General features: G+C 44.2%; 7 protein-coding genes and 1 long non-coding RNA gene across 9 annotated transcripts; 4 read left to right on the forward strand and 4 right to left on the reverse strand.

Annotated features, from left to right (window-relative positions):
• Positions 1-2,792: 2,792 nt before the first annotated feature.
• LOC126521872 (heat shock protein HSP 90-alpha-like) lies at positions 2,793-8,123 on the forward strand. The gene is made up of 3 exons (XM_050170591.3): positions 2,793-2,901; positions 4,397-5,707; positions 7,129-8,123. Exons 2-3 carry the CDS (start codon positions 4,397-4,399, stop codon positions 7,999-8,001), a joined length of 2,184 nt encoding a protein of 727 aa, XP_050026548.2. The 5' UTR covers positions 2,793-2,901; the 3' UTR covers positions 8,002-8,123.
• An 8,162-nt stretch (positions 8,124-16,285) lies between these two features.
• Mic26-27 (MICOS complex subunit 26/27) lies at positions 16,286-21,021 on the forward strand. 2 transcript variants are annotated; one of them, XM_050170592.3, is made up of 9 exons: positions 16,286-16,392; positions 16,792-16,928; positions 17,735-17,860; positions 18,124-18,178; positions 18,260-18,355; positions 18,926-19,072; positions 19,738-19,874; positions 20,014-20,051; positions 20,934-21,021. In XM_050170592.3, the coding sequence occupies exons 2-8, from the start codon at positions 16,821-16,823 to the stop codon at positions 20,023-20,025; spliced, it is 681 nt and encodes a 226-aa protein (XP_050026549.2). In that variant the 5' UTR covers positions 16,286-16,392; positions 16,792-16,820; the 3' UTR covers positions 20,026-20,051; positions 20,934-21,021. The 2 variants fall into 2 exon arrangements, with proteins under 2 accessions (XP_050026549.2, XP_050026550.2); XM_050170593.3 differs by having other exon boundaries at positions 19,738-19,826.
• Positions 21,022-21,789: 768 nt separating this feature from the next.
• Positions 21,790-55,629, forward strand: Tace (ADAM 17-like protease Tace). Its single transcript, XM_050170594.3, has 21 exons — positions 21,790-21,907; positions 22,121-22,262; positions 22,340-22,473; positions 22,982-23,174; positions 24,858-25,101; positions 27,366-27,560; positions 32,817-32,955; positions 35,253-35,363; positions 35,906-35,911; positions 37,774-37,892; positions 37,991-38,060; positions 39,598-39,730; positions 40,022-40,120; positions 42,957-43,022; positions 44,210-44,283; positions 45,227-45,342; positions 46,013-46,091; positions 47,367-47,455; positions 47,630-47,686; positions 48,574-48,821; positions 51,552-55,629. Exons 1-21 carry the CDS (start codon positions 21,841-21,843, stop codon positions 51,763-51,765), a joined length of 2,595 nt encoding a protein of 864 aa, XP_050026551.2. The 5' UTR covers positions 21,790-21,840; the 3' UTR covers positions 51,766-55,629.
• Positions 55,630-57,195: 1,566 nt separating this feature from the next.
• LOC126521880 (dihydrolipoyl dehydrogenase, mitochondrial) lies at positions 57,196-74,290 on the forward strand. The gene is made up of 14 exons (XM_050170609.3): positions 57,196-57,310; positions 57,756-57,843; positions 58,101-58,180; positions 58,264-58,402; positions 59,038-59,138; positions 59,239-59,382; positions 60,923-61,024; positions 62,301-62,525; positions 63,705-63,841; positions 67,245-67,306; positions 67,745-67,872; positions 68,613-68,750; positions 71,842-71,931; positions 74,033-74,290. Exons 1-14 carry the CDS (start codon positions 57,269-57,271, stop codon positions 74,096-74,098), a joined length of 1,542 nt encoding a protein of 513 aa, XP_050026566.2. The 5' UTR covers positions 57,196-57,268; the 3' UTR covers positions 74,099-74,290.
• A 5,626-nt stretch (positions 74,291-79,916) lies between these two features.
• Positions 79,917-95,564, reverse strand: LOC126521877 (serine/threonine-protein kinase pelle-like). Its single transcript, XM_050170598.3, has 15 exons — positions 95,205-95,564; positions 94,479-94,664; positions 92,676-92,800; positions 91,690-91,814; positions 91,223-91,455; positions 90,211-90,374; positions 89,435-89,508; positions 88,992-89,106; positions 87,156-87,280; positions 86,090-86,279; positions 84,316-84,378; positions 83,724-83,879; positions 83,580-83,622; positions 82,268-82,430; positions 79,917-81,333 (listed from the first exon to the last, which is right to left on the reverse strand). The coding sequence occupies exons 1-15, from the start codon at positions 95,350-95,352 to the stop codon at positions 80,919-80,921; spliced, it is 2,325 nt and encodes a 774-aa protein (XP_050026555.1). The 5' UTR covers positions 95,353-95,564; the 3' UTR covers positions 79,917-80,918.
• Positions 95,565-97,840: 2,276 nt separating this feature from the next.
• LOC129382296 (DNA-directed RNA polymerase III subunit RPC10-like) lies at positions 97,841-98,167 on the reverse strand. Its single transcript, XM_055066085.2, has one exon. It carries the CDS (start codon positions 98,165-98,167, stop codon positions 97,841-97,843), a length of 327 nt encoding a protein of 108 aa, XP_054922060.2.
• LOC126521886 (uncharacterized) lies at positions 98,166-99,734 on the reverse strand. The gene is made up of 3 exons (XR_011895140.1): positions 99,612-99,734; positions 99,078-99,209; positions 98,166-98,274 (listed from the first exon to the last, which is right to left on the reverse strand). It is a non-coding gene; the product is annotated as an uncharacterized lncRNA (long non-coding RNA).
• Positions 99,735-103,695: 3,961 nt separating this feature from the next.
• On the reverse strand, positions 103,696-108,625 carry LOC126521885 (uncharacterized). Its single transcript, XM_050170615.3, has 3 exons — positions 108,387-108,625; positions 107,411-107,494; positions 103,696-103,976 (listed from the first exon to the last, which is right to left on the reverse strand). The coding sequence occupies exons 1-3, from the start codon at positions 108,412-108,414 to the stop codon at positions 103,840-103,842; spliced, it is 249 nt and encodes an 82-aa protein (XP_050026572.1). The 5' UTR covers positions 108,415-108,625; the 3' UTR covers positions 103,696-103,839.
• Between the last annotated feature and the right edge of the window lie 34,819 nt (positions 108,626-143,444).

Genomic DNA, 143,444 nt, shown 5'->3' on the forward strand with positions numbered 1-143,444 from the left:
CTGACCCGTACTATCACGCAAACGTTTCATTTGGCGCTGCTCGAGCAGTGTAATGCGCATTGTTTTGTAAAGGATGTTTACCTCACTGCAAACTGCATGCGCATGGCCCGTTTCGCAAGTGCACTTTTACTTGACGCGTTGCTTGCTTTGCTAAAACATTCTTCTTGTAGTTTATGTATTTATCGAGTGTGTGATCCAGTATTTTTCTGTCCAATTCCTTATGTAAACAAGAAAAAAATAAACCTCTTTTTTTGTATGGAACCACTGTTTCCTGTTGTGTGCAACTGAGAAAAGCGACTCAGAAACGGCAAATGAATTGCAATAAAGAGAACTCTGATCGCATTATTTTTTCAGTCTGCACGAGCTGATTTAGCCTTGCTGGTTCTTCGAGAAGCTTGGCGGCTTTTCCAGTAAAATGTCTGCGATCCGCGAGTTTATTACGCCCACGTGTACGGCATGCATAAAAATGAACTATTAAAGCTCTTGCGCTCCACTAGAGACGGCATATTGAACAGTTTGCAGCCAAAGGTAAATAGAATCGAAATCATTGGTATCGAAACCGAAACCAAACAGATCTAGCTAAACCACGTGTCTAAAATCCCGGAAGACTAAATTAGCGCTCTGACCAGCCGCTCAGGGCGCTGGCGGCAGTGCAATAGCTTGGTCGCAGGGCCCTACTGGAGTGTCCACTCCTTACCAATGTGTTTCACTATGGCCGCTCGTCGAACGCTGCCCGTTCCTCGGGAGAACACACAACGCGTGGCCATATACCGTCCGTTTTCCGAGATTGAAGTGAACGGAAACGAAGCCGGTGCAGCGCGCGCGAAACCCTTTCCTGCCCTTTGCCTCCATGACGGAAGCGAAACGGCTCTGATTGGTTGCGCGCGTGGAGTGACCGCGCTTCTATGAACCTGGAATCCTTGCTAATGACGCACTCGCCGGCGCCGGCGCAGCTTTCAACTCATCAAACCGCCCTTTCCCGCAGCTACTCTGCTCGGGAGCAACTGGGTTTTTGCGTGACCACGACAATGCCACTTGCGAGCCAATAGAAGATTCGCTTGAAAAAAAAAATGATTGTACAGAAAACATTGACGATTATCGTCAATGAACGAACGGGCTAGCGAGCGAGCAAACCACCGATCGAATGAACGAACAAACGATGAACGAAACAGCGAGCGAACGAACAAACGTTTTCGCTTGTCGATCACTTCAAAAAGTTCGTGTTTGACAGTTCCCCCTCCCCTGTGCAAGGTACCTGTCCAGTTTCTGAAGGTTAATCGTTGCCTTTCCTGCGTTAGGAGTTGACTGTTATCTTGCTTAGGGAGTGCCCGTATTCTGCAAGCTGTAACACGTACCCAGATTACGGCGCAATAAAATACACGAACAAAAAAAAAGTTTAAATATACACGTAACGGCGGTCTCGGACAAAAAAAAAATAATAACTGAAACGTGGCATATTACCCACCCATAACCGGTAACTTTTGCTAAAACAAGCCATACCATAATTTGTTGCTCCATTGCGGCATTAGTGATCATCTGTAGCACTTGATACACATCCTCACCAATTCACCGTGACTGCAAGGCCAAAGCCGCCGCGTTTAGCAGAATATCGCACATGTCGTAGTGGCGTCTATACTACTAGACAAAGCTGGGTCTGTGAAGCATTCGTGCTATCGGACCGCTAAAGGCCTGCACTCTTTCATTATGCCACGCAATGGAGAGAAGCACCGATTTCGCCTCCGCAATACGCTAATTTCCCTCTGAACCCAAATTGCAATCACATTAGCACACACACATACACACAACGATACCACGACAGGTGTCTTGAGCTTCACCAACTTCAGCTTAGAGCAACGCTACTACACTGTAGCAACGCTGCTCAGCCTGACAAATGCAAGCTCCAGTGAAGACGCGAAACTTTCTAGTTTTTCTAAGGTAGTGGGCGGCCAATTTCACAATCGCTTGTCAAAATGTCTTAACGTAGTGCACGCGTTATAGCGAAAATAAAGAACACAGGCCTTAACAGCTTCGCTGTAAAATTGGTTACGTCTTTGTGTTTCTTAATTAATTAAGACGACACGCAGGGGCACTGGCACGAGTGTGTTCGCGCGGTAGCGCCGAGGGGCGCCAACGAGCAAGCTGTGAAAGAACGACGACGCTTGAGCCAATCCTGATGATGTTATTTTTGTGTTAACACACGGACGCGATCCTGGGGAAAGTAGCCCGTAACAACTTCGCTGTAAAAAGAAAAGAAATAACACCGCAGAAATTAACACGGGACGCAACAGAAACTTTTCCTATCAGAGCCAGATGAAGCGGCGTATGATAGCGCGAAAAATTATTCGGGGATTGGAAGAAAACTCACACGTTTAATCCTTCCTTCCATCCCGATCCAACAAACTTCCCCGGTAAAAAAAAATAAAAAAAGAAAGAAACTGGAAAAGCGCATGCCGTCACCGCTTGACATCGACTTCCACCGGAACAGGGACTACTTTTCACCGAGAATTTTCTCGAAGCTTGTAGAAAAATCGAGACGTTCTTGCATAATACTTTTTCTGGTAAATAGTTCTTACAGATGAAGTGCGTATATTTAATTCGTAGTCTTAAAGTCAGGAAAGTGCTATCACGAACTAAATTAAGACGCAGACTTTGACATCGATAAAACCAGGAGGCGGTTCTTTTTTTTGTGTGTGTGTGAACCGTAGGCTGCCGTAGGTGTCGGCACCGGAAGGGCGGAACACTACAGCGAAGTAGAGATAGCGGCCTAGAACATTGTCCGGGTGTCCTTATAAAGCCTGTGCCGGGGGCGTTAATCGGTTCAGTGTAAGCCTAGCTTCTGTAGTGTCACCCTTGCTTATTTCCGGGCCAAGCGGCGGTTGCAAGTGAGGCACACTTGTCAAAGTAAGTACAGTGGTACTTCATTGCGTCCTATTGCGCTAATTTAATTATTGTGCAGATATTTCCTTCGGGTTTGTTAGCTGCAGCTATTAGTAACTCTTTTTTAAATGTGTAGCACTGTGACCTAATCTGCGTGTCATAATGCTTTATTAACGCCATAATTATCTTCCACATTATCGGAGTTTCCTCATTTTTGAAGTCGTTTCTAGTTTGCTTTTCTTTCTTTATTTCATTAAGCGCGTGTGTGGCCCGTCTGTGAAATCGCCGATATTGTTTGTAGTCGCGGGGGAAGCCATGTGCCCGAGGTAGGCGCCTGAAGGTTACGAGAATCGTCGCTTTCGCCCCCATGTCATTTGTGGTACTAAGCCGCGGTGCTCGCTGCGCTTGTTCGCAGCCTCCCTTTGCATGTGCAGCAGCATACGCTTTACCTGTGGCACACCAGCGTTGCACTGCACCGTCGAGATCAACGTAGCGATAGCGTTCACGCCCTTTCCGTTTGTGCTTCGACGGCGTGGTGCTCGTTAATTGGGCATATTCGCGACGTCCATATACGCTTGCGTGTAACCCGCGTTGACGAGGTGAAGCGTCACTGTCACTGACCCGACGAATGCTGTTCAATATCGCGCGCGCGAGGAACGCGGCCCGGGGGCATTATGAGCGCGGTGTCACTGGCTCCCTGCGCTGCGAAACCTGCTGGAGTATATAAATTCCACTGTGAATAGACATCCTTTGAGCGCCCTCTACAGCACTGCTCACTTTACTGAGCACTGCCACCTGTCACGCATAGTGGGGTCTATTGGGCTACATCCTCCTTATTCGCTATCATCTTTCACTTCCCTCTCCCCTGACAACGCTTCGCCGTGCTTCCTCACGCGTTGCAAAAATGGCGGACGCCGTAGGAACTCGTTGCCGGCCCTCATGTGTCTTGAAAGCTATCTGCGATCTTTCCAGAGTGCGCGTAGTGCCGGTAACTTCATATACGATGTGCTTTCGACGTTTCGTTCGCACTGCAGCGAGAGATGCATGAAGGTCAATTCGCCTTGCTGCTGCCGCGATTCCTCAATCCAGAATTTTCAGTGAGTTTCCGCGCTCATGGTTACCTGAGCGCGCGTGACACCGTGCTGGTTAATTCAGTTAAAACACGTTAACGGGCTAGTTGGTTTAAATCCATGATAGCATGTGTAAGCGCGACTGAACAAGGACGTAGGAAGCAGACACATGCACAAAGACAGTACTGTCTGTCTTTCTTTCTACGTCCTCATTGCGTCGCGCTTACGCATTCCATGTTAATTTAGTTGGCAAACATTCGCTTACCAAGTTTCTACGGCCGGTACAGCTACTATTCTTACTTCGTACAGCTACCTACTAATTTGCTGTCGCAATCGGTGCTTCGATCGCCTTTCGTGCGGAACTGCGAATTTTTTTTTATTTGCGCATGCTTCGAAATTTGTGTGATGGACGCGAAGTCGGCATTCATCGACTCTGTTTATCTCTGCAGATGCCTGAGGAAACACGCACGGATGTCTCCGGGGAGGTGGAGACCTTCGCCTTCCAGGCGGAAATCGCCCAGTTGATGAGCCTGATCATAAACACCTTCTACTCGAACAAAGAGATCTTCCTACGAGAATTGATCTCCAACTCTTCGGATGCCCTGGACAAGATCCGCTACGAGTCTCTCACGGATCCGAGCAAACTCGATGCCCAGAAGGAACTTTTCATCAAGATTGTTCCCAACCGCGACGACCGTACCCTGACGATTATCGACACCGGCATCGGCATGACTAAGGCCGACCTGATCAACAACCTGGGTACCATTGCCAAGTCTGGCACCAAGGCGTTCATGGAGGCGCTCCAGGCGGGTGCCGACATCAGCATGATCGGGCAGTTCGGCGTAGGCTTCTACTCGGCCTACCTCGTCGCGGACAAGGTGACCGTCACCTCTAAGCACAACGACGACGAGCAGTACACGTGGGAGTCGTCGGCCGGCGGTTCCTTCATCATTCGCACGGACAACAGCGAACCTCTCGGACGCGGGACCAAGATCGTGATCCACCTGAAGGAGGACCAGGCGGAGTACCTGGAGGAAAAACGTATCAAGGACGTCGTCAAAAAGCACTCGCAGTTTATCGGCTACCCGATCCGCCTGTTGGTGCATAAGGAACGCGAGACGGAAAGCTCCGAAAGCGAGGAAGAAAAGGAGAAAGAGGAAAAGGCCGAGGACGAGAAGCCTGATGAGGAGAGCAAGCCGAAAATTGAGGACGTCGAGGGTGACGGCGAGTCGTCCGAGAAGGACAAGAAAAAGAAAAAGAGGAAGGTGAAGTACTCCGAGGACGAGGAACTGAACAAGACCAAGCCGATCTGGATGCGCAACCCCGACGACATCTCGCAGGAAGAGTATCGAGAGTTCTACAAGTCCCTGACCAACGACTGGGAGGACCACCTGGCTGTGAAGCACTTCTCGGTGGAGGGCCAGCTCGAGTTCCGCGTGCTGCTCTTCGTGCCCAAGCGCGCGCCGTTCGACTTGTTCGAGAACCGCAAGCAGAAGAATAACATTAAGCTGTACGTGCGCAGGGTGTTCATCATGGACAACTGCCAGGACCTCATCCCGGACTACCTCAACTTCATCAAGGGTGTCGTCGACTCCGAGGACTTGCCGCTCAACATTTCGCGTGAAATGCTCCAGCAGAACAAAATCCTCAAGGTGATCAGGAAGCATCTCGTCAAGAAGTGCATCGAGGTCTTCGACAGCATCGCCGAGGACCGGGACATGTACACGAAGTTCTACGAGCAGTTCGGCAAGAACGTGAAGGTAGGCACTCGCCTTATTCTTTCCCCCTGAAATCGCGTAACCTTCCTGCACATAAGACTCCGCGCACAACCGCCGATGTTGGGCTTCTCCCGAGGCTCGATATGCGTGGTGGTGCTTATAGAAAAACTGGGCTTGACTCGGATGCGTCAGGGCCTTTCGTCTCTGCACGCTTATTCCGCTCGTACTTGCCTATTAGTCATCGTAGGCCTCCACTTAACATCCATTTGAAAACTCGGAGCCATTCCACTCTGTGGAGGTGGGTGACCAGCGCAGCTGCATATGTGATGCAATCGCAATCGATGTGTTCATTGACAATAGCACCCATACCACAATGCACCTTCGTTTCATTATATTTCTAATTGCATACTCCATGCTATTTATTTTTAACATTTTGTTCGCTTTTGTTGGATTTGGTCACCACGGTGACCATCGCTTTAGGATCGCCATTATATACGGCCAGTAGCTCTTGTGGCGACACCAGATCGGCCCTTCGCCACTGTGAGGTCTATACACGATCGATGACGCGACGTGTGGACCCGCATGTTTGGACATTGACTGCCGAACCTCTACAGGAGAAACGCCACTGACCGCTTTACGTCTGGCCGATACACGTATGTTAAAATCACCCACAATAACGATGGGAGTGGTGTCGGTAGAGGTAATCTAACCGAAGGAGCCTACGCTTGGGGTTTGCGGTACGATCTTCGTCCGTATTACGCGCCGCCCGCCGTCGCCGCGCACATTCTGTTCACAACGGTGTTTCTTCGTAGGCGCGCTGTTCTTCTGCAGTCCTCGCCCCACGCGGCCTCCCCATTGCACGGGTGAAAGGGAACAGAGGTAAGGTTGCGTCGCTTACCCATATATAGAACCAGTGACGTCAAACCGCAATCCATTCTGTCATTCCAGTCTTGCGGTTTTTATTACGATATTTATCACAATACGTTTTCACACTTCCCATGCATAAACGTAGCTGGGGCATACCCGGCGATACACTTTTGCTTTATGTTAACTCTTCTAGCACTGGGACGGCCGCCATCTTTCTTGCATACGCACACAAACCTCCAGAACCTAGCGTATAACAGGTCGACTTCAAAAAATCCCCATTGATGTCTTCGCTTGCGTTGTACACCGTTCATGTCTCGTACAATAGGCACGACAGTTACTTGACTACATGTGTTGAACCCTCGCGATTTTAAAGCGAAGCTATATGTATACCTCTAACGACTAAGGACATTTTCGTGTCGTTGTTGGCGTAATAAGCAGAAAACTCCCCATACGTGGGCCGATCCCGGAGATAGTGCGATGCCAGGCCGACCCGCGGCGGAGCTGCAGTTCGCCATTAAGGGGCCTAGATACAGCTTCGCTGGTCATCCTTCTTCAGAACGAAAGGGCACTGAGCTTCTTTTTTTTTTTTCTTTCAGCTGGGCGTACACGAGGACTCTCAGAACAGCAAGAAGCTTGCCGAGTTCCTGCGCTACTACACGTCCGCTTCTGGCGACGAGATGTGCTCCCTGAGGGATTACACATCGCGCATGAAGGAGAACCAGAAGCACATCTACTTCATCACGGGCGAGTCCAAGGACCAGGTCATAAACTCTGCCTTCGTCGAGCGCGTACGCGAGCGTGGCCTCGAGGTCATCTACATGATCGAGCCCATCGACGAGTACTGCGTCCAGCAGCTGAAGGAGTACGACGGCAAGACTCTGGTCTCCGTCACCAAAGAAGGCCTCGAGCTACCCGAGGACGAAGCCGAGAAGAAGCGCCAGGAAGAGAACAAGGCGAAGTTCGAGAACTTGTGCAATGTCATGAAAGACATCCTGGACAAGAAAGTCGAAAAAGTGATCGTGTCCAACCGGTTAGTCAAGTCTCCCTGCTGCATCGTGACGTCTCAGTACGGCTGGACCGCTAACATGGAGAGGATCATGAAGGCTCAGGCGCTGCGTGACTCCGGCACCGTGGGTTACATGGCGGCCAAGAAGCACCTCGAGTTGAACCCCGACCACCCAGTCATCGAGAACCTCCGACAGAAGGCGGACGCCGACCGCAACGACAAGACGGTCAAGGACCTCATCGTGCTGCTCTTCGAAACTGCGTTGCTCTGCTCGGGCTTTACACTGGAAGACCCTCAGCTGCACGCAGGCCGCATATATCGCATGATCAAGCTCGGCCTGGGCATCGACGAGGATGAAGTAGCTGGTGCCGGGGACATCACGTCGTCGGGACCCGTGGTGGAGGAGATGCCGCCGCTGGAAGGCGACGACGAAGACGCATCTCGCATGGAGGAGGTTGACTGAGCTGACCTCGCTCTGTGCCTTGCTCTTTTTGTTACACTTAACCCACACCGTCACGTGTTATTGTTGCGTGCTGTTTCCCCCTTTTTTTCTGTTTTTAAATAAATTTGCTCGCTTTTCGTGCACTTGGTGTGTGGTCTTTCACTAAAATAATGTAATTATCGTTATATAGATAAACGCGTGTCACAATTAATATTTGCATGTGGTTGTATTTCGGTGCTCCATACAAAGCAAAATCATCGGAACTAGGTTGTCCTGTGTCAAGCAGGCAATGTAAGCTGTGGCTGGAACACCTACTTACCACTCTTCACCTCGTGAAAGCTAGCGCTTTGATCGAGGTGCTTATCGCAAGAGTGGCGTCGCGTACATCATCAATTAAAAAAAAAAAAAAAAGCATGAGGGCGTCAGTTCCCTGCTTCGTGACGGCTACGGCTTTTGAAACTCTGTGGCATAGCACACCTTCGGTACCTGGGCCAATGTTTACCTAGTGACAATACCGGCCCATGGCGTTTGAAGAAATGTCGCGGCTGGCGTGCGTGACACGCGCTTGCCACGAAATCGACGCGGTCGAGCGTCTTGCTATCATCATAAAGAAAGATGTTATCATGCCTGCACTTGACTACAAATTGCAGCCGTGCAGTAGCCGCACGAAACGACGTTTTAACTACTCTTGCATAGAAATTAAAAAAGAATCTGTGGCGATTTAGCGGTGAACGGGAGAGAAATGCGTTAGCATTACGTCGCACCTCTTCAAAGCCCCGCATTCATGATTTAAACCGCGTCCACCACGTTCCAATCTCTTGTTTAGAGGCTTACGCGTCTTGTCTCTTCGAGGTGCGAAGTGCAGCAGATCGCCGTCAGTGACGCTATACGGACAGCACACAAATTTTTTGTCCCCATTTTGACACTCCTCATTTTTACGCATTAATCAATAAAAGAACCCAGGGACAAGCACACATGCTGCAAAAAAGTATCAGCTTCGCTTACTTCAACAGTAATTTGCAATTATTTTTGCACACACACACACACACAAGTGGAGTGGAGCAAGGTTGACGAGGGACGTGCACCAAGATACACCTACAATTCGCTGACAAACTACGCGATAATGCATCTGGCCCCTATATTCTGCTCAATGTTGCCTCGCATTCAAGCACAGCGGAAAAGCAGTAATGACTACCGTCCTCATGGCGCCAGCGGGAGCTATACGTCAGCGACTTGTTCTAGGTGGCTTTGGCTATAGGTGCGCATACGCGCCCTGAGCGTGGCGAAATCTGTCATCTCCAAGCCCCCGCCAGAGAACGCACACGTCGCCACTTTGTTGCCTTAACAGCATCACGCCGGGTCATTTGCCGTGCAAACCGAGTGCGTGCTTCAAAACATTTCTTGCAGTAGAAAATAGGACGAACGGTGTTCACTATTCGAGGGCTCCGGCTTGAGCTCTGCGGCTTCCTTGGAGTGTGGCAGCCTTCTCAGTTGCCTCCGAGCGGGAGAGCAAGGCCTTCTATCCCACTCGCGTTGTGGTTTCGCGAGGGTTGTCTTGAGGAAACCTTGGCGCATTCCCACGTGATGTGGTCCCGCGTGGGATCATTCCCGCACCACGGGCACTCATCTGGGTAGATCTCTTTATCTATTTCGTGTAGAAGATGTAGGTGTGAGTAAGTTTTAGTTAGCAACCTCCTCCAAGTGCCTTGTTCCGCTCTGCTTACTTTCCGATGACGCGGGGTGAATTTAATTCGAGCCCTCCAGCCATGTACTCCAGGATTGCTGATCGGCTCCAGTCCACTGGTTCGGAGTCAATGCGCGCCTCACTGTTGGAGCGGCACTGGTTTGTTGCGTGCGAAGTGGTCACCGTGTGGGCGAATACACCTCCACCGATGCCAGTATCACTTTGTGCCCAGATGAGTTTGATTGCGCCAAGGTCCTCGTTCTTTATTTGTTATCTCGGCGGTTTCCATGCAGATCCTACCGTTCCGGTAGTTTCTTCACGCGTGCATGGAGTCCGTCAGGATGGGGGCTTCCTCATTCGTGTTTGGGTGCGCTGCAATAGCCGTAGCAATGGCAGTATCCCGGGCCTCGCAGATGTTGGAGGCCCGCGCTGTGGTGCTCGTCACTTCTCTGTAAATGTCATCTATATAACTGCGGTTGTAAACCATGGTGTGCGTGTACTGTGGAGTCAGTGTAGTATGTGTTAACTCGTGCCCTCGTATATTTTCTTGTAATGTTTGCCTTAGCTTCACTGCGTCCCGGGTTTAAGATGGGGTCCGTCCTTTTTGGGATCGGAGCAACGGTGATTTTGTCCCTCTGGGCGGTTGTAAGGTCCGCCTGCCTATTCTGAAGTTCCGCGCACTCTCTGAAACCCAGTCTGCGTAGGATCTCTCGTCCCGTTGTTGAATGGGTGAGCCTAAGCTTTTGCACAGTTCGTCAAAGGTATTCGAGACCCCAAGGACCATAAGGAGTTCCGTTGAGGCCGTTTGAGGGAGCTGTAGGGATGTTCTATGAGCTCCCCGCAGAAAGGTTTCTATGGAGTCTGTCTCCTTCTTTAGCAAGTTGTAGTATAAGGAAGACTGTATAGAAGTATACTTTCGACCAGACTTCTTACAGGCCGAATTGTGCCGATATTCGACAGAACTGCACAGTTGTATGTGTCCTAGTCCTGAAGTTCGCGCTCTTGCTACGCCCATCGCCTATTAGTTTGCTTCACCTCATACAATAGTGTATTGTAAAGAAGATTGATTGCAATGGGAGAATGAGGAGAGCGATCATTTGAGAGGCCTAATGGTGTAAGGCCTTTGTATATAAGGGCTAAATTCTAATATTGCGAAAGAGGGCTTTCCCAGTATCTGAATTTAGGTCTTACGGATATACATTTCATTGTTTCCCTATAGTCGAAGGCATCTCAAAGGATATATTCGCTCAATAAAGTTATATATTGGCGCCCATGTATCATTGTGCTCCTCGGATTTATAAGCGAATGGCGTGAGACCTGTTTTCGTTTCCGAAGAGACGAAAGAAAGAAGAAACTTAAAGAGGGTAAGTTGTTGGACTAGTTGGTACACGAAACAGCGCGGGGAACGCAGCAGGAAACGTAAGGGGTGATCCCCTTTAAGTATTGCCGAATTTCTTTTTTAACAATCGCCTGTGGTAGATAGCATTAGTCTTGTCCTTGAGCTGTAATTTTCGAGCACGGACATCACGAGCACGAGTAATCGAAACACATATACAACTAATTAACAAAAGCTTCACTAATTATCGTCTTAATAAAATATTTTGCGGACCATATAGCAAATTACGAGTTGTAGCAGGTGAATTTGCAAGATGCATCCACTTGAAATGAATTTCCATGATGACACCAGTTTCGCGATATGATTTCCCGAAGTGTGGCGCGAAGTACATGGGCGTTCCAGTTACGTTAAGCGTGTTTCGTTAAAAGAAAATTAAATTCCGCGGTTTCGCGTACCAAAACCACGATCTGATTATGAGGCATGCCGTAGTGGGGGACTCCGGATTAATTTTGAACACCTGGGGATTTTTAGGGTGCACCCAATGCACGGTACCCGGGCGTTTTTGCATCTATAGCCCCCATCAAAATGAGACTAGTTTCGTTAAAAAAAGAAAGAGAAATAAAAGTAAGTGGAACAACCGTGAATTTTTAAGGCGTATTTGATGGCACATATCTACAAACTGGTGTCATTCTGGAAATCCATTCCAATAAATACACCTTCAAAACTCACCGGCTACAATTCCTAAATTTCCACGTGTGCCTAAAGTAATTAGAAATGTAATTAGGGAAATTTTATTAATTAGTTTCATATGCGTTTCGATTTGGACATGCGTTTCGAGTGCAAGTAATGTCCACCTCTCTGAATCCAGTTCAAAGACTAAAATGATATCAGCAACAGGTGATTTTTAAGACCTCCGTAAAACTTGAATATGATCCCCCTGTATGTTTAAATAGGCGAAGAAAAACTTTTCAAACAGATATGAGCGCTTCATTTTTTGTTTTCCTATCATCAGAGTATTTGACCAAATGATTGAACTATCCCTTGAAGAGGCTGCATACAGCCGGTGTCGTCCGTGCAAGCGGCGTGGGTGAATAGCATGCGGGCGGGCTTCGGTGGCTGCTTAATTACACACACAGTGCAGCGTTTCTGTGTTCCTCCTCTTCACACTTCTTCTCCACCCATTTTCGCTTCCCTTCTTCGTTGCACCTCTTAGTATTTCTTTCTCTAACGCCGCATTTGGTGTATGAACTTTCTTCCTCTCTCCATTCCCCTCCCCACGTGTAGGGTAGCAAACTGGACTCAGCCTGTATAACCTTCCTGCCTTTCCTTCTTCCCTTCTCTCTCTCTGTTCTTTCTTTCAGAGGTTATTTGCTCCAGGTCCACTCGATTCGCCTGCACCACTGTGGATCACAAGAAGAAAGATTCAGTGGTGATTTAGCGGTTAATGCGAGAGAAATGCGATAGCATTACGTATCATCCCTTTGAGGTCCCGGATCCATAATTGTAACCTTAGCAGGTCTGACATGTTGACTGGAAAACTAAACGCGAATAAGTTACACAAGGGCACATGGAATAGCCGTTGTCCTCGTCTGTTCCATGAGTCATTGTTTAATCCATACATTTATACAATTTATACAATATATTAGACCCCCCCCCCCCCCCCCCCACACACACACAAACACCTAAAGTGCCACTACCAGAGCTTTGTCACCCACATCATTTGAGGTTTCGTTTGACTTTCCTCGACCTTTTCAGTTGAAATTTTATTAGGGCTAATAGCTTACTGCATCATTATTGGCGCGGACGTGCACGCCTTCTAATTAATACTGTCGCTTTATTTCTGCGAATTCTGAAAATAAGAGGACATGCGCATTAGAAGCACTAGCGGCGGCTGCCTTATCCGTAGTTTCTCACTTCAACATTGTTTTAAATTTCCACTGTAAACACCATGCAAATACACAATATATTTAAATATACACACAGTACAAAGTTTATTATATTTTTGAAAGAGATGGAGGTAGTCAATTAAAACTTATTGCTCAAGGTACGGATAGTCTATGCCTAGAGAATGAATATGTTGCTGTTTGTTCACCATGTTTCAAATTGCTTTGCGTGCTTTCTTGACTATAAAAAAAAAAAAAACTATAGAATTCAGTGACCCCTTCGATAGAGTCTTTTATCAGTGGCGTGTGAAATGCACGTGAATGATATATGTCTCAGTATCGCTTCTCTTTCCAGTATGCAAAGCTAACGACTCATTAAGAACACTTCTAATAATTTACAACATTTATTAAGAATGGAAACATCGTCACTTGCATGCAGAGGTTATAAATATATACAGGCAGTCCCAATTAACTATCATGCACCAAGATTAACAAGATAAAGCAATGCGTTACTCGAAGAAAACATAGTACATATTGTTTACAGTACAGTGGAGTAGCTGCCGGAACTTTTTCATTACTGAGATTGAATTAGGTAATTGTATTTAATTATCTAACTCGAGACGTACTATCCTAATTATCAAAGTGTCAATGAGGCATTTGAAGGCACAGCCAAGGGACATCTAATTGCGGTATGCTTCTTTCTTTTTTTTTTTTTTTTTGCTACAAAACCTATATATGTCACCACAACAGCCATTTGTTTGACAACGTCAGTGCAAAGATTTAAAGGTGCGTTTTGTTTCGTCCCAGTCGCATGTCTTTCTCTAATGAGCAGGAAGTAAACATGATCCGTGACTTGGGATCTGTAAATGGCAACAAGAGGAAGGCCGCAAATATATATATCAGTCATGGAAGTGTGGCGGTAGACCAAACGCATCGACTATCATCCGAAATTATGAAAACCTGAGAAACTAGCAGCTTCCAGAAACAGCGGCGGATGTTCTGGCATTTCTAGCCTACGCACGGATGTTCTAGCATTTATGGCCTCAAACCCTCATGCTAGCGTGCGGGACGTGACCGCCCAGGTAGCAATTTCCAAGTCATCAGTTCGGAGGATTCTAAATGACGGCCTTTCACCCGTACCACCTTAACCACTGCAGCACAGTTCCTAGAAGATAGGTACCTGTAGAATCGTCTATAGATTTCTCGAATTGGGTCCTCACAAAAGCCGATGAGTCACCAGACTTTTTGAGCAACATCATGTGCACAGTTGAAGCCAATTTTCGCAGAAACGCCTAGCTAAATTTGCATAATGCACACTATTGGTGGACACCAATCACCAGTACCAGTGGTCGCTCAATGTGTGGTTCAGAATTTACGCCGGTGCTATAATTCCTCCCAGGTTCTTCGATCACACAGTGACTGGACAGCGTTACGTGCACGAAATCCTTGAAGGAGTGGTGCATGAGTTTCTCAGCGAAGTCCCGCTGTCACGTCTTCCACTTCAGTGGTATCAGCACGATGGGGCGCTAGCACACACCAGCAGCACGAAACTGGCTGAATGCGACATTTCACGCGCAATAGATTGGAAGGGACGGGCCTGTAAATTGGCCTGCTAGGTCACCTGACCTCTCTCTACTCGATTCCTTTCTGTGGAGTTATGTTAAAGATCATACTTACATGATCGAGACGGACGTCAGATTAAATCAAGGCAAGGATAACGGATGTCTGCCGTAGAATTACGGCGTCGGTCACCAAAAAATCCTCTGCAGATGTGATATAATGGACCAGTACTGCGGAGCTGCAGAAGGAGACCTATTCGAACACGTCCTCTAGTTCAACGGATCTTACGAATTCATAGATAATGAGAGCACATTTAAATCCCCCCTTTTTTTTGCAGACATACTGATTGCAAATTTGGCTCACTTAGAAGTGGTATATTTACTTTATTGAATGCATCGGTTTTGCCTTTTCTCTACACGCTGGTCGCTTCCCGGTCTGTTTATTTCGCTTTTATTTTTTCACACGAACCTGTTTTTGCAGCACGTATACACTTTCATGAAAAATAAAACGGTGAGTTTAATTTGGCTTTGGTCCGAAGCAAGTTTGTGGCTCAAAATATAGCTTCGCGCGCACTCTTTCGATGCGGTGCGAAAAAAGCCGGGATTTTGAAACTTGCTATGCATATTACAATGCTTTTCGCGTTTCATGCATCGTCAGAGCGGCGCTTCGACCGCGTTATCATGGCGCTTTTGTTATCAATGTGATCAGTCGGCCTTGAGAGACGGGTAATAAGTGTAACGTAGAAATGAGAGACAGGATTAGCTGCGAAGCCGCGAGACTTGCTGTTGGTGCTTCTTCCATATCATTCTCAAGGTGATGGGCGGTCTCTTCGGGTTTGCGACAGGCAATGCAGTTGCCTTCAATCAGCTTATTTGAGCGCGCTGCTTTATGATGCGGGTGGAAGCGCACTCACGTGGTATTTTTTCATACTTTGTGTGGTTTCTTTGCCAGACGGAAAAAATTGTAGGCAATTAGTACGTTCCTGAAGACACCGCAGTTAGATGTCATTTTGGGGTGCCTACAAATTCCTCATTGGCACTTTGAAAATTAGGACAGTACTTCTCGAGTTGGATAATTAATTGCAATTATTGAATTCAATCTCAGCAACGAGAGAATTACTGGCGGCTACTCGACTGTACTGGAAACAATATGCACTATAGGTTTTCTTCGAGTAACGCAAAAGCTCTTTTTTAAAGTCTTGGTGCATGCTAGTTGCGGAACATTGTATAATTCAGTCAGTAACCGAAATGAGGCAAGACAGATTGGCTCGAAATCAGAATCAACAGCAGTCATGCGCAGCCACGCTTATACTCACACTCACAGAAAAAAAAAAAGAAGAAAGAGAGAATGCAGTTTCACCGGAAAGGCTTAGCAGTATTAGTGATAGCCAAGTATGCGATAATTATACGAAGGAAGATTACACCACCGAGAGGACTCAGGCTGTAAAAGTGAACTGTCTCCTAACTATAGCCGTCACTTTATATATATATATATATATATATATATATATATATATATATATATATATATATATATATATATATATATATATATATATATATATATATATATATATATATCTATATGTATATATATATATATAAATGGGGCGGGGGGGGGCGGGTTCGTAAAGCTGGTTGGACCCTAGCCCCTCTCCGGAAAAATAAAATCTCTCCGCCTATGGACGGGATGGCAAATTCACCACAGAAAAAGAATGTGTTGCCTAATCCATGCGCCAAGAATAAAGACTCAAGTTATAAGTTTGAAGTGAAGTTTTTCGTAGTGCGATCGGGGCCGCTACTAGGTACGGTTTCACACGAACTCGACGGCTGCAAACCGAAAGCGGTTCTGGCAAGCGGGACCACGTACGCTAGCGTTATCGACACCATGAGAATTTTCAGTTTCCTTCCGGACCGCTTCGGACCTGCAGCTTCTGCATCGGGCTGTTGGTGAGTGTGATCGCTGTGTTGTATTTCAAACTACTGCTATCTTTCACTTTTATTCTTCTTATCTGTATTTATTTCACCCCAGTCTCAGCTGCATTAAGCCATTTCTTGTTCTGTACGCTTTGACCAGCGAAATAATTTATGTCTTCGAAGTAATCGTTGCACAGTTGTCGGATAACTGCCGTGCAACATCGGTTTGTTCTTTGCATTCCCTTTAACCAGTCTTTCATTTCCTATATATGTAATTTGTTGATAATAACTTCTATAAGCTCACCTTGCCGAGTTAGAAAGCCGGTGGATGAGCATGTAAAACTAAACTAAATGTGCAACATCCGGATTGTCCGTTTGCCCTTGAAAATCTGTGTTTACCACTTGCCAACAGCGTATACGTCTACTGCGCAGATTCATGGACGACCGAGCCTCATAAAACCATGGACGTCGCGCCCAAAGTTCACGCTGAAGCGGCAGCGCCCGCCGAGGAGAAGAAGCCGGCTTGCAGGCCATGCTGCCGAGGCAAGAAGCTGAAGAAACCCAGCGAGGTACACACCGTGCTTTGATCGCTTCTGTGCCAGTACATGGGTGACAGAGGCGTTCCCCCTTCCGCATGCCTAACCTGCTGTCGTCACCCTCGTACCATTCACAGCTCATCAAATTAAGTCAGTTCGCGCAATCTTATTCGTACGCGGCTTTCAAAACGCGTGTTTCAATTAGAGGTCGGTAGTGGAAGTTCAGCGAATAGAGGAGAAACCACTGGACGCACCATTTTATCCTCCTCTTCTTGAGTACCTGACCTGGCGTATGAACTCTCTCTCTCCCTTTGGTCTTTCGGAGGCGGCTCCATATTTTTGCATAGTAAAATAATAATAATACACCTGAAACTAAACAGCATAGTGAATGAACAAATGTCAGTCTGTGGATGTTGAGCGTGCCAAACCGCTGTCGGTAGCTGATTTATTAGTCACATGGTGGCAGGTTAATGTTTGTGTCGGCCATAAAAGGAACTTGACCCAAAGTGAAGCCAGTGAATGCATATGCTTTAAATAATAAATTTAGTACATAACCCCTTCACCCCATTTCCTCATTTGCATTACGACTCATGCTTTTAAATAAGAATGCACTTGAGCCCCTAGTACTGTATGGTTAACTGTAATGTGCCATTATTTTTTGTTTTCCACTTGTTGATTGCCCAGAACCTACTTTCTCTATCAATTTATTATGATTTTGATTGGAGTAGGCAATATCGTAAGTGTAACAAAGGAAAGAACTATCGGTCGAGGTTAAGCTGGCCTTGCTGACATGTGCAAGGCATGAATGACTGCTAATCTTTTCTTAACCTCTTTTGCAGTTGCCGCTGTACAGCTGTCCCTCGGAAAATGTTGAGTACGAACTTGTAGAAGAGCCTCCTGGTCAAGTTGAAAATGCGGTTCATTATGTGAGGACAAGCCTGAGCCCATACTACAGTGCAGTTGAGGTAAAGCCCCGTAGAAACATTGGTTAATGCATTTATCCTGTGGTGCTTTTTATTTTGTCAGTACATAAAGCTCTGTCAAGGCATGGCATATGTAATTATTTTGTTAAAGTTACCACAGTTGACAGTCATGTTAATTGCAATCACAGTGGCTTACATTAACATGTCTTTTTCAGCCACATATTTCTGTAAGCACAGAATCTTCTGTGAAATTTGCATGCAGAAATTTAAATCAATTGTCTCTAAAATATTTTTTTTTCTTTCAGTCTGCAAGTGAAAGGGTCGGGGATCTGTACACAACTGCCATTGAGCATTCAAAATGTGAGTCCTGTCTCTTTCATTTGCAGAAGGCGTTTGGGAAACTTGAAACTAAAGTTCTTTATGTTGACTTTTTCATTTCAGCAAGCTATGAGTATGTAACAAGGGAGGAAAATATGGTTTCGAGGGCCATGGCCATATCGTTGGGAGGCCTTACAGGAATCGTTCTTGGAGCCAGGGGTAAGCACAACAATTCTCAGAAGAATGATTGTGACGATTGATAATATTTGGATTACGCTTTTTGTGTGGGCCTCTGCTGGATTTACAAATTGCACAGTTGAGGGAACAAAGTTCTTTGAGTATATGCTATGTTGCCACACTAGTAGCGGGCATGGGCTGATATTTTGTAGTGATGCCTTTTCCAGATGCTAATGCCTTCTGGCACGTTTAGCATTTGCTAGTGGACAAGTGACACTCTGTAGTGAAGCGCCGAATGTGGCCATTCACAAATGCGAAAAGCACCGAAAGGCATTAGCGTTGAAAAAGGCAACACTACAACATACCGGCCTGGCTTTGCCTTTTCTGACATTTGGGGTCATCACTTACAGGGATTTATGTTGCGCTTGCCATACAAAAGCTTATTGTGTACAGAAAGTTTCATTTGGAATGCACACATTTTTACTTCCATGATTACAGTTTAGAGTGAATGAAGCAGAATAACTAAGTTTATGTTTGTTCTCGGTAGCAGAGGTAATATGAGCACAGTTGAGGTATATATTTGTTTTGATAGGCTGTGTTTTCTTTTTCTAGGAGGAATATTCAAGAAGCTGATCTATGGAAGTGTGGGAGCTACTGCTGCTGCTGCGGCCTGCTATCCCAAGGAAGCCAGGAAGTTCTCTCAGGATTACCTGGTTGTTGCTCGTGACCAGGCTGCTGCTGCTGTGAAGCAGGTCACAGGCAAGCTAAACAATGCACCAATCATTGAACAGGTCAAAAACGTAAATATTATCGAGAGGACCTAGTTCATGTAATCAACAGGTTCGTAAGTTTGACTCGTATGCAGTAATATGCCGTAGATGTCTCTGGGGTGGATCATTGAGAAGGGGAGGGAGCGGAGGTGAAGGCGTCTCTTCTCTGAATCCGTGAGTGGTATCATGTAAAAGTGGGGGACAAAATGCTAGCAGCTGGTGACGGGAGTGAAAGCATGAGGTAGGTGTAGCATTGTAAGCAAAGGGGGAAATTGATTTTCAAAACATTAATTGAGAGGAGCGGATGAAAAGACAGTTTCTTTTTTGTAGGGGACCTTCTTAATACATCAGTGTTATCCATTTCTTAGTGCTTGTGCAGTTGTGTAGCCAGTGCTTTTGGACAGCAACCTGTTTCTCTTTCTTAAGAAATGGCTGCTGTGACACTGGTTGCATCTATGGCTGTTGGCCTCCTTTATTCATTCACTTCGTGAACCCATGATCTTTCTATTCTCTTGTCTTTAATGTGCTACTTTGAAAACACTGCTTCTGATAAATGGTTTTGTGCATTGATCAGTGGTAGCCCATTCACTCATATTATGTCTGCATTTGTAGGCTCTTGTAAGATATTTGTCCTTTTTTTTAACTTCCACGCAGGCCATGACCTAAATGACCTGTTTTCGAAAGTGCAACTTCCGAAGCTGCCCGACTTCTCTGCGAAGACGATTGACCAAGTGGGCCAGCAAGTGAGTGACATTCAGTACTATGGTTTCAGGCTGGCCGATCCTGAATCGGTAAATACTGTGTTCTGCACTTCACAGTTGATGCATTTATGTATATTGTAGGCTGCAAATTCTACGTAAGTGTTGTATGTGATCGGGGGGGGTTTTGCTTGTGGTAATCATTGGCTTCCTTTCTGTTTGTCTTTTGCAGAAGAGTTCGTAGTAGTGTTGCCTGCCAAAACACTTCAGGCAAGTATGAGTTTTCATCCTTAGGAGGCTCATATCATTTACCATGTGTTGCATTGGGAAGAGATAGCTACAACTGTACGAGGAAAACAAACAATGAAGCCAGGGAGAGCATAGGGGAAATTGTTCGTTTTCCATTGAAATGTTCAAGTAATAAGTAAAAGGGAAAGGAAAGTGAATGAACAGACAACCTTAACTTGCCCACAACGCTGAAGTAGATTCAGAGCTCAACTATGACTGGCTGACTTAATAGTAGGCGATGTAGCATCTATAATGTTGTAATAATACACTATGAAAAGACAACTTGCCGCAGCTGGGAGGCAAATCCACACCTTCCAAATCACATGTTAAGTTGGCATTCTGGTAGACACAGGTAGCCAGTTTACTTTGAGGGCACCAAAAACTGCACAGTGCTGATATACTGTGTCATTACAATATAATAAATACTACATCATCTACTAATATGTCAGCCAAATCATATTGAACCTGTGAGTCTACTTCAGTGTGTTGCAGCCACATTGTGGACAAGGTAATATTGGCTTCAAGGAACTGTTCTGAAATAATAACCCCTGCATTCTAGAATGTTCCTCCACTCAACTTTTCATCGCAACACAAAAATGTAGATAGCCGTACCAGCTCCCCGAAACTGCACTTCAGGATCATCCACGTCAGTTCTAGAGGATCGCAGTGTGTTCTTGAGACGAGGGGCGGTGCTGTACTTAACTCGGTGAAGTGGAGAAAGAGCTTTGAGTCGAGAATCTCTTGAGCATACAGGCGTGAATCTCTTTGGTAAAGCTGTGCTTCCTGTGATGGCTGCTAAGTTTTCACCTGCTATTACAGTGCGTTTAATCATTTCCTTCCATTTTTTTTTTTTTTTATGCACAGGTGTGGCTTTCCAAGCCAGCAGGATGGACATTGGCTAACCTCTGCAAGAAATTTAGGTCAACGCAATAAATGTCATCTAAATGTTTTATTGGCGTAGTGTGCTTTTCGTCTTTATTTTTATCATTACATTGGTTGCAGTTGCTACAGTAACCATGCAACTGTTGTTTTGCTTTAATTAAGGTAAGAACTGGCCGATACCAAACCGGGCATGATGATTTAATTCATCACCAGTATGGCGTGCATGTAAAATCTGGCCAGCTGCAGTGCTGCAATAATGCGGCGAGGCCAGCCACGCGGCGCAGCGACGCTGTTTTTTCTCGTCGCTCTTTTTGTAACGGTAATAAATGACTGATAACTTGGCCGGGTTGGAGAACCATTATCCAAAGCTTCTCAGCGTTGCTGCAAGTGCTAGTACTTCCTGATTCGGTTATTTGGCCGCTGTAAACGGTCACAACTTCGCTAGAAAAATATTCGTCGCCTACTAAACCTCCCATATAAATGCGTAAACACACATAGTACAGCTACAGGCACGACCCTCTCGCACGCAACAAATCAAGTGGTCAGGTGTTGCCATCTGTCGATAGCGATGTGAACGTATCTACGCGTTGCTGCAAACATACTTTTGGTACCCCTAAAACTTGTCGCTGCTAAAAATAAAGTGAAAATAGACAGAAGAAATAAACCAAAATGCTGAAGTGAACAAACCAAAATACTGAAGTGTATGATGGCATTGCTTTGTTGCGAAGAGGGCTTCAAGGAGGTTACTCGAATATTTATCCACACAATACAGCTTCGTCTCTCTACATGTGTTACTAGCATGACGGAACTTCCGGTAATTTCTCTCCAGAAAATGTAAACTTCCTGGGAGTGTCTACTTTCGTGCTTCTCGACCGAAACTGCAAGAAGCATGATCCTCTCCCCATGGAAGTCATTACCTGTGATATGTTACTTAATTATAGTTACCTCAAGTCATGGTAAGTAGCATTAATAGAAATCTACCGCAGTTTCTCGGACAAGGCACAGATCGGACTCGTGTCGGACTCCTAGGATCAAGCTCGTTTTTGCACACTCTAGTTGGAGGCTGCTTGCTTTCCTTGTGATACTTGCCCGCTTTCTTTGTTCTGTTTTGTTCAAGACCACATATACTTTTCTTGAGCCGAATACTGACATTTGACATTCTTTTGCAGCCGCAAACATCTACGATCAGCTCAAATATTTTGAAACTTTAAAAGTTAGCGATCTGAGTCATTCCATCACAAAGCGAGGCACGCAGCCAAGCAAGCATAAATTCAACACAATCAAAGAAGTAAGCTTCAGAGCCCATGGCAGGTACGTGAATTGTTGTGAACGCATTTATTAGCTAACTTTTCTGTCTTTGATGGATAACCGTTTTTGTTGCCGATTAGGGATTTTCGGCTCATCCTGAACCCGACCAAAGGCTTGTTGTCAGCCCACTTTAAAGCTTACACAGTGGATGGTTCTGGCAACAAGAGGCCTGTGTGGGTCGACCAAAATCAGTTCTTTGAAGGCAGAGTGTTTGGTAAGCCATCATTTTTTTCTGCACTCCTGTACTCTGGAATATCGCATAATCAATGATCTTGCTGCTCACAATGCCGAAGAACGCTAGCAATTAAAGTGTAAGGCGCACATGTGAAGAGAAGTTTTATTTAAGTGTAACTATTGTACAGTACACTTTAGGAATGGTACAAAAGGCAAAATGCCTGACGAGGCCCATCTCTCTACAATCACTTGTAGCATTTGACAGACAGAAGCAGAGACACTTCACTACACAACGAACATAAAGCAGGGTCACTTTCATAATATGAAAACACGCATGGAATAACATCGTTTAACACCTAACACACTTGCACTGTATACGTATACTACTTTTCGTTCTGTAGCAATCACTCCAAGCCTTAGAAGTACTGATAGATGAGGTCTTCAATGTGTTAGTTATTATTAAGAGAATGTATAATTTGAAATTAAAACGTTAATCTACTACTTTAAACTTCTAGTTCTCTCATCGTATTCTACATCATCCTCTGCAGGGGAACTTGTCTCTAATGTGAGTGCGCACATTGATGAAGGTGTTATGACAGCGTCAATACGTCTCAAGGACGACATATATGTTGTTGAACCGTCATGGAGGCACATCCCTAATGACCATAATGACACAATGATTGTGTACCGAGCATCTGATGTCAAGTACGCCTGGGATCCAACACAGGGAGCCCAGTCTTTGTGAGTATTCTTTTCTTCTATGAATTCACTTTTATTTACACCTATTTGCAACATTCTTTGCAGACTTTGATGATTTGGGGGCTAACATATTGCACTGGGTTTGTTGATCTGTCATGCGCTAAGAAATGGGACACGAGGCGAAAGCGGCAAATCACGGTACTGAACTACCAGCTGAAGCTTCATTCTGATATGTTTCTAAATAACTATTGGCAGCAGTATCCAGACAGAGTAGGTAAAGGTGAAAATAAAGAAATATATAATTTAAACATGCAAGGCAATACAGATAACTTGCATATGCAGCAGAGCAGGTCTTCTTGAAGGCTAATGTTAGTTCAATGCTGTGTTGTGCCATCCTTGTCTCATGTCCCTTAGCGCTGGTATTACATAATGACGTAGGGTAAAAAAAAAAATCTTCACGGAAAGTCTTTCACAGGTGCAGCAGTATACAGGGTGTTTTAGCGAACACTTTCTAAATTTTTTAAGGTTGCCTGTGGCAGATAGCTCAATTATAGTTTATAAGCTGGTCTACTCGAAGCGGCGGACACTACTTGGACAAAAAATTTAAATGCGAAATTGACTAATCAACAAGAATTCACTAATTAACTTTTTAGCTTATGACCCATATTGCAATTTACAAATTCTAGCCGTGGACTTTGCAAGGCAGATCCACTTGGAATGAATTCTCAGGACGACACCAGTTTCGATATACAAATTCCCAAACTTTGCGGAGAAATGCATTGGTGTTCCAGTTACTTGTGTGCTTCAGTGCATGAAACGGCGTTTTGTTAACAAATTAACTGGAACGCCACTGCATTTCTCCGCAAAGTTCGGGAATCTATATCTCGAAACTGGTGTCATCTTGAAAATTCGTTCCAAGTGGATCCACCTTGCGAACTCCACGGCTATAATTTGTAAATTGCAATATGGGCCATAATGTAGTTAGTTAAATACATAATTAGCGAATTTTTATTAGTTAGTCAATTTTGCGTCTCAATTTATTTTGCAAGTATTGTCCGTTGCTTCGAGTAGACCAGCTCATGAACTAGAATTGAACTATGAACCAGATGATGTAAACTAGATTTTTGAGCTAGAACTATGAACTAGATTTTTGAAGGTGTTTGCAGAAACACCCTGTATTTCTGCCCAGTAACTACGGCATTCTGCTGCTGTGCATAAAGTCACAGGTTTGATCCCTGGTTGTGGCTGCCGCATTCCGATGGGTGAAACGCAAAAACGCCGTGCTTTAGGCACATGAACCCCAGATGGTAAAAGTTCATCTGAAACCGTCAAATATCATGTCTTTCATGGCCCAAGTGCTGCTTTAGAATGTTGAGCACCATCAACAATTTTAGCTCCTTATCATATGGACTTGAAGTGTGACACCCTAGTTTGTTTTTTAACCACTGAAGAAAGGGAACTTGACATTGCTGAAACTGTATTTGCTAGTAGGATCGAGTTCAATAGTGCCTAGCGATATGTTTTGAGTGCGCAAAATAATCATCTTTCCCGATAACAGAGATAAGAGGTCAAGGAAAGCTTGTTTCAATACTCTCTAGCAGATTGTAAGCTCATTAAGAAGTGAAGGCTCTCTCAAGGATACCTTGAAACCACGCCAGACTTTATGTTAGGTTGTTATGCCTTGTTTATGGGTATTTATTATGAATTCGCTTGACTGAAATGCAGAACCAAGTACTGTGGCTATGTCAAGGAGAATGGAAATGCCACGGAGGTTACCGGCGACCTGTCTGAAAACTTGAGCCACTGGAATGATGGAAGCAGCATCACGTCTCATGTCCAAAAGCGACAGGCTATGGAACCCTACCACTGGGAGCCTGTGCAGACCCGCTGTTCTCTTCTACTTGTGGCTGACCACCGTTTCTATGAAAACATGGGGGGCCGTAACCTCAAGAGCACCATTAATTTCTTGGTGAGCATCCCTGAATTTTTTTCAGTCGTTAACCCTTTAAACTAGAGGCCCAAGTGGCACCTTTCCTGCCGGTTTGTGCCAGTATTGCCAAGGACGAATCCTGCTCCTACGCCGCACACTTTGTTTTTCTTTGTTCCCCAGTGACGAGTCATGCACATCAACTCATTCCACCAATAGCTATAGGCTGTGGACACTCGTGCATATCATTCTGTAATTCGCATATGTTTTGCTGTCAAGAGTGCAAAGAATATTTTGGAGACGTTTATGCGACCCTGAGGGGACCGACAAAATTTATCGAATTATCTGCCAGGTCGAATTAAACAAGATGCAGAAAAAAACTCTAGAACACACCGCTGATTCATTGGCAGTATTTGCTCAATTCTAACACAGCCCCAAATCAAATGCGCACCCACTTACACTGTGTCCAAAGTAGAAAATAACATAGAAATGATATTAAAGCTCCTAAACAAATTAGAAATCTAATGCACACCCGATTTTTAGCAAGAATGTTGGCAAGGGTCTGCACAATAGTGTTGCACAATGGCGCCCTGTTTCTTAACGTCAGCTTCGCCGCAATGCATACTTGTTTTACGTATGGCAAAGCATACAAACATAGCGAAGGAGATTTTGGTTTCGTATCCGAGGGCACCATGGAGACAATTTGTTTCGCAATTTACAAAATCGACTTAAATGTAGTCGAATTAACGGAAGTATACTGTGCTTTGAGAGAAATTATCTGCCGATGTCTTACTCAGTGGTTCCATTGAATACAGGAGACAAACCATACAACTGTTATTTTGGAAGAACAATATTACATGGAAAAATGTTGCAATGTAAACGATAAATTGGAAAATTTCATCCATTTTTCACGGAAGGAACTTGAGAATTTTGTTATCTGCATTGAGTTTGTAATCATTCTCAGGAAACATGCTGCAAACAGTGATAGGTGAGCGCGATAAGGATGATACGGCAGCATTGGTTTGAAGCAGACGGGAAGTGCGGTCCTACCTCTATGAATGTAATACTTTTTTTTTTTTTTATCAAGCCGACGCTCCTGTGGTTGGTGTTTTCTAAAGTGTTGAATTATTTCTACAATAATAGGCGGTGTCCAGATCTGCGCCTCAGCAATGGCTGCCTCCAAGTAACACAAACCAATCTTGAAAGCCATGCTTTTGTAGGGTGCATGCACCAGGCCCATTTGTTTTTTAGCTAAGGCAAGCAAGGTAGCAGAATATGCCAGTAGTGATATTATTGCAGCGGTGACGCCCATTCACAGCAGTATTAGTCGTTGGCAGTTGAAATCTCATCGAGAAATAGAGCTCTGGGCCCTCACTTGCAAACTCACGTGCGTGCAAACGCACTCATGTGCGCTGTCATGCAATGAGGGACGTCACGACTCTGCCGCTTCACGTGTTGCTGAGAACGCAGCATAGCTCAATAATGTGAACTTTCTTTTCGTTTGTTATACACATTCAATAAAGTGCAAATGCCTAGGCAATCTACAGATTGCAATTTTATACAACAAGCATACGGCACTTAATAACAGCTGACTTATGTACAGTAACTTTATTGACTCCATCAACCAAGGTCTCGCTGCCAGTTCATGCTACTTACCTTTTTCAATTCCTACATAACTTGCAAACAGAATGCTCATTTCCATCACTATAAATCATGCTCTTTTCATTTCTGCTAACATCTCATGACAACATCTCATAGGCAGTTGTCAGTCCCTTAAAGATTTCAGCGGCATCTTGAAAATGTGCTTAAGTTTTGCTAGATGACCCTGTCTGGCATTTTGCTCTTTATCGAGGGGTGTTCAAATTTTGGCAGCTATGGTAGGTAATCACTTTTCATACCAAGACATTCGTGAGCTATAGTTTAGTAATAGTCATTTGTGGAATAAGTTCGAGGATAATTTTTTTTCCGACAGCTTTTGTGGAAGTCATGAAAGTAAAAGGAAACGTGTAGAACTTGCTTCTCCTACTTGCTAGACTCTCACACTGTCAAATGGTCAATATGCTGATTGTTCAAGTCAGAATTTTGGCTTGTTCGGTTATCACCTTAAGTTTTCCCCCCTTGAATTGTTTAAAAAAGATAGCAATGAAACTGTTGTTTGCGCAATGGTGTCGAACATGCCTACCAAGCTGCGAAGTGAAATTAATTTTTAGCTGCTGAATGGCTGTCTCTTGCCTCATAATTTTTGCTTGTATAATGGCTGTGACTTTGCATTCTGGTAAACCCTGCACATATTATGCCACGTGCAGATAACCCTGATCGATCGAGTCAACAAGATATTCCTTGACACTGAATGGCGAGACAGCGACCGCCATCCTGGCTTTCGTGGAATGGGCTTTGTCATTCAAGAAGTGATGGTACACACTGAACCAACACCTGTGCTTCGTAACGAAGTACATTACAACATGGCGGGTGTGACTTGGAATGTCCGAGACCTCCTGGAGGCAAGTTTTATATTGGTATCTTCATGCTGCTTCTTAAAGACACGCTGCAGTGATTCCATTCAGTCAGTAGGTATCGCAGTAGATATGTCGTGATGTGGCGCATAGCAGGTAAGCTAATAGAGGACTTGTTTTGGAAAAGAAAAGAAATGGTATGCAAGTTTCACTGGTATTAAACGGCACCTATTTTAACTCGGTTGGCACAATGAAACTATGCATGCATGTACACTCATCGCAAAATGCCAAATTTGCCCATTTCAGGGCACCAAACTCCCATAAACACTATTTTTATGAGCTTCCAATTCTAGGAGAAAGATATCTTCAACCAACATTCCTCTTAGATATAGTAAACCAATACTTATTGCACTTCCCTCGAAGCCATCGATGGCATCGTGCTTCGACGCACTGTCAAAAACTTGAGCCACTTCGGCTGGCAGCATTGCACGCACACTCATAAAAAATTTGAAATGGGGATTGGAAGCTGGAAGCACTGCAATTTCGCGCCCGGCACCTGATGATGATGATGATAACCAAGTGGTGCTTTCTGTAATGGGTATATCTCGGGCAGCGCAATGTAACAGTAAAAATTTTTAGCACCGTTTAGTTATTTATGGAGTCAGTTCTATGGGTTTAGCATTTTATTTAGGAAAAACTAAATTAAAACAGTGAACTATATATATATAGCATGATCTCCAATCACGGAAGCACCTATATCACAGAGACCATGTTGACGGCCATCTCTGGTGTTGCCATGCTGCCTTCATGGCGAGTCATAAAAGCTGACATCTGTTTGAACGATCGCTCCACTGTTACTACATGATCAAATTTGTTTCCTAATGCTGTCTGCCATGCATGATTTCTCGTACTAGCAAAAAAAAAAATGCAAAGAAAGCACATATTCGTCACGCCTGCATGCATGATTTTATGCAAGTATGTCACGCCACTGCATAAGGAGTACCCGCGAAAATTTCTGTAGAAAGCCACAACTTGCACACCGGAAAATATGGTACCCATGTGTTGTGAAGCCATGTTTGATAAAAAAAAGAGAAAGAAAATGCAATACAGAAGTAATAAAAGGACAGGTCAAGTAATCATTACGTGAAGAACAGCACTTGTCCTGTCTGCTGATGTTTTGTTACTTGTCCCGTTTGTCCTTGTGAAACCACTTAGCTTGATACTCAGCTGTAGTTTTGTGAGGAACTTGGTAGATGCCATGATATTGAGTGCTGTTTCTGTGGAAATAATCAATCAGTTTGGTTTGGCCCATTCTCAGCCAGTAGCATTTAGTTCTAGTTGGTTTTGAAAGGTTCTGATTGCTTATATTTAACTGTTGGTTTATAGATAGAAGAAGTATTAAATGTTTTCATATGAACGAGATATCAGGTAAAAAAATAAAAGCATTTTGTTATGCTGCATATTTAACTTAAATACCAAACGAAGCTAGTTGATTGGTTTTCATGAGTGTTAGTCCAGTGCTGTGAGGTGTAGTGGTACATTGAACTTGATATTAGCAGCACTTAATTCATAGCGGTGAAATCAACTGATTTATAGTGAACTGATTAATAGCACGTATAATTTATAAAAATATTTTAATCTAAATAAATTTATTGCATTTGACATTGCACATAGACCTTACATAATATGGACTTTGTACGTAGATCCTAAAGGTCCCTATGCACAGGGAGTAAAGAAACATGGTATTCTGAGTATTATGGTGCAAAAGGATATATCTTTATAGATATTGTTAAGCATTCAGTTTGCTTTTATCAAAAAAATTTAATTCAGGTTGAGGGATAACATACAGTCAAGTGCTTCTACAACGAACGCCTCTAAACAAAATGACCTACATAATCAAGTAGTCATTCTGCCCCAGTTCTATTGTGAGGTGTGCACAGCATGACCTTTACAATGAAGTGAGCTGTATAATGAATATTGTCAGAGGCCCCAAGCACTTTGTTATAAAGGCATTCAACTGTATAATGAAAGTGTCAGTGTGTGTAATACATGAACATTTCATGGTGCAAGTACCGCAGAAATGCATGGTTTCACTTTGATAGCAGCATGAACAACATCGCAGAGTCTTTGTTAACTGTGACATTTTATCCAAAGTGCTTGACTTTGTAGCACTTGTCTTTGGGCTAGTTGGTGCATGCTTCTTGCAATGAAAACGACGCAACGCACCAAGAAAGAGACAGGCAAATGTAAAGGGCGTCACTAACTAGCACATGTTTAATATTGACAGACTTATGGTGGTATGATGCATGGAACCGGGCTGCACATGTATGGCGTGGCTACATACTGCGATGTTTTCAAGGAATAAAGTTAGTTGCGAGCGATGCCCTTTACTTTCACCTGTCTCTTTCTTGGTATGTTGCGTCGTTTTCGTTGAAAAATGCTTGACTCAGTTCCAACAGGACTAAGTGCACCATAGACCATGTCAGCACAAAATAGTTTTGATCATCCTAACTTGTATTCACCTATTTATGTGCTGGTTGTAAGTTGCCAGAATATTTTAGTATATCAATCTTTGGGTTCTTTAACTTTTGTCTTGGGGTTTCCCATCTGTTGTTTGCCATTTGTGTCATGTCTGTGGCATCACTTTGCATGTGCATGTTACCTTGCACTTTGGTTGCACGTTTCTCTGTTTTTGCAGGCATTTTCGACTAAGTGTAGAACCAGCACTTGCTTGTGCCACCTGTTCACAGACCAGTCATTCACTGATGATGGCAATGTGCTCGGGCTGGGATATGTGGCCTCTGCTAACCCTTTCTCCGCGGGTGGCATCTGTAGCACAGAAGGTTGTTGGGCACCATCCCTACTCCTCCTTCCTCACCTTTCTGCCACCTCTTTCTCCTTCCTTTTCCTTAACACTGCAACTGCATGATACATTGCTTGTCAGTACGCATTGCAACGTGGAACACTGGAACATCATTTACGTGCCTTTAGGTGCTGCACAGAATGGTGTGTCAGGTTACTGCACATTTGCTTACTTTAGGAGGACTAAGTGTTCCTCGATGGGCCCTCAAGTGTTGCTTGTTCCCGAGGTGGAGAGCAGATATTGCTGCAGCGGAACGCTTGCCATGTATTATCACTATAGGAGATTTCAATCTTGTGATTACTCACTGCAGTTGCTCAGTAGCTATAAAATTAGGCTGCTGAGCATGTCTGCTGCTGCTGGGCATGAACATGCCGCTCGCACGTTTGATTCTCAGCACTTCCGGCTGCATTATGATAGGTCAGGATACACACATGCTTGCGTATCTAGTTTTCATGTACACGAAAGAACCTCTCGTGATCAAAATAATCTGGAGCTCTCCGTTATGGCACCTCTCTCAGCCCCTGTGTTGTTTCGGATGTCAAGATCAACCAACCAACCAATCAATTGACAAATAAATAAATAAATAAATAAATAAATAAATAAATAAATAAATAAATAAATAAATGAATGAATGAATGAATGAATGAATGAATGAATGAATGAATGAATGAATGAATGAATGAATGAATTGTTCACTGGCTTTGTCAAAGTGCTACACCAGCAACTTCTTGAAGTTCACAAGTGTTGCTTGTAGCTTTATCAAGTGATACTTGTGACAGATGAGTGTACCTGATGATACAACTTCAAGTAGGTTTTGATTTTCCACAAATTAAATAAGGAGTCTCAGCCTCACAATTGTGCTGTTATCCCGATTTATTTCAGCAGCCTTTTTCTTCTAGTTAAACATCTACACCACATTCCATTATAATGGTTTCTGATGCAGGCTTGCAGAGGATGGCAGTCACTTGAGTGATATAACATTGCATATTGTATGCAGTGTTGCAGTGCTGGTTTTATTTGCACTTTTTTTCTTGGTATAGAGTGGTGTTGGAAAATTATTTCACTTCTCAAGTTATTTGTTTAGTTTTACAATTACCTTGTAGGCATGTTTAAAGAGTAGGTGTTGCTTGTTGCCACACAAAATAATTGTGTAGGTGATGTAACTGTCAGCTTGAATTGGTAAAGGCAGTGTTGGAGTTTTCTGTTATGAGAAGAATCAAGCTTTTGTTTTTTATTTCTGCTAGCTATGTGGAAGTGGAAGTGCGTGTGAATTCAAAACTGATGACGTGGAGTCGTGACGTGGAGCAAGGTGGGAATGGGCAAGGTAGTGACACATTCTGTGCACGCACTGGTGGTGCATTTTGTTGGTTCATTTTCATTATATGAGAAAGCTACCCAAGTTATTAATTGGATAGCATGCCTGGCAAAAAGAAGAAGGCTTGTTTTCTTCTATTGCTTCTCAGTAGTACTCGTATCTTGCTTGAAATTTCCAAATTGCTAAAGCAATTGTCAAAGTTAAAGCAGCTTGAAATCAAAATGATGTTCCACTGCATGTGTGAAAAGCAAGAGAATCCCTGCTTGTGGGCTTGGCGCTGGCTTGCCTTGCATTGCAATTTATTTTGTTCATCCACATGAACATTTCTTTCCCTGCACATGTTTTTAGCTTTTACCTGTGTGTATTGTATGCATTGCTTACTTAAATATTGGAACGAGGGACGGCAATACACTTCATCAAGGGGTCCTGTATTATAAATAAATCTACTAATCAAAATCGAAATGCCATTGAAATAGTTGGGTTAATGAAGTGCAGTATCCGGAATTCTAAAAAAAAAAAAAAAGGTGTGTATGAAACAGTTCAGCACAGCTTATCGCTACTGCAGGCACAATTTTGACAAGAATATATTTTCAGTGGCCTGTGAGGTTTCTGAACTATGTTTGATGGCAGCTAAACTAAGGGACACACACAAAAGAAGTACAGCAGTGGACACAACAGCACTTTCTTGCAACTGAAAAAGGTTACTGAAAAAATGTTCCACATACATTCATACACAGTGCATCAAAGGTTCTTGCACAGCCATCAAACATAGTTCAAGTCCACCATGTGTTTGGAAATGGAAATGTCATTGTTTGCTGTTGACGATCTGAGTGAGGTGTTAATGTCCAGTACTTCCTGTGTCCATGTGGTGTTACAGCTAGCCACTGCCTTTCAGATTAAGTTTGCACAGTCATCTGGTGCAGAACAAGCTGCTGTTAAGTGTGCAGTACATCTCAACTGTTCTCAGCCTTGGTAATAAACTGTCGACATGCACTAGTCCATAGTGTTTCTGTGACATTACGTGCCAGCACATTTGTGCATGTGAGTAACTGTGCTGCCTCTGACTTGGTTCGGTATGGCTTGGACTAACCTCACAAACATTGGCATGTCCTCCGCCACCCGGCAGGTCTTCTCTCGCAGCCTGAACCACCGCTGGTTCTGCCTGGCGCACTTGTTTACCGATCAGAAGTTTGAAGGGGGCATCCTGGGCCTTGCTTACGTGGGCTCCCCTCGCCGCAATTCCGTGGGCGGCATTTGCAGCCCCGGTACGAGCATGCCTTCCTTTCTTCTTTTTTCATGTGGCCTCCTTTCCTGTCTTTGCTAGGCTGCTTATTTGCGAGTTGGTAGTCGCGCGCATTGCAACTACAGTGAGTGCGTAGTTGCAGCAATTGTCAAGTGTTTCGAAGCTGCTGTGCAAGTGACGACAACTTTCTCTGAGCTGCTTTTGGCAAGGCTTCTGTGGCACTCTAGGTGCTTCTATGCTTAATGGAGTAAGGGGAAACTGTACCTATCGATCTGCAGAGCTTTGCAGCACCAGGAGTTGCACATTGTTTTGTTGTGGAAAATACAATGCAAAGAAAATGAAAACACAGAGCTGGAGAGGTACGCAGGACAGGTAGACGTACAGGTCAGCACCACTCCTGTGTACTTCTCCAGGTCTGCAGTTTTTTCTTTATGCTGTGTTCACCACTAAGAAGTTCAACTGACTCACCCAACTCACTGTTTTGCTGCTGGACATGGGTACTTTGGCTATTTCTATAGTGACTGCATTAGTCTTGCTGACTTTGTTATGGCTGTACAATCTCCCTTAAGCATACTAGAATGTGACACTTGATACTAAGACTTAATATGGGCTATGGATTGGAGAGTCTGTTGTGCTCTCAGTTCTCCAACATTCTTAAGAGTGAGGAGGAGCCCTGCCCTTTGCCCACCAGAAACACATAATGGCGATATTTTTATATGCGTCTCCTACTAGATGACATGATATTGGCTGTGGTCACATAAGGCATGACCTGCATATGGTATGGGTGACAGAAGGTGTACTTGTTTACAGCACTGCTTGTCATCGGGTGTCATTAAGATGGTGAGATGAGGTTCTGCTTATGGAGAGTAAAAGAAACATTAGATTTTCACCTTTTCCCAACTGGGACATCAAACGGATAATAAAATCACATTTGGCATAAAATCTGAGGGAGAAAAACTTGACCGGTTAAGGAGATGTATTTATGAATGCTGTTAAAGCAATTCTTTCAGGACATGGTAGAATGATCAGCCTAATTTTAAACAAAGCACACCATGAATATTTTGCCGACAAGCATTAATACCTGTAGTTATCATATATGCTCGTGTAAGGGCCACACCCCTACTTTGGAGGGCAAAATTTTTGAAAAAAATTTTGAAGTTTCGTTGCCGCTAGGTGATGGTAGCTGCTTTTCCATCGACACTGCTCAGGCTAGCACCGCTGCGTCATTATTTCATTGTGTGGCGCATCGTCTCAGCTGTGTTGGCAGTATTTCCAGTCAGAATGGTGGCATTTTGCCTCTAGAGAAGGGAGCCCTGTTTGGGTCAGCGCTGGCCAGGGATGATGGATTGGCATCTGAGGGCTTTACTGCTGCAGTGTTATGTCATTTTCACCTCTCTTGCCTTCTGCTACAGTTGCAGAAACTGTACAAACATGTAGCGGGTCGCATTGGCCTGATTCGTGTAAGGGCTGCATCCAGCCAAGATCACAGAAAAAAAAAGAATGCGGCCCTTACACACATATAAGTATTACAGAGTAGTTATGTCGTGCGCAGAAGACTATGTACAGAATTGTAGAATACTAGTGATGCTGTGTTAGTGAAGACAGTGGTGTAGCTCTTCATTAAATTATTCAAATAAATTATGTCTTTTCGCTTTGTAATATATGCCTGCAAGGACTGGCATCTCTGCTTGCAATTTGCTGAAGCTACAACGCCATCTAGCTTGCATATCTTTCCTTATTGTCTTGCGAACTTCTCTCATTTGATCATTTATTTCTTATCTAAGTGATCTTACCTCTTTATTTGTTACAAACTCTTGTGGTGGTGCTAAATTATACAGTTAATGTGATTTTTATTATACATTGCAGCTACAGTTGTGGCATGTCTCTGTGCATGTCCTTATGGACTACATACTACTATAAAGTCGTGACAGAACTAGTGTTTACATTAAGACGTTAATAGAACATTAAGTATATTTGGTGAGACTTGTGGACTTGCTGACACTATTAGCTAAAAATGTTTTAGAGCAGGTGGTGGCCAGAATAATCTACTTGATTCTTGTGGCCAACGGACACTATGTCGCAAGACATTGTATACTTTGGTGCATAATAGATGGCATGAATGGTTCATTGATGCACGAGAGCTAGAGGCATGATGAGGTACGTTTAATTTTTTTGACAGTATATTGATGTTAGGCTTTGTATTGCAAGATCATGTCAATGTGACACAGAGAAGGCGGATAAGCTGTAGGCCTGCCAAGTGAAATGTAAACTTTCTTTTTTTTGCACAAGTATCAACATTCTTACAAGCGTTTTTGGCAGGTTATGTGAAAAATGGCTACACATTATACCTCAACTCTGGTCTGAGCACGTCACGAAATCATTACGGACAACGAGTAATCACAAGAGAAGCCGACCTGGTCACAGCGCACGGTAGGACTGCTTTCAGCTGCTGTTCATTTGCTTTCCTAACTACTGTTATGTAAAACATCATTAATATGTTTTGTGCTTGTCTTCATTGTAAGCAGTATTGACGGACCTTGAAACTATATTTTGTGGTCTTACTGCATACATTTATTTAATAGTAATATGCCATATCACAACCTGTGTGATTAAAGAAAGAACAGCAAAATTATAACATTCATGAATGGTTCCAATGCACATTGACCATATTAAGTCATTACTTGCATGGGTGCTCATTTCTCAAAGATTCTCCAAGACATTTAGGTGTCTCTAGACAATTACTTCATTTCACTGTTGATATTGTTTTTGTTATGTTCTAATTCCTCGCGACTACTACAATTAGCCTGTTATTATTGCCCATAATGATACCAGTGATGAACTGAGAGTTAAACCACAAGGGTGGCATCCATGATCCGTAGTGCTTAGTTCAGAGGAAGATCCTCTAAACATAATTTTTTTCTCTGTCTCTTTCTTTTATGTGTTGCTACATCTGCTGCTGTGGCTGAATTTAGAATTTGGTAAGTGTAATCTTGCTACTTTCTCTAAATCTTTCTGTTTTGCTGTTTAAATGTGTGTCAGAATTATCAATTTGAGACATCTTGTCTATGTGAATGTCTTAATGCCAAGTTGAACCATGTTATAATAAAGCTGCACCTGACACAAAAATGCCATCTTTATATCCTATATTTTTTATATATGTACACACTGATATCAATGGAAAAAGGAATGTCCAGATCGGCTCTATGCAAAATAAACTCAAGTGCGATGCCTCCAGTGTGCCTGTCGATATTCATTACCCGTTGGTGGCTTGCCGTGCCGATACACGGCACATGAACAAGGCTAATTATAAACGCATTTTGCATTGTCAATATGCAGTCACAGTGGATTACATGTTGGCTTACTTACTCCAGGTGAGCCAAGGAAAGCTGTTGGCCTAACGTGGATGCACCTTGAGTATTTGCTGTTTAAAGTTGCTCTTGCTGTGTACTACCATATAGACTCATATAAGGGCCGCACTTTTTTTTCCACAATTTCGACGAGGTGCAGCCCTTGTACAGCACTGAAACTTTTGGTTAAAACAGTGCCAGTGCAGCCGGTGACTGCTGCATACCCTATATCTCTGGATGTACCGTTGCATCAGAGGTCAACATGTAGCTCTTGCCATCTAGTAGCAGCATGGAGAAGTACAGAGCATGCAAAAATTCTCCAGTGCGCATGCACACCGCATCAGGGCATCGAACCTGAATGCTTCTCTGATCAAACTTATTTTTCTCTAAAAATTTTGGGCTGCCAAGTTAGGTGCAGGCCCTGCACGGGTGATGGCCTCACACGAGTCTATACGTTATTGGATACTTTTGCTATAAGGATACATACTTTGAGGCGCAAGCAAGCAAATATTTGCTTGTTTGTAATGAATGTTGTCTCCCATCTTTCATGTTCAGTTTCATTATAAGAGTACAATACTCAGTGAAGTAAAGCGTTGCGAATCAAATTTTAGGTATTGCATTGTTATATTCGACAAATATTATTGTGATAACAATTATATGGACACTCCAAGCGCATTCCCGCTGTTGGTGTCGCCATCGCTATCACTGTCACCTTGACGTTCGGTATAAAGTCCAAGGGCGATAACATCATCGCCGTGCGTGCTATGCTGTGTGTGTGAGTGAAGGCATGCAAAGGGAGCTGACAATTGCAGTTCAATCTCACCCAAGCGAAAGAGACAAAAGTGGGCAGGAAGCACGTCTTCTCCACTCGTGTGTGAGGCACCCAACATTGCAAGGCACCAGGTGGAGGGGAAAAAGAAGGGATGGTGGTGTTCTACTCCGTCTGCAATTGTGCATGTGGCGGCTGTGCGCAGTCGCTCGGCCATACCTTGAGAGCAATCTGGGTTGGGGGTAAAGTCTAGGTACATTGGTGGCTTGTAGCTTTGTGCATGCTGTGTGCTCTCAGCGCTCACTTTTTCGTTGAAGCGATAGACAGCATGAATTTCACTTTGCTTACTGCTGCTGCCGTGTTTCCTTGCACCAGCATTTTGACAGCGAGTTTCCGCAGTTGTTAAGTCAGATGTGTTCATGCTTGCTTGTGTGCACGTGACACCATGCTTTTTAATTTAGTTAGTGTGTCTATGTTTACAACTTTATACGGCCGATAAAACTACTTTCCTTACTTCGTATAGCTGTCCACTAATCTTCTACCGCAATCGATGCTTCGCCTTTCGGGCGAAACTGTGACTTTTCTTTTTCATCCCTGTTCATTATGTGGAAATTCGACTGTATTGATAATGTCTTCCTCGTCCATCAGCCTATCTTTATATCTCACTTAGTCATTTCACAGCAGTGTCAATGTTTATATACATACAAGATATGTGTACTCACAGGTCACAACTGGGGCAGTGAGCATGACCCAGACCTGCCTGAATGTTCTCCGGACTCTCAGCGAGGTGGATCATATTTGATGTACACTTATTCTGTCAGTGGCTATGACCCAAACAACAAGGTTTGTTTTATTTGAAACAAATGCACAATGTGTGCAATAAGACGATTTATTACAGCCTAAATTGTTGCCTCCTTTCATTATGTTTTTTGTTTTTTCAGAAATTCTCGCCTTGCAGTGTGCGCTCTATCAGGGCAGTTTTACTGGCAAAAGCAAGCAAGTGCTTCTCAAGTAAGCTGTTTTTGTGTGCAAAAGCTACCGCATTTGTGTAAATATAATGCAAGCTTTTCCCCCTTATGATTTATAGCCTAAAAGTGTGCTTCACTTATATTTACAATTGCTCCTCAAATATAACACGAGGTTGGGCTTGTGATTTTATTGCATGATGCTTGACCATTCATCATACCAGCTATGAAGAGAAACCAACCTTGAATTCTGTGTGGCTTTTTTTTTTTTTAGCATGACTCGCAGCAGTCACGCAAATAGAGAGTTTTAGAATAGGGGCCCCAAAGAAATAGCGTCGAAGCCACTGCGCATGCGCGAGACGCAAGCTGCGTTTGGGTTTTGCATTGGGAACGCTATTTCACCGATTTAGCGGGAGCCCAAATAGCGGCCCCAAAAGCTTTGCGTCAACAAACATGGCAGCACTCATCGAAGCGATGGCTCTAATGTACCACCAAACTGGGTTTGATTCGCGGTAACATGTGAAGTTCGCAAGCTAGGAGAAGTGATTGCGGTTATCGCTTTCTCTCTACTAGCGTGTGTTATCAAGATTGATTCATTAGACGCCGCTAATTCCGAATTCGATTGTGGATTTTATGGCTCATAGGCCTAACACGGCTAAGCTTGGCTGGTGAAGGCACGTAAAGTTGGTTTTGTTGCTCAAAACTAAGCGTAACTGATTGTTTGCTGCTTACAGAATAACCTCTAAATTGTAATTAAACGCGAATACACGTAAGTCAAAATTACTATTCCTATCATAAAATGGTATATCTTATTTAATTATTTCTGATTGCTTTTCTTTGACGCCGTAGTGGCGCTGTCAGCGCAAGATGCTATCCGCAAACGCAAAGCCCTATTCTAAAGCTCTTCACTCCTGCGTGCCCCACTGCTAACACCCGCAAAGCTCTTTGGGGCCCCATACTATTGGGGCCCCTATTCTAATACTCTCTAATGTAGCTAGCCTAAGCTGGATTCACACATTGAACAAAATCACTTGTTCAGCCTGCAGAGCATGCGTGACATAACTTGACAGCAGAGAATCACACTTTGAGGAGTTACTAAATTTCATACTTGCAGTGTGATTTGATGCCGTTTAACCACACAGTACTTAGTTCGCGGATTGAATTGAAGAGACAAGTCAGTTTGTTACACAAATCTTACTTCAGTGATGCTGCACATTGTAGTGATAGGGGCAGCTTGAAATTGGCGACAATTAGACTCCAGTGCTAGGTTGCCCTGCTCATAGTGCAAAGCTAAGCAGGCACTACAAGTAAATGAATTATTAATTTACAAGTCTAGCAACTGCACTGTTTCACTGCACTGTTCTTTATGATGTTGAAAGCTATGGGAGGTGTCTGAATTAATTATAATTCTCAGACTAATGTGCCCCAGATTCTTAGTGTGTTAAAAAAGTTATCAGCTCAAGTACCATTTTTTTTTTCTTTACGTCAAAGTGATACAGATATAGTAACAGCTCAATTTATGCATGTGATCTAGTGACGGGGCATTTAGAAAGCGTTCTCACGCTGTTGTCTGCCATTTCCAGAGCCAGAAGAGTCGTTTTGTGGAAACTCATTGGTGGAAGAAGGAGAACAATGTGATGCTGGCCTCATTGGTAGCGAGGACAGTGACCCCTGCTGTGATGAGGAATGCCGGCTCAAGCCTAGCGCAAAGTGCAGGTACTTCGACAGTGGTTTGTTTCTTGGAACAAATGGATGCTCTGCTTTTGTCGCTAAATTTGTTAGCTGGGAGGGTTAGCTGCTGTTTCTGAAATAGCCCACTTTCCAGTGCTATAAACTGACATTCTAGGAGCATGGAAAGTGTTGAGAAGTCAGGTTTTCAAATCCTCTTTGAGTTTGACTGTAACTGCTGCAATTTGTTGCTTCTTGTACATAATTTTTCTTTTAATTCCTTTTCCTTTTAGGTATTTCAGTCTTTGCACCTAATTTCTCTTTTTACGCTTTGTTCAGTGACAGAAATTCGCCCTGCTGCCGAAACTGTGACTATTCCCAGAACGGGGCGTTGTGTCGGGAGGCACAACCCAATGCTTGCAAAAATGAAGCCTACTGCACATATCCTTTGCTGTTGTGCTTGAGCATGTGCACATTTTATGGGAAGTGTTTGGTGCAGCTTATCTGCCAGATGTGGAAAGTTGAAGAAAGTGGTTTCTGTTATCTGCTGTATGTAGTGAAGTTTCCACGCCATTTTGTATGCTTTGTTTGTTGTAAGCTAATACTGTGAACTTCTGTTAATTCAACTACAGGACAGACAAAGCTTATCAATTTGTGCGGTGGGCCAAATTAACCCTTTGAGGGTCGAATTATTTTGAAAAATGCTTTCCCAGGTGGTCAAATTACTTTATTACGGATCTTGAATGTACAAAATGTATAAAGTCAGGAATAAATAGTAAAATATAATTAGGAACAGTATTTTGGTTTCGGCATCACTCAGAACTGCAAAATGTTCAATAGTATTTCCAAGCATGGTACTCCTTGAAACACGGGTCTACGCACAGCACCTTATCGCAGTCTGCACACCTAAAATGCGTGTCTGTTCTCTCGGAGCGAGGAGTTGTGTTGGCGCACACATGACATCTTTGCGCGCGGCTACCTTGGGCAGAGGTCTGAGGCACCCTCTCGCGTAAGCGCATTGCCGCAGAGAGCGAGAATACCTCGTGAGCGGCGGTGATAAACAAGCTAAGACCAGCGCCAATCAAGATAGAAATCAACTTCTGCTGCCCCTGTGATAGCGTGCCGACAAAGAGAAAAATCACGTTTCACGCGCCTCCGTTGCGATCACGCGGCGGAACCGAAACCGTGAAAGCGCGTTGCCACTGAGAGCGAGAATACCTCACGAACGGCGCTGATAAACAAGCTAAGAGCAGCGCCAATAAAGATAGAAATCAACTTCCACCACCCTGCAAGAGAGTGCCGACAAAGAAAAAAATGACGTTTTGCGCGCCTCCGTTGTGATCACGCGGCGAAACCGAAACCGCCAAAGGGGCGTTGCCGCAGTCTGAGCGACGTGCTGAAGCTAGCAATCAGTTCTGTTTATCTCCCCAAGAAAGTAGCACCAATTTGAAATGCATCTTGTAAGTGCTAAGAGGCGGCAGCACCTCCCGGTGAGCACGCATCATCATTATGGCGCGAAATTTCAAATGTAGGGTCGGAACCGTACCCGTACGGCAAAGACCTTGCGGGACAGAAAACCGCCGCCGTACATGTACGGCAAAAACCTTCAAAGGTTTAAAAGAAGAGGCATAAAATCGTCCAAATACACTTCTGTTTTATTTGGCAGTATTGCTCGATTCTAACATTCCCCCAAATCAAATGTGAAACCTGCGTTTATTGGTTCATAGTACAAAGCAATGTGCACCCAAGTCTAACATGAACCCAATTTTATAGCATCATGCATCTGATTCTGGTCATCGTAAATGAGATGAAACCTGTAGAGTTTACCTTTACAGAATTGAAATTTATTTACACTTAATGTTCATCAATGTCTATCTCAAACAGTTTTTTATTGCTGTATATGGCCTACATGTTATCCTTCTTGTGATCCATTGTGTTTGACGTTATCAGTTATGAATGGTATAGTGCCCTACACCTAGACTAAGCACTTCACCAGTTTATCCTGCGACGCATGCATTTTTCCAGAGCACCAAAATCATGTGATGCGACATTGTTGTCACTAGCTTAGAAAGTGAAATAATTTGTCAGTTGAATAAGGCTTTGTAATTAAAACCTTAAAGTGATGTGTCGTCGCCGCCATCCCGCGCAAAAACTTCTGCCGGGTTGTTGTGATAGCCGTGGCAGTGACGCTAGCTCTGGCAGATATGCGATTGTAATGCATAGGCAATTTACGGACCATTTTTCCTGGAAAAAAGAAAAGTGTGCATTAGAATTGGGTAAATACGGTAATCATTGTGAGGCTGCTATTTTGACTTTGAAATCTGCTGAGCACAGGCTGAAAATTGCCAGTTTCGGTGGGATATAACATGTCTTCGGCACATTCACTGTTCCCTAAGCACCGCCAAGACAAATACTGCTGCTACCGCTATTGGAGTCATGATTAGTGCCACCAACGGCTTCACCACTGGTCTAAGGCATGTGCATGCTTTCCAGTCAAGTTACAATTATCAGGTGAAGGCCAATTTCGGGATCGGAATAAGAAACACTTGGGCCTATAGAACTGTATGGGTGCTGGCTGGGACTTTCAGTCTGGATCAGACTAATAAAAAATTTAATTAACCAATTGAATTAATAGATACTACTGTAGCAGGCTGGACACTGTGTAAAAATTTTTTTTTACTAAGATTACTGGGTAAACTTATGCTTCTTACTCTGGGTGTCCTGTTCTGTACTGTCGATGTTGAAGGCAATGTGCATGCAGATATTCTACTATTATTCATTTGGGTGACGTAAAACCTTCGATTGCATCAAAACAAAGCAAAGGTTCAAAGGAAGATGGAAACTTGAACTGATCAGCATTGGTCAAGCAACGAAAGCCTTAGCCTGGAGCTCTAGCCAGATGATACAACCATTGTTCAACCACTGTATATCACTGATTGTACCATTCTTTTTAAATCTATCAGCGTTGTTCTAAATGATATGGTTTAAGAGTCATACTTTATACATAAGTTAGAAGCTTGAATAGCCCTTCAGCGTTTTTAGCAGAAAAAGCTCTGAAAAGTTCTGGCGACAGCTTTTTTTGTATTGAACAAAAAAAAAATGTGTTGGTCCTTGAATTTCAAGTACTGGCCCTTATAATGCCATAACCAGTAACCCTGTATCAGGGCGCCTTTTCTTGGATTTTATTTTGTGCCTTTCTTTCAAATATGTGTAGCTGTTTTCTGTAGAAAAGTTGCAGTGACCATAATAGCAAATTTTTTCTTAACGAGATGTTCACTGGCAGATCAGCAGAGTGCCCTCCATCACCACCACAGAAGGATGACAGCCCTTGCTTGGACAAGTAAGTAAATGATTTCTGTTGCAGTTGCATTGACGTGAGAAAAGTAGTGTGGACCTATAACAGGAAATAAATTTCGTTATATGGCAAATATGCTAGTGCAGTAGAAGTTTGCTGTAACAAGCCTATCGTCTATGACTTCAAGTAAACGAAGCCACCTAAATAGTTACCCAGAAGCATTACGTTGGACCCTATGCAAAAAAGTTTTGGTTCAGTGAACTCTGCACGAGGCAGCTCTTTCAGTTCTAATAATTATTTTATTTGTAAAGAGTCAACCTGATTTACGAAATTTTTTGGCAATACTACTGCTCAGCAACACAAGCTCTCACACAAAATAGAAGTCGCAAAATGAGGGAAGCTTCAAACAGGAGCCAAAGTTTGGACAAGGAAACTTGCTTGTCTTTGCCCTTAGTCCTTAGTTCCTTAGTCGAAACCTTGGTTCCAACCTGGAACTTCCCTTAGATGACTGCTGATTGTGTCAAGTCTCGATTTTCCTGTGAACCTCTACATCATTTAGAGCTCTTACACTGTTATTCTTTCCTTGAAAAGTTGTTGTTGAGAAGGAAAGCAAAAAAAAAAAAGAAAGTCTTGTTGAAAGCATGAACGTGAAAAAAGGGCCTTCTTTTTCACATGATTATGTAACTGTAAGCTACTGGAAAGTGCCTGAAATTTTCTGAAGTTATAAAAAAATTGTCACTGAATGCTGCAGGTTTCATTTCGATGTTTATAAGTGCTTTGGTCCTTATTGAAAGGCAGTTGTACAGATGGTTCAGAAAAATAGCAACCTTTCTGCTGGGTTCCCATGAACTGTGTTAAAGTTAAGTTTTAATGTATTGTTTGAAGACTGCCTAGCTTCTTTTAGCGATTCACAGAAAGGGCATACATTTGATGCCTATGTTAATATGGTGTCCTTGCTTCCTTTTCGGTATGTCATCTTCACTTCAGAGGCATTTTGCCTAATCTCATAGATGTGCACCAAGAAATATTCAACAGCAAAAATGCTGTGAATGTGAAACGATCTGGCCATATTTGATTTATGGGCAAAAGTAGGGCTGTAGTGTGTATTATTGTAAATACAAACCCAGCTGAAAACTACTTGTAGCAAGAACTATGCAGATGGGCAGTAGTGACTTGTGAAACATTGTCTATAAGAGAGCCACAGCTTCATACACATCTTCCTTTATGCTTAGGGGCAAATGCAGGGCAGGTGACTGCATGCCGTACTGCGAGACAAGAGGAGAGGTTTCTTGCATGTGCGACACAGGTGAGAGAACCCAGAGTGAAAGCATCAGCATTGCTTGCTTATAAGAATGAAGCATGGAATGGGGAAAAGCTCGTTTGTAATGGTTCTGTGTTCTTTGCTGCATCCTGCATCGTTTTTGTAAAGTCATGGGGCACACTTGTGCAGATGACATTTGGGGAGGCATTTAGTGGAACGCAGGCACTGTAGACTGAGGCATTTGACATGTTCACTGTGACAGCACTTGTTCAAGTTTCAATTCTTGTGCATGATGACCCGCCGGTAGGTCATTCATCATACTGCTCTGGTGTGTTGTGACCCACCAAGATTTCTAGTAAAGATGTCACTTCTACACAGCACGAAAGCCTTGTACAGGTGCACGGAAGGGGGGTGGGGGGATAACTGCCATGACCCACATTGCAGCAAACATGTTAAAAACAGACCAAGAGCTTTGAGGAGTTTCTTTCTCTCAGACCCCTGCTGCTTTTGTGGGTTGTAGTGTTTTATTTTCTCAGAGAGCTGGTTGAGGAGTGTACAGTCCTGTGACAAAACTTGGCTGTGAGCACCCTGGCCACATGGACAGTGCCAATGTTTAGTACTGTTTAAAGGTAGCTGTACAGGTCTATGGACTGTTGTGCACTTTTTTTGGCACAAATTACAGCCACCTGTCGGCAAGTGGCAATCATTGTCTTAGGTGTGTTGTGGAAGCATTTCTTTTGCTCAGCACAGCTATAATAACTGCTTAAGTTGTTCTATATCCAGTACTATTATTCCCACTTATACGTAAACAAATGTGGGAGCCATGTGTAGTGGACCATTCTTGGAAACGGAAAGCTTTAGGAAGTGCTGAGACACAGGCTCAAACTACGAAGTGCTGGGAAATGGAGGAAGCTGCATAGTCTGCATGTGGGTTTTAATGAAAACTGCAATAAATTTGTGATGTGTCCCATTTTCCGCCAACTTGCAGAGGTGGATGCGTGCAAGCGGTGCTGTCGACCTTCACACAATGCTACCTGCAAGCCAACGGAACCAATGGAAATATTGAGGGATGGAACACCGTGCATACACGGCTACTGTGAAAAGGTCAGATCTTCCATGCACCGCACACATTACGACACAGCATGGGCACACTATATTGCTGTTGGCGGGCACAGCATGTAGCAGCTCTACATTCTCTAGTCACGATTTTCTATATAGGTGCACACTGTGGCCATTATGTTGATATATGAGGTACATGCTAAATGAGGCAGAAGTTTTGTGAGAACTTTGCCCCATATATAATAAATCATCTGACTTTTATATCTTTGAGGTTGTCACCTGCTATGTGGCATGGCCTTGTATTTTCTAGCCTAAAGCCTACCTAGTGTGATGTTTCAAACCGGACTGGCCATGAAAAAACTTTTTTATTGCATCAGGCTCAAATACTAAACACTTGTGGTATAGAGGAAATCTGACACTATACTCATAGTATTCTTTAAGTCCTAGACAAAAGGCCATGGATCAGGTAGCATTCTTTAAGTGGATGTGCATATACAAGGCACATGCCTTGAAACTCAGATTGCACACCCGAATAATAAGTTATCTCACTTTTAGATTCCTCAGCGTATTAACCTGCTGCGTAAATGCCCACAATGTATCCAAGAGTCAGCAGGTCATAATTGCTGCACACAGTAAACAAGTTGTTGATTTTTCGCTAGATGAAATTTTTGTCCTAACGTCACTGCTGTTTCTCTTTGTTCTGTATGCATTGCAGGGAAGATGTGAAAAGACAGTTCAAGACATTGTTGAAAGGTTTTGGGACATTATTGAAGACATTGACATCAACACAGTTTGTGAGTCTTCCATTTTTTTATGCTACCTTTTGACAGTATCTAGAGCCAGGCACATTTCTTGGTATTTTTGTCAAATATTTTGTGCTTTCATAGAAACTAGTGTAGGTTTGTTTGTCACATTGTTGGGAAGGCTAACAAATATGTAAAAGTACTAAAAATCTAGAATTCTAGAAGCAGAGATGACACAGTGAAAATGCATTGCTGTTGTGCCCTATGTTCATTGCTTTTCTCACAGACTAAAGAATGTTGCCAGCCAGTTTGGTGTTGACATTATTTTCAGCACTCCTGACAAGCTGCAACGAATCTGCCAAGCGGTGGTTAAAGAGTTTGTCAAAATGGACACGAAAAAGTGTGTCTGTGCTTTAAAACAAGACGCCAAGCTCGTAAGATGTAAAATAAGTGTAGTGCACATGTTGCCATTAATTTGTGGCCATGTTTACATAAGCCAGAGAGGCCAGTGTGTTAATACCCATCTAAAACAGCATCAGCAATCACATGACAAAGATAGCAATTCAGGCTTAGCCAACCACAGCAAAAGCTGTCACTGTGAACCTGCCCTTTGTGATACTATGATTTTGTTTGCTCATAAAGACAAACTGACACATGAAATAACTAAGGCCTTCTATATTGAAAAACATGTTGATATGTGTGTAAGTGAGCCATCTGTAGTGTTATCTGACAAGGAATTCGCCTTTTTGAGCACCATGTGACTTCCTTTTTTATATGTAGAAGCTATGTGGTTTATATATATATATATATATATATATATATATATATATATATATATATATATATATATATATATATATATATATATATATATATATATATATATATATATATATATTTTTTTTAATTCTGAATGCTCTTGTTCATGCTCAGTTTGGTTAGCCTGGGTGTGTATGTGTGTGTGCATGTGTACACACACACAGTATATAACTCCCTTTCCAAAAATAAAGTGAGTTGCAAGTCAGTGCTTTTGGGTGACCTTTGCCTTGTGTCCTCACTTGTTGTGTACATGCTGCAGTATCATAATGAAAAGCTAATAAATATCCCATGTTTTTGTGAGTGAGTGAACAAAGTCCAGTATCAGTGAGATGGCGAGTTGTGCTGCAAGAATTTGTGAAAGCACATCAAAGTGCAGTACACTCAGTAGACTTGTGGGAAAGTTAAACTCAGGTGCTTTTATGATAGCTCAAGGGAGCTAGTCCTATCTTATTTGGCAATTTTAATGCATAGTTCACCCATATATTATTGTTCTTTTTTTTTTTTCAGTGAAGTTTCTGAATGACAACATAGTGGGCACTGTCATTGTGGTGTCCATGATTGTGTGGGTACCAGGAAGCTGTCTTATCAGTTATGTGGTGAGCATTCCGGTTCGTGGTTTGTGCATGCCAGCATCCCACCTTGCAATGACTGCATATTCTGCGAACTGTATTCCGATATGCTGACACCTCTCCCTTTATAAATACTTTCCTGACAGCATCTGAAATCTTTATTTCTTATTTGTTTATTTTCTTCTCTCTGCCGTGTTTCAGGATCACAAGAGGAGAGCAGAGTATGAGAAGTCCAAAAAGACTTGCCGGAAACGTGATGTGAGAATTGCTTGCTTCTTAATTTATTTGTTCATGCTGGAAGTATTTGTTGATTGCAGGGTTGAAACACACCTCAAACTAATTATCTGAAACCAGTGGGAAAGAAACAGAAATGTTGTAGTCAAAGGTGTACAGTCAACTGTCTTTTCTTATTCTCACATGCTAGACTTTCTCTAGACTGTATCAGTACTAGCACCTGCAGAGGTATACTAGTCAATTATTAGATGTGGTTGTATACATCTGCCGGCAATAGCCAGAAAGGGCTTTAGGCGCAAAATAAGACACAAGCAAAGAATAGACACTGACAGGCACCTGTCCATGTGTTATATTGTGCCTAAAGTAATTTCTAGCGATGTACCAACTAACCCAACAGCAGATGTTACTAAGCCATCTGCCAGTAACTTCCTATACAATAATTTTCTTCTTCTGTCAAGACCATCTGCTGACGTAGATACTCTCTTTTATTGCTTAAGTTCAGTGTATGTGTGCACGTGTGTTCCTCTATGTAATATGAGTCGATTTGGTATCAGGCACAGTTGTGTTCTTTTTCTTAGTATGGTAGCTAGCTGGGCGAGTCGGTACATCTGCATTATTACTCACAGCATGCATTTGAAACACGGACAAAGAAGAGAGACGATACACGACAGACGATACACAAGAGACTTACTCTTGTTTGCAGAAGAATGTACATATAGGCGCTTCATTAGGCGTGCATTTTGTCAAGAGTGGTATGCTGCCAATTATATTGTGCTCTGCAAGTGCCCCTTGTTTCTGCATAGCTTACATTATTATTTTCTATATGTACTTGCTGTTAAGAAACTATATGGGGTCCGTACGTTAATGTGGGTTTTGTACCCTCACTGTGCTCCTTTTTTCTCTCCCTGCAGAGTCTTCAGCCATTTCGTCCGCCATCAGACAGCAGCGTCAAAGTAGTCCATATTTCACGCCGGCAGCCACCTCCACAGCCAGAGCCGCAGCCACAGCCGCAGCCTCAGCCACAACCACGAACACAGCTGCCTTTGCAGACACCATCAGATGAGCAAGTCCTGGCTCCAACACTGCGATTGCCAAGCCGGGCTGCAACAAGTTCCGACTATTGGCCAACACCAAGCCCCTATGCTAGCTCAGAAAGAGGGTAAGCTGCCTGTTGAATGCTGAATATAACTGACGAATATTGAAGCATATGTGTTTGAACTGCTATCTGGTTTTGTGGATGGCTGTTATTTGTTTTACGAGTCCTAAGATGCAGAGTTATGAGTAGCTGCTCGAAGAATAGTTGCGACTTTTATAACTGAAGAGCAATGATTGGGCTCAGTGCAATGCTTACACTTTATCTGCTTAATAGTGATAGGTTAGCTGAACTGTGCACAGTGCATACATCTGAAATGCACAAAATTGGAGGAGGCTTGGCTCATGCAGAAGGCAAGCAGTATGGCATCATGTCAACATACGCACATGCAACCTGCTTCTCTTGTAATGTTCATGGGACATCATTACATTCCTGCACCGAACGAGCACTGAGCTGCCATGTTTGGTCATTTTGGTCACTGTATTGCATGACTGCTGTAATCTGTGTTCTGGGTAGCCTTTCCAACCATCCAGATGGTTCATAATGCATGTAAAGAGCGCAAAAAGGAAATAAGGACAAGAATTACAGCAGGATGAGTGCTCAGTCACAACTGAAGTTTATTGAGTAACATCATGATATATAGTATGTACATGTCAGAATAACACCCAGCAGATAGCAAAATTTAGTACGCTCCTAACTTAGTGGAGTCATCTATAGTAATAGAATCACGTGAGCATGCATGAACACGAGTTACATTCAATGCCCTGAAAGATATTGCACCTCTTTGTCCGAGAATGTAACGGAAGACTGACTGATGCACACATTACAGTGCGGAACGTGATATCACAAGCATTGTGGCTTCCTGATTACTTGGGCTAAGAATGTCTTGTTTATGAAAAAGTGCAGAACTAAGCTAATTAAGCTAAGTTTATTGCTCAGGTATCTGAAAGGCTAATGGAATTCAAGTAGCGAGAGGGATAAACCAAAGAAAGTAGCTGTTCTTCCTTTTGTCCATTGCATGTCGCATGGTTTAAAAAATGTTACTAATCATTTTACACAGTGTGACTGTAGCCCTCACAGCTCCTGTGAAGCTTAGGCAAGCATTTGTGTGGCAGTCAACACAAAGAAAAAATGAGATTCTACAAATGATTGCAACTTGTGTAAAGTGAACAAGATCAAATTCATGCTTTGGAAAAGTTCATATTGGCCAGAGCAGACAATGCGTAAATCATTGGCTCAGAGAACATAATAACATTCAGATAATGCAGTCACATTTAACTGCTCATTGTAATAGGTGCCAATGTGAGACCCTTTTTCATGAAAAAGATGTGCTAGGCCCAAGTAGACAGGAGGCCACAAGGCTTGTGATAGAGGCCTGTCACGTTACGCATAGTAATGTTTGCATCAATCAGCATTTTGTAATGCTCTCAGACAAAGAGGTGAAATATCTATCTGGGTGCTAACTGCAATTCTGTGTTCACACATGCTCATGTGATTCTATTACTAGATGGCCCTGTTAGACTAATAAGAGTAGTAAATTTTGTTATCTACTGAATGTTATGCTGACATGTATGTTATATCACATTATTTCCTTAATAAACATCACTTGTAAGTGAGCGCTCGTACTGTCTTTCATCTTGCCTTCGTTCCCCTTCTTTGCACTCTTTACGTTCATCATGAACAGAAACCAACTCGCCAAATTTCAATATTACTGTCATTATGTCTGTCTGATATGTAGCATTATGTCCGACAGTATTGAGTGTACACAGTGTTGCAAGTTAAGAATGATTTTTTAAAGATACACACAGTCTCTGCTACAAGTTTCAAAGAAACTATATGTGACGAGCTGTCGTCGGGAATTGTGGTGAGGCAGCACTCCTTATATTCTGCAGCCAAGAGTATGGCTGTAACTTTCTTTTTCTACCTCTGGGGGGGCTTTAGAACACTGCAAGCTTCACATAGGCCCCAGTACATGGCCAGGAAACAGCACCGGTTGCTTGCATGGTGGCTTTGAAACTGTTGGCAAAACCTGTACATCTTACTGCGACTGTTATCAGTAGTTGTGAATGGGAGCCCTCATATAGGGCTTCTTGTATCTAGCTATCATAAGGCACAGATAACATGCATGAGAAAGTCCTGACATTCTAGAGTTAATGTCACGGACGTTCTTGATCCCGCCAACCTCCTGTTTTAACTGCAATTTCTTAAGGAATAATTAAGGAATTCAATGGGAAGAAATGCAAGAACACCCGTGTATCTAAATTTAGATGCACTTTAAAGAACCCCAGGAGGTGAAAATTAATCCGGCGACACTACGACATGCCTCATAATAAGATCGTTGTTTTGGCACGTAAAACCCCATAATTTAAAAAAAAAATTTTGAAGTTGTAGGGAAGATCCAGAGAGAGCACTTGTTTTGGTAGCAGATGGGTGAAGGAAGTGTAGTGAACGATGTGTAATGAAAATGGTAAAAACAAGTACTTGGGTGCTCTTGCATTTCGCCCCCATCGAAATGCGGCCACAGCAGCCGCATTTCAATGGGAAGAAATGCAAGAACACCCGTGTATCTAAATTTAGATGCACTTTAAAGAACCCCAGGAGGTGAAAATTAACCCGGCGACACTACGACATGCCTCATAATCAGATCATTGTTTTGGCACGTAAAACCCCATAATTAAAAAAAAAAAATGTTCAAGTTGTAGGGAAGATCCAGAGAGAGCACTTGTTTTGGTAGCAGATGGGTGAAGGAAGTGTAGTGGACGATGTGTAATGAAACCATATCTGCTCATGTTTCAGCGGCATGCACCCATCGAGGTATGAGGGGCGCCTTTATGCGAGACCGAGCAGTGTTACCGAAGGTGGCAACTACAGCAGGCATGACCCGTCTGACTACTACCACCACCATCCTCTGCACACTCAGGCCTACGGGCGACCGAGTGCAGCATCTGTCTCATCTGAACGGCCTGGCAGCCGTTCGAGGCAACACATTGAGAACTACACGGCCCTGTAGCTGGCAGTTGTTGTCATTGTCATTGTCATTCACTTATGCTTTTCTCATAATTTTTGTCCTTGTTTGATGGAGATGACTGAAGTGATGTTACATGTTTTTAAGAAAAGAAAAGAAAGGGCACCTAATTTATTTTGCTCGGATGGGAGACTTGGAGCATTAAGAAAGCTCCCTGTCTGAGAATGCAGCATCGAATATATAAGGGCTGGCAAAAACACAAGCAGCTGAGCTCACTTGATATTCAAGGAGTGTTTGTGCTGTCCTGTTTACTTTCATTGTGTTCCTCTTCTTGTTGCTTTTTCCACATGAAACTTGGATGGTACACTGTCATTATGAAATTACAAAGCTCAAATATAGGTGACTGACGCATCACGTTTTCACATTTTGCAGTATATGGTGTACTTTCAGAAGAGCAAGCAATGTATGTAAACAGTGAGACAGCAGATATAAGCCCATTCGCATTCAGCTTGCAGTTTCCCTTTCGACCCACTGAATATATGTAGATTTTTGGAGAATGTGCAAATTTTTTGTTTTGACCATAAGTGTGAACTCGACAGTTCGTTTTGTGTACTGTGGATGAGAAGTGATTTTCGTAGCAGTGCCCTCTCTTTAAGCACTACTGCAGTTCCTAATACAAATGGCCTAAGCGACTACTTGTGTCACTGGTTGTCTACTCTGTGGCTTGTTGGCATCACCTGTATGTCATCTTCTTTTCCTGTAGCAAGGACGCATTTCTTTTATGGGAGGGCAAACATAAAACTGTTTAGGAAGGAGGGTATATAAACAGAAATTGAAAATAGGAAATAGGGAAGTAAATAGGAAAGAAAAAACAAGATGACAAATCACAAAGACTGATGTAAACAACGACAAAGATATGCAGAAGTAGGTAGGAGTAAATGCAAAGAATTGTTTCTGCTCCCACATTGCCAGCAATATATTCGATTTGTTTTGAATATTTGTGCCATATCAAGTATTCGAAAAACTTCAAGTACATGGTTTCTGATTGAATACAATACTAAAACATACCTAATACATTTGGCTAGTATGCAAAGTTTTCTATTTCCACGTCCCTAGTTACTTTCAATGACACTGCTGCAGACTGGGATCACCGGATAAGCCTCACCATGTTTCTTTTGTCTTCATTTTCGTTGGATGCTAGAGGTTTTCCTTTTTCTCCGAGTGACACCGAGTAGATGCATTTTTAACACAACTGACAAAGCATCTTGTCTTTACCTTGTGCCGACACTTATTCATGCTTATAAAGCTCGGAGTTGACAAGTGTGGACAGATACTATAGAGAGTGTTGGCAATATGTACAGATAAACTTCAACCAAGAAATTGGTCACCTCAGTAAATAGCTGAAAAGAGCTTCTTGCTCCGAAATCAAATGTTTCATTACCACACTGGGTAGAAGTTTACCGAGACGTTTAGTATGTTTTGTAAGACAGGGAGCTACCACTGCAGAGGTGTTGCCAGCCAAAACATAGAGATGTATAACTGCACAGTTCAGTTGTGTGTGTTTTTAACCATGGTGGCGGTATGTTTTAAAGACGATCACTGATTGTCTTTCTCCAGAGAAACCGCTGTTTGGCAAAAGGAGTAAGGTAGGCACTGCCAGCCTCCAGTAAAACCTATTCATATCATTCTAAGTTTGTATATTTTAAATGTTGGGAGGTCAGAAAAGTGCACTCCTTGCATGTGAAAACAGTTCATGTTGCCCAATTCTTCATTCGGCACTTTCTTTTTGCAGCCTTTTGATTTTCACATGCCAAAAAGCTTCAAGCAACTTTCATTGAAGATATTGGAACAAAATAGGTTATGTAAACTTAAGAAAGATAGAACACTCCTGGCCTCCCTTCTTTGTGTTTTTATCAGCAATGTCAGGAGTGGGAGTGGAGGGGCTTGGGAAATGGCTGCGTTCACTTCTCCATCTAACAGAGCTTTGGCAAAGGAGTGACTGTCACCCCCCTCTCCTCTAAGCACTTCTGGTGCCCCTTCATTCAATTCTTCGTTACATTTTATTGATCTCTTTTCATCAGATTGCTATCTGTTCTGTCATGAAAGGTGGCAGCCGTCATTATTGGCAAGTCTCTTTGTGCTGCAGAAAAGAGCACATTCACAGACCTTTCAGCAAAAGAGATTAAAGAAAAGGAAAACTTTGTCTGGTTATGCACATTTGAATAAGCAATGCAGGCCTTGCAGGTGTTGCATTAGGCTTGCTTTTGTACCTTTGACTATGTTACAAGAGCAGACATGTCGTGACAAACATGACATATTGTCATGCTTGCTACTATGACGGCAGACACAAGGCCTTGCAGACAAGGAGGTGCAATTTTTAAAAGTTCTTTGGGGTCCCTTTTATGGATGGAATGGTAGCAGTTCTATGAGATAGTGGAATGGTTGTAAATAACAGACCAGTTGCTCTTGTCACAGGCTCTTTAACATCTTGTTGGTAATCATAGCAGTGCTTGAAATGGAGGACAATTCCTGTGTCCCAAATTTATCATTTCTGTTGCAACAAGAATTTACTTTAATGAAAAGTAAAAACATTTTAGTATCTTCTCCATTGCTATTTTCATCAGGTATACAACATAGCCGTTGAGAGTTTGGGTATTTCTAATCATTTTACAATGTCTTTTACCTTTATCATTAGTTTACATGCTTCCTACCTTGTTCTGTTGTGCCATTTGCATGAAAGTTCTTTCTCCTGAAATATGTAAATTTTTTTTGGAAATGTGAACTACATATTTTGCTGCATCTTACAAAGGGTATACTTCTTTGGTTGTGAACTTTTAACCTAATGTGCCATGCTTAGTTTTATTAGTGTTGTTTGACCATTGGTTGTTAAGCATGTTCCTACCATTTTGTTCCCTTCTGAACTGATGTGTTGACCTTTTGCGGCCTTGTTTCTTATGTATTTGAACAAAATTAATTGAAATGTGTATGACAACTTGACAGGTGCTTGTGTTTGAGCTTTTGAGGAGTTGTGATTTTTATTGAGCTCTGCTGCATTGTGCATTTTTGTTTATTGTTGTGCACTGCTCAGTTTCGCAAAGACAGCAGAGCATCCATGTCTACAGCGGTTACATTGATTTAATGTTTGAACATGTGATTCAAGCCTTGTCAATTTTTTTGCAAACATGCACATTTGTCAAGAAATACTGAGGAGGAACGCTTGTTTTATGCTCATTGTTTTGCTCATGTGTTAGTGTTGTGGTAACTTTGATATTGAGCGCTATCTTTTTTTTTTTTCTCTCTCTCTAAAGGCCCCGTGAAGCATCCCACTTTGTGTTTGGAGACATGTAGTGTGCTTAGTGTCAGTCTTTGATCAAGATTCACCTGAGTTTAACAAAAACTTCATGCTCTATATAAAACAGATGCTTTTAGAATATGGCTGATTGTGTTAAAAACAGAAACTGGCCATCATCGATTATAACACTGTCTTGTTCTAAGCAGCTATGGTAATAGCTTTTGAGGCACTTTTCTTGCTGTTGATAGTCACAAACCTAAGTGATTGCTCCAGTCCAGGCCAACTGTAAAATAACCTTTCTTTTAATAAAACAACTTTAATGAAAACAAGCCCAAATATCTATGGTAAACAAGTGAATTTTACAAGCAACTCTCGTAAAGCAGCGAGCCCAAATTCACTTAGGAGCTGGTGACCTTGCCACTTCCTGTCATTCAGTATACACCTGCCCCACTTCGTTGTGTTCACTTACTCACATTATTTATTGATTTGTAGTCACCCTGAATCAGAGATTACATGCATTTTGATTTGAATTGTTCTAGTCATGCTGAAAGTTCAAAAAACGATTATGTTCTGATGCAAGTGCTCAAAATTCAAAATAAAACCATTTCCTCCTCCTCCTCTCTCATTTTTTTTCCAACCATATTATCACCATTACAACGTTAGTGAGCTGAACAATGCGAAACAGTTGGGATGCTTTGGGCAAAACAGATTTTCATCTTGTTTTGTCTCGGATGGATCTGGCTATTTATTGGTAGCAGGGTGTCGCTGTACATTGCTTACAGTCCCTTCTCTACTACTGAAAGAATACAAAACAAAGTAATATCTCACTATTGCCCTTAACCTTGTGATGACAGTTCCCATCATCATTTGATGGGTGTGTCACAGACTCTACCACTGCATGTAAATTTGCAGCTTGAAAAAGCAGCTTTAATTCTGCACGGCCAATGGCTTGTTTGGCTGGTAACTTCTGAGGACTCTGGCTATGTTTGTTTTATTTTGAGCATGAGTGAGGCTCCATAGATAATGATGCAACCCAATGAATGCTATTGCATCAAGTTAGTATTCCTGCAATATGCCTTCAAAGCTGCCTTGCGCATGCTTACGTTTACTGAACTGATCAGTAACTTTGACCTTGACAAATGGTTTCTCCAAATTCTCAGATGAATGTGCTGAGTAAATTTCAATGTAACATACGTGGCTTATCAATGGTGTTTGAAGAAAGTTGCAACAAATTTTGAACAACACATTTCTCTGGGATGACAAGAAATGTGCTAGTTTTGACAGCACCAGTACATTATATTGTCAGTGCTGACTGGAAACTTTTTTTTTTTTTTCATATGAACTATGGAAGGGTTGAGATGAAGCTGCCAAATGTTAGTCAGATGACTACGTTGAGATCTATGATGTTTCAGGGATGCTTAGAGTAAATTAATTTTCCGACAAATAAAATCTGGAAAGCAGTCGCTTGCACAATATTTTGCTGATATAGTGAATGTCAGCGCTAAATAATCTATGCACACATAATCATATAAGAACCCTTCTTTGCCCTCATCTCTTGTAATGATCAGAATAAAATCGAATTTCGCTTCAAAATAAACTTCTAAAGCTCGGAGCCTGCAGCAGTATTTATACATGCCGTTGTTAATTATTGCAGCTCATTTTTAGCTTGTATAGCAAAACTTTTAGGAGCCGCTTTTTTTGCTGAAGCGGTAAGAATAAAGTCCCTTCATGATATTTTCCGCAACCAAGCTGGGAAGAGCGTCGCTCAGATCAAGGGCCTTTATTTAAAAAGTGATCAATTGCGCTAACCTGAAACACTTAAATATTGTCATAACAACATGACATGTTGGAACATGTCGGGCACATCCTATGCTGTATATTCTTGAATAGTCCAGTTGGCTTAGTTTATTCATGGTTTATTCTAGCGTTCTGGTGGCAACGTAAGGACGTAAGCGTCTGCTTATTTTGACTACCAGCCCGCTGCGCTAACGTTGCTGGAGCTCCGAATAGCAGCGATAACTTTGCATGTACTTCGAGGTCAAGATAAATTATAGGGTCAAGAACTATATTTACGTATTAATGCCTTTTTTTAGAAATAAATACGCACCACATCAATTAAGATGCACAAGAGTATAAAAATTATTTTCTGTTATAATATAGTGAAGTTTTTAAATGTGTAGCGGCGCTGCCGCCGAAGTCGGTCGATTTTGCCGTCTGTTTGCCCTTCCCGCATCGAAAGACGTGCGAAAATACAGTATGCAGTCAAACTTGTGGGCCAGGCTAATTCCAGCGCTAAGGGTGAGTATAAAATTCACTTTAGAAAACGTGGCCGAACCTCAGCGGTTGTTACTGGCGACGCTAGCCGAGTTCTTGAGTGCTTGGCAAAGCATGCTTCTCTGTTGCACCTTCCTAAAGATAGCAGACCGAAATCGTTGGTGCCTTTGACCGGTACCTTTTGAGTTAACTCAAACTATGAATGATTATTGGTTCATGGTCTTTACGTATGTCATACTGCATATAGGCCCCGCGTAACGTGTGTTTATTTACATTGGTAACAAATTGACCTGGTGGTCTCCATGCGTGTCCATGAACATTCCGTCGTAGAGTGTCGCGTCGGGCTTGTTGAACTTCTGTAAAAAGTCAGCCACATATCGACATTAATTTGTTGCTGCATACTTCAACTTCTGCTCTCAATACGCCGTAGTCTGTGCCGGTTTTGACCCATGCTTTCGCACGGACACAGGCTTCTACCTTGCAAAGGTCAGCGTGTACTGGCATCGCGGTACCCGGTGTCCAGACGTCACACCACCGGAACTACTCTAGCAGCACAGGTAAAGACTCGCTTGGAGTCGCAACAAAGTCAACTCCTGAGGCTGGACATGTACACATATTGCGTTTCCCGTTCACACGATATGTCTTATCACTTTCGCATGCGTCTGTGAACAGTCATCGCACATCCGTAACGCACCCTCGCTGTAATATGGACCCATAGTGTATTTGTAGGTGGCTTATAGTTAACGTTTCTTTGTTGCATGATGTGACTTGCCGCATGGATATGTGTTTGATAATGAACATGACCAAATTGCAGAGGAACAAGATCTGGTTGTCATCGGTAGTGGCCCTGGTGGTTATGTGGCCGCAATTAAAGCTGCACAGTTAGGATTAAAGGTAACCAAATCTTGCACATGCCTTTGCACATCTTTCTATTCTCGGCACCGCGTCTTATGTGGCGTTGTGCCGTTTCTATGCAGACTACGTGTATAGAAAAGAATGACACCTTGGGCGGAACCTGCCTGAATGTGGGCTGCATTCCCTCCAAAGCATTGCTGCATAACTCGCACCTCTACCACATGGCACACTCAAATGACTTCAAGAACCGAGGAATTGAAGGTGATCACCCACTGAAAACGCTCATGCAACATGTCAGAATTTTTCCTGCATTGTTTGCAAGTTAAGACAGCTCTGGGTCAGCATCTTTGATAGTTGTAATGTTGCAGAGAACTATAACAATTCTTATTTATACTGTTGCTGTCGACTAAGCTTCATGCTGCAGTATATATCTCTCTGCCTTAGCAACCACAATACACTGCTTATAATAACTAAGGAGTTCAAAAACCCATTTGTTGTAACCATGTAGCAATTGCATAATGATGAAGCTATAAGTGGTATTGTGAATAGACTGCACTGTACATTTTACGAAGTGTGCTGTACTGGAGTGCACCTACTTGCATTTAGTTGTATATACTTATGTCCTGTAGTTGATTTCAGCAGTGTTGAGTTTGTCTCGCTTGTACCGTTCTATGCACTTTTTTTAATTTTAGTAATGCTAATTTGGGCTGTTCAAATGGAAGCAGTGGGATTGTACTGCCGATTCAAAGTGCTTATTCTAAGTTAGCAAGCAGAAGAACAGTCACACTGAATTATTCACCAGTGCATTAGTTAAGACCCACATATTCAACATGGGCCCAGTGTTGACTGACTGTAACTAAAGCTCTTGGCACTTTTTCTCCTGGCTTACCAAATAGCCGACAATGTCCGTCTAAACCTTGAAAAACTTATGGAACAAAAGAGTTCATCTGTAAAAGCCCTCACTGGTGGAATAGCACATCTTTTCAAGCAGAACAAAGTAAGTGCAAAACTGAGAACATGCTCTTACAGTTAGCCTAAGCATAGGAAACAGTCCGTCTGCAGCATGCTGTGTCTTGTTCCTCATTTCCTTGTTGCAGGTCACACACATCCAGGCCCATGGCAAGATTACTGGCAAAAATGAGGTCACTGCACTTAAGCGGGATGGTTCGTCTCAAGTTGTAAAGACCAAAAATATCCTGATTGCTACAGGGTCAGAAGTGACACCTTTTGCAGGAATTACAGTAAGTATGCTTGCATTTTTCATTGTGGAACTGTTGTGGTACTTTTCCTGATCATAAGATCTTAGCTGAAGGGAACACTGTACAGTTGCAATGTGTTCGGCTGTTAACCACCACCTGTGACTGGTAGACTCCTATAATTTAATAAGGGCAAGTGACTGCTTGTTTGTTTAAAGGAGTGCTGACACATTTTCAATGTATATTCTTCAACAAATAAAATCTCAAGCACTCTAAACACTGCAAAGGGTACTGGCAAGGGTAAGAGTGGCCTAAATAATTTAATACAATAATTGTTTTTATGAACAAGTTTCAGTTTCGCAATCCAGGATGTGGTGCATCATGACATTATCGTATACTGACTTGCAGTGTTTCTGCTATCACTGCAGTTACCATACACGAGTGCAGCCAAGAAAAAGGCATGCAGCACTGTTGTTTATCTTTTTTTATGCGCAATGTCCTCCCACCTAGCTTTGTTGCTACTGTATATTGGCTTGCAGTGTTTCTGCAATCACTGCGGTTACCATGCTCGAGTGAAGCCAAAAAAAAGGCACGCAGCACTGTTATTTATTTTTTTTATGCGCAACATCCTCCTACCTAGCTTTGTTGCTATACACCATCAGAAAATATTGCTCCATGTTATGATGTCCCAGTTTTGTTTTTAACACGAAGTCTGGCATTTCAAGGTAAACTTTAATGTCAAGCCGGGATATCTCGTGTCCCATACTTTATCCTTGCTGAATGTTATTCGTAGGTATATGTGCGAAAACCGTAAGAGTTTTTACAACTCAAAAAATATGGCAGTGCTCCTTTTAAAGTGGAGTGAGTAGGGAATGATTGTGTTCTGCGTGCACAGGCAAAGTTAGCCTTCCAGGATTATGTCGGCATTGCTCTGCTTGTGTATGCACCATGTAGTGTGTACGTGGTCAATTATGAAATTAGTTTAAAAGGTCTGTGCCCTCCAGGAACTTCAACAGGAAGCACAATAGCTGCCTCCTTATAAACCTCCATACTTCCATGTAGATTGGGCATTTCAGAGAGCCTTGGCAAAAGCCTCACATGCACATGTTGCACTGTAGGACGTCGCTAAAAGGTACTGCATAGTCTGGGCACGTTCAGAATAAATGGGATCCTTGTATGCACAAGGCAAGGTTGGCACAAGAGAAATTTGTATCGGACATGTTCTGTGTGCTTTGAGTTTGTTATTAAAATTGAAAAAAAATATCTAGGCAGTTCCTGTGTTTGTTGTAGATTCCTGAATTTCTTGTATATGTCTGATGCATGCCTACCTTTCTTAGTGCCTTTGACTGGCACTTCTGAGGCAATCCTTTTCTTCCGTGCACAGTGTTTTTTTTTTCTTGTCTGTGTGCTATATTTGTTTTACGCTCCTGTAACAGCCCTACCTGGGCTGATGGTGTTTGTGAATGAAATGAACACAGGCAACACTGAGCATTTCAAGTTGCTGTAGATGCATATGCTTTTGCAAATAAAGCTGTTCTGTTTTCTGTTATATGGCATGTTGCACATAAAACTAATGTTCTTGCAGGTGGATGAGGACTCCATTGTGAGCTCAACGGGTGCCCTGAGTCTCAAGAAAGTGCCAGAGAAGCTGATTGTAATCGGTGCTGGTGTAATTGGACTCGAACTGGTGTGTGGTTGCAACGTGGTTATTTCACATGCTTACTTTGGAAACTAAAAATGTGAGCAGTTGTAAAGTAACTTGAAATTGCTAACTCTTGCAGCACATTTTCTTTCAGTTTGTATAACTGTTATTCAGTTTGACACCCTGTCATGCCGAAATGAAATGTGAATTGAAAAACAAAATAGAGCACATTTTATGCTTAAAAGATTTCCATTACAATGTTTCGTTGTAGCGTAAACATGCACTGAATACACCTTAGTCCCAAAGCTATGCATCTATGAATGACGCCTGTGTCATAAAAGCTGAATGCAGAAAGGACCCTGCCGTGGTGGCGTTTTGGCGTTGTGTTGCTAAGCTCGAGAGCGCAGAATCAGATCTCGGTCATGACAGCCGCATTTCAATGGGGCAAAATGCCAAAACACCTGTGTACCGTGCATTGAGTGCACATTAAAAGACCCCAGTTGGTCAAAATTAACATGGAATCTCTCACTATAGCATGAGTTTCTCACTACGTCGTAATCATATTGTGGTTTTGGGACTTTACTTTAATTTAATATAGAAAGGGAAATGCTTATAATAGCTTGGTTTCATGAGTTCACACATGATTCTGTAAAGACCGTACATTAGTGCAGCATCATTTTGCTAGAAGTGCTCCTCTGTGTGTTAATTAAATTACATATAATTTCTTTCTCTTATAAACACTCTTCAAATTATGCATTTAAGTTATTTGTGCTGCTGTTACTTGCTACCTAAGCACCGGTGTCCCTATTGGTTACCTTAGCTAGCAGTGTTGCTTTGTTTCCATGTTTGATTAAATGAAATAGTGATGTGATGCTGCCATATACAGAGCGCACAACCCTGTCAAATACAGAGCAGAGACATGTATTTTCTGATGCCTAGGATTCACGTATACCTATGTTAATTAGCATGCCTCGTAGTGCTTAGCTTTTGTTATATCACAGGGCAGTAGCAAGTTTTTTTCCCCCTTTATTATTAGGTATAAAGTGGATATGAGTATAGGGCCAGATTAAAGTAATAATTCTAATCCAATTCTTTTCCTGATCCGAGTGGCTCGCCCCACCTGCATCACTACCGCCAAGTATTGACCAGTCATGAGAGGTGTACATATGATAAGTAAAAGAACTGAAAGCAATTGTCACATTATATTGGCTTAGATTGTCATTAGATCTGACAGACCCAACATAAATAGAAACAAAATAGTATCATTTTCCTGAAACTTTAGGGTCACTTGTTGTCATGCGAGCCTAACTGTTCAAAACAGGGTTCCGTCTGGTCTCGGCTTGGGTCTCAAGTGACAGCTGTGGAGTTCCTGGGCCACATCGGTGGCATGGGCATCGACATGGAGATCTCCAAGAATTTCCAGCGTATACTTACAAAGCAGGGTTTAAAGTTCAAGCTGGCTACAAAAGTGATGGGTGCCACCCGCTCAGGCGGCACTATCAAAGTCAGCGTGGAAGACGTCAAAGACCCCTCCAAGAAGGAAGATGTAAGCCATTGCTGTCTCTTCCTCTGTGAGCTAAGTCGGCATTGCCTTAAGCAAAGCAATTCTTTAATGTGACACCAAAGGTAAATGCTGGATCAAGGTCGATTGGTAGACTGTTTTTCTATTAGGAAGCTGTTATATTACTGATGAACACCACAATAATGAAAGGTTTGTGAAAATGATGTTTTCCAATCCATGAAGCAACTGGTGTGGTACTGCAGGCTCCAGGCTACTGCTTACCATAACTAGTTAAAGGGATCGCCCAGCTGTTAAAAAAAAAAGTACTTTATAATGAAGATGAGCCTTGGCCAACATGTCATGGTTGATGGAACAAGATGTGAAATCAAAACTGACTGAGATGTCCCATATGTTAAAGGGCAACTCCGGCATTTCTTTAACCATATTAGGATATTGTCATTTTCAAATGGCATTGACAGTCCTGTTGCCGGTAGGGTGGTTAGTTTGCTTAGTAACTCGTCAATCATATTATATAGCCAATAAATGAGGTACCGAAACTGAAACGGGTAACTGCTTCTTGTGATGTCACAATGAGTCAGTTACGTCAGGTCCTACACTACTGTAATGTAAACATGTAGTACACGTGGTTGCAAACACCAAAAAAAGTGAAGCTGGTGATGTTTCCTGACAGGAAGCTTTTATAGCTCTTTCGAACTAGACAGAGGTGAATTCAGTGATGATTTCAGTGACAGTGTAAGCGCTAAAGGATCGCTGTTTGCTTTCGAGCAGCAGTTGCCGCCGTGCGAGGCGGCTGGCATGCCCGAGCTCAACGCACTGTGCTGCGTCAAGACGAAGAGAATTACCTGTTATCATGTCTGTCAAAATGATGACTGTTGGCCGTTATGTTGTAGAAAAAGGAGCCAGCTTCATTGTTCCTGGGGGAAGTGGCAGTGTAGTCTCTGACGCCACAAACACAGGGTGGCCGGAGGATTCATGGGCATGAGTCGGGAACATGCGACCAATATTTAAGATTCATTTTCAAAAGAACTAAATGACTTGCTGCCATATCGTTTGGCACAGATAATCAGAGTGCAAGAAAGAATGTATATTCAAAATTTTGTTAAGGTCAGTGAATATCGAAAAATGGTTGGGGTTGCCCTTTAAAGAGCACTTGGGAACAGGCATGCAACTTCACATGGGCCTTTCTTTTTTTTTTTTCCTTAGTTGGAATGTGATGTCCTTCTGGTGTGTGTTGGGCGACGACCTTACACCGATAACCTTGGCTTAGAGGAGATGGGCATAAAGAAGGACGAGCGTGGCCGTATCACTGTCAACTCTCGCTTTCAGACAAGCATCCCCAAGTGAGTAGTACCTTGTTGCATTTTGCTCTTGCTGAACACGATAATGGTGACATGCTCGGCAGTTCTCTGTATTGGTGACTTGTGAATGAGTCATCGAAGCATTCAAGAATGTTAGTTTTCTTTTGTCAGGTGATGAAAGCAGCATAGAGACCTACAAAAACTAGGGTGAAACATTTTGAAGCTTTACATCAATGACGCAAGTAGAGTGCCATACAGAGAAAAAGCAGACTTGCTGACAATTTCTTTTTAGTCATTTTTGTCAACAAGGACACTTTTCCTAACAAGTAATAATAGCATTGTTTTTGTTGAGAAAGTGACTCCTTACAATATGATCAAGAAATCTTTGAACAGATATTAATTGTTTTCGTCATTTCTCTATGAAAACTGTGAGACGCATTCCTTACTTTACAGCAGGGACCGTGGACAGGTATGGCTTATTCATAAAGTTCTTACTAAATTGCTTTTGTCAACCACCTCTTAAAGCAGCTTCTGCATCTTGGCAAACATCTTCGATGTTCGTCAAAGTAAAGTTTAGGTGCCTCTGCATTCTTGAGATGTTCCTACTGTTCAAACATTTAAAAGTGGGGGGGGGAGTAGAGGGGGCTGGATAGACATTTTTTTTTCATGGGCACCACCATATTGTGTAGGCAGTGGCACCACCTAGGAGCCGTTGGCATGCTGGCTTGGGCATATGCTCCGTGTTGTATGCCAGGTATATGCTTCGCTGCAGTTGCTGGTAGTTGCTTTGTGCTCTCCCAATCTATTTAGTATGATGTGACGTCTTGTATGTTGGAAATGTTTGTGTGAGAAGTACTGAAGTGATTTAACTTGGCATTGTCAGAGTTTTTTCTGTCGGTGAGGTGGACTGAGCACCCAGCGCGATGTGTGCTCATGTGTTTCAGCCTACATTCAGCCTCGGAGATCAGTTGTCTATATTTAACAAATCATTTCACGAATGTGCCCTTACAGCAACATTGTCCATGTAATTCAATGCTGTTCAATGCTGTAACATACACGATGATCGTAACAGTGTGGGTACCATACCGCTATGGAATAAGCTCTGCTGTTTATTAATGCAAAAGCATTATATGCCCCATTATGCGAAAATTCGGCGTTGTCGTCGTCGACATGACCGAAAGATGGCTTCAAAAATGGCCGACGGCACAACAAGTAAAAGCACACAAAAAATGCTCTGTCAGATTTGTCAGGCAGGTGGCTGTAAACAAGTTCAATTAATGGAATTGAGAAGAAAATTTGGTACATTTCGGTCTGGGAGGGAATCAAACCTGGGCCTCTGGGGTGCGAGACGAGCGCGCTTCCCCAACGCCACGATGGCTCCACGGTTATGGTTGACTGAAGTTGTGCCTAGCGCACGCATCATTGCACACGCCACGTCACTGCCTCCGTCACTACCTACCACATGCCACTTGCTCTTCGGATTTCATCGGTGCTGTATCTGCTGTGATGCACTCTCGACGCCAAATCATGAGTGTATAAAATGAGGTGTGCCTAGCGCGTGCGTCATTGCACACGTCACGTTGCTGCCTCCCGAACTTGCTCGTCGGATTTTATTGGTGCTGTGTCTACTGGGATGCACTACGAAGCGTCTACCTCAGCGGCATCTGTGAAATGTGGCTGCCCAGGGAAGCATGCCGCAGAAGACGACGTAAGGGAACACAAGAAGGAATGCCATGCAAGTTTACGTGCACGACAACATACAAATGAATACCTAAGCGAAAACATTTCCCCAAACCGGCTACATGCTTTCGCATTCCCACACGTAAGCAGTCTTAAGTGTCCCTGCCGAACTTTTTTACAAGTGCTTAAATTGTCATCTGTGGATACATTATGCGACTACCTCGTTTGCTGGACATGGTTTCCACTCAGGAATAAAAGAGTAGCAGCATACCATACAGTGTGAGCCACGACAGGCTGCAGACTGTGCGAGTGTTCAAAAAAGTGGTAACTGCTGAGTTATAGATTTATTTTATAGCGCGTAGGTCAATCATGCGACATCACAATGTGTGGTCTTATTGTGGCGTTAGCCCGTGATCTTTTTCTGAGATATGGCGACAACATTGGCCAGTCGACCACTCTAGACAAGCTTCATTGAAACTTGACGGGGTTCAAAGGGATGAAAACCTTTTTCTTTTCTTTTTTTCCGACCCGACCTCTATGGTGCACTCATCTAGGAAATTGTATCCTCACAAAGAGCCATCGCATTCTTTTTACGTGATTTCCTTTGGATATCACTGCTTTAGAGAGGAAAAAGGCGATGACCAAGCACAAAGCCTATATGTATCATGCTGGTAGCCAACCGCAGTGATTGCGGTGTTGAGCCACGCCATCGACCTCATACAGGACACTAACATAGACATAGCATAGTAGACTTGAAATGCGTGAGAGTGATGCCGGTGGCTGACACAAATATGACGATTGGTGCTTACATATTTCAGGGTTGTCTTGGGTTTTACATGAGTGCTATTACGTGTCAGTTCCCATGTCAAGTGATCACATAGGTTTTCCCATTCACTCTTGCAATTTGCAGTCACCACTAGTCTTCATTGAGTGGAAACCGATGCAGCCAAAATAGTTCATAGGACGTTCACACACTGCGGCTAATGACGCACATTGCATGGTGGCGCACCTAAAAGAAATTTCCGCATACTGTAGTTACTGCTGCCCCAAGGGCTACACAGTGGTTTCCCCAAAACGTTGTATGAATTGTCATCACTTCAATTTCTTGGAGCTAGAACATCTCCAAATCATTTCGCAGCATGCAACGACAAGACATTCGAGCAACAACGCACTGGCTTCCACAAGCCAGAGAGGGGAAAAGGCTTGCGGTGTGTCCTTTTCTCCTTGACCGATGAAAGGTCTATAAACTGTGCTGGTTCCTTTCTCAAAGCCACTGATATACAGTCAAACCCAGATATATCGAGCCCACATATAACGAATTATTTTATATATCAAACCTTTTGTAACCCCCCTTGGATTCGATATATCCAGGTTCGACTGTATTGCTAAATGTCAATGTCTCTCCTTTTTTATGAGCTTGCTGTGGGGGGAACTAGATGCCTAGCAATCACTGAAAAATCCATCTGCAAAATGCTTCGGTTCAAAAATATTAAGCTTGTGTGTGCCTGTGCTGGCATTGAGGGCAAGCATTTGTGTTTCTTTCATTATTATTTATTTTATGTTGCAGTCTGGTATCTTTGTTTACCTTGTAACATTGTGCTCACTCAAAAGTGTCAAATCATTTAGGTGACCAAGAAATGTAGTTGAAGAATGCTGAAGGGAATAAAATCATCATCATCACTATCACCTGTTTTACTGTTCAGGTGTGCTGTACTGCTCATTCACTTATTGTAACTCTGTGCAAATGCTCCTTTCTTTCATAAAGCATTTACGCAATTGGTGATTGTGTCCCTGGTCCAATGCTGGCTCACAAAGCAGAGGATGAAGGTTAGTGTCTGTCTACATATTCAGTTATACCAAGTGTACAGTTTACTTGTAGGTGTGTACTATGTTTTAGATTTAGCATGCTTGCTGTATGTGTCTTGTGGTGCAGTGTTGTTCTAGATACAAATTTTTGTTGCAGCCATTGATAAGTGCAATAAACTGCCAGGCAAAGCTACGGAAACTTGGGTGGCATCCAGATTTTATTATCAGAAACAATTTTTAGTCATTTAAGCTTGTCAGTGTAGTTTCTAAACATACAAAACTGGCAAAACTTCTTGACTATCAAGTTGTTTGCCAATGTATAAGGCTTTGAATAAATGCAATCTGTTTTAAATGACAATACAGGGTTTTTCTTCTCTTCAAATTCTTTAGTAGCAGAGCCCACTGTCTTAATCACAAATAACAGAAGTAATTGACAACTAATTTCTCATGCATGTACAGGCATTGTCTGTGTTGAGGGCATCATGGGAGGCCCAGTGCACATCGACTACAACTGTGTGCCTTCAGTTATCTACACGCATCCAGAAGTTGGTTTCATTGGAAAGACTGAGGAAGATCTGAAGTCCCAAGTGAGCAATAGTCTGTTTATTTTTACTCACGGTGTGCCGTGAATTGTGTTTTTGCAATGACTCGCATGCTAGGAAATCTGTGTTCAGGTTGCATGCATGAAACAGCATAAAGCCCTTTACCTTTCTTGGCTCATTAGCTGGCTTGATACTTAACCTTTATGGTCCTATTAGGCATCAGTGGCTGGATGACTGTAGCTGAGCGAGAGGTCATGAGGTCAGTCACCACAACATTGTCTTTTTAGTTTCCAACCATAGCAGCTGCGCTCCAATAATGGTAAACCATGAAAATGACAGTGTGCCAAGATTTCAGTGGAGGTAGGCCCACTTGGCCAAATGAGTTTTAAGGCCCCCTCAGTGTCCCTCGCAGCTGTGTTGTAGCCAAGTTGTTGCTATTGGACAAACCAGTTACTTGATCATAAGACTTTGTCAAGCTAGATGAGGCTAGGCATTGCTTGTTATACGATGACAGCCTAGTCATGGTCATACTACATGCATGAGCTTTATAAAGTTTAACATAACCACCTGATATGTTGCTGTCTCTCAGTGTTTTCGCTTGTTGCGGCACAGTTCAGATGCATGAATAATGAAAAATAATTGATTCCATGTGAGGATGATAAGCAGTTAATAAGTGAAGTCATTGGTACAATTGGTTCGTGCGGCTGCATTCTTTTTGCAACTGTAGTGGTTGCATTGTTTCATCAATCTCATGTCAGTGACAGGTGCGCCCTTGATTTGTACAGGGTGTTGACTACAAGGTGGGAAAGTTCCCTCTGGCTGCAAACAGCCGTGCCAAAACCAACAATGAAACAGACGGTCTTGTGAAAATCCTGGCTGACAAGCAGACGGACAGGATATTGGGTTGCCATATGATTGGATGGGTGAGTTTTTGGTCCCCTGTTTGGTTGTGCATCAAATTGATAAACAATGTGTGAAGTTGGAAAAGTCAAAACTCATCATTGAACATGTTAAAACAACAGTATGAACAGTGGAAACTTCAGAAGTCAACACAGAGCAAGATATATTAAAAGTTCACTGAACATAAAGGCAATGAACATTAATCGATTTGAACATAAATGCAGTTGAACCTTGACATAAAAATGTCACACTTGTACCAAAAAAAAACATGGTCAAGTTGTGACTTTTGTGAAGTTGAGGCTTTTTACGTTTCAGCAATAGGCTTTATTTCAAAGGTTCCTAGAAAAGTCCTGTTGTATAGTATGCTATCTCTTACCATTTATGAACAGAATCCTGCAAGAAACTTGACCAGCACTGTGGTGAAAGCACTGTGGTGTGCAATTACACATTACATTGAGATTAAAGCTTCTGTGCCGACTGTGCCTACTGTCAGTAGCTGCTGTCACATGGTGCCATGTGTATGCTTATGGTATCACCATCATAATGACTGGCCACAACTAGGCTGGTATTTTGTTTGTTTGTACCACTGTTGTAAATCTCAAGACCAAGATTGCCATAACATTACTCCTGATAATGACGCAGCATGACAACACAGAAACAATCATTCCTTTGGTCATTGTCAAGGCTTGCTTCCAGTAGGCACTTTTTTGTTTCGACCGACTGGCGGCATGTTTGGGAGCATATCTGTGAGAACATGTGCACGAATGAGATGCATTTTGTTTCTGTATCAGCATGACGGATGGCAAAAATGCTCTGTGTTTGTGTAGCAATATACACTGTCCATTGAAAGACAAAAACATTTGACTGTATTTTAGGACATCAAAAAATGTCTTCCAAGTCTGGAAGCTAGTGTATACTGCTTGACTATAGACCGTTTTTTCGTAGGCGCCGCCATATTGTGAACGCAGTGGCGCCGCCTATGAGCAGCGCCATACTGGCTTGGGTGAAAGCGGTCTTTGGCATGGCAGGTATACGCTCGGCGGTAGGTTCTGGCATTTGTTTTCGCGGTCGTGCAGTCTGTTTAGTATGACGCGCGTTTTCTACGTGGTAAACGGTTCTGTGAGACGTGCTGAAGTGGTTTAAGGCGTCATGGCCGGAATTTCTGCTGGCGTTGAGGTGGACGGAACACGCAGTGCGACGTGTGCGCGCATATTTGAGTGTACAATCAGCCCTCGGAGACCGATTATGTATTTTTGAATGTTCCAATCACTAATGTGACCTTATTGCAGTATTATCCTCTATTTCTAAGCTGCGGTTTAGGAGCCATGAAACATACGCGACGATCGTAACAGCGTGGATACCGTTCTGCTACGATAGGAGCTGTGATGTTATACTTTGACAAGCGTTCGAACTGTTCGCTGCAGGTTACGTTGCGTGACTACTTGGTTCGATGGATGAGATTTCCGCCCCTGAATAAAATAGTTTTGGCAAGTAATAGCAGCATACCTTACAGTCTGAATTAAGCTTGTCCAGCAAAGGGACTGTTTACGAACTGAGCGAGCGTCCTAAGCAGTGGTAGGTGCTGGATTATATATACCTTTGTTCTATATACCGCATGGTCCAAGCATACGGCATCAGCGGTTATATATTTATAAACGTTGTGCGGCGTGACTATGCGAGGTCTTACTGCGGCGTTAGCCCGTTTTATCTTGCGTTTTCGAGAAAAAGGATGATAACCGAATTTTTTTTTTCGGTTGTGTTCGTTCCGTTCTCTACGACGCACTCACACGTATTACGAAAATGTTCTCCTCAAGAATAGACATCGCATTCTTTTTATGCGATCCCTCTCATATATTACGGCTGTATGCAGGCCAAAAAGGCAATGCCGAAGCGCACAGCTTACATATGTATCGTGCTGGTTCACCAACCGCAGTGATCGCTGTGTTGAGCAGCGCCATCGGCCTCATGCAGGAAGGCTAGCGTAGACATATGGTAATTTGAAGCCTACTAGACTTGAAATGCGTGAGAACGATGCCGGTGCATCACAAATATTTGATAGCGCCTGCCGCTGAGATGTTTCGTGGTATCCTTAGGTTTGCCGTGCACGAGCATGCGCTCTTATGCTTTATGTTTTACTCCCTACGCCAAGCGATCAGATAGTGAGCAGATTTACCATTTCATGCTGCTAATACAGAGACACCGGTTTTCATTGTTGAATTAAAACCGGTATAAGCAAAATAGTTCACAACACATACACACACCGCGACTGATAATGTGCGTACACCGCGGCTGATAAAGCGCGTCACATTTTTGCACCCCCAAGAGATATTTCCGCCTACTGTAGTTACCGATCCGCCGAAAGGCTTCCCTGACAACCTTATATGAACGGACATGGCGTAAATTTTACAAAGTACCATCTAAAACATCTCGAAATCGTTCCGCAGCACGCGACAGCAATACTTTCAAGCAGCGCCGCGCCGAATCGCCCAAGCCAGAGAGGAGAAAATGCTCTCCGCGCGCCCTATCCTCCTCGCCCGATGAAACGGTCTATAGCCCTGGCACAGCCATGTCTAAATCATAACTTTTCGCAGGTCATACGCTGCAAATAGGCAGCTGTGTCTCCATTTCGTTGCTCTTTGTAGTGATGAGCCAAGAATACCCTTGCAATATATGCTAGCTGATTTCACTGCAGTAAATGTGGCAGAGTTGTTAAAATCAGCAATGAATCAAATAGAAGTGTGTTGGTGCTAAATGGAAGTTTACATAAAAAATGATTGTGGGAAACCTTTAGCATAGTGCCTGTGCCAACTAGAAAGCAGAATCTTAGAGTACAGAATGCACAACAATGCCTGCTGCATAGATACTCATGCTTAGCACAGAAAGGAAGGAGCCAGGCCTTTCTGTGTTTGTTAAAGCTTCCTTTGTACTTTGTTAACAGAGGATTCAATAGGAAAACAATACTTTGTCGGAATAATTCTCTCCTCTTTTTAAGCATCAGAGCAGCGCAGTGGTCAGCAGAATGTAATGAACAACACAAATGCTTTCATTTTTTGGCTTGTGCTCAAGTTGTGCTGCCATGCAAACAATTAATAGTACCCTTCATGGTCCCTACAGGGTGCTGGTGAGATCATCAACGAAGCTGCCTTGGCAATGGAGTATGGAGCATCTGCTGAGGATGTTGCTAGGGTTTGCCATGCACATCCTGTGAGTAGCATATGTACGAGGTTCTCACATCCCGCCTTTCCACAACCTACAGACACACTCATTCCTTTGCAACACTTTTCAATAATGCTTTAGTTCATGCTCGTGCTCCAGTAATCTCCTGGTTATTGAGCCGAAGGATATGAATGCAAGTGTGGGAAATGTCGCCGTTAAACTGCTGCCTCGTATAGGTTTATGAGGTGTAAGTAAACTTCTAGTTGTGATTTAAAATTTTCAAGTCCTAGGTATGGTAACCTTGTACACATACTGTTTTGTTCATATGACATCCAACATGGCTTGCAGTTGTACTATAGTCTGGTTAAACACATCGCTTAGTGGCTAAGGCATTGCGCTGCTAAGCATTAGGTCGTGCTGTCAAATCCTGGCCACGGTGGTCGCATTTTGAAGGGGGTGAAATGCAAAAACGCCTGTGTGCTATGCATTGGGTGCACATTAAAAAAATATCTGGTGGTCCAAATTAATCCAGAGTGCCCCACTGTGGTGTGCCACATTATTAGATCACGATTTTGGCATGGAAAATGCCAGAATTTGAACTGCTACCAAGGAAGCATACTTGCACATGGGAATGCTTGCATTTGAATGAAATGCATCATGTAGTGTCCCAATTTGATGCTTCTTACTTGCTCCAGTATATTTCACTATTATTAATTTAGTTGACTTGGGTGGTCTGACCATTTTTTATATCTTTATTTTGGTGACCTGTGTGAGTGGGTGCTTTATTGTAATTTATAATCATAGCAAGCAAACATATATCCTAATGTAGTTTGTTGACTGTAGATACCTTTTGTCAGATAGCTTGAACAAGGGGGCGTAACGACTTTGATCGCAGCTACAGTATTCAGAGTAATCATGTATCTGCACATGTTGAGCTTAGAGCATTGCTTTGATAAACTATGAAGGCTGCCATAAAGCCAAGCATTCTGTTTTGTCATATGCATGTATGTGGAAACATGAGCTCTGTCATGGTATTTGCTGTTAGTCATAACTAGACTGTACCATATTTATGTAGGAAATGATATTTTGCACATTGTTGCCTGGCTGAGTTTGCATCACAGTGTCTTATATTCTACCAGTGTTAATAAGTGATGCTGCACAAGCATTTCAAATGTCAATTTTTGATGGTACTGATGAAGGGTAGGTTAATGACCTTTGCAATTTTGTCCTTGCTGAGCTCATTGTTGTGGAGCTGCCACGAGAGGAGGTATTTCTGCCGTTCATCTAAGTTTAGAAATCGGAGCTGGGTGATGGTGCTAATTATGTGAATGCTGCTGTTAAAAAATTTTTAAATAGAACCAAAATTATATTGTAACTACATAGTATGCTTATCAGAATACATAATCCATTAGTCCGTGTTTCGGTAATCTGGAATCTGGTCTATTTCACTGTCTTAGTTCGCTGTTCAGTCACAAATCTGATGCAAGTAATGCTAACTTGTGACTCGTCAAGTACCTCCTGTTGATACACTTCATACAGAAGCCCTTTTGCCATTACGGTGGTCTCGTTACAGCATGCAGCATAGTTGTCCTTCGCTAATATTTTACAAGCACGAAGTTCAACAGAGAAAGTAAACAGGTACAAGATATCCTGACTTATTCGATGTGCAATTTTGAACCAACTTTTATGGTAGCGAACTATGCATCAACTTCATTTTAGTTCACAAAACTTATGCCATGCCATCCTGTTTCAGTAAGCTACAGCTTTCATGAACCTTCTCCATCTTGCGGGATTCTGAAGAACTGATTTGCCATGTTCATCCCTGTGCTTTGAGTTGTCGATTAATTACCCCTCCCTCTGCGATCTGCTAGCCTCTTGGCTAGCTCAGATAGTAGAGCGACCGCCCTGGTAAGGCATTGGTCCTGGGTTTGATCCTTGAACCAGGCTGAATTTTTCTTCAACTGTGAAGCTTTCTTTCTGAGAAGCCCATCTGGGTTTCCTTTGTAGCTTTGTGCTACACTCGGGTAGGTGACAATTTTTCCCCTTTCATGAACCTTCCTCCACCTTGCGGGAGTCTGCAAAACTGATTTGCCAAGCTCATGATCAGTACAGGTACTTATCTGCCGTGATGCATCCATTTTTCTTCCAGACCGTTTCTGAAGCATTTCGGGAAGCAAACCTGGCTGCTTACTGTGGCAAGCCCATCAACTTTTGATGCAACCTTGAAGCACATGAAGGCGGCAGCATGGCATACATTACTGGGTCACCAGTACTGTCTGCTGCAACAAGGGAGCAGCACCATGTGCAACAAACTATAGAGGAGTTCGCGTGCATTGTATAGAGTCATGTTCTTAATGAAAGCATTGCAAAGGGTTTGAACGTGTAATAAACCACTTGTAACATCTGCTTTCATTCATGATTCATTTCATTCAACTCACAAAGAAACATGAGAGCTGAAAGCTTTCTTCCTAGCTTTTATAATTGCAGTACTTTGCCGTTTCTTTTGGGTGTGAGACGGCTTATTACAGTGTTGGCGTACAGTGAAATATTGACACTCATTTGCAACCTATACTTCTTTTTCCTTCCTGTTTTAATGTTTTTAATTGAACTGGTAGCTCCAATTAAATTGCTACATTACAGCAAAAATTCGTTTCTGCATTTTTGAGGCATAAACCACTAATAAATAAAGTTGCTTAAGCGGAAGCTTCAGCTCGAGGCCAACTCTGATTTGGCTATTCAGATACATGTAAAACGCAGAAATGCTTTTATAAGACAACTGCTAAACCGATTTGAATTATATTTGTTGCACTTGAGGGGGAAAGTTAGTCTAGTGACCCTAGGAAGCAGGTGTTCTATTTAAAGCCAGGAACCTTTTGCAAAAATTCTTAAAGTGGTAAGCTTCAGTAAAATTTATATACAAAGTTTACAAATCTAACTGCACCAAAATAGATATCGCAGTTCTCTAAACTGAATCCCTTAGAGCATCTAAAGTGGACAAGTTTGATATATGAATTTACTGCTTACTCGAAATTGCTACAATGTTTACGAGGGTGTTGCAAAACTACCTGCAAATTAGTGGTATACTTCAGAGTGGTGTATAAAATATAATTTTTGTTTTCTTTAGACTTATTATTGGGTGCAGTTTACAAAATTGATATTTTTTATTGCTGTTAGTGTTGTAAACATTATACCTAGCAATATTTCAATTTCCACCAATTTGTTTAGTAAAATTGCCGGCCTAAAACAAATGTCCTCTTCTGCTGTCACTAGTTTTTAATTTTTTCTTTTATATGCAACAAAGCTCATGGCAATCGGTGCAGTGGTTGTTGAGAAAAACTATTTCTCAGTTTCCATGTATTTAGTTGAAAGTCCCCGAGCTAGAGGCAAATAATTGCAGTTAGTAAGGAAGAGATTCCTAGTATAGTTAAATGTAAAAGCTTCCAGAACTCAACTTTCCTCTAAATGTGAACTTTCCTATGCAAATTTTACTGAGTAAATGGCATGTCAGTGTTGCCAAATAATGGGAGTTACCTTGTCGTGGCCATATGCATGTACAGCTGTTTTCTGTCCTTGAAGCAGCTCTTATAGTTCAACCCCATGCAAGCTTGGCCGTCCCTGGTTCACAGCAATCTACGAATGTTCAACTGTATTGGCTGGAATAACGGTATTCTCCAAGCACACTGAATCAAAATGTTCATAAACTAAATTTAAGGTGGCATTATTACCTGTATGTTACTTTTGCGTTGCTGTCTGGCTTTCTATCTAGGCTATTGCTCTAATCAAAAGGTCACTTCATAATTTGCCATAAAAAGAAAAAAGCCTGAACTAATACACAGTCCTCCACCACAGCATTAACAGCTCATAGCCCCACAATGCATCTTTTACATGCAATTAGTCTTGCCAAACACAACACAGCAAAAGTGCAGCCAATATTTGCAGCACAAACCACAGTGTATGAGTAGCCAATTAACGAAATTTCTCTAACTTTTGAATTACCGAGTATGTATACTAGTATTGAGCAGCTCAGTCATATACTGTCAAGGTCAATGCCATTTGTCCAGGTGGTAAATTAATGTATGCTGTCCACCATGACTGTGACGATCCCTCTACGGCATTTGACGCTCTGGCCAACCACAACACACCTTTCACGCAATTGACGCGATGTGAACATGCCACGATGCTTGCAGGTCTCGCACACATTTGCTAGTAAAGGCAGGCCGGCAGGCACTCTTCCCTTTCCTGATTCGCTTTTCCCATCATTTAGAACATAGGCTCAAAAGAAGAGTCAGGAATTCCGAAACTGTGGAGTCTGCTACATAGCGTGGGGGTGGTGACGTGGAAGTGTATAGTTTTGACTGTATTGCACCAGAAACAAGGAGTAGCGTAAACGCTGGGTCCCTCATTGATGTCGCAACCAGATGAAAGTGCCGCCAGGTGTAATTCCAACACTTCGCGAATGCCAGCGGACTTAAAAGGAAGCAGCTTCGAGCAGCATGCATCTTATGGTGTGTTCGTGGAAGTTTTATCGGGACATTTTGCAAGGGGTAATTATTTTTCTTTGCCTTCTGTGAAACCGAAGTTTTGTACGACTGTAGGCTTTATTTAGTGCTGCAGATAAAGTTGCCTGTATGCGCAACTTCTCCCATTTCCCAGTTACTTAATTTCTTGACACGGAACCTGCTGGCATTTTGTTCCAGTGTGATGTAAGCAGTTGTAGTAGAGATTATTTCGTGCCGTGCTCACTTAATATATAGGTCAGCAGCTTTGTATATGTGTTACAATAGGAGATTATAGTTTCTCGGGGTGCGCTGCATATTTCAACTTGTAGCGGTGCGACTATCGCCTCCAAAGCAGGCAAAGATGGGCTCACGTGCAGGTAGCGCGAGAATAGAACACACTAGCACGCTCGACCTGAGCGACCACGGTGTAGACCGCTGCTGAGATCCCATTGCACTATGGCTGGCTGGACATCTGGTTCATCCAGCTGGACAGCCACTTCCTTTTCAACAAGGTTCCAGGCTCCAACTGTGGTTCAGGCTCTGGCTGCCGCCCTTCCGCCCCGAATTCTACGAGGACTCTTGTGGGCAGCCATTTGTGCTCACTACACCACCTCGAGCTCTCATTCACACCAGCCTCCAGCCATTTCAACCGTCGCATCATTTCGCGTCTTGTCGCCGCTCATCGCCTGCGTCCACCCGTGGCGTTGGTCAGCACGCGCCGCCCCCAGCTGCTTCTAGCTTCTACTCGGTCCGTGACCTGCTCCCCTTCTCAAAGGCAGCTGTGCGACGACTCTTTCCAAAGTATTAACGGGGCCCAACACGAGTGCTTTCCGCTGCCCTACAGTTCGTCGCTCTCTATCCTTGGACGTTCCCGCAAGCTATTTGCTTTCCGTTCAGGGACACCTCACTCATCACCGATTCAGAGGCTCTCCCACCGCCTACACTAGGCGCACATTTCACTCTCGCAGGCACGGTGACGTCACAGGCACAACCTTTGCAATGCCTTCAGCGACTACTGCAACCATGATGCTATTGGCATTTGAGATTTCACCGCAAGCGACAGAAGACGAGCCTTCTGATGTTCCGTGCTTGCACCTTCCTTGGATGCATGGCCTACTGAAGTTTTGCTGGAGCAGCTCTGCCATCTGGTTTCTTTAGCTCGAAAATCACTCCCAACAACATGAGTAACCAACACTTGCGCTATCTCCACGCAAGTCCCAACCTGCCAGGCGGTCTACTTTTGGAGCTCCAACTTCTACAGGCCCGAGCATCTAAGAGAACCTGCGGCAGGTCGCGATTTCGTACTACGGTATCACTGTGGCTGTACCTCACTCACAACCTACCTTGCTGGTGCTGCCTGGTACATCTCTTTCCAATTGCATGAACATAACATACCAACGACGACACAATCTCCACACTTTACCTTTGCTCTAGGAGGGGGGCCCTGTAGCGGCGTGACTATTGCCTCCAAAGCAGGCCAAGAAAATGGGCTCCTGTGCAGGTGACGCGAGAATAGAACACGCTAGCGCGCTCGACATAGGTGGTGGCAGCCACTCCCGAGATACTGCTGCACCATGGCTAGCCAGCCTAAATAAACCATGGCTACGATGGCTACCTCATTGCACTGCTCCTCACAAATTGGTGACACCAGGTGACCGAGCCTAGCCTTCCCACAAATTCATCTGTTGAAGCTCAAGTGCACTGTCTAGCTGTCACAGTAGTTGCTGCAGGCATATATCGCACAGCTGAGTTTACACAAAAGGGCAGCGATGAAATAGAATTTGCCGAACTCACGCAACAATGTACAACCAATTGGAGTCCAGCAGGTTGTGGTACTACTTATGCAGGTAAGCACAGAGTTTGGCGATCACAAAAGGAGCTCAACGCAGCTTCTAATTTGAAAGATCACACAACACTATGACGGACAAAAGCATCAAACAAAATGCTTAACTTCCGATAAAGCACAGCAGCCAGACGTACAGAACACTCAGTTTTTTCTCCAGTTCATAATCTGCAGTCCCCGCATTTCACAAAATTCTGCAGGCAGAATTGACTTACAATTGTCCCTCAGACGTCCGCTACTGGCCCTAGAAGTTCAGTCCTTTGCCAGATGTTCTGCAGATACTCGTTGTCCAGTGGAGTGCGTTATCATGAGGTAGCATTTCTGACAGGAAGTAGCTAGTGTAGTTTTCAGGAAGGGAAACGCAAGCAAGACTAATCGCGATAGAGAAAGCTCTGTATTAAAAGAGAATTCTGCTGGCAGGTGTAAAAGTCGTGTACATGCTACTGTGCATTAGGAAATGGGGTGAGGAAGTGAAAAGCCCCAAGAGAGACTGGGCAGAAGAAAAGCAAAAAGTGCAAAAAAGATGGCTTGCTTGGCAAGTTTTAGAAAATGCTATACATGCACATTAGAATGACCAAACCTCATTTCCACATATCCTTCCTTTTGAATGCACATAGTAAATATCATTTTACATGTAAAAGCTGCGTAAATGAGAAACATGCAGTATCACTGCATGATATGCTTATTGTACTAAGTGACAAATTGGTAAGTAATAACCTGGCTAAAGTGGTAACTGTGAAAAGCAAAACTATCTATGCGTGATATGGTGCACCAATCTCATCGCATTGCCACCATCTTTGGGTAGTAGCACAGTGAGAAGGGGTGTTCGTGACCTCATGTGCAAATGACTTTCGAAAATGCTTGAAATGTAGAATGGCTGATTAGCTGCCATCAGCTCTTATTTGTGCCCACGAAGATTGCACAGTGCCAGCATATAGGAATTACTGTATCTCCTGCATACACCATACCTCTGCAAACACGCAACATTCGGTTTCCTGAGGTGAAGTTGCTGTAATTCAAATTTTCAGCGAAGGCAAGCACATTGACACACTACCACACTGGAAATGTCTTACAAATTGCCTGGAGGAATGACAGGCTTCATATCTACAATATTTTACACATGCTTTATATTTAATAAATACATTAATAAAATTTCTTGAATTAGCAACCTGGTCATTGTGATTCACTGTGTAAATTATGTCCGGCTCTCCTTTCCACCCAGCTGCAATGGGGAAACTGCATAACATGCTGTACTAGATTCTTAAAAGTCATGCTAAAATTTAACAAAAATTTAACTATAAGGGTTCATTGGCACAAAGCTACAAAGGAAGCATATGGGCTTCACAAGGAATAGGCTTCCTTTGCGTAATATTTTCAAGCTAAATTTTCACAAAGCTTCCTACAGCTTGCTGGTTTAGAACTCATTTTCTCTATAAAATACCAAGCTGCATAGCAGATTACAAAAGTTATTCTATTACTGATGAGAATATTAATCTGAATAACAATTTTTATTTCTACCTCAAATACATATAATATATACATAAGTACAGCTGTCATCAAACCTATCCTGAACGTTCTGCCAGAGAAACGAAAAGGTGCTTCTAATGCGTTCAGGTTGAGTATGAGGTGCTGCATTAAAAGAGAAAAACTGTTTTCATAGATGTCCGTTTTCGTAGAATGAAAACAATGGATGGAGATCTTTTGCTTGCGCCTTTATTTTGATTATGGCACTAAAAACATTACAAAAATAAATGCAGCAAGTCAGCTTGTCATTCAAACATATGAATAAAATACTCTGAAACATGTAACTGTGACATTGGTACCTTCTTCTCGGGATTTTCAGTAAATGGAAAGATGACTTTTCTGGACTTTGCTGTTTTTTTCTTTTTGTTCCCATAAAACTAACTACCAAAACTTTATACACTTATGTTCTGTACAAGATATTGCTGTCGTTGAACATGACTACACAGCAAAAGCTAAGAAAGGAAGGACCACTTAATACACTGAACAAGCCTACAAAAAAAAAAGTGCCACATAACTTTTTTTTTTCATTAGCAAACTTGTCACAGCAGCTAAAAGGCACTGAAATATTGTGCTTTTACTGATTGCATGACTCCCTTTAAAATGAATTCTATGATAGGCTGAACAAATTGCAGACAAACCGCTGTTAAATATACCATAGATTCAGTGCTATCATAGATGCAGAGATTTCAAAGCTGGCTTCATGTTCGTTTCGAGCATCTTTCATGGCAAATTATGCCCCCATCATTTTTATGGAAAACAATGTTGCATGGATTCATTGCAATTGTACTGCATGAACAGATGTTTCTTTTGAACTCCTAATGTCCAGAGAGGTATAATCATCTGACATTCGAGATAGTGATAGTCGCCACATGAGAATTCCAGAAAACAACACAATGTTGGCCCGACCATGTGTACATGCACTCCACCAGCCAGTTCTGTTCCCCATGTGAGGACACTGTGAGCATTGTGCAGAAGCTTCTTGCATTCATTCCTTGCACCCATGCAAAAGGCTGACTGTCTGCCTTTGGTGCACAATATTCCACACTTAAAATTTTCCTATGCACAGAGCAAACTGTACATGGCTGATGACAGGTGTGGTAGCTCTAGTAAAAGGTGCGACATTCACACTGTAGCTTGATGCTCAATTATCGTCACCATAAAAACGCACATCATGCTTCGCTTGAAACTGCCTCACTCTTGCTCTCAAGACCGGTATCCTGGCTATTGTAGTCCTCGTCATCATCTAAAAGACTCATGCTACTCAAGTCCAGCTCATCAAGGTTGGGCATTTTCAGCTCTCCGCCGCGCAAGTCCGGGGTCACAACTACTGCTTCATGCAGTGGTGCTGCTGCGGAGGTGGCAACTGCATTGCCAGCTCCATCGCTGGCATCGCCGGAGTGCTGTGCTGGGCTCTGAGTCACACCAAGTATAGAAACCATGGGTAGCTGGTTGTCTGGTGATGACAGGGGCTGCTCTAGCATTGCTGGTAGACAGACTTCTGGGACAATTTCCTTTTCCACAGTAGCAGGAGGAGACGTTGAAGGCAGTAGAGCATGAGGTGGGAACGTGGGTGACAACTTGGGGCTGCAAACAGCATATGCTTAAAGACTATGCAGATTTACAAGTGCCAGGCCAGACTATTGTGGCGAACATAGAAAATCGGCCAAGTTGCTTCCACAAAGGGTTCTGCGTTTAGATCTGATTGATCGTGTTAACACCCCAATGCAAATACTTGGTTATAGGAGGCATGTACGTATTACGATGGTCAAAATTATCTGCAACTCTTCACTGCAGCATCCTCACGTCCTTGAGGTGTAAAAGGTTCAAAGATTATTTCTGTAGTCTCTAAAGAGGACGCGATTACTCATCACTGCACAGTTAAACCAATATGACAGCCTCTGCTTCTTCAGTGGCTTAGGCCAGCATAACTTTTTTTTTTTAAACAAGGGTAAAAAGTAGGGGTGTGCAAATACTTTAAACTTTAGAATAATGAATCGAATGGTGTCCTATTCGTAAATGCAAATATTTTTTAAATACTTTTCAAATATTTCTAAATGTCACCTGCACCCAAATAAGCATAACACTTAAGCAAAAGGATGGTCAATTCTCACCCCCCGTGGTCATATATAGTATAGACATAAAACATGAGAGCTTGCATAGTGGAGCAGGCTACGCGACTTAAGTAGCCATACTTTAGAGGCTGTACAGCAATCATTCACACTCTCTGAAGAGCTCTGTACATGCAAAGAAACTACTTGTTTGTTCCTAATGCCCCATTTATGCTTTTAATAAACAATGCTTGATAACGTGCTATGTAATGAAAGAAGCTTGCTAACGGACATTGTTTTATGTCAATTGTGATAACGGCTATTCATTGTTAAAAAACTATTTGAAAAGTATTCCATATTCGATTCGCTTCTGGCGCTATTTGATTCGTATTCGATTTGGTCTCAAAAATCACCATTCACACACCCGTAGTCAAAAAGACGTGCAACACATATAAGGCATAGGCACTTGCCTCGCTGCAGCTGCGTTGGTGGGTGTGGTGGACAGGGGAGTGTTGGGTGTCAGGTAAGTGGGCTTTGTGGCCTGGCCTTGTCGAATGTCATACCACCTCTGGAGGTCGAAAGGTGATGGGCTTCCAGGCTGGCTGGGAGGAATCAGTGTGCCCTGAGACAGCCCTGCAGTAACATGCACAATTTTGCATAAGCGACCACTTTCTGCTGAAAATATTCCATTGTTCCATCAATTTACAGCACGCTATCGAGTGAGATCATGACAAATAGGAACTAGTGGTGGTTAAGAGGCTTCATTAACAGCCTTCAACATCTTCATTAAAGTTTTGTCCGTATGACCAACTTTTCAAGAGAACATGTTAACATATGTGTGTGCTTATGCACAACCATAAGTGAACATGTTCACATATGGTATGCACAGGCAAGCGCATGAAGGAGAGAGAAAGAGGCCTTATGTTACGTTAGACACCACCTTCATGATGGCTACGCAGTACAACACAGCAGTATTGCAATCTATCTTGCTGCAAACTACACAAAAGATGCAAGTACGTCAGGTAGAAAAGCAGTTACATTTACTAATTACTAATTTACTAACCTTGTTATAATGAAATGGAATATAGCGAAATAAGTGCAATTCCCCTTGAAATACCCACAGAGATTATAGCACAGTACATGCAATAATGGATATAGCAAATTAATTCTGGCTCCCTCTTCAACTATGTTATAATGAAGTTTTACTGCATACCAGAAAGTGCATAAATCAAATGGACTATAGCCCTCAATGTCCCGTATATGAAAGTGCCTGGAAACTTGAAATTACAGGAAGAACCGAAGAATAGGAAGATGAGAAGATGCAGTCCTTGCAAAGCAGTCATCACAGTCAATCTCTGAAAATCACCACAGATGCGTGATATCACAGTAATTCTCCGTGAAGCAGCACAGTAGCTTTACAAGTATTCATTTCTTTTTAAATTTTTGGGTGAGCGCAACATGTACAGCACTTAGTCAAGATCTTGACTAAACGTTACACCTAAACTCGCTGCACAGCACACATATTCAAACAAAGACATGGTTGAGTGGAAATCATGACATGCTAGTCATATCTCGTGGTTATTACGAGTCAATCTAGTGAGTGTAATGCTACAAAGAACACTGGTGTGACAAGCATTAAAGATGCACTAAAGAAAAAATTATGGTTAAGAAGTGACAAAAAGGGAGTCTGCCTTTCTCATGGAAAGCGAAAAATTCTGCAGAAGATCTTGCTGACACAACATGCAGAAATGGTTTGAGCAGTTTTTCACATGCTGCACTTACTTCGAACTGCTTCATTGGGATTTTCCTTAAACTGCTGAAGCACCTGCAAATTCAAAACCGTTTCATTATTGTAAACTCGCAACGTCAACAATGCCAAAAAAATATTTCTTCTCCTATTTTTCTAAATGAAAATAAAATGTTCACCTGCTCCATTTCCGGCCTCTCCTTCCTGTCGTAGCTCGAGCACTTCTGGCCCAGATGTATGAGCAGACTGAATATGACCTGGTTTTCGTCACCAGCATTTGTATCTCTGAGGCTGTCCAGCTGATTGCTCTGCGCACAGTCATGTACCGTCTCGATCTGAAAATGGCACAGTACATCGGAGATTAGTCCAGTGTGCTTTGAATTTGAGTAAGGGCATTGAAATTGACAGCCTGCAACAAGGTCAAGGCTCTCCTTTAATTCTGATTAATATACACCCAGGGTAGAGCCGAGGGGTATATTATATGTGTGGGCTGTGCATTCCGAAGAGCAGGGTCAGTAGACAATGTATAGCTTTGTCTTTCCTTTTCTTTTCCAAGCTTCCATGCCAACTTGTTTCTCATGAAAAGTGCCATAAAACTTGAACTGGGAGCTGAGAAACTACTGAGCCTTCTGTGCAAATTATGAGGACCAAAGCATTAGCTATGAGCAAAGTTGAACAGGCGGAACGCAGTCCATTGGCTGTTTGCTTAATATTTTTGGCACAGTGCTGCACGAATTTGAGGGTTAAAAAAAAGAAAAAACATTAACTTACCAGTGTTCGGGTCTTACGCCGCCTGTCATAGACATGCTTACTGGTAGCAAGCTCTAGAAGAACCTGCAAAAAAGTAAAGAGAAAGGTCAATTATGTGTACTGGTTAAAAAAAGGTTAATGCCATGAATTCCAAGACACATGTGATGCTGCCTTCGATCTGCCACATGGACACAAGGCCAAATAAACTAAAAAAAAAGCAGCATCATTTTTACACCCAAGTGTGGCCAGCTCGTGAAATCGGCGGTGTTTGTCTGAAGCTGCAACGCAAGCGAATTAGGAAGGTGCCTGGGCCTTCTTGCTGGCTCCAGTTTGTTTGCACATTTAATTAGCACTATGGAAAACAACAACACATAAATTTGAAGATAAAAAATCATTAAGCATCCTTTATACTCTTTAAATTAACACTTTGAACATAAAGTCTGACATGCATATGCCTGAAATTTCACTGCTGAAACGTTCGCTACTAATGGATAACGAAAAAAATGTATTAAGAACCAACCCCACTTACTATTCAAGAACACGTTGAGCATGCATTGGGAGTTGGTTATTTGCTGTACTATATAGCACTCTGTTAAGGGTGCTGCTCCCCCTTACCACCGTGCCTTACTCGTATGCGGAAGCCAACCGGTACTTTGAGCGCCACTTCCTCAAGCAACGCATTCGGAACCATGTGCAACGCCTGCCACCGCCTCTGATCGCAGACGCTGCGATCAGAGGTACAGCATTTTGATGACGGCATCTCAAAGTGCCAGCTGTCACCAGGGTAGAATGTGAGAATGCTCCCCCTACCACCGCACCACTATGCAGTACCGAATGGTACTACCCTGCCAGCGATACCACCATAATGTCCCATGGCATGGTTGGGATCTGCTTTGGGGGCATAGTCTAGGTGAGCCGACAGCTTGTAGCTTTGCTTGCGCTGTGTTCTCACCGCTCACTTTGCGTTGAAGCGTAAAGACAGCACAAAGGTCACTTAGCTCACTGCTGCGGTTCCTCACACCAGCGTTTTGACAGTGAGTGTCCATGGTCATCGAGCGTGAAGTGTTCATGTTTGCCTGTGTGCGCTGACACCATGCTAGGTAATTTAGATAGTAAGCGAATGTTTCCAACGAGGCCTTCTACTTCGGCGGCTGCTGCGTATGGTGTGGCTGTGTGAGCCCCGTCTTGGATACTATCTGCGATGCGGACAGCGTAGGTGCCTAGGCACACCGAGAGCCAAAAGTGTTATGTGTGCTATAGCACCGATATGCTTGCGCATCATCTGCATTCACGAAGCGAAATGACACTAACTTTTTTGAATTTGCAAAAAAAAAAAAAAACAGTTGACTCTTAGCAGGCTGAAAGGGGTTAACACTCATTATTGTACTTGACAAAGAGAAGCCAAAAAGATAGTTGGTGTTCCAGGTATTCCTTACACGTGTGAGACTTTGCAATGCTTGCCAATGTAGATATCATTACTTATTGAAAGGCGTAAAAGCCCACACATACTAGCAATTGGCTCCTTTTAAGAGCTTGGTGGACCACCCTACTTTAATTTCTATTTAACAATGGTGTCAGCATTAACTTAAGACATGTTTCTGTCACAAGTGCATGACAATACCAATTCACTGCAGTTGGATTAAGCACACCACCGCGCTGTACAATCTTACTGTGTGTGAAATGAAATGTAGTACATAACATTTTAACAAACTATGAGTTATACTGGGAAACGGACAAGCAATTCCCAGCTTAACTGTAATGATTAAGCCATGTAACTGACAATTGGTTTGCTTACAATTCCATAGCTGTAGATGTCCACCTTGGTTGAAAGCTGCCTACTCTTCAGGTACTCGTGAGGGAGGTAATACCTTGTGCCGTGAACATGGGACACCACTACCATGGATTGGTCCGCTTCAGGCCCATATCTAGTCAAGCCAAAGTCTCCTATTTTTGGCTCCAAGTTGGTGTCCAGAAGAATGTTTGCACTTAAAGAAAAAGGTGGGGGAGAGGGGAGTAATGAATGCAACGAGGTTTTCTTTTTTTGTCTCAAACCATGCATCAACGTGTTGCTGAAGGGGTTGCAAAGTCATCGATTTACATAAGTGCTTTGCAGTCCAATGCCTGTGAACTGCCTAAATAAAAAGAAAGGGTAATATCAGACTTCATTCATTTACACTAATCAGAAATATTTAGCTCAAAGCTTTATACAAAAAGATGATATAGGACAGATTGCAGATATCAGCTACCCATTTCTAGCAAAGATAAAAGGTCCGGCCACTGAAGTAAGGACAGCTCCGTGCACAACTACATTAACCAGAAACAACTGCAATTCTTGGAGTGAAAACAAAAGCAGTCCTTAATACACAGTCATTAAGTATGAAACCTCCTTCAGCATGTTCTATGTTGAAAATTTCTGATGTGAATAAAATTTGAATTAACTTAAGAACACCACACCATTTATAGACTTCATGTTGTGTAATGGAAACCATGCTGCAATAGTCTGTCATGCTTCTGTGATTCAACGTCCAGGGTAGCAAACTGGATGAAGCCTAGTCAACCTTCCTACAGTAATAACAATAAAAATATTAAATTAAAAATTCAATTATGGGGTTTTATGTGCCAAAATCACGATCTGATTATGAGACATGTCGTAGAGGCACTCCACAAATTTGGACCACCTGGGGTTCTTTAACGTGCACCTAAACCTAAGTACAAGGGTGCTTTTGCATTTCGCCCCCATCGAAAAGTTGCTGCCGTGGCCAGGATTCAATCCCGTGACCTCGTGCTTAACAGCCCAACACCATAGACATTAAACAACCACGGCGGATAATAATAAAAATATAATTATTATAGCCACACACCTCTTGATATCGCCATGAATAAGTGGCTTGCCATCAACCAGACTAGTATGAAGAAAGTACAGCCCACGAGCAACACCCTTGGCAATTGTTCCTCTCTGTGTCCAGTTTAGGGTTTGCGTGTTGTGCTGAACAAAAAATAATGAAAAGAATGGTATAAGGCACACAGTATAATACATATAGGTGGAAAGGTTCATATTTTTTATGGCTCATAATAAGAGCATCAGGACGGTAATACAAAACTTTTGGGTTTGAAGTAATGTCATGGAAGAAAGTTGTTTCACAAAGAGAGGCAAGCAAGCATTACAAACAGCACGGTACTGTATTTTGATTTTTCCTTTGCTTGGTGCACCTAGCAATAGTTGTATAGCATAAATAGTTTTGATACTGGGTGTTTCCTTGCTACATGACAGTAAGGCAGCGTCATTTACTGTGCTCTGCATCACATCTTTTCCTAACATAACACAATTTAAGACGCTAAACTAAATGCTATTACATATTGCAATTATTAGTAATTCAGCATATGAACCACACTGTTGTTTGTATGGTAAAGATATCAGTGGGCCATATTTGTACTTATGAATACTATAGGTAGGAGTTGGTTACTGTTATATATGCTGCTTATTCAGCAAATCAAGTGAGAGGAAAATTTGGAAGAAACTTAGGATTAAAACCATTCGATTTACACCAGATTAGAGTATATTACCGATAAGTCCACATTGTCTGTTCCGACATGCACATTGTAATGTATCATTGGTTGCTGCACCTGCAATGTCCTTTGAATTAGGTTTAGCCCCTGTAATTATTTTTTGTTTTGTGCGCAGCCAATGCACTTGAACCCACCACTTCATAAAGAGGAAGATTGTCATCCACCCTACTGTAGCACAGAGCTAGAAAGGAAATCCATATGGGTTTCTTCATACTGCTCTGTAAAGGCATTGGCCCTGGGTTCGATTCCCAGGCAAAAAAAATTTATTTTTTTCAATCGCAAGGCTTTTTTTTTTTTTTCTTCTGAAAAAGCTGTATCGTCTCTCCTTGTAGCTTCATGCTACAGTTGGGTGAATGACAACTTTCTCTTTCATCAACCTTCCTCCACCTTGCAGGCTTCTGTAAAACTGATTTGCCACATTCAAGTCCCCATTTCTCGCATGGATTCCCAGTACAAACTCTTAAGAGATTTTTGTGTTATCAGGGGTTTGCGACTGTGCCTGGCACTCAGCAAGGGCAGTAAATATAGCTCCGGTGCATGACTGTTTTTGTTGCTCAAGTTCCTTATGTGTGAATAAACGGTGCACCCTGTTTTATAACGTACAATTCAGTGTGTACAACATATCCTCTGTTTCTGTGTGCTTGTTTTGCCATATACTGATGTATGCACATTAAATTTCATAGGCATAGACTATTGTGCCCTTGCATCATCACCTCTCATCTTCCTCTTTGTCAATTCCTATGCATGTTTTCTTATCCAAAGCGGCCAATGTTTGAACTGTTACTGTAACATCTCATTTTGCAATTGAGAATAAAAATTTCACTTTAATGCACCACAACCTGAACCAGCAGCGATTGTCGCTGGAAACAAAGATTTTATGAGCTGCATCTGCTCTACACTGTTTCTACACCCTATTACAGGTGTGCTGATGTGGTACGATTTAAAATTTTGAAATACTGGCCAATGCAAATCAGTTAATAGTCGTTATACTGCTTTATTTCTCAATTATTTCCTACAAGGTGCACGAAACTCCCTGCCAGACTTCAATGACAGTTCATTCAGTGAATGCGGTGCCACTCCTTGATGTTTGGGTTACAACTGTTTCAAAAAGCATATCGAGGCACACAAACCTTGCAGCGAAGCCTGTCTTCAAGTGAACCATTCTGCATATACTGGTAGACAATGCAGGGTTCTGGTCCATCGAGAGAGACACCATAGAGAGGCAGAATGTTGTCGATGCGGCAACTGCATGAGTGCCATTGCACAGCGTAAAGTGCATAATCAGAACTTTGTGGAATCTTTATATAGTCCTTATCAATTCCTTATGATCCTTTTATCTTTATAAAGCTTGTATAAATTGGAGCCACATGAAGCAGACTACATGTAAAGGTAAAGGGAAACGCAAGCAGGCCTTGGATCTAGCTAGGGTTATAAGAAACAAACCAGCAGGAACTGCCACGCCTCTGCTGCAGCACTAGCTGCTTTTCCAGTAGTTGCCACAGAGGACACCTAACTGTGCCATGTGCTTGCATGTTAACCCTAACAGTGGACCTGGTTTCACTACTGCACATACCTTTGTAGCACCTTCATCTCTGTCAGTGACTGCTTGAAGCTTTGCTCCTGTCTTATGTCACCGTCCTTCTCTTTCTGTATAAAACAAGTCAAATTGCTTTGTCACATCCAAACATTGCAAGCCTGAAGTACTGAACAAGCTTCTTGCAACATGTTGAACATTGTCAATTGTTGTAGTGTCAATCATCGCTAACATCACTAATAAACATTAGCTCTGAATGAATTGTTTTAAAAGTTATAATGATATCAGACACACATGTTTTACATTTTGCCAGTTATGCACATAAGACTCGTTCGACTTTGGTCAATCATATTTAATTTGAAGATACATGGTCACAAGGCTGTTTGCGGGTAGTGTGACTTAATGCTAGGTGTAATACCTAATTACGGACTTCTAGCTTCTTTGGAAAGCTGCAACGTTGGCAGGAGAAACACTGCACATATTCTTGCAGGCAACAACATACCCAATTTAATTTTCACTGACAAGAATGAGACGAGCTTAACTGCCATTAACCATCCTGTCTGCAGAACTCACTGCCCCATCCAAGAAGGGCTGAAGTAAACTATCAAACTGAGAACTGTGCACTGCAGCCTGGGCTGGTATAAGCAAGGTCCCATCAAGGAGTATGGCACTGACAAAACAAGGGCTGTTAGCACTAGTGCACCCACTGCTACCACAAGCTTCCTGTTTGTCAAACACAGGCTCACAAGACATGTTATCTTTATGCGTACTCAGTATCACCGTAACTTCCCTGCAAAATGCAGAAAAGGGATTACCACATGTAGCCTTTTAACAGCTACTATTGTGTCCTTCCAACAACCCTTGTAGACTGTTCCAAAGCCTCCCTTGCCAAGGATCTTGTTGTCACTGAAGCCCTCCGTGGCTTTCCTCAGTTCCTCGTAAGGTATCGTATTCACAAGAGGCTGCCCTTCACTTGGCTCTGAAAGGCAACAGCACTTTTTATGCATGCTACATTGTGTCACTATGAACAATTTCTGCATTAGCAAACAAGCAGCACTACAACTTCATGCTTATTTCTAAGAAACAGTAGGCAAACAAATGCATGTATTTGTGGGAAACATACATCTACGACTGTAACCTGCCGAGGTTGCTTAGTGGCTATGGTGTTGAGCTGCTAAGCACGAGGTCGTGGGATCGAATCCCGGCCACGGTGGCCACATTTCGATGGGGGCGAAATGCGAAAACACTCGTGTGCTTAAATTTAGGTGCACGTTAAAGAGCCCCAAGTGGTCCAAATTATTCTGAAGCCCCCCACTACGGCGTGCCTCACAATCAAATAAAAAAAAAATAAAGAAAAACACTGCGGACCCTCTCACATTTCTGATTTGTAGCATATGTTAAAAACAAGCGACCTATGTATAAAAGTATAAAAAGTCCATTTGACACATCTTTGAGCTACATTACAGCAACCGTAAGCATCTTTCAAGTATCTTTATGCAACCAAGCTTAAATATCTCCACTAATATGGAGTCGCATTCTCTTTAATATGGAATATCTGACATATCACCTGTGGAGCTTGCACTGTCTTTTTGACGAATGCAAGGAGTACTGAAAGCTCAGCTCATGTCACCTGAGACAAACAGTGCCTGAGATGAACAGTGAACCACACTATTTCCATTAATAAAATTTTACAGCAAGCTTTCATGTCTAATTAAACATCACTGCACAAATTGGTGTGAGGTACAGCATGCACAATTTTTTTTTGTTAGATCATGTTTACCATAACAGCACAAACTTATGCATCCTGCTATTCAAAGCGTCCCTTACCCTTTGCAGTGCTTGCTGCTCCTTGCCTGTTGGACCTTCCATCCACACTCTGAACTCTTTCGGGGGCAACATTCTGCACTTTTCCTTCGGGACTGCTGGGTTTAGGTTCATCACATGGTTGGCATTTTGGAAGCTGAGGGTACAAGTTATTTCCATTGGCATAGCAGTTGTTAGTGACTGAAGGCAATGTGCTCTGGGGTACTTGCATGGGACTTCTGCTGCCCTGCCCTGGCCTGGAAATGCAATAGTGTAATCAGGGCATATTTCGCATACACTTCAAAGTGCAATTCACACTTGTGGTGAATGCTACTAAACTACTGTTTTTCACTCACTCTGCATGTAAAAATTTTAGTTTACAGCCATGATTTAATGCTTCAAGTACATTTTAACTAGTGCCACTTATTACAGGAGGCCTTGTTACATCACATCTATCAATTATGCATTGAATTATCAGGAATAGTACTCACAATCCAGGATACACCATCTTGACCTTGGAGCTGTTCACTTTGGCTTGAGAATGTCCTTTGTCCATATTCATATGGCAGTCATCAGGGTAGAAGTTCTTGCTATAAGCAGCAGCACCCATTGCAGACTTCAGCCAGGACATGTAATTGATACAGAGGTAACATTCGATCAAAGCATCAGTTGTGACAGGTTTCACGTCCATACTATATGACACTCAATAATCCGCAGTAGCACTGACTGCAACTTGCAGAAAGAATTGTGTGCCGGATCTTATGGGGTATTACTGCTGTGATGACACTACTGCAGATTATGCAATTGCTCTAAAATGAAGTGAAAAATCATCTTACAAGAATTTATGAGCATAAGTTTTAATGTAAATTTTGTGCTGGAAGTAAAATCAGCTACACCTAGCTGAAAAGCAGTAAGGTGGTCGTTTACATGTTCAATCATGTTATGAAGCATAATATTCTATACAACACAGTGATGAAGTGAAGCTTACAGTATTTTTAGTGTTCAGATGGGTCACAGTAACATTGTCTGAATTAATCTGTGCTGTCAAAGACATTACACTGTACACTGTACGAATGATAGAAATGCCGAGTAAGTAGGATACCGATGGCAGTGAAAAGGTAGGGTAATGTTTTCAGATGTTAGCATACTGCACTCCAACCAAATATTCTTGTGCTAACATTGAACAGAGGAGAGAACTGTGGCATCAGACACCCTGGCTACTGTTCACTGTAAATAACACAAGTGTTTGCTCTAATGTATTTTGTTACACCCAAAAAGCTTTCAACCAACTTTTTTCTAGAATTTATAATGAAGATGAATTCTTGTTCTTGCAGGTACAGAGGTCAGACTTCCAACTGGTTTTGATGATGTCAAGTGAATTTGCAAGGTGAGACATAAGCTGATAAGAGATGACAGCTGTAAGCAGTTTACATTTATAGCGAAGCACTTCCATGGTACAAGAATCAAGGCTTCATACATCTGCTGGTGGTGCGGTGCCTTTGAGCACTGGAGATGAGTGAAGGTACATATTGCTGCTCAGAAGTGCGCTATCCAACTGTGTTGTTTCTTCTCTGTCCAGGAGGTATCGATACTTTGGGCTCACTGTAGAGGATAACAGAAGCACACATGAACAAACTAAAATGGGTCGAATTTTATCAAATATGCATAATCATGCATAATTATAGCATTAGACTTTACAGACTTTTTTCCTCATTATGATGAGTTAAGTATGGTATCATGTGAGGTGTTTCAGCAAGGACTTTCAGTAATTGTTGAACTCGGTGCAGAAGAGATACTGAGGTGAGTTCTCTAGCAACACATTATTCACACTAGGAGCATCGCATATAGTGATAATTTCACTTTAGCTCTTTAATGAAATAGAATTCTCTAATTAGTTATCAGAGTACATGTTGCAATCTTGAAATCAAAGTAAGTCGACATTTGAAGGAGGTCTACTTTAAAGGTATTCCAGGACTAACACCAGTTTTGAGGTCACTACCCTTTGTGCCAAGATGCACGGATGTTCCAAATGTTGTTCTCCCCGATGAACCCCGGGACAAAGGTGTCAAGAATATGGATTTCACGTCAGGGACAGTGGTAAACTTGTTTTGCCGTTTACCGTTTTATTCAGTTCTTGGAACTTAGTGGCTGTACACACCGACCTGACCAGGCTCATTGCATCCCTTATGTCTCATATGAAAGCAGCTGAGTAGTCTTCCAGCTTGTGGTGCTCAAATTTCTGCATTCCTTCCATTTGTACGGAGTTAGACTAGACCTCAGGAGTGTTTCTGAATGCTGTTGCTGAGTGTACTCTTCTTTTCATTTTTCGATTCAGTGTGGCACATCTTTTTGTTTTCATTTCTGCTCCCATGTTACAGTCTTTTCTGTAGTTTTAGTGTGGGCTTGGTGGTATGCTACAATTTTATTTCTTCTGATCTCCGTCCTTTCTACACATCTTTCCATACTCTTCTGCCTGAATTGTGCACTTTCTAGTGCGAGTTGTGAGCCTGCTCCTCACTACTTTTCTCTTTGAGCCTGCTGCAAAGAGATGACAGGTGGCCATCATTCCCAATGGCTTCGTCTGTTTGTTGCTACCACGAATTTCTCTTCATCTCAGTGCTCTCCTGCACACTTTATCTTCACGCTGTTTTTATTGATTGATAGCGGGGTCAACATTACAAAGAGACACTCCAGTTATGAAGGACTCCGCTAAGAGGGCTCTGGATGTGCTACAGGTAATTAACCTGAGTTCTTTTATGTGCACCCAACACACAGTGTAAGAGCATTCGTGCATTCCACAGCCAACAAAATGTTACTGCGGTTACTAATTAAGAACCATTGAGCTCTTGCAGCAGGTAGCCTGTTTCTGTATCTTCACACCTAATGAACAAATAACAATTGTCTAAATGCCAAAACTTTGGTTTCACATAGCACAATTGGTTTCCAGTAGAATGTACTGACACAGACAGAAAGGGACGACGACACATGCTGTTCGTGTCAGCATGTTCTGCTGGAAACCAATTGTGCTATGTGCAGCCAACGAGCCCAGGCAAACAATATTTTGGTTTCACCTTCGGGCATCCATTTTGGCTCGGCTCTCAAGTGTGGTGGGAATGTATGCCCTATCACAAAAAAAAAGTGCAGCCGAGGTGGTCGTTGATGGTAATGGCCAGTTAGCCTTTCCCTTTTCATCTCTCTCTCTCTTTTTTTTTCACAATATGATGCACATTTAACATTTGAAACTTTGTCAGACACTTGACATGTTGGAACACAAACTCACCAAAGTCCTTGATGATGAGCATTGCCTGCATGTGCTTCATTTTGTACAAATAAACAAACAACTGATTCACTGTGCCATTCTTTTCACCCCACTTGTGCAAAAGTTCGTCGGTTGGGCTTTCTTTTCGCAGGATTGCTTGTTCCATGAGGCTGATACTAACGTGGTCCATGTGCATAAAGTTGAAACCTGCAAGCGGATGCAGCAGTTCTGTCAATATGGGGTGGGTAACATGTGGTGCCTGTACCGATATCTTCTAAGCCACTGTACTGTTGCAACGATGCTGTACTACGATGCATGCTACGCGATGACAGCTAATTCAGTACCCACGCGCTGTGGCTTCGATACATCTGACAAAAGCAAAACTTGCACCAAATCAAAATAAGGAAGTGTGCGATATGTTTCCAAATAATATGCTGTATAAAAGGGCAAAGCGCTGACAGTTTCTTGTGCAGCGTCGGACAACAACAACAATACAGCAAGGAAACCGAAACACGAAACTAACGTTACACTCCTAAGCAACCAAAATTCTGGCATGGCAATTTTTTCGAATATGGCTACCAGCAATCAGTAAGATCCTAATGGAGCAAAATAAACTGCAAGGGAGGCGGTTTCACATGCAGCGATCGATGGTAGAGTGTATTAGTATCTTAGCGATGGTAGTAACGGAGTGTCAATACGACATGCTGCGGATGTCAGCGCTCAATTGACACAAGCATTAGTGCTCACCCAGTTCTTTCCATCGTCCGCCGGCGTCCAACAGTCTACACAGCTTATTCCGTTGAGCATATGGCAACTCGTAAATATATTTCACCTGTTGACTGCTTGCACACGCCATTCCGCGCTTGGAGGAGTTCAGCGAGCGATGGGAACTCATCACCGTGTAGCAGACTGCTCACGACAGTTGCAACACCGTATAAAAGTACACTTAGTTTCGATCCATAAAGCAGTAAGGTACTGATGATACTACTACGGCGCCGACGAATGTCACGGTTCCCTGTTTACGCACGCTGGTTGCGAAATGAAGTGCAACGCCTCGGGGCATAGATGAATTTCCATCATAGTTTCCCCGTTGAAAAGTTTCTGCCAAGGTAGCCAGAGCAATGCTGCGTGCCGGCCGCTTTTTCAAAAAAATGCTAGAAAGGCAATCGAAAACAGCGAGATTTTCTTTATTGCACATTTCCAACTTCATAGAATAAATAACCAACTTAAAGTAGACGACATACTGCGCAACAAGCTAATATATTTCGATGCAAATTACGTCATGTTTTGGTTTTGAATCGCGTGCTGCCATGCGCGCGCCAGCCATGCTGTGCGTGTCAGCTGCTGTCTCGAGCACTGCGATGGCACAAGCTTCAGCGTAACAAACCAAACATCGCGTAAGGGGCTCATGAGAGCACTTCAAAACAAAAGTCCTGGTCGTAATATATAAAAAAAGTCGCAGTTTCGCCCTAAAGGCGAAGCACCGATTGCGATAGCAAATTAGTAGATAGCTGTACGAAGTACAGCTATAACGTATAAATTTGTAAACATTCGCTTACTAACTAAATTAGCAATGACATTGTGTCAGCGCGACTGAACGAGGACGTAGAAAGAAAAAGACACGGAGACAGTGCTGTCTCAGTGTGTCTGTTTCTACGTCATCCTTCAGTCGCGCTTACGCATTCTATTATGGATTCAAACCAACTAGCCTGCCAACGTGTGTTAACTACATTAGCAGCACGGTGTCACGTGCACACAGGCAAACGTGCACATTTCGCTAGATGACCGCGGAAACTCGCTGTCAAAATGCTGGAGTTAGAAATCGCGGCAGCAGCAGCGATCGAATTGACCTTCGTGCATCTCTCGCGTCAACGCGAACGAAATATCGAAAGCACTGCGCATGCAAAGCTACCGGCACTACGCGCACTCTGCAAACGTCGCAGATCGCTTTCAAGATTCGGCCACGATTTTGAGGTTTTTGGTAAGCATCTTGTACTTTCAGCTGCAGAAATATATGGTGGAAAATATTGTGCTGAGCTAGATTGAAAGACTAGGCTTCTGTAATAATGAATTCGTCATTTGTAGTGAGAACAGAGGTTATATAAGACAGGAAATGATGAAAATGGAAAATCAGAGTGGTGCCCCCCATGTGACTTCGGCACTGGCTGAGTGGCATAGAGGTAGGTTACGTGGAGATTATGTCAACTCATCCATTGAGGACCAGCAGCGGAACCTTTGGTGGCAATATTCTATGCAACAAAGCAATATGTTGGCATACAGAAAACGATGATAGACTTCTTCTATGTAGAATCTATCAATAAAATTATGGGGTTTTACCGTGCCAAGCTCGACTTAATATATTACTTTAGTGTCCCTCTAGATGATCATTTATTCTAAAGCTTCATCAGCTGTGAAGTTACTGTGGTGACACAATCGCAAGGATGATGCTAAGTGTATTGTCGGCCAAAAATAGAACGCTTCAATGTTGCTTATTTTCAGACACTGTAAAGGCTGCCAGAAGTGCAAATAGGTATGGTTAGGTGGTACCTGCTTAGAATTGAGTATGTTTCATGTTTAGTTTGATACAAGCAATATATTTTACATTGACAGTGTTCACATAACTTGGTGCATCTAATTTTGTTATAACATGGTTTCACTGCCACGTAAGAAAATAAAGAATTAAATTATGGCATTTTACTTTCCAAAGCATTCAAATTGCAATTTTTTCAATGCATTCATAGGTTGTCACTGACTATAATTAAATTATGAGGTTTTACGTGCCAAAACCATTATTTGATGATGAGGCATGCCGTGTGGGGGCTCCAGAAATTCGGACCACCTGCGGTTCTTTACATAACAATATACAACCTGATGTAATCAAGAACTGTGGTCACAATGAATTCTGTTCAACCTTCACACATTTTGGACATATCCTCTCAGCTGAAAACGTCTAGGCTTATGTGTAAGTGGCCGCAAGGTACAAATTGAAGGCAGAGGACTTAGCACACACTTCCCTTCACATTTTCAACATATATTAAACAAATTCCAGGCATACATCTTGCCCATGCAGTCTATGACACTTCAATATCCTTTAATCACTAACCATATAAAAGCATGGCAAACCTTACAAAAATGTAATTTCTTGAAACAGCCTTCTTTATTCACGATAAGCTCATATAGACCAATGAGACAAAAACATTAATGAATTCCTTCAGGAATGACAGGCACCACAACACCACCATGTGTGCCACTACTGGATATCCATTTTCTTGTGTTATATTGTAGATATTATTTTCTTGCAGAATGCAGCATAAAGAAACCATGCTGCTGTTATATGCATGCAGCATTTCATCCAAGACACAAAAAAGAAAAGAAGAAAGTGGTCAGTCTCTCCACTGATGCCCACACTGAGGACTGCAGCACTTGTAGAATGTAGTCATGGGCTCATCGGCTGATCGTGTTTGAATCTGCATGAAATAGGCGCGGCTATGGCTGCACTTGGGGCATTTTTCCTCAGTTGAATCCACATTCTCCCACGCAGCAGCACCTCCGAGCACGTCATCAACATCCTTGAGCCGTGGGTACTTGCGGTTTGACATCTTCTGCTTAATGTTGTGCACGTATGGACATGTGTTGCAGGCAAACCGAAAGCAATTGAGGCCTTCCTCTACGATGAGAATGTTGGAGCAGGTCGGGCAAAACAGAAGCATCTTCAACAGTTCTTTCTTTCCCAATCACTTAATGAAAAGCAGGTAACAGCCAGCCAGGACACAGCTCACAGAGACGAAGAAGTGCAGTCGTGTACCTATAACTGATGCTGGAAAAAATAACAAAACACAATAACTGACACGAAAAAAAAAAACACTGAGACGCACTAAATTTGTCCCTGCTAAAGTTAGATGACACATAGCATATACTAGTGATCTCAATCTTTATTTAGCATTCATTCATTTACAAAAAAATTAACACAACAGGGGTAAGATGGCGCAAGCGTTGCTCTTTCCAAAAATTCACTTGCCCTTATGGTTTACTGGATATTCCCGAGAACCTGTCTTGTTTGCATAGCACACACTTTTATACAAGCACGAAACATTTTCGGGTCTTATGTTTACGGGTGGAAACCTATCATTCCTGATTTTTGCACCTTGAAAGAGTACTTTCATAATTAGGCTAAACCTGATATGTCCCGAAAGTTTTGTTCCTTTGTAAAAGGTAAGAATAATTGAAGGTGGTTACGAAATTAATGAACACTGCCTGCCTTGTGTGAGTAAGTGGTCACGATATATAGCAATATTAATCATATATGAATATGATATGGGCTTACTTTTCGCTTAACACTCCAACAAAAACCAGGATATGCCATATTTGAGTTCCTGCCGTCCTTGAGTGAACGAAAGCTTGTTGCTCTTTTAGCAGCCGCATTTACGTGAATGCGGCAATGGCATATCGCAACACATTTCCCGCAAGTCACAAAAATATAAACGGCAAATGGTCAGTTAATTTAAGATCATGATATACCCACGATCCCCTTTTTTCATCCTCAGCAAAGCAATAGAGTCACATCACCAAGGAGCAGGTTTTACTTCATTTGGAAGTGCAACTTTTTAATTTTGTTCTTACCTTTGTAAAATACTCCCCAAAATCCCTTCTTCTCCGAAAGAAACCACTGCTTCAGCCGGGGAACTCTGCGCATATAAGCGCAGGTGCAAATCACCAAAAGTCCAAACACCACCAGGCCATCGAAGGTGTACGCTGCAAGAGTGCAAATAATTCTATGTATGCTGGCGCAAGCTACAGCTGCTTATGCAAGTAAAATATCTGACAACTGAACGACGAATGATGCTGCCTGTACAAGCAAAGATTTAGTCGCTAAAAAATAACGAACAAACAAGTTGAAGATAGCGTTATCGATGTTCGTGTTGCTATCATCGAGCAATATAGTACCAAAAGACTAGTCGCGTTGCAGTATGACTGAGAAGCTAAAACTACAAGTTCATGGGAAGTGCAATGGTGAACGCTGCATGCCGAACACGTCGCATTATGGTAAATTTGTTAGCAATAAGGCCATTTATCCTCATTTCATGTATGTGTATCGGTGAATACCTTTCGTCAGGTGAGCACTCTGTGCACGAACTCGATGACACGAATACTAACCATTCGTCATTATTTATCGAGAGAACATGGGCACGGAACCACCGCCAGCAATCGTCAGTCAACAGTCACAATACCAACTCGACCAACTCCACAGCACGAATCCGCTTGGATTTTTCTTCGGCTTGCTTCGACTGGTACGGCTCCGCTGCTGACGATGGCACTGCGAATTCAGGCAGACGCGTTTACGGTGCGACGCGCTCTTGCAATCACTTGCAACTTTGGAACGGCGCTATCTCGGAAGACACACAAAACCTTGCGCACTTGGAAATTTGTCGCAGTGTTAGAATGTCTGGTGTTGGGTAATAAAAAAAATATATAATATATACGTGTCTCTTCCTGACTTGTTCTGCTGTCGCGAGCAAACCATGATGCCAACGAAGAACCATTTTCACACTTGCTCTCCCACGATGCAAATTCCCTTGGTTTTCTGAGTGAGCCGTCGCCAAAATAATGGGTAAAGGCTGCTTGCACGGCTGCACTACATATATGAATACAAATTTCGCCAACATCCATTCTGTCCTTGTCGCTTGCGAATGCACAGAACTTTTGTCATTCACATCGCACACCCTGCGTGGCTCTGCATGAAAACACTGAAAAGGGGGATAGAATAAATGTATGAGTGGCTCCGCGTTGCACCATCGATTCCTTGTGGTAGTGAAACTGGTCGGAAATCGACTGGTAAGCAGTGTAGTTATTTACGCGCGGTCCAACTCCATAATACCGCCACAGACACACGCATGGTTTCGCATGACCTCTGTGACTGTGACTCTTCCTCTATGGCTGCGATAGTGCGGATTGTTATTATTTTTTTATCTCGGAGGCTATGCCTCTAGCGTTCTCTTCGCTTGTTCTCAGCAAAATGGAAACCGCCTACCCTGAGCTTAAATTGCGAAGAAAAAAAATCCTGAGCCATTCCACTCAGGGATGTGGATGACCAGCGAAGCTGTGTATCACAGGGGAAAGATTGCCCCACAGGCTGCTAGAATAATTAACCAAATGCAAACAAATGTTACACGTTACATTTATTGGTTCCCGGCACACCTTGGTTCACTTGAGGACATTCCTGTCAATCCAAATGAATCGGCCAACAGTGTCGCCAGCGACCTTACAGACCGGGCCGCTTTTACATATGGTTTTGATTCTGCTGGGTTGGAGAACCTACAGAGAGATACGCTCATTACATACAATGAAATTACAAAACATTACTACATGGAAAGGGGGGAGTTTCCACCCCCTCACTATAGGCTAAACAGAGCACAAGCAGTTACACTTAGGCAATTACAAACACAGTCTTATTATTCACCTGCACAAATAAAGGAATGGTATGGCATTACAGACATGAATATTTTATGCAAAGCATGCGAAAAGGAGATATGCACGCTTGAACATCTGCTCTGGGAGTGTGGGTCGCTCGGCCCTGGCATTTCCCGGAATCGGTTTTTAGGAATGATCAGATCTTCAGATCATATCCCTCAAGTCCTGGCTGTCCAGTACGCCCGTGATAGAGCTAGGAGGCTTGACCTCCCGGTCCCGACATGGGACTAGCCAGGCAGGTGGCAACACCTTGTACAGGACCAGAATAAAGTTTTTTCCTCCTCCTCCTCCTCCTCCACAACAAACAGGTGACACAGAATTTTGAACATAGGTGCGAACACATTTATTGTCTTTGTTCGGTGGTCATCGTGACGAAAGGTACGCACAGGTATTGATTTTTATACATCCGCTTTCATCAGTGTTATACATTTGTTATATACGTTCGTGTTTTCATATCGCGATATACTGAGGCGAATAATTTGTTGCCGAAATCACCGCACCTACTGGCAATGGGGCAATGTCGTCAGCGCCTTCGCAGAGGGAGGGGCAGTATGGGAACGCTGGCATGATGAGCGGTAACTGAGTCAGCTGTGGAAGACGACGAACACGAACGCGCGAGCAGTGGCACGAGCTATTGCTGATGATGATAGTTTTTGCTCACAGATTTGTTGACGGACACGAAAAATGCAGGGAACGCTAGCCATAAACAGCTTCGCTCTAAAAAAAAAATTAGCTGCGGCTTAGCCCAGCTAACCCTGGATATGCAAAGCGAAAGCTTGGTTTCACCTGGTTAACTCTTGGTTTCACTTGGTTAACCTTCGATTTAGCTGTAATTATTATACTTAGGTAGGCAATCATCGTTAAGCCAGGTATGGCGCCTGTGCATTGGTCGGTGGCTAGACATGTCTGTGATTAGGCTTGGTTAGACACGCATCGTTCGACGGTGCGACACCGGTTGTGCCACAGAGAAAGCGCAAGTGCTAGACATGCAAACAGACGCCGCGAACATGCGCAGCGTCGAAGCACAAACTGACAGGGTGCGAACGCGGTCGCTACATTGATCTCGACGGTGCAACGCCTGTTGCATTCCGGACCCTCTCCAGTGAAGCAGTTCGCCGGGCGATATCCGCGGAATGGTCAGACGCCGCTTGGCGACGACGGCTCAAAGCCTCCCACTCCCGCGCAACCTTCAGAGAAGACGGCCCAGCCACAGAACACCTATGGCCCAGCCTCGCTCTCATCCAAGGCCAAGCTCGCGTTGATTAGGTTAGCCAGTCCAACGCCTGGCCAGGCGCGCGGCGAGTCACGTGGTCAGGCGGCGACCCTGCTGCGGAGAGCGCATGCGCCGACCCGGCGGCGACGGCGGAGCTCGGCGCGGCGAGTCACGTGATGCGTTGCCAAGGTTACGGCGCAGCTGCGGTCAAATGAAAATCAAACTGCTGGCGACGGCGAAACTCGCCTGGACGCGGTTAGTAAAGCCTTCGCTTTAGAAGCCGCGGCAGAACTTGTTCTACCTCATTGAATGCAGAGCCGCAAAGGCAGGAATGGTCAAGGGCGAACTGTAATATTGCCTTCTGTAGGGATATGAGATGGAGGACACTGTAATTAATCGTAAATTGAATTTTCGGCAACTGTTTGTGCGCATAGAAGCCAAAGTTGTACACGTTACCACAAAATATAACAAATAGAAGTTACAATTACTCACATTACACAAAATTCAATCGATCACTAGTGATCATGCAAATGCTGCCCCACCAAATGAACTGAACAATTACTAAAACGTAATAAATTACTTTTACGTTGCTTCCTCCAGACTTGCATCGACATAGAACAACTAACGTGAATAGAACGAGCTGGCCTGGTTGTTTTAGTGCGTCCTCTGCAGCCTTTCACACATTGATTTTCAAAAATTTCTTCGTTCATCCCCTGACTGTTAGGTTTAAACTGACTGAATATGAGCGCGCAGACATGGTGGCGCCATTGAGCCACATAAAAACGCGCTACTATTCGCGAAATTCAGAATGCGGGGCCGACAATGCTGACAGAGCGCCGGTGTTTGACTGTCGGAACGTGCGCATCCGCGAGGCTTCTACGTGGCTCGACCATTTGCGTTCTACTGTTAATAGTTCAAGTGCTCAAAAGCTAGCTGTGTTGCCTGTTACAACTGGAATCATCAACAATCTAACTAGTTGCAGAAAAAAAGAAGAAAAAACAAGGCAATTGAATTGCGGTGAGCGTTACCGAGTAAAAAAGGTAATCGATCAATTACAAAACTACCAATAATGTAATTGGTCAATTACATGTAATGCGTTACGTAAAAGCATGGCGTACGTACTTGGACGGGACCAGTGCCGTCGCGTGACCTGAGCCACATCGGTTATTTCAACTTCTTTATGCTGTTCAACTTGACTGGATTGTTGCAAATTTTTGTTTGCTCAATTTGTGTTAGTTTGACATAAGCATCAATGTTTGTATAAGCTGCCTCAAAGCATACTCGGAGGCGGCCATGCTATCTCGAGGTTGCGGGATTGAATTACGGGCGCGGCGGCCGCATTTCGATGCGAGTTAAATGAAAGAACGCCCTCGTACCGTGCATTGGGGGCACGTTAAGGATTCCCTGGCGGTCGAAATTAAAGCGGAGTCTCCTGGTACGGCGTGTATGATAATCAAATCGTGTTTTTGGCACGTAACACCACAGAATTCAATTCATTGCTACTTATTTTTTTAGTAGAGTGATAGACGTCCATCACCGTTTCAAAGCTCGGCGTACTGAATCGTACAAAAGGAACTTTATTCAGGTGAAAAGACAATAAAGGATGAAAGGAGGCTTAAGCTGCGCATGAAAAGAATGATTATGTAGTTCTATATATGTACATCAAAAGGTCGTCCCTCGTCCGACGTTTCTCGTCATGGTTCAGTATCTGGGCAAGGCGAGGTTCTCCTTGTTCTTCTTGTAGACGTAGTAGCAGAAGAACATGGACACGACCGCAGCACCAAGGCATGCGACGACCACCATCGAAATTCCGGCCACTTGCAGGGGTGAAAGCTGGCCTGCATGTGCGGGAAAGATATGTCAAACCAATACGTAATAGACGACAGATGAAGTGACAAGATGCTGCAGAGGTTTCCGACGCAAGCTTACTGGCGTGCTCTCGCGACGCCAGATATATGCTGTCGTCACAACAGAACTGTCCCTGTTTTAAAAGTAAAGGATGTCGCGCTTGCGACGCAAGCTGCTGCCAATGCGACAAAATTTCTCCCTTTCTCTGTTTACGTTTTCTCACGAAGTTGCTTCACTTAATTACAAAGTTGTTTTACTTAATCACGAAGTTTGTCCTTTTAATGTAATACAAGAATGAATGTTCCCGTGTCTGCATCGTTTATTCTCCTTTGTACTTCTGCATGGATCCACAACTAACCTCAGTATAAGGATTGAGACGCTGTCGCCTAATGATACAAATAAATAAATAAATAAATAAATAAATAAATAAATAAATAAATAAATAAATAAATAAATAAATAAATAAATAAAGTAAATAATAACTTGCCCAGCTACTACCGATATTAAACGTCATCATGCCGCCTAAGCCAAAGCTGGCGTGCAAGACGAACACGGCCCACTGCAGGCATGGCTGAACGGCACCTCATATAACAGGTATTCTGTGATATCACACGCTCCTCTATTACATGTAGGAGGCCGGATTAAGGCTCCCCGCTGTGCCAGGTGAGCGTGACAATATTTTCAACCTCATCCCTTAGCTGGCCTTGAGGCCATACTTTCATTAAGTACGTTTTTTTTTTTTTACTACCACACTACTTGGTCGAGTTCACCCGACACATAGTTTGAAAGTACATCCGCAGCTCTGTCTTCCGTTGAGGTACTTTGAACTGAGGCAACGCATTTCTTAGTTTCAACTCTCTTGGTATAGGTATTATTGAGAGCTCTGCGTTTAAAATATGTCACTGTGGAGACAATTGGATGCGAATGCCTTCGATATTGTGTGCGAAGAGAACTCTTGACCACCCTTGGTGCACTGTACAATCACCCTTCGTCGGTGGAAAGCGTCTTGAGACGCTGGTAAACGCCACTGTGTGTCTTTGAGGTGTCCTTAAATGTGTCTCTAAACACGTTGTTGGGTTGCTTGAGGACATGATGACTGCGCGACACAATGTATGAGTAAAATCCCACTGTTAGTGAGTGAAACCGCCAGCTAGGTTCTTTCAAACGTTATGTTTTGCTAATCTCACAGTAAGAAGTTCATTAGTAGAACAACAACAACAAAATAAAACCTATATTTCAATTTGTTAAGATTGCGCGCCGGAACTACGCCACCACTGCGCCACTGTGACGTCATGGGTTTCAAAATAATTTTCTCGTGTTTGTGCCGCTGTGGAGTAGTTAGTGAAGGTTCTCTAAACTAGCTATGTTCAGTTTTTGGCTCCTTTAGAGAACGATTCTGCTCATCTTTACCGATGAACAATTAACTAAGCCCGGACATGCAGCCGCCGTCAAAATTCATCACGTCACGGCGTAGAACTTCGAGGCGGCGGCGGGCCATCCGTCTTTTATTTTTGCGTCTTTTCTGGTTTACCAAACCTCCTCTTACGGTAGATGTTTCTTTCTTTTTCATTTTGAATTGCAGAATGACAATTTACTTATACAGCTTAACTTATTTTTCTCTTTGGCGCCCCTTTAAAGTGTCGTTGATTTTGCGAACTCCACAACTGCTTCTTTCCCATCGCATGCGCAAAACTGTGGCGACGGACATGCGTGTCCTTGCCGTCTACATGACTCCTACAAGTTTCCTTCGAAGATTTTATCTAAATATTTCTTCGGGAATAATGAAAAAGCACAGTGTAGTATAGAATAAGAAATTGTTTCATTGTCGGCTTATGCCTTCTATCGTACTTCAACTAGCGCGATTAGTAAGAGTTACGTGGTAGGATTTTGAGCAAAGGATTATTGCGTGCCGACATGATGTTTCTTTATCTTCCCGAAAGGTTCGCAGCACGTACACTGGGCCACTTGGATTGCGGATCGCGGGATCTCAGAAAACGTTCAACTTTCGTGCAGGCTGCAACAGTAGTCAGTAAGACCGCACATCGCAATGTGCACCACATATCCTATAGAGGCTGTAAATGCGAATACTATAGGCTGCGTTGAGAGGCTGCGCAGATATTCAGCTTCTTCTCAGATTTCGTCTTCCGTAAAATTTTGTGGTTGAGTGTACGTACATGGGACAGATATAACCATTTTAAACCCCCTTCGATATAACCAACCTCCTTGGATATGACGAGGCATGTAACACGTACGTTGTAAGGTAAAACGCGCATCACCCAAGCAGCTGAAAGGTTGAAATTCAATCCGAAACTAATATATACTAGTATATACTAGTGCCACGACACGTCGCAATGTTTTTTTTTTTTTTTTCAGCATGCTATCATGACTGGTTGCCTATGTGTATACTCATTGTCCGGGGCAATGACCTGACACTGTTTAATAATTTGTGCAGCAGATTCTAGTTGGCGTCAATAACAATGTCATGATAGTTGTATGAGGCTATACACTGTTCACAATTTTGAAGCGGCACTGCGCGCTTAAGTTAGGCTCGGAGCGACTGCGCTCGAGGTGGTCCGACGTATACGAGACTTCCCGAGCGATCCAGAATGGTAAGATTTTAAAGCTCGAATCACTTACAAATTATACGACGTTTCACAGTCGCCGTGCCCAAGCTTGTGAATATTGTACGCGCGTATACTGTACTCGTCCAATGTGGCATTGAACACGTCTATTTCTATATAGCATGCCAGGAAGCGATCTTTTTGCACATTTATATTATCGCTCAAGCCAATTTAGTACAAGCTTCATATCGCCAAAGGTCTTGAAGTAGTCTCTACGAAATATAGAGGGGCATCTCTAACAATAACGTTTCGCAATGGCCTTTCTATTGAACATATACAAGTACTCGTCAGGCGATTGTTATTTTTGCGAAGATGAACACAATGATGTTCTTCTGTGTCTTCATGGTTGTCAGTGCACCAGACATTGCAAAGTTATCTTTCACAGCTGCTTTGTTTAAGACAGTGCACTCCCTCGTTCGTGCATATGGACAACTGACGCGCTGATGCCGAAAAACACAGTTTGTGTGTCTGACACCCCAAAATCAAATTGCCAACTTTGACTGCAGACTATGATCTTCCAAGCAGCCTGGAAACAAGCATTGCGATCTGACCTTAAAATCAAAGTCAGCGATTGTGTGCTGAATTCCCTGGTTGTTCCAACCGTTTTGTGAAGGCGCATCAGTTATTTCATTTGACCCTCCAATATTATATAGACATATATGTGTCAAAAAGTCAGGTTGGCACAGGATGACTTGCAGTTTTGTAGCTGCAGCATGTGTCTTGATTCAATGTGCACTCACACGTTCCATAAAAAAAAAATAAAAAAAAATGTAGGGTTGGATAGTAATGTTGGTGCAACTCACCGGTTAGCTGCCCTTCGCTCTGGGCGTTGAAGTCGTATCCACCGGCACCCTGAGCGGTAACTTCAGCGACAACGGCAATAAGGCCTGCAAGACGGCAAAACGAGGTGAAGCAGATCGACACGGATGCTTCACAAGAAGCGTGACTCACAACGCTGGAAGCCATGGACGCAGTCGCGCCCGAGTCCTTATCTATTGTGAGTAAACGTTTCCGCCATGCGTAACGCGTCTATTGTCCATTTTTCCCCTTCTGCATTTTCGCTACTATAGGATATTCGTATGGATGTAAGTTCCTCCTAAAGAGTATCCATTGTACACTCACGAGACAAAGGGCTGTCTTATTGCTGTACAGAAATCTTCGAGACACATTTGTTAGCGTCAAGCCTAAACTTGACGTTCAAGTCGCCGCGGAGGTAAAGCCGCCCAAAGTGAGCTCGTCCGACGTGCTAGGTTTACGTTCAAACTATCCAGTGATAAACCTATCGAATTTTTACACTGCATCGAATCAGGGGAGATACCACAAGAGTTTTTGCGTCCAGGGACTCTTGTTGTCAATTTGTTTTCGCCTTTGCTTAAATGAGCAAGGAACAAGGCGCCATGTTTTATTTGTGGTATGCAGGGAAGAAAAGAAAGAAAGAAAGAAGTACGCTAACTAGTCTACAGTAACCGCTAGGAATTGTTGCTTGTTACTGCTAGTAGTAATTTAAAACGTCTTTTTAGGCCCTATACATTGAAAAGCCGAAGAGGCTTCGACGTATACGTGACATTATCGGCGTTAGTGTTGTCCTACCTTTAGTATCTATACAATAACAGCAAAGAACACCAGCTGCTCCACGTTATGAGGGCCATTGTGTTTTCGCAGAACAAACAGTAACGCGACGGCGCTGTTGCACGCATCATACGCTCGACGACGAAGGCGGCTGTACCATGGCGGCCAACGTTCAACGCAAGGGCGTAGACCGCGTTCGTGACCACTCACCCAGCAGCGTGGTTAGGAGGAATTCCATCGCGACGCACGGCTACAGCTGTCACTCGAAGTCCTCCGTCTCAGTGCTCGTTTCCCCGTCGTCGACAGCGTATAGTAGCTTGCGGAAAGCTGTCGAGTTTTTGTCCGTCTGGTCAACGACTCGCAGCGGTCGAAATAATTCCGTAACGGGCCAAGAACTCTCGGCGCCGCAAAGCCTTATCTAAGCTGTCCCGAGGCGGGGCTCCCTCAACGGCCGAGTCTCTCGCGTACGGAGACCTTTGGAACACTCCTCCTCACCGCGTTTTTATTGGTTCTTTTTTGGGTGACGACGGCTCGGCGCAAACAACGCCGTCACCGCGGCCGTTGCGTTGCGTGCCGGGCTGCAGAGCGAACCCCACCTGAGGGCGATAACGGTCCCGTATGCGCGAGCGGGGTCTCGCCGCTTCGCCGCTGCTATGCATGGTGTCGGCGGGACGTCGCGATCTGTGCGTATACCGAAAGATGTGAACTGCGGCTGTCCGGCGCAACTGGAGTAACAAGTCCCGAGCGCGTTTGATGACAATTCAGGCGCTTATTTATCCACATAAAACACACACACACGAGCTCTAATATACGTTGGTATGAATGTGCATAAACGTGCCCAGGATTTTTTTGTGATGCTGTGTTGTAACTATAAGGTTCTGTGGCAGATTTTCGTTGGTGACGTAGTCTGCGTGCCGTTTTTTTAGGCATAATCTATGTGTAGTGTACTTCCGCGGCTAAATAGGCGCTCTTGTTTCATGATTGACCCGTCATTTAAGAATCCAATTCTCATTTGGCATTTCCTTATCTCATATTGTTATATTCCTATGCAGCAGTAGAAATTTTGGGTTCTGCCGACTTTCTGTGCGTCCGTCCAATGCATAGGTTGTGCCCCCCCACCCCGCCGCCCCCACCCTCGAAGAAAGAAAAAGAAAGTGTCATTATACGCTTTCAAAACGACAACGTCATGTCAACAATAAAATTGAGCGCAAAAATACAAAATAAGGTACCGCATAAATGTAGGGATACTGCCCAACGACGTTGTCGTCATTGCTTTCGTCGAACTACTACTAAGACTTAATCATTCAGTGCAAACACTTTGTGTGAATATTCGTATTTTGCTGCTCAAGCTTTAGTTGCTTACCCGTGTTTATTCTTTAATGCGATTAGCACTATTAAGGAATTCAGGAACAGGATTAGCATTATTCAGGGCCACTGTGTATGCGCCGAATAGACAGCTTGCTGTTGGCTGCATTCTGGTCTAGCCCACGACTTGGGTTGCTGCTGGACATGGTGCCTGACATTCTTGGGCAATCCTCCAGCATAGCCAGCGCCCCGTCCACAACAGACATCGAGCGCGCTCGATTAATGGAGAGCCATTGCAACGAAGTTGCCGCCAGGATAAAAGGGGTACCACGGTATTTCAATTGGGCTGGAGTGCTACAAAAGAATACGCCGTATCGTAGTACCACGCAGTGAGGTTGCCACTTCGTGTGTCTTAGGGTGGCAGTACGGTGTGTCGCTGCATTAGTAGCTTTAATGCCGTTCACATAAGCGTCGACCTTTATCCCGAGATGGGTTCTGCCGGAATTTTACACATTGTTTAACAGGAGGTCTACAGACGGCTTTACTATGGGGCCTCCTTCTGAACCTTGTAACGTGTGCGCATATGCGACTTGTACGCTAAAAAAAAGTTAATAGACCCCCAACAATGTTGTCTCTATCTTTTTTGTTTGCCCTTGAAAGCTGTTTCGAAAACGCTGTACACTTATATCTTACTTTTTTCGATCCTCTCAACGCGATACTCAGCTCACCGTACCTTCACTAATGCCAGCTTAAGTTCGAATCACACTCGCAGGAAAAATCATTCTTATCGCGCACTTTCTGGACCTAATTGCGCACTTCGCGCCTTTTATTTCGCTTCCCGCGCATTCGGTTTACCTCGCACATCTGTCGCCGCCTTCACTCCGCAGTAACCAGCGCGTCCCGGCACAGACAAGCATCTCTCCGCGGCCTTTTTTGCTGACCCTCGCATTGTTTGGCGCGCAGAATGGGAAGTAAGGTCGGCCCGTTATTATCATATACGCGACTCGGAGAGAGCGCGCGCGTCGCTGTTCTCATATGCAAGGGGCGCGAGATCCTTGGAAAATATTCATTGGCGTGCGTGCTGCAGGCGCCACTTGAAGCCGGCTAATCAGGGCGGCCTCCAGAGCGGCTCGTTAGAATTGCTGACGAGCTCCGGTGCGATGGCCTGGCCGCCTCGGCGGCGCAAACGAAGCGTGAGGTACCGTAGACTCCCCCCATCTCTTCTCCGAGCTTAGAGCGTCGAGCTGTAGACTGCCCCTTCCCCCTCTCTTCTCCGAGCTTTGAGCGTCGAACTGAAGATTCCCCCCTCTCTCTCTTTTCCGAGCATTGAGCGTCGAGCCGTGTCGTAGACGTGCAGCTGACGCGACGGGCCTTCCCTTTGCACCGTCTCCGCGTATACGCTACGCCGGAGCTATGGCGAGCAGCGTCAGACCTCGGGGTTTATCGCCGACTTTTCATCGACTTTCTTTCTGCTCGCCATTTCTTCTGCAAGGGCCTATATTGAGTGATAGATTGGTGTTTTTACCTCACTGATAGGTAAACTGATAGCATGATAGCAGCATGTTGAGAGGAATAAGGGGACATGAGAGATAGACCGTGGTGTATTAGAGCAACGAAATCGGCACCAATTGAAGAAAAAAAAAACGAAGTCGAAGACGGCAGATGGAGAGTTGGTGCTTGGGATGAGATCAGGAAATTTAGCTTAAGATAAAGGCAGTTCACGCAAAACAGGAGTAGTTAGATATCGCCGAGGAGGTGTGCATACTGAAGTGGACATGATAACTAGCGGCGCGCAACCATCGTTTGCAGTTGATTGGCGAGTTTAATGCTGTTAGCATTCTGTCTTGTCAAGGGTGTGTAATTTGTGATGATATAGAAACACAGGCAGCTGTCACATAACCAGTGACACATATCCAGTGACCCAAGTTGGCGTCAAAGAGCTTGATTGAAGAGCGGTACATGTCCATTGGTACAATCCCTGCGACCCATGTTGGTCGCAGGGATGGAAGGGACACACACACTTTTTACTTTTCAGTGACTTAACGACCACCGTGACGCCTCACAGAAGCGGCGTCGGGCGCCCTTTCAGTGGGCTATCGAATTCCCCGCTATGACGCGCACTGCAAATGGTATTTGCGAAAGCAATCTATCGGGACCACACCGCCACGGTTTTCCACCCGGTGGCGAGCCTTTCGCTATCCCCGTAAGCATCGCAATTGCCGTCACGCCTTCCCGTCGAATACTCACAGCGAGAGCCCCTATACGAGCAACACAAGCTGCCGCTGTCTCCCGTCGTGCACATTGGCAGTTTTGCTTAGGAAGTTCATGTTCCACGACTGTCTACATTGGCGTTGCGGTAACGATGGCAACGGAAAACGTCGTTCGGGGTCACTGGCTCATGCGCGCGCGCGCGCACACGCACACACACACACACACACACACACACACACACACACACACACACACACACACACACACACACACACACACACACACACACACACACACACACACACACACACACGCACACACACACACACACACACACACGCACACACACACACACGCACACGCACACGCACGCACGCACGCACGCACGCACGCACGCACGCACGCACGCACGCATATATAAGATTTCTTAAAGCTTACGCCTTAAGAAATCTGAGGCAAACAGTGTTTCCTATGAGTGTTTCTCAGCGTTGTTTTCTTAATATTTTGGAATTCAAAGGACAGTTGATTCTATGAACGCTTGTTGCAATGGAGATTCCTCTGCGACTGACTGAGAATCACTGACTATTATTTTTATTTTCTCTCCTTATCTGTTCTTCCCTTTTCCCCCTCCGCAAGTGTAAAGTAGCCACCCGGGCACGTCCTTGGTTAACATCCCTACATTTCCGTTTTCGTTTCTCCCTCTCTCTCTCTCTTGGAATTCATGAACGCATTTCGAAAATGTGATCAGGTGCGACGCGCATTTTAAATGAGTGCTTGTGGGCGAGCGCTTCAGCGAAGCGAACAAATCGCCTCGGCTGCCGACATGGTCGAACGGCTGCCAATGCCAGTCGCACCGTCAGCGAGCGCGACGGTGTTCTGTAACCGCTACAAAAACAATTCACGAAAATCACTTTGCAGTGACCTTTGGGACACCGTCTTGTACGCGCCGTGAAGGTGGGGTCAAGAGTAGCATCGATTACTTGCCGTTCACGAGGGCATGAGGTACTCGTTGACGATCACTCCCGTTACAGTAGGATTGTGGTGAATTTTTGCGAAGTAGTTCGTTCGTAGGGAAAGTTTAATATTGGCTGGCCGCCTCAGCTTACGATGCCTTCGCTACGATGATTGATTGGCGTCTGTTCTTGCGAAGCTCTATTGTTGTAGCACGCTTGAATGCGGTCGTAAATTCGCGAGATTATCTATCTATCTATCTATCTATCTATCTATCTATCTATCTATCTATCTATCTATCTATCTATCTATCTATCTATCTATCTATCTATCTATCTATCTATCTATCTATCTATCTATCTATCTATCTATCTATCTATCTATCTATCTATCTATCTATCTATCTATCTATCTAATAAAAAAAAAAATTGGCCGTTACAATACTACGTAGCAACGAAAACAGACAAAAAGAAAACAATTGTGCAGTGTGACGGTTTATAAGAGAAAGTGAAATAAAGCACCGACATGAGCGAAATCTTTTTATTAATACCACCTCTCGAATGCGAATACCGTGGCGTTTAGCGTGGGCGGTGATATTCGTCTGGCAGGAAAAGGGCGTCAGATTTGAAGTTCTGGTATTGACGCCTCCGCGAACTCTCCTCTCCCCCTCCTTTTGAACATCCGGTGGCGCCATATATTGAAGTCAAGAAAAGGCTCTGTTACAGGAAGGTTAAAGTTCTTATGTAGTGTACTCACATGCATTCGAGGTGCAAGCATGCTGTAAGTGCTGGCTCTTTATTTTTTTTTTCTTTAGGCTACCACTTCTTTAGCTGCCCCGACGAACAAATGCCAGCAGTGTTCTAAAAAAAGTAACCTACCAATCTAAACCAAGTTAGCACTTCTATTTATTGACCTTCAGTACGGAGCAACTTTGTTAATATTAAAAAAGAAGAAAAGAACAACACAGAAACACTTGACGCGACGCCAAAACGTCTAATCGGTGCCAGTCATGCGAGGCTCTGCGCGATCACCATGACAACGAACGGCAGTACGCACACTCCTAAGCACGCGATTTTCACATCACCCGCTCGCTTCACGATATTACTATTATATTCGTTCATAAACAACTTTACTAATAGCGAAAAACCATGAACATTAAAAAGTTGTGTATGTGCCTGATACGAAAGCCTGCGGCTTACTTTCTCATTGATGGTCGTAACTTGATTCGATTGCAAAGTTCTAACGCGCATTACTGTAATGCGTCACAACTCATTGCGACAGTGGTTCGTACCCACCGACTGTCCCCTGCGTTCGTTTGCTTTCAGATATCCGATGCCGTAGGGTTGAAACTAAGGACCGAACTTGCAACAGGGATAGTAATTTCATTTGTCTTGTGTGGATATCTACAAGTTAGGAGGTAGAGATATTACATAGCTGTAGTCAGAGGGTCGAGCCCTCGCGTCGGAAGCTACACCGTGCGAGAACGGCTTTCCTTTCCGTACGGAATGAGGAATATAGTATGATTTGATGTCGCAAGCATTTGTAATGAAAACGCGCGAAATATGAAAATATCTGCATGACTATACACGCTCGCGTGCCGCGACACTAGCGGTGCCGGGTCTTACTCGCAAGAATTAACTCTGCTCAATGCCATTGACCTCCTTCTCAATGCCGCTGCGCATTGCATTGGATTCGCGTCTCACGCGGAAGAGGCAGCTTGCCGTTCACGGTACCCGCCGTGGTTATTTTTTTATTGCGAAAGCGTGCCTTTTGGCATAAAGAATAATTTACACGTGTAGATACACGCCGGATTCTTGGAGGAAGTCCAGCAGTGTCCGGTGGTGGGGGCCCCAAGATCCAACTGTCTACATCTGGCGGCCTACCTGGGGGTGGTCCACATCGAAGCAGGTGTTTCTGGCGGATGGCGTGTAGAGTGGTTGCTGAGTGGCTATGGTGTTGAGCTGCTAAGCAAAAGGTCGCGGCGTCGGATCCCAGCCACGCCTGCCGTGTTTCGATGAGCGCGAAATGGGACTACACTCGTGTACTTACGTTTAGGTGCACGTTAAATAACCCCGCCGAGTCCAAGTTATTCGGCGGTCCCCCAGTAGGGCGCGCCTCATAATCAGATCGTGGTTTTGCCACCTAAACCCCCATTATTAAATGTATTTTTTTGTTTTCCGTTCACGGTGACCAACTTCAATTCCGATGCCTTGCCATTTTCACGTGGCCTCCGAGATTCGCACTGAGCAGAATTGGTTCTTCTGAGTAACGCCTGGCACCGCTGGTGTCGCGGCGTGCGGACGCGGAATCATGGGGCTATTTTCATATGTCGCGCGTTTTCTTTATGACGTGGAAAGAATAATTACGCGAGACAGCAACTGAAAACATTTGAATCGGGTGTTTTAAAACAAAATTATTACTTTTCTATTAAAATTCGCGCCCTCAATGCAGTAATTAAATACTTAGTTAATATCGTCTAATTATCGAATTATCCACACACACGCATACTCAGGGTGTGCCACGTAACCTGAACGAAGCATTAAAAATGTGCCAATGCCACGTAGCTGGACTAATTAGACTTAATGAATTAACTTCTCAAGTATTATAATTACATGAAAAGTGTCAATGAGAAAATTGTATAGCAACGTGAAATTTTCCGATACAGCTTTCTGTTGCTCGATACGTGCTACAGGAAAGTGTTTTTCCGAACGTGAAAGAAGCTCGCGAATACACACAGTGCCTCGAGCGGCCAGCACGCGACACTTTTGCATGTATTTTTGCGGGATTCTTTCACTCTCGGATAAGCACCTTTATGTAGCACGTATTGAGCAATAGAAAGCTGTATCCGAAAATTTCTTGTTGCTCTACAATTTTATCATTGAAACTTTCCATCGAATTATAACATTTGATAAGTTGATTAATTAATTAAGATTAGTTCTCTAATTTGACGGAATGAAAAAAAATAATCTGGGTATCTCCAAGTGACGGCAAACAACATTACCTGGGTTCTATCCAGCTACGTGGCATTTGCACGTTTTTAATGTTTGGCTCGAGTTACGTGGGACACCCTGTATATCATCATGCGACGCCATCGTTGGCTCGTTCGCGCTCAAATTCCGCACATGAGTCTCTTAGTGGGTAGGCTTAATTGTTCGGGTGCAGTACTGGCATTTCTGGTACTGCAGATGTATGTAGGTTACAGATGAAGGCTAGCCTGACACCATTTGTGTAGTGCCCCTTCAACGCAGTGCCATCCGTCGCGGTGGCGGCTCCAGTAGCTATGACGTCGCGCCGCTGAGCACGAGGTCGCGGGTCCGATACCCGGCCTGGCAGAACGCAAAACTGCTCGTGTACCGTGATTTGGGTGCTCGTTAAAAGAAGCGCAGATGGTCAAAATTTAATTCCGAGCCGCCCCGATTACAGCATCCGTCAACCCTCTGCACAATTTCGGAGGTTAAACTGCGCAATGCCAACACTATGCCAGTTCACTAGCACACTTGCGCGTGTGTGTGCGCGCGCCTGTAGCACCTAACACGACGGGAATGAGAGGAACGGGATTGCTTGGCTGTGCTTGCGGGCAGCGTAATTGGGTAGATCTGTCATTTTGTCGTCCCCCCCCCCCCCCCCCCTCTGCCGCGCTTGCTGGGCGAGGCGCATAAAATTGGCGCTTGCACGGAGCGCGTGGCGCGTCACCGAGGAGGCCCGTCTTTTCTATAGCTTAGGTGCTTAGTCATCGTGTTAGCTTGCTCACAGCCACAGTATGAACACACTCTCACGTGAGCACATTCTTCTTGATCACTAGTAGAGACCGATTGAGAAAAAAAGGGAATAATAATATCAGATAAGAAGATAACTCGCAAACTGTGAAGGTAAGCGATATGTAGTGTATATATACACTTAGGCATGGAGCTGGTTTGGCCACTTGTGCTAAGGGGAAAATAATGCGGTGGAAGTATAGATAGCCCACACATCGACGATCAGCTTCATGTACTTCTTTGTTTTCTTGCGTTTCTTTGTCGTGTTCCCTGGTTGAAGGCCTCTAGTACGTATGCACATGCCAGGCCACCAAAGCGCTGGTGTGATTTTTGAATACAACAGGAATAGATGAGCGCATGTGAGTGAACATTCATCGTGAGTAAAGGTACACGCGAGGGAACTTTCATCTGCGAGTGCGCGGACAATGACTCCTTCTTCTTCTCACCTTATTCCTTCTTAACTTTCTTTTCCTCTTTCCCCACATGTAGGGTAGCCAACCGGGCGAAATCTTCGGCGAGACCTGCCTTTCTTCTTGTCTCCCTCTCTTTTCGGTAAGTTCTTTTCCTTCATTTTTGTTTCTTCCGTAGCAAAGAATCTCACATGACACGTACATGTTTAATAATCTTGTATGATCATTTGAGATCACGTTTGAAACATCTGTGTGTTCCCAGATGCGTATAAGATTAACGAGCTCATCGCACCTTGTGTAGGAGTGATTTATTAAGAACGAGATCACACACAACAAAAAAGTAACGGAAGACGAAGTAACTATTTCGATCATTGATCTAGGAAGACGCATGGGGAAAGTGCGGCTAAGATATTCAAGACAGTTTAATTAATCCTAGTTTTAGAATGGCGAAATGTTAAATGATATGAGAATGTCGTAACACATATGCACGTGCGCACATTTTAACGCTTAATCAGTGTTGCTGCTGCAATGTGCGCGTTCTTTGTAAAGGACGATGGCTCTAGAGCCCCTTTCTAGATATCTCGCGGTCTTACATTCTGGCTTTCTCCGCAGCGCCAACCGTTTATGCGAGCAAACACGCTTTACAGATATAGAATGTGGTGGTGGTTGAGGGTGAGTACAGAGAGACCAACGAAACGATCTGTGTTTTTTGCGAAGGTATGCTTAGATAGTCGCACCTTGTCTAAGAATACCGTGGCATGTCGAAGCGGTGGTTGTCGACTATGGTTCTGCTGCAAGAAGAAGAGTGCAGCTTTATGATATGAGTAGACACCCTCCTGAATGTATAGCTACGAAGTAAATCTGCACGGGTTCCTTGGAATGTAAGCTCCGCAGTTAAAGAACATTCACTCTGTTTAAGGGACCAGGAATTCCGTAACAGAAACAGTGCGAATATTTCTACACCTTCAAAGCTTTCTCAGAGGAAGCCATATGCGTCTTACAGGTATGTAGTTTCACTACATATTCAGGACAACTACTTATCCCTTCGGTAATCTAAGTTCGTCTTGCAAATTCTTGAAGAACTAGTTTGATTAGAGCAGTCACTTTCCGGGTTCAGGAATAAAAATTCGGTAGCATGTTACGCTCATGTAACACGTGAAGGCGAAAGCCTGCTACGCAATTGGTAATGTGCCCTCTCGCATCACCGTGTTGCAGTTTTCGCAGTTCGGCTTTTTCGTTCTCGACGCTTAGCTGCGGCTTCGGGCGCTCGTATAATGGGTTCAGACTCGTGCCAACGACGTTTCTCCTCGACGTTACGTTGCATCCCCTCAGCAGGGGATTGAAAAGTATGCTGTTCTGTGTGTTGTATGGGGGATTTCAATGAATGTATGCACTGGTTCGCTTCACTTTGTTGAGAGCTTGCAGCCCGAGCCTTACAGGGGTACTGGCCATTGTATTTCCTGCTTGCTTACGGGGATATGAACCATTGCTTACGGGGGTATGATCCAATGAGAAGGTCACGTCGTTCTTTTGTACCGCTCGACTAGATGCCACGTATCTGGATGTTGTATGCGGGATTCTAACGAATGTATGCACTGTGCTCTTTACTTTAATGAGTGCTTGTAGCCTCTGCATTACGAGAGGGATCATCCATTGCATTTTCTTGCTTACTTGGGGGTGGGGGGGGTATGATCCATTGCTGATCATGATATTTTTTCACCATTGGACCGCACGATGACTTTTTTCAAGGCCATCAATAAAGTTTTACCATGCAGTACCATAGGGCGCATGAGCCACTTAAGGCTTTCGCCTTAATTTTTCAGTTACAGTCGAGTTCTGTGTAGGTCATGTTCCCAACTCAGTATGACGAACAATGTAAATACTTCGAACAGCTAGGAACCTTCCGGAACATTGTCATAGATTGCAAACAAAATCAAGACTTGCCTCCTCTACCCCCTATCCCCCCATCCCCGAGAGCAGTGGGAGAGGTTGCTGTTCAGCTCCCGCCACTCGGACCAGATCATGTTGGTTGATAGGGCGGTCGCAGTCAAGACGGAGCATGAATTCCCGTGAAGAGGGAACCACTCCTGCAAATCAAGCCATCCTTACGCTCATTAAAGAAGCTCTCTCTCTCTCTCTCTCTCTCTCTCTCTCAGGACTCCATAAAAAAGTCACTGCTTTCATTGCTCGCACTCCTCGTCCCGGAAGTACAATGAAAGCGGCGTATAACACTTTGCTATTCTCTACAAACAGATTAGAACTACAGGGTGTCTCTAATTTACTCTTGCGCACTTCTCGCCGTTCAATGAATCTGCAATTACCACTGAAGCTCCTCCCAGTTTTGACTCGCTATTCTTGTACCGGTAGTTGCTGAAAGAGTGGTTTCGGCACACATTGGCTGGTTCCCTATATTTAAGTGCAATGCGTCTAAGCGCCGCAGCTGCGCGTTGGAGCACTCTATTGAGCATCCCCCTTTTCGTCGGCACCGGCTTAAAACACAGCGCTTTTAGCTTAAGGCCGCGCCAGACCGCACGAACTTTAGAATGTTTACAAGAGCTAAGGCCATTGGACCATTGATATGCCTTTCGCTGGCGAGCGCTGCTACGATTCCCGAAGTCTGCTGGCCTTTGTGAACAAGCAGAATGTACGGTTATTCATTCTCGCTCGTCTCGTTGCTCCATCTGTCACCATTTTCTCGGGTTATTTGGTCCCATACACTGCTTTATGTGTGTTTATTTCACTTTGGCTCACTGGACACCCACTATTTCTTCAGCTTCTTGGATTAGGAAAGAGCTTAGTTCGAGCTATTTTCATTTAAAAGCATTTTAAACGCCGAAATTTTCCTATTTGAGGACCGCTGAACCAATTTGAATGACATTTGTTGCATTTAAATGATGAAGTTACGCTCTGAGACATAATATATTTTAGGTTTCTAACTTTCCGACATAGTTTGCGAAAACTGGTTAAAAAAGTCAAGCTGTCGACTTTGCAAATGTGTAACTCCGCAATTAGATGAGATAGCACAATTTTGTGAGTTAAGTATATTACGACGTCTGAAAGCAGATACACTAAAATATCATGTTTTGATCTGAGGTATACCAAGAGCTTGTCAGGCTTTTGAAAACCTTGCGTAAACAAAGTTACGACTTCGCATAAGTTGCGAAATAACGCATGAGACGTGTGGCGCTTTAGTGGATCTTTAACAGTTTAACAGATGTAGTTCGCAGAATTGCGATAGGCTGCTTTTGGCGCGCAGTTAGGAAGTTGTGAATTTGGTGATATAGGGCCCTATAACGTAAAACTATTCCAATATGTTTTTATTCCTATCTCCTGACGTCAAATTTGCGTAACCGCCGACGCAAGGATCGGGTGGTCACCCACAGGGTTGTCTCAACAGACCAATCAAGCGCTCTCCTCGTTCATAGGAGATCACTTCTGTTTGCTTGAAAAACGAACAACATTGCTTACAATGAACGGCTTGTCTTATCTAATTGGTGTTACGTTTCGCCTACAACGCGCGGTAATGCCGGCGCGGATGCAACGGACGCCGGGGCTTCGCTCAAAGCGGCAGACATTTTGGCCCGTTCGACTCCGCCGCAACGCCTCCCCGCCAAGCGTGTCCAGGCGTGTTTCAGTGCCACGTGTCTTCGTATGTGCGTGTGTGTGTGTGTGCCCACGCTTGTCAAAGCGCGGCAGCCGGGGAGCGGAGCTCCCCAAGTGAGGAGCCAGCAGGTCTGTCCGTCGGCGGGTTGGCGATGCGTCACTACACTCGGCTCACCATGTCTCTCGGCTCGACCGTGCGCGCCGTCGTGGGCTCATGCTCCGCCGTCGCGTGGGCTCATCCCGTGACCTTCCTTCTGGCCCGCGACGCCGAGAGTATAAGAGCAGCTGCCTCCGGACGCCAGGAGAGAGGCTCCGATTTCTTCTGTTGAGTTACGTGCCCTCCCGTCTCTCCACTTCGGTCGAACTGACCGGCCGCTCTTTTGCTATGTTAGAATAAACAAGTTGTTCTGTTACCAGTCTTCTCTTGCTTTGCCGGGACCTTCGGATGCTTCCAGTGCCCCAGGCCGCCAGGCCAACGCTACCCTTGGGGCTTGCGACCCATTCGCAATAACGGGCGCCAGCACCGAGACCCCAACATTGGTTAACAAGAGGTGAGGAGCACGCTCAAGTGGAGAGGGATTCTATGGGGCCGAGCCACTGCACTGAAAATTGATAACCGGATCAAGAGGGTGGTGCCGGCGTCTGCGGTTGGTCCGCTTTCCTTTACTTAGCTTGCGGTGGCTCGTCGAAAATCACAGCAGCATGCAACGGAAGCTTAAGAATGACGCTGCAACGGATCCTCAGCAAAAAAGATTTGGCAGAACGAGGCCGTAAACTTGCCGAAAGTGCTCGAAAATGGTACACGGACCCGCAAAATGTTTTATTATACGCAATTAAACCCATGCTCTCCGACAGGTGCGAGTCGCCAGTGCCTGAATGATCGGTGGCAGCTATCTTTTATTCCTTTCGGAACGGGGCAGCCTGCGGCTATTCAGAAGCAAATTCAGTTTTGTTCGGCATATTAATGCATCTTTGTCGCGTACACGTCACTTTGACGCGTGAGTTTTCGCGGTTTTGTGACGCCGCCTGACAGGCAGGTGAAGTAGGTGCAGCCCGAAAACTTTTGACCAATAGCCGAGGGCTAATGGCGAAAAGGGGTCGAATCAGCAATAACTATTTTTCTTTTGTTCCACCAAATCATGCATAACCAGTGTGTAGACGTCATATCAGATGGGGAGCTATCGCGGTTTTCGTGACGTCGCGTGACAGACAGGTTAAGTGGGGGTAGTCAAAAAAGGTTTTGACCAATCGTGGAGGGCTGATTGCAGAATTGGAATCGAAAAGTTTGGAATAGTTTTACGTTATAGCGCCCATAATTTCAATTGAAGTCATAGCGCTGGATTGACACGGACAAGAAAGACGACAGGACGTGCGCTAACTGTCAACTGAATTTTATTTCAGAAAAGCATGATACTCATACCGTCCGAACGAGTGGGAATCATTCGACGAGAGGGAACAATTCTAAAAGCGTTCGCACGCACCGACGCGCCACGCATCTGGGACGGAACTCGGACGCGGACTCCTCCGCAACGCCGCTAGGCGGCGCAGCGTGTCCGTGGGGGAGCGCGAGAAGAATGCGGCTGCAGTCGGATGCTAGCGTTCCTCTTTCGCCGTCATGGTTAGGCTTTTTTGCAATACTGTAAATCTTGCAAGCAAGCACGCTTTACAGATACAGAATGTCTTGATGACGGCGAATAAACCAATAAACCGATGCATGTTCTTTGCTAAATTTAGTATGTATAAATCATTCAGGGAGGTATGGGTGAGGGGTCTTGTCAAATGACAAAATCAGACGCGTGAGCGTTTTGATGGATGTGTAACGTGGTTTGCTGATAACAACAGTTGCATTATGAAGGGCCATCACTGCTCATACGCACTGGCGCGCCACCGGTTCATTCTAGCAGACATCGCAAAAAAAAAAAAAAAACAAGCTTTGCGCGTACTTTGCAGCGGCAGCGCTTGATGGCGCGGCGTGTCCAGAGTAATGCGTGAGAGAGGAGTCCCGCTGCAGTACGCGCCCCATACATGGCGCGTCTGTGGCAGTGGCAATACAATGTGTCGCTACATTGCTTCAATGCTAATGACAATACCGTCGAAAGTCATCGTGAGTTTAGTTCTGCGATGATTTTCTTGTTTGATATTACTTTTCACTAACAGCAAAAGACTGCAATGGCCTTCCTCAAGACGTCGCGGCCATCGCTTCTTCGTCTGAATTTCTGGAAGCAGTTGCTGGTCACAGGTCGCATGAATGCATATACATTGGTTCTCCTTTTTCATGCAACCTACCCCTTATATAATACCCCTAAACGGCGTCTATAAGCTAATAGGGTGATGTGGCGAGATCCATTGTGATGCGAATGTAACCTGGGCATTTCTTAGACATCTAAGACCATAGCGACTTATAAGACGAAAATGATATAATCATTTCTGTATCTCCAAGGTTGAGGCAAAATGGTGATAACCTGCTTCATTGAGGGCTCATTTGAGCGGTTTTTTTTATATAATCTTCTTTTTTTGCTTTGCTGTCGATAACCGTATTAACGGGAGTTGACATTAGACTCTCGATGTTTAAAAGCGGATGAACGTGAGCCACAATCCGCAATGTGTTCTAACGTCAGCAGTCTCTTAGAGATCGGAGTCAACGCGGAAGCTCCTTTGGTTCGAGGATTTAAACTACTCTCTGAATAAGGTACGTTAATCACTTGCAGGTTCTAAATATAAATGACCCGTGCCCTGTGTAGCGCATTCAGCCTGTTTAGTCTAGTACGACACGTCATTTGGGCTTGTTGGCGATGTTAACCTGGTTTCATGTATGTAAACAGAAACTATATTGGAAAGATGCCTTTAGCTGCGAGACGCAAACTTGAATAATGGAGGACCACAGAATGTGCGTCCTGTGCTTCTAATTGTGTTTTTTTTTCTCTCACAAATCGCTATAGTTTAAGAGGTTCCAGGATCAAATCTAGGTGGGGTGTGTTTTGCGTGTGCCATTTCCGACGTCATCGCATTCGCCTGGAGTTGAGTACCAAAGTTCACACACTTTGTTATATCTTTGCAGATTTTATTCATAGTCTTTCCTCTTCGTGTTTAACTAGTTGGAGGTACCGCTTCGTTTTGAGCATTACTGTGTTCCTTCGCCACCCAACGTGTTCCATTATCGGTCAGACCCGTTTACTTTGGTAGTTAACGGTGGCACTGGATCTGAGAGGATATATCGATTTGGTAACCTTTCAAGCGGATCGCAATGTCTGTAGAGAAATTAGGTTCCGAAAAGAAAATCCCGTACTTTCGTTTCTTTTTTTTTATGCACGATTCGGCGATGAACGAAAGCGAGCCCTCTACGCCGTCCGTACCCGTATCGGATGCGCGGAAGAGGGAAGACGAAGCTTCGCGGTGACCGCAATTTAGCCTCGCCGCAGAGACTCGCAAAAAGGGGTCGGCTGCCTAAGCTCAAGATTGCTTCGCAGCAATCAGGCCTAGTGACGCTGGCGGCCGCTACTTCCCCAGGGGATATCCCAACCGCGCGTTCGGAGCCTTCAACTCTCTCCGGCACGCGTAGGTTTCCGCGGCGGAAGCCGTGGCTTCCTGGAAGAGGGAGGGTGTGAGGGGAGAAGGGCGGAACAGCGGGAAAAAGGGTGGGCTCGAGAAACGCGCCTTATGTTCCGCTGTCGTCGCCAGAGTTGTAAGCACTGCCGCGGAGGCCCTTGTGCTGCGAGCAAGGCGATGCCATCTGAACTCGCGTTGAACAAGGCAGTCCGCATACATTACAGAGGGTTGCGTACGAACAGGTTCCAGCTAACTGCGATAGCGGACATGCCATAAAATCATTGAAAAACACACAAAAAAAGCGTTCTTGCCATCTAAAATTTTTTGGTGATCTGGACCTACGTATCGCTGGGTTTATCACGTGGTCGCAGCTCGAGCTGCTTGAGTGCATCTCGTATCAAAGGGACGTTCGTATCAACCAAGCGTGCGTCATAAGTTGATGCCAACGCCGTGGCATTCCGATGCACCGAGTAAGAAACAACCGAGAGCCCGTTTCAAGGAAAAAGGCTCCGCACGGGACCTTTTGTTTCGATTACGTTCAATTGCACTGCACAGAACTTGGTGAGGCGGCGATGCATACGGGGAGTTAGCCAGCGCCGTGTTTGCGAAACGGTTTCGACAGGGGAACAGGGTTTCTGCGTACATACTATATGTACGGTGGCAGCGCGTATCGGATCCCAGCGAGTCGGGTTAGGGGGGGGCTTGGCAAGCTGAACTGCAGATGAGAAACACCGAACGTGGGGCGGGAGCCCGGCTTGCCTCGCTTGCAACGTGCTTGCTCTGGGATTGGGTGAGCGCATCGTGCGCTAAACTTTGGCAAAGGTGCCTGCGCACGGGAGAGGTAACAAAACACTAACAAACGAAAACTAAACATACCTTGCGCGATGCTTTTCTCACGGTATTATCTTGTACGTGTATAAAGTGAACACGAAACTAATGAGATTTCTGTGCGCCGCAAGGAAGGTAACGTTTCCATCAATACAGAAGCTTAGCCCTGTCGCGTTTCCCTGTGATCAATATACGGCGATAAGGTGATCCTTACAGTGGCTCTGTTTTGTCGGACAGAAAAAAAAAATTCTGTACGAGCGGGTTGTCTTACTGTGCATATCGCATGGTTAAAGATCTCTAAGCATACATACATACATACATACATACATACATACATACATACATACATACATACATACATACATACATACATACATACATACATACATACATACATACATACATACATACATACATACATACATATAATCATTCCTTCATTCATTCATTTGGTTTCACCTGTGTTGTAACATTCCGGCGGCTTTTTTTTTACAAAAGGCAAGGGTTTCGGCCCTCGACCGCAGGATGGATCAGCTAATAGTGTTCCTCTTTCGCCGTCGAAGTTACGCTTTTTTGCAATACTATAAATCTTGCAAGCAAGCACGCTTTACAGATACAGAATGTCTTGATTGATGAAAGCAAATAAACCAATAAAACGATGCATGTTCTTTGCGAAAGTATGTATAAATCATTCAGGGAGGTAGCGGTAAGGGTCTTGTCAAATGACAAAATCACATGCGTGCGCGTTTTGGTGAATGTGTAACGTGGTTTGCTGATAACAACAGTTGCATTATGAAGGGCCATCACTTTGCGCCACCGGCCGCAACATTTCGTTTAATTTTCCATCCCCAATGAATCGCCATGCCGGAGTTTCTAAATGCGGCGTGGTGCCGGACTTATCTAAACCGGCATAACACGCTCACAGCAGTGAATTCGCCCTGTGCCATTAGCCGGAGGCGATGGAGCTTCCGTATGAAAGGAATTGCGTTTCTATGTTTTTCAACTTCATCATTCACTGTGAATACGTTTATATGTTTCTGTAGTTCCTAGTTCATTATGAAGATATTGCTTTGAAGGAATGCTGGAGAAGTTAACCCAGTTTTTGCTGGGCTTAACTACTCCAACGAGGTTCAGCCTTTTTTGTAAGGCATCATTAACCACTGAAGCGCAGTAAAAAGACACGGAGTCACATACACGAGTACTCTCGTGCGTCCATTTGCTGTGACCGCGTCATTTTATTGCGTCTGAAAGTTTGAACGTGTGGCTTTGTAGGATGAAGATGAATGATGTCAAAATGATGCGGTCAGTGAGAGTGTTGAAACGTAGAACCCGAGACAGTCTGCGGGGTCTGGTTAAGACTGGCGTATCGAATGAAACGCAAAGGCGTTCTTGTTGCTACGAAAACATGCGGAACCCTCAGGGTTACTTTATTTTTTTTTTCAGTCTTCGTCAGTCGTTGATCTTCACGTTTGCGGCAACGCCAAGCAACAGATTACCCGCTGTGGGGGCGCAGTGACTTTGTTGTTGCGTTGCTAAGCACGTGGTCGCGGGATCAAATCCCGGCCGCGGTGGCCGCATTTAGATGGGGACGAAATGCAAGAAAGCACCTATGTAGCGTGCGTTCGGTGCACGTTAAAGAACCTCAGGTGGCCAAAATAATCCGTGACCCGCTAATACGGTGCGCCTCATAATAATATCGTGATTTTTTTTCGTAGAACCGCATAATTTAATTTTACCTAAATCACCACTCAGGCTTAAATATTCCCGCGACGCTTAAAATTCATCCATCTGCTGTTTTTGACGTACGTGACATTAACACTCCCGAACAATTTTTTTTTTTGTAGTTCTCAAGCCTTTCAGTAGTTGTTTTCTTCCACAGAAGGGACACGCCTGTTTGAAACGCCAGGTCTTCTACGAACGTTTCCTAATCTCTGAAATTTCAATAATTCACTAGCCGCTGTCATAAAATTTTCAATCCATCCGCATTATGCAGTCTCCGCCACTGTGACTCACTCACCAAACTCACAGCAAGTATAGTCCCGAATCTCATCTATCACTCCAGAGACATGATGGGCGAAGACCCATGAAAACAGTTTCGTTAACGCCGGATGTTGGCGTACAAATAAGTTGTTTTTACTATTCTTAACTAGATTTAGTAAAACAATATCCGGGAAATCTGCCTGGTGGTTGGTTAAGTGCATGATGGTTCACTGAACAACGGATATGAATATTAGGATATTAGGTATACCTTATGTATATTAGGTTTTTTAACTGTTGAAAAGCGGCGCTCGAGAGTAGCCAATGCGGGCAAGTTTCGAAAGATTGGATGGATCCTCAGCCAACAACACCCTCCTCCTTTTCATCGGTTGAGTGCGCTTGGGTGATTTTAGCAGCGCGGTCGCAACAGAAAGCAGATATGAAGAATGAATCTAATCGCCAGTCTGAACTATGATGTGCCAGCCAGAAACTGGTTTACTCTATCCTCTGGCGTTTACGCTCAACCGCGAGGATTTCAATGAGCGAATCCGTATAAAAAAAAAAAAAAGCAACTAGATTCTCTCGGATTAATTACGCGGTCCCCTTCTAGCGTCAAATTGTGTATATACGGATCGCGTTGGAATCGACGGCTGACGTACGAAGGCGGCACTACTGGCAACCAAGCCGTCGGGGACTTCCTTCATCTCACGCTGTCCCCATATCTCCCTCCCTGCGCCTCTCACACGGGTAATCGTCCACGCCGCCAAACTCCGACACAATGGCGTCTCGAGGGCCTCACGCCGCGACCCTGCCTTGCCCCTTGCAGCCACGCTCCTTTCTTGTCGCCGATCTGATTAGGGTCGCGTTCTTTTTTATTTTGTTGTTTCTTATTTGGTTCATTCAGTCAGCGCGCTCGGAAGTAGAACGTCCTCCTCTTCCTCCATCGCCTGCCGTCACATCCCCGCTGCCCGCGGCCGTCCCTGCGCAAGGGATGAGCGGCTTTGTAGCGCACGCCTAATTAAATCTTTGCCGAGGCAGGAGAGCGCTGTGCCGTGGCAGCCCGCACGGAAGGAGATAATGCGGCGCGGAATATGCACGGAGGCCGCCGCTACGAAGCCCCCGCGGCCGGCCGTTGCTGCTCCCTTGGCCTCCCCCTCCTGAGCCTGCAGCTTTTCCGCAGTGAAGCGAGGCCGTGCTATGCGGTTCCATCCCGGAAGCGAGGCGAGAACTGGCTCGCGCGCGTCCAGTCTCCGCGCGTCGGTCGTTTTCAAAGTGATCGCCCGGCGAAAGGGTGTGAAGGTGCGAGAGAGAGAGAGAGAGAGCAGTAGGGAGATGAGTCCAATGAATACGCGGTCTTTTGTTGGCGTCATCTGGCGTAGATTGGGCGGCCGATCCCGCGAGATGAAAATTTGGATATGCTTCGGTATCGTTAAAGTGTCAGCTAACCCTCGCAAAACTGTATCTACAGGCCACCCATGACTGGCCCTTAGACGTTTGTGTTTAAATTGTGGGCCGCGGTTTCTTGCTTTCATTTCTTTTGTTGAAGTTAGAACAGATTTTTTGGGGAAATCGCCTGCGAAAGACAGCGCTGTGAAAGACACCGCCTTTTCATGTGCATTTCTGAAAAAGGTGAAAAGTATCTGCTTCAGAAATCGCAACGTACATGTACCCAATTCAGAGTATTTACTTAATAACATTTCAAGTATAAAGTTTAGGACGCATGTCGAAAATGCGAAATTGAAGTCGAGCAGCTGTTTAAACGAAATCGTTAAGACGAACTTCACTTTCATGATAGATATCCTTCGAATCTGCTAATAGAGTGCATTGGCGTTGAACTCCGCAAAGCACGTTGGGTGAAAATAAAAAAATAAAGAAAGAAAGAACCACAGAGCAATGACACGGGGGAACTGCATGCTCTACCTGAACACTACAGCGTGAATCGCCGAAGGTGGTCTACACGTTTTGAGAAGAGGCCATTCACGGAGTTTTGCAAAGGCAGGAGAGGCACTCTGGAAATCTAAATCTGCACAATAATGACTCGTCCCTATACTTCTGACGTAAAAAGTGAATCTCGACGCTACCTTGGTTGCTACTGAGAGCGCACTTCTAAAGCGAACGTTTAAAGCGCCACTTCCCGCCTGCGCCTGCTGTCGACAGTCTCGGAGAAGTCTTCCCAACGTTGCAAAGACAGGCGGATGGACGGGTGGATATAAAGGTGATGAATTGTTAGAATTACGATGATATTTCCCAGACTATTTTCATTCATCACGACTCAACCGCGAACTTTAGACGAAACGCAAACGTGTATATTACGGTGCACAGGCAGGGTGAGCGCCCATCAAAGACCAAGAACGTAAGACGCGTGATACTGGTAGCATATAGCCCCCGGCAAAGAAAGGAAAAGATGACGAAAAGAGTGGGCAGATTTCGCGCAGGCGTAGTCGCAGTGACAGTATAGCAGCCTCTCTATGGTTCAACATTGAGATTGGAGTCATACCCGGCTTCTTTCTCGATGTCTTTCGTTGCTTTCCTAGAGAACCTCCGCACAAAGCGTTGTTGGCCGTAGTGCAGCTAAATTAACCATTTATATGTTTGCTACGCACAGCAAATAACAGTCGCCTTTGAACGCTATTCTTCGCTCGTGCGAGACAATCGAGCCCTTCCCAGCGACGTCTCGAATTTCGTATCCGATTCTTAATGCTGCGCCGCCTTCGAAAGAGAAACGCAGCCTCATTCAAATCACTTTCTCTCTCTCTCTCTTCACTGACGTTCGCGAACAACAATGCCGCACCGAAATCCCTGACGCGCCACCCTCTCTGTCTTTTATTTTCCCAGTCACGCAAGACTCTCGCTAGCTAAATAAATAAATAAAAAATAAATCAATCTCGCCTGCCGCCGAGGAGATTCAGGGCTTGCTCCCGGTATAGGGTCTCCGAATCCAGGGGCCCGGCGTGTGCTGCGTCGGTTATATGGCTGGCGAGCCTCGTACATGAGCTGCCTCTCGTCGCTGCTTGAGCGAATGGGCGAGGAGGAGGAGGGAGAGACGGGCGGGAAAGACGCCCTGATACTGTGTGAACGAGAGGTGGGGGGGGGCGGAGCGGGGAAGGGGGGGGGGGGGGACCGGCCGCTTGCAGTAAGGAAGCGCGAGCCCGCGCGCGTTAATATTGCGCCGGCATCGTCTTACCCTGGCGTGCCGACAGGCAGCGCCGAGCAGCCAAAGCTCGTAATCGGTCCGCTTCATGCACGCTTTTTCCTCGCAGCCAGCCAACCGGCGGCACCAACCCCGCCTTTCGACGGTGTGCGGCGAGGAGGCTAGCGCGGAGCACAAAGGCGCGGCCGCTGTCGCCGGCGTCCGCTGAGGCCGGTATGCCCGCTGCCGCGCCTTCTGCGTCTCGTCCGAGGCATGCGTGGCGTGTATTTGTGCGTGCGTACGGCGACCTGGTTCTGGCGATTGTCGTCGCGCTCCCACCGCTCTTCTCGAGGGGGTGCTGCCGAGGGGGAAGGCGTCGCCCGCGCGTCGTCACGCCAGCCGAACCTTAATAAGCATTGACGAATTCCTTTGCCAGTGCTCACCCCCCCCCCCCCCCCCCCACCTCCTCCTTCAGCTCAGCCCCCGTGTTCGCGTGTTCTTAGACTCCCGATTTTCTTACTTTGCTGCTCTTCTCCTTGCGCCCATGCGCGGGCTCTCTGCTTGTTTCTTCTGCTTTAGTTTACTTACTTCGTATAGTACGGCCGCCCGTCTGCAACAAGAGAAAAGGCGTGGAAACGCGCAATATAGAGTCTTTCCCCGACACAAGAGCGAAAAAACGAAAAAAGAGCGCTTCTTTATCTCTACCGCCACGGAGACTCACTGCTGAGAGGTAATCGATTCCGGACGTCTGCATTATGAAAATGTATCGAACTGTCTCCGCGCTCATTCCAATATAGGCTGCAAAGGAGCGCTTGTTGCGCCGTGTGTCGGGACCGAGAAAGTGACGTTGCATGGCCGGCGTATTGTTTTGATTGTTTCGAGGTAAGAAAATGTTCTTTCAGCATCTCTTTGTTTGGTGACAGTCTCGCTTTGTGCGGTGCGTAGTCTCGCATATTGCGAAGGTCCCGGTACCACAAGGCGAGCCGACTGCCTAATACATTACCAGCCCCCCATGGCACCACTGAGCCGTATTCCTCAAGTAACATGGTTTAGACAGCTTAGCTCGATATGCTTAGGGTTGGTCAGCAGGGTACTTAGCGGAACTATCAAGTGGCACTCCATTGTCTCCATTCAAAATGTCATAATGTTGAAGGCTGAAATTTTTAATTAATTATACTAAACAACTCAATGCTTATATTTTGCTTATTTGTGTATGTTTTTTTTTGTATACGGTCCTTTCTGAATGCATGGCCCTGGTAGTAAATGAATGCATTGGAATGAAAGGATGAGTACAACATAGTACTATCGGTACCGCGATGTCATAACATCGCTATACATAACATCGGTACACACAGTGCAGTAATGCCACGTGCGCATCATCATCTAATTGTTCTCTACACGGTGAGGGGTCTGTGTGCATTGGATGAATGGTTGATATGTTTCTGCAAGCTGCGCGTGGTGGGAAGCTGCTCACCTTACACTTTCCATTATTCATTCCTTTCTGTGGTGCGGGCTTTCGTCACACCTACAAGCATCCTTCATAGCCCACAGAAATCTTCAGAATTGTGGGCTTACATCAGAGAGTGCCGGCTTACCAAACCTTAATTACCCTGCAATACCCAGCAGGGGACTCTGCATCATGGCCCGTCACGGCGCGCATGAATCGTGATTTACCCTGGAAGTGGGCTTTATCAACAGCACGAGCTGCGGGAAAAGTAAGCTGGGCGAGTTTAAGAGTGACGAAACAGCAGCGAGGCACTCCTCATGGGTAATGAGTTACGTTTATGGTGCAACTGAGCATCACTCGTGATCTGGCTATAAAGCTGTGCTTTATCAAAAGGTTTGCGAAACGTACGCATATAATAGGCTTGGAAGCAGCGTAATGCTAATTCAGATTCTCAACGATAACCCTCGTCTCTTTCCTGAACACACATAAGCCTTTACGAGACGCTGCTATCTTTCATCTCTTTTTTTCTGGTTCTTTGTGTGTGTGTTTGTATGTGTGTGCGTGGGAGCACAACGGTGCAATCGCAAAATAAATTTCTTTCTATTTGCCTGTAATGACCAGTTTTCTAACTCTGCACAGTACATATATCGCACACCTGTCGGGCGAAGTAACGCTCACACTCTTAATCTTTCTCTTCTTTTTCATTTTAAATTAGAGCCCGAAAGAAGGCGTTGTTAAACGACTGTTTGCCTAGATAAAACATTGTCCAATATACGTTCGTGTTAGGTACATCATTCTCGTCATTTCTCGCTCTCTTCCATCCCTTCTCACGTAGTTCTTTCGTTATATGCTAGCGCTTAAAAATGTTATCATGCGTATAGATATATACAGCTTTAGCCTACTTTCCCGTATACGCTTCCCTTGCTATACTATATTTTGCGCAATTCAACTGCCGGCAAAGCAGTGATTCTGTCATCAGATAAATCTGGCTCATAACTCTGCCCGACGTATCGCACGGCGGCTCAGACAATTGCAAACAACCTCTAATGGATAGTTTTAGAATATCATTTGCGAAATGATCACACACCCCGCCAGCATTGAGCATGATGGTAGTGTGCCGTTGGAGCAGCTCCTAAATTTAACGAGAGTTTTTCTTTTTTTGTCTGGTACTGCAGCTCAACTATGCAAGTTACGTTAGGCAAAGACGATTAAGGGCAAAGCAGTCTACCGAAAACTGCGAGTCATAATCCCAAGCCCGGCTCAGCGCAATCAACGCTGAGCGTCAGCAACCTGCTCGCCGAGGCCTTAAGAACGTACTAGCGGATCGGCGCGCGTTATACGCTGCGAAATGCAATACGTTATGTACCTAGCAAACCTGCGCAGTTATACAGTCGCGCTGCTTTCTAGGCAGCAGGGTATTTTTTTTAAAGGCTGGTTTCGAACACTTGTGCACACTCACGCTCGCTTCAAGGCACGCCGCGAGTTTCCAAACGCGCTCTATTCTTCGCATGCCTCGCGTCATTAGTGCCCCGACCAGGCACGTAGTTGTTAATGGCCGCTAATCCCACCTTCGACGCGGCGATAAAGAAGCAGACGTACCGGCGCGCGCCGCCGCACCGCGCGCTGACGTTAATAAAGATCGGCTGCTCTTCGAGCGCAGCCCGCCGTAAGGCCGTCTGTTGCGCGCATGCCAGAAGCCGCGCCATTACAAGAGCAAAACGAAAGCAGCGGCAGAAAATTTTCGGCTCGTCGAGCGGGGTGCAGTAACACAAAAGAATGCACGAGCACCGCCACGCTGCAGTGGCGTTTCGTGCTTTGTACGGCAGGAGTAGCTATGGCAGAGCAATCTGGGAGAAAGAGGTAGAGAGAGTAAGCTCGAAATATTTCGGCGTGCTTGTCGCATCGGCGGCTGTTCCAAAAGACGGGGTAACTATGAGTACAACGCGGGGAAAATGGAATATGACGGCCGAGCCTGTCGTTGCTGCTACTAAGGAACGAAGACGCCGAAGAACGAAGAACAACAGAAAGTGCGTCAAATTCGCGGCGAGCAAGCAGCAAATGCAAACGGGAGTATATAGTAATGGCGACAAAACGCCGGTTGGGGGGAGGGGGGGGGGGTGGATGGGGAGACAAGAGCGTCGACGAATGTCGTCGTCGGCTGGCGCCGCTCGCCGGCCGAGCGGGGAGGCTCAATCGCCATGGCGACGAGGTGCAACAGGAGGGAAGGAGCCGTTGCCAGGCAACGCCAACTGTTGCCCGTCCGAGGATTAGTCGGCGCGCAGAATGTTTCAAGGTGCGCGTCCGCCCGGCCCTGGCGTTTCACGCCGCGCCACTATACTCGGAGGGAAGAGAGCGAGCTCGGCGCCCACCCACAGCTCCCGAGAGAGAAGGGTGCCTCCCCTTCCTCCCCCAATCCCTCGAAACCCCCCCGCGCAACCTCCAAGCTACTTAAATATGGATCAAGCTTTATATATGCCAGCGCCTGGTGCTTTGTTAAGGATTTATATTCCTCTTTAGGGAGCCCGCGAGCTTCCTGCCGTCCCTCTCTCGCAATTTTCTCCCTCGGAAAGGTGCGCCGCGCCAGAGCCGCCATGGCTACAGAACTGCCATGGCCGCTCGAGAGACGGCGAAAATGTTTCGAGTGCTGCGAGACAGGGTTTGTTATTTCGCTCCGATGACTCCGTCCATTGGTGCGTGGCCTGCAAGCTCGCTGGCGTGCTTCGCGGCGCCGCTGCGTGCGGCGCGAGGAGTGAGGCCCCTTGTCTCGCGGGGGAACCGGAGCTTCGCGTCTCTTTTCCTCCTCGCCCCCCCCCCCCCTCCCAGCCTTCGTCCCACCCTAGCTCCTGTGCCCTACCCGCTGCTCTGCAGCACGCCGCCTTCTCTGCGCGACGTCTCGCGAGACGCCGAGGCTTGGCGTGCTAAAGCGGCAGTCGAGCTGCTTTGTTTTTTTGCCCGTGGGCCTCGTCTTGTCTGCCGCACATCCTTTGTGGAAAGCTCTAGCGCCGCCGGTGTTTCCTTTGCTCTCTACGATTTACCTTCGTTTGTGTTGTTTCTTTAGCTTGCTTCTTCTGTCTTCTCAGTCGTGGTATACGCGCCTCGAATGTTGGACGAAGGGGACACCGCCGACCGCTGCGGTTCTTTCTTTATTTTTCGATTTCTCGTGCGGCTGCAGTCTTCAGGACGGGAGATCCCTCACGTTTATTTTATGCTTTTGTCTTATCCTTTCTTTTTATCAACTTCCACTTGGCTGCGGTTTCGGGTACAGCAGCTATCTTACCAAAGGCAGGGGCGTCTTTTGGTGGACGCCCCGGTTTGAGGAGCTCTCGCCTCGTTAATGGCTCGTCGCTTTGACGCTCTCGCTAGCTGTGCTTGTGGCGAAGTGGTGTTTACGTCAGCTGCTATTCACGGCTTGGCGCGTTGCGGCCGAGTAAGGAGCTTATTTCTTCCTCCGCAGCCGCGAGTTAACATTTCTTGCTATTTCACTATGTGTCGCACTCTCCGACGCTCCTACCTGGGCGCACTCGCAGGCCCCCTTTCTCTCGTTTTGACGTCGCTGAGTCCAACAAGCCATGTTAAGGGCAAACCTTGTAACTAGAAGTTAGTTGTTGGCTTCCTCAGTATGTACGGCTGAAGATGAACGTGCTAGACGCCGCATTTGTTGCAATCTAAACGGATACTTCTCTTCTTTATATATCACCTCTTTCACTGCTGCTTTTCTAAGCCCTCTGTGTGATTTCTTCGCAAATCCAGCGCATTTATACATAATTTTGCCTGCAGATGCGTCTTTGTAATAAAGTCTTTCTTATTTAGCTGTGGCTTCACGGCAATGCAAGAGTAAGTGCCGTGAAGCAACCTGTGGCGACAATGTATACGACGTCGCTTGATTCCCACTTTGTAAATACATTTCTAGTATGCATGTGCGGACTATGCGCAATCAAAAATCTAGCAATTGTTAATAGATGACCTTTTTAAAGGTGTTCGCCGAAGTACAAACCTTGCATTGCACTGCAATACGTGCTAGTAGCGTTGGTCGCAATTCTTGCGAGTATGGTTGCAGGAAGTAGGAATGACAGGGACAGAAAAAAGGGTACAGCACACACAATGCGTCTATTTCTTACAGTCATGCTAAACCAACATCTCCAAGCATCGATCCCTGCCCCAAGTAATGACGAAAGCTCATTCACCGACGTCGAGTTATGGCAGCGGTCAACTTACGCGAAAAGTTATACAGGACATCCCTCCCTTTTATGACGCCACGCATGTGCAAGATAAAATTGATCGGAGCGCGTACATTCTAAATAATGATAATTATTTAAACTTCGCTTAACCCGCCTGCCAATCTTAAACCGTCCTTACTTGACCGCACCATCGTGTAATCAGCGTATACGATTCTCGACCACCGCATTGCAGGGTGTTTCACGCAACTTGAACCGAGCTTATTAAAAAATTGGTACTCATTCAGCTAATGAGCCCAACGACATATAGTTCGTAGTGTGCTTCCGTTATTTACACTTTTTTGAAGTGCGATTACTTAGCTAAATGGCTAAGTTCAATTACATAAACTCCCAAATGTTTGTTTGAGGGCATAAGTTTGGTTGCAGAGCGTGCTTAGGAACACCCAATGAAGTTGATTTCATAATGATATTTTTTACGTGGTTGTTTCCAGACTTTGAAGAGAAACCGTGATATATCAAACAAAAATTATGAGGTGAATTTGTGATTTTGGAACCGCACCCTTGCTGTCCCTTGACGATAACATGGGGTGTTGAGAACATGATCGTATCATGCCATCCGTTGTTCTTAGTTGCACGCTCGTAGATCGTCAAACGATCTTCTGTGTCGACATCATCACTTCCACAAAACGTGCCAAAACATTTTGACTGGACAAGGACAACCATTGACGTTGCCAGCTGATGCGGTAGAAGCCGTCTCTTCTGCTATTCTGAAAAGAGCCAGGCGTTACAGTTTGTACCCCTCACCCGTGCCAAAAAATTATTAGTTCCGCCCGAAAGGCGAAGCACTGATTGCGATAGCAAAATAGTAGATAGTTGTATGAAGTAAGGATCGTAGTTTTATAGGCCAAATAAACTCGCTGTAAAACTGCTGCAGTGAGGAATCGCTGCAGCAGCAAGCGAATTGACCTTCGTGCATATCTCGCGTCAACGCGAACGAAATGTCGAAAGGACAGCGCATACGAAGCTACCGGCACTACGCCCTCTCTGCAAACATCGCAGATCGCTTTGAAGATGATCGAGGCACGCGCGGGCGCGCACTTTAGCCACCTCGGAGATCACTTTCAAGACACACCAGCGCCGGCAACGCGTCCCTACGACGTCCGCCAAAGCGTCTACTACAGTGTCCGCAACTCGCGTGGCCAACGCTGTAGTAGATGCCGCGGTTGTCTCCATTCTGTACGGAGCGGCGGGCGACGAAGACCAGGAGGTGCCGTAGCAGCTGCCGGCGAAGAACGCACTCCTTCCCCACTTGACCCCCCCCCCCCCCCCTGCCTCGCGCGCCACAGGAGAGGGCGCGCATCCGGGCAGCGTTCCTCGCTCGCGCACGCGAGGTTGGACCGCGTTCGCCGGCTCACCCTCACACACTTTCACTCATGCGGAACCTCACGGCGACGGCGACACCGATGACGACGGTAGAAATGCGCCTGGAGTGTCCATATGAGTGCTATCGCAATAAAATGGGACGGGAATAAGAGTAGGCAAAACTAAAGGGAAAAAATGTATTCACTGCATATATACAGAGATAGGCTACAGCTGAGACTGCGGAACAACAACCTCCCCAGCGCTTCTTCTATCGCCGTCCTGATCCGGCCCTTGCTTGCGCCTTCTACAATTAACGGTAATGGGTTGTAACACCATGACGTCAATGTGCGCTTGCGCGTCTAGTTTGCAGCGCATTCACTCGGGAGGTTTTCTGAATAGCGAAGGTCTCATGTCCCTTGTAAAAAAAAAAAAATATTTGCCCTGGCGCCCACGCACCTACGTCAGCACTGTCGGCACATGGAGACGGAAACCGACGCTCAAGTGCACAGTGACGGTATATTTCTGATATTTCGCGGGCTTTCATCAGGGATTGGAAAAAAGATTCACGTAAAAGATAACGTAATGAAAATTAAATTTGTTGTTTCCGAACACGCTCTAGAGCTTATGCCATAAAACAAATATTTGAATATTGCATTTTAGAACTTAGCTAATTATTAAACTAATGCCACATCAAAAATAGTGTAACTCGAGTCGACTACGAAATAGCATATAACTCAAGTCTCATTCGCCTAAGATGTACCACATTAAAAAAAAAAAAAGAACTTCGCTAAAGATAGGGTGAAATATCTGGTATAATTAAAGGTTTAATCAAGCATGCCTACCCTGTAGATAATATTACTAACATACTTCACACGAGCAGACCTTATACGATAACATGCTTCATGAGAGCGTCATTTCTAAATTACAATTATTAAAGCGGTAGTTGTTTCCAGTAGTTTGCAATGTCTAGTGGCGTCTATCGCCGGCGTTGCCTTCACGGGATCATGGCGGAAGTCGAAAGCTATAAGATTCCCGGATTGTCATCGTGCCGTCGTTTTCATCGTATAGTCGTCATTGCCGTCGTAAGCGAGCCAGCTATCATTGTTTCGTATGGCCCTCAAGGGTGTTCTTTGTGAGGCTCTTAAAGTGCCTTATAGAGACTCCACATCCATGGCTTATACTAACTACATTTTAGCGTTTCGCGTGTGAGAGAAGGCCTGCAAGTCATCGTCGCATCGCTTTTCGAGGACCACTTCGCAACGCGAAAGCACCACTCGACCGGAAGTAAATAAGAACTGCGGAGAACGCTTAATTTAGCCGCACTGGAAAGACACCGCTGCGTCCTTTCGTACGAGTAACGCTTATTAAGGGCAAGGCGCGCCGGGCAGCCAGTCAAGCGACTACGCGACTTGAGTTACGAGCGTGTCCGGGCCGCTGCGCTCGCCGGTCGCACCAAAAGCGTGCAGCATGGCGGAAGCTGTTGCCGCGTGGGCGGAGGCTGGTTCGATCAGGGACCCTTTTGAAAACTGAATTTGATTCGGAATTGACCACTGCACTGGCTACTGCGCAGCTCTTGAGTCGTGACCACCCAATAAATGGAAGGCAGACATCACAAACCGCACGTGCTTTCGTACCATGTGTTCTGGGTATTCGGGTCACGGATAGCTTATACGCATGTTCTATTTAATGTGCTTGACGCATTACTACCGGGTTAACAGTTCTGTACGAGAACAAAAGTGTCTGAACCAGTGGTCAGAGAGGGCTTTCGCGAAGGAGGCCAGGAACGCGCTGCTTCGTTTCCTGGGGTCTGCGCTCCTGCGTGGTAACCAGTGGCAACGCTGCTTGCTTCTACTGGATTGTGCGTCCTGTTTACGTCCTTGACGCTTCTCTTTCTTTTTCTTTCTGTTGCCTCAACGCCTCTCCTCTCCCATCTTCCCTCCGTCGAACGCAGTCAACCGAAACTCTCCGCCTTTCTGCACCGTCTCTCTTTCCGACACATTTTAACCTGAGGACTAGACCACTGACATATGATAGTTACAATAACTATATAAACTAGAGTACCTGCGTATTACTGCGTTCGCTCTATGTTGCTGTATTAGTTCTAACTTGCTGCGTCAGTTGTGTTCGTTGTTAGTATCTGCATAACTACAGTAATCACGAAAAAGAAAGAAAGAAAGAGAAATAACGAGTCCGCTAAAAAGCAAAGAAATATCGCCGAATTCTATGAATGCGCCCTCTACTGAAAACGTGTGTTGAACACTTCCTTTAGCTACTACCACATCACCCGCATAAATTCCAGGATGATAGACAATGTCAGGAGAAAATGTAACTTCATCCGCACCAAGCATCATTTACTGCTCGCAAATTTCGTTTCCCGGAAAACTTTTCGTTGGCTCTACATTACTGCATTATTAGCTAGATCTGAATTCCTGTATTGCAGGCGAGATGCGATTACTTCATGTCAACGTCTTTCTGCTGTTCTATGCAACCTTCCCATTCTCCTTTCTTTGCATTTTGTCTTGTGTGATCGCATTAGCTGCGAATATTTCTCTTAGGCTGTACCTTTTTTTTTTTGGTGTATTAGCTCTGCACAACATAATTCAGCGACTCTTTAGTTAGGAAGGCTGCACTCTTCGCGATTCGCCTGCTTCTCGACGCTTCCTTCATTCATTTGGTCACTGCATGCTCCCACAAAACCGCTCTTCGTTTATCAACCTTTCTCTTTTTTTCATCACGTCTGAGATGTTCTTGCGTTTTCGTACCAGCACTTAGGCGAATCGCCACTGCACTATCGTTTTTTAACAGCCCGCCGTCTGTACCAGCCTCGGATTTTTCTTTCTTTTTTTCTTTTCGTGCTCCGTTCGAGTTCGCATCTCCCGCCAGCGTCAGCTTTCTTCGCAGCGACGTGTTTTGTGAACTCCGCCAAAGGTCTCCCCGCCCCACCCCCATCCCCCACCCCCCGTTCCTCCCTCTCGCTCCTATTTCGCCGTACGAAACAAAGGCGAACAAAACGCTTGCTATACGGTTACTCCTCGGTAATTGTGTTCGCTTCCTCTCGGGGTTCTAGGCGTGGGTGCACCCTTCTACACCGCCTTACTTCTACCACTCCAACCTCCTGTTTCTTCTCGTTCTTTTTTTTTTTGGTTCTTAGTTTTTTTCCCCACTCGTTTCCTTTTCCAGTTCTTGTGGAATCCGGGACGCTAGTTAAGCTGGTCTGAGTAGCCGTTAGTCAGGGATCGAACAAAAGAAAAAAAAACAATACAGAAAAGTGAAAAGGGAGGCACTCGAAGAAAGAGGCACGACATGTAACAAATTGCGAGGAGATCAGTCGGAAGACCGTTAGCAAAGCGTCCGTGAGCGCCGCGCACCGTTGCCCTCCGGTGACCCGCGGTCTGCGGTCGTGGTTTAATATAGGTCTGCCCTTTTCTGCGACGGTTGTTGTTGCGACAGAGGCGTAAAAGAATCTCTTTTGTCGAGTGCCAATGGCGTGTTTATATATATATATATATATATATATATATATATATATATATATATATATATATATATATATATATATATATATATATATGTGTATATATATATATATATATAGAGAGAGAGAGAGAGAGAGAGTGTTACAGCTAACTTTAGCCAGAGTAAAGAATATGCCGATGCACTTTAAGACGACGCGACCAAAAGCATGTTGCTCACTTTAGTATGTAGTGTGTCGCGCTATTTCTTGCCTATCGCTTAATTAGATAATCAGTCAAGATTGATTAACCAACTTCTGAAGCAACAAAGCTAGGAAAAGAATTCAAGATAGAAAGTTGCAGAGCGGTTTGCAAGACGTCCGAACGAACAGTTTCTGTATTTCTATCTATTAAGTATTCGTGTTTTTCAGCTTACTGTGGATGCCCGCGAAACAAACAAACAAAAAATTAAAAAGGAACACTCGACGTGCCCGCTTGCGCGTCGTGATTGCACTGCTCCCAAGCGTTCCGCGCACAAACAAACGTAGCACTTAGCCAGATGTGCTGCCGCTGCGTCTTCTTATCGCTATCATGAACCGCTGCGAGGGAAGCACATCGCTGGCGTAAACCGCACAGCCAAGGCCTTCGTCAATGCCCTGTCGCCTTTTAAGCGGCAGCACGCTCTGCTAGATGTTATAATATATAATATAATAATCTTTATTTCAGACAAGGTCCCGGATACAAGGGCAAAAGGCAGATGTGCTCTGTCTGACGGAACCCAAGCACCCCAATACACACACTCAGAGCATGTAGCAACAGAAAGAACATAATACACTATCGTTACATACACAACACAGTTTTATGCAAAGTAAACAACCGAACAAGGTACAAGCTTTTAGAATCATAAAGCAAAATTCGTACAAATAAGGAACCCTAGGATCATAACAAATTCTGTATACACACCTATTAATTATTAAGACAGGGAAGGATGTAAGCTTTACCATTCTTTTTTAAAGAGCTCAGGGGCACGCATTTATGAATAATTTCTATGGCCTGTGTATGTCTGTTGAGAAGACTGGGAATTAAGTATGAAAGCATTTCGGTTCCGTAGTTGTTCCTCACAAGTGGAGTTCTGTAATGGCCGTGTCTCAATTTGTAAGGCTCATTACTACTAGAATGCAATTCAATATATTTAGAAGGACCGAGCCTAATTTCGTTATAGACGTAAGAAAGCAATTTCAACTCATATAATTGATTCACTCTTAGAACAGTGTTTGAACAAGTGCAAACCTGTATGGTCGTTATACGAGAGATTTTCGACATATCGTATCGCTTTTTTCTGTAATATTATCAACCTCATAAGGTTAGTTTTGGTTGCAGACCCCCATATCAGTACACAATAATGAAGATGTGAATGTATTATAGTGTAATATAACTGCCATTTCAGCCATTTGGGAACAAGGTTTCCAATCTTGTGAAGCGAACAGAGGGACCTTGATACCTTGGGATGAATTTTATTAATATGCTGGGACCAGCTCAAGTGTTCTTCAAAAAGGACAGCTAAAAACTTGTTCGTTTGTACGCGGACAGTTTGGGAGCGCTGCAATCACGGTGCGTACGCGGGCATGTCGCGTGGTACTTTTTTTTTTCTATTTCGTGGGCATATGCAGTAAGCGGAAAAGCACTAATGCCTAAAAAATAGTAAGTTAGAAACTGTCTAATCGGACGTCTTGCAAAGTGCTATACAACTTTCTAGTTGGAATTTTTTGCCCAACTTCGTTGCTTCAGAAGTTGGTTAATTAACCTTGACTAATTAAATAATTAAGCAAAATACAAAAGATCGTGACACTTACATACAAAAGTAAGCAACGTGCATTTGGTCACGTCGTCACGTGTGTGTGTGTGTGTGTGTGTGTGTGTGTGTGTGTGTGTGTGTGTGTTTGTGTGTGTGTGTGTGTGTGTGTGTGCGTGCGCGTGTGTGCGTGTGTGTGTGTGTACATGAAATGCAGACATCGGCGGTTAGAAGCGTTCCAGATACTGGGCGAAGAAGACGAAGCGCGTCGTAAGTGGTTCTTTGTCGGCGTTCATAGTCGCTCTCCCTTAGTGCGAAAGTACATGCGCGAGGAATATAGCCATCGGCCATACCATGCTGAATACGCCGGTTCTCGTCCGATCCCCGAAGCTAAGAGAGAGAGAGAGCAAATGATAAAGGAAAGGTAGGGAGGTTAACCAGGACTGAGCCCGGTTGGCTACCCTACACTGGGGAAAGGGAAAAGGGGACGGAAAGATTAAAAGAAGAAGAGAAAGTCTACTGGGTATATCGTTCGGTCACTCAGTTCGGATCACAAACGCTGACTCAAACCAGTAGCCTTCAAATATCGCAGCAGAGCTTTTGTGGCCTTTTGTAGCTGCGATATGCGAGGCCATGGTCCCAAGATCTTCTTCAAGGTGAACGGTGTTCTATCTAGCTGATTGAGAGCTGTGCAGAGGTCATGTCTTTCGTTTTGAAAAGATGGGCAGTAGCACAGTAGATGTTCTATAGTTTCCTCGGCACCGCAGGCATTACAGTCGGCGCTATCAGTCATTCCAATCAAAACCGTATATGCATTGGTGAATGCGACGCCCAAGCGTAAGCGGCACAGCATTGTTTCTTCATTTCGCAGAAGCCCTGGTAACAGCCGCAGTTGCATAGAGGGGTCGAGGTTATGCAATCGTTCTTGGGTGAATTCAGGTGTGTGCCACTTCTCTAATGTCATACGGTGTGCTACCTTGCTTAGGTGTTGGGCTGCGTCGGTCCGCGATAAAGGTACAGAAACAAGGGTTGCTCCTTCGTGTGCTTTCCTAGCAGCTTCGTCAGCGAGGTCGTTGCCGGAGATATCGCAGTGGTCAGGCAGCCACTGAAACACGACGTCGTGTCCTTTCGCTATCATACGATGGTGCATTTCTCGTATCTCCGACACTAGTTGTTCACACGACCCGCGACGAAGAGATGACAGAAGACATTGTAGGGCCGCCTTCGAATCGCAGAGTACTGCCCACCGATTAGCGGGTTGGTTGTTAATGTAATCAACGGCACCTCGGAGGGCAACAAGCTCCGATGCGGTCGATGTTGTCAT

The sequence above is a fragment of the Dermacentor andersoni genome, chromosome 6, assembly GCF_023375885.2.
Source record: "Dermacentor andersoni chromosome 6, qqDerAnde1_hic_scaffold, whole genome shotgun sequence".
Taxonomy (NCBI): domain Eukaryota; kingdom Metazoa; phylum Arthropoda; class Arachnida; order Ixodida; family Ixodidae; genus Dermacentor; species Dermacentor andersoni.

Bases quoted from the DNA above. Each gene is read 5' to 3' on its own strand.
- Tace (XM_050170594.3), top strand. From the start codon at position 21,841: ATGATCCTCTCCCCATGGAAGTCATTACCTGTGATATGTTACTTAATT. The intron at 32,956-35,252 runs GTACGAGCATGC...CGTTTTTGGCAG, and splicing joins GGGCGGCATTTGCAGCCCCG to GTTATGTGAAAAATGGCTAC. The intron at 47,456-47,629 runs GTGAGCATTCCG...GCCGTGTTTCAG, and splicing joins GCTGTCTTATCAGTTATGTG to GATCACAAGAGGAGAGCAGA.
- LOC129382296 (XM_055066085.2), bottom strand. From the start codon at position 98,167: ATGCTTCTGTTTTGCCCGACCTGCTCCAACATTCTCATCGTAGAGGAA.
- LOC126521885 (XM_050170615.3), bottom strand. From the start codon at position 108,414: ATGGAATTCCTCCTAACCACGCTGCTGG. The intron at 107,495-108,386 runs GTGAGTGGTCAC...GCCGTCTTGCAG, and splicing joins CCTCCTAACCACGCTGCTGG to GCCTTATTGCCGTTGTCGCT. The intron at 103,977-107,410 runs GTGAGTTGCACC...CCGCACATGCAG, and splicing joins GAGCGAAGGGCAGCTAACCG to GCCAGCTTTCACCCCTGCAA.
- LOC126521872 (XM_050170591.3), top strand. From the start codon at position 4,397: ATGCCTGAGGAAACACGCACGGATGTCTCCGGGGAGGTGGAGACCTTC. The intron at 5,708-7,128 runs GTAGGCACTCGC...TTTTTCTTTCAG, and splicing joins AGTTCGGCAAGAACGTGAAG to CTGGGCGTACACGAGGACTC.
- LOC126521877 (XM_050170598.3), bottom strand. From the start codon at position 95,352: ATGAGTTCCCATCGCTCGCTGAACTCCTCCAAGCGCGGAATGGCGTGT. The intron at 90,375-91,222 runs GTAAGGGACGCT...GTTGCCTTTCAG, and splicing joins AGCAGCAAGCACTGCAAAGG to AGCCAAGTGAAGGGCAGCCT. The intron at 81,334-82,267 runs GCAAGTGCCTAT...TGCTGTTTGCAG, and splicing joins ACCAACGCAGCTGCAGCGAG to CCCCAAGTTGTCACCCACGT.
- LOC126521880 (XM_050170609.3), top strand. From the start codon at position 57,269: ATGCAGTCAAACTTGTGGGCCAGGCTAATTCCAGCGCTAAGG. The intron at 58,403-59,037 runs GTGATCACCCAC...CTTACCAAATAG, and splicing joins CAAGAACCGAGGAATTGAAG to CCGACAATGTCCGTCTAAAC. The intron at 61,025-62,300 runs GTGTGTGGTTGC...TGTTCAAAACAG, and splicing joins GTGTAATTGGACTCGAACTG to GGTTCCGTCTGGTCTCGGCT.
- Mic26-27 (XM_050170592.3), top strand. From the start codon at position 16,821: ATGGACGTCGCGCCCAAAGTTCACGCTGAAGCGGCAGCGCCCGCCGAG. The intron at 17,861-18,123 runs GTAAAGCCCCGT...TTTTTCTTTCAG, and splicing joins CATACTACAGTGCAGTTGAG to TCTGCAAGTGAAAGGGTCGG. The intron at 19,073-19,737 runs GCAAGCTAAACA...ACTTCCACGCAG, and splicing joins TGCTGTGAAGCAGGTCACAG to GCCATGACCTAAATGACCTG.